Source organism: Thermobia domestica, chromosome 1 (assembly GCF_964235325.1).
Source record: "Thermobia domestica chromosome 1, izTheDome1.hap1.1, whole genome shotgun sequence".
NCBI lineage: Eukaryota > Metazoa > Arthropoda > Insecta > Zygentoma > Lepismatidae > Thermobia > Thermobia domestica.
Window position 1 is genome coordinate 320,548,255 of NC_137454.1, and position 144,179 is coordinate 320,692,433.

At 35.5% G+C, this 144,179-nt stretch overlaps 1 protein-coding gene across 3 annotated transcripts; it reads left to right on the top strand.

The window, feature by feature from the left end:
- The first annotated feature begins 6,586 nt into the window (after positions 1-6,586).
- Positions 6,587-110,198, top strand: adp (WD and tetratricopeptide repeats 1). 3 transcript variants are annotated; one of them, XM_081728690.1, is made up of 16 exons: positions 6,587-6,742; positions 9,907-10,119; positions 14,315-14,445; positions 22,664-22,775; positions 28,976-29,163; positions 36,279-36,480; positions 41,664-41,781; positions 54,582-54,785; positions 59,570-59,790; positions 69,358-69,485; positions 78,622-78,702; positions 82,142-82,296; positions 85,301-85,505; positions 89,244-89,436; positions 108,094-108,303; positions 109,692-110,198. In XM_081728690.1, the coding sequence occupies exons 2-15, from the start codon at positions 10,060-10,062 to the stop codon at positions 108,295-108,297; spliced, it is 2,202 nt and encodes a 733-aa protein (XP_081584816.1). In that variant the 5' UTR covers positions 6,587-6,742; positions 9,907-10,059; the 3' UTR covers positions 108,298-108,303; positions 109,692-110,198. The 3 variants fall into 3 exon arrangements, with proteins under 3 accessions (XP_081584816.1, XP_081584801.1, XP_081584809.1); XM_081728675.1 differs by having other exon boundaries at positions 108,094-110,198; XM_081728683.1 differs by lacking the exon at positions 6,587-6,742 and adding an exon at positions 6,810-6,934 and having other exon boundaries at positions 108,094-110,198.
- Positions 110,199-144,179: the final 33,981 nt, after the last annotated feature.

Sequence of the window (144,179 nt, forward strand, 5' to 3'; positions counted from 1 at the left end):
GTTCTATGCTTTAGCAAACGATCCAATAAATAAGGAGCTTGCTTAGCAAGCGAACCAGTACAATTGCTCCAAGTAATTTATTAAGAAAATACAAATAAAAGAATAAAAGAATAATTAATTTGATCATAGCATAGCTGTTAGAAACAAGCCTATCAAAATCACGTGATACATGTCCTTCAACCTCTTTTCTAGAAACTACTCCATCCCTCCTAACACGCAACCTTTTCCAGGAACCCATCTAACCACCTAACAAACAGGGTAATAAAACCACCTCCCCCTAAAACATCCCTAAGGCCGACACGGCCATATTGACAAGAAAGTGGTTAGGTAATAAAGCAATTAAGAGGGCAATAAAAGCTATTGTCTACCACTTGTAGCGACAGGTCTACTGTGCTCAACTAGTTCAAGTATTACAAAGCCATTTAGTGTTGGATATGTTTCAACTAGACATTTAAATAAGCTAACGACTAATAACAAATGAGCTCTCACGCATGGGAAGAATGTATGGTCCGACACCAATTGTAGAATGGTTCCTCTGGTATTTACACATTCTTATAATTCCTCAATTCCACTTTTACTCATGATGGTTCCTATACTCCCCAAGAAACTCATCAGTAGGTGGAATCCTCCGAGCCTCACAATGACGGCAGATAGTGGACTGTCGACGGCAGATGCTTATACTATTCCACATGCTTTAATAAACAGTGGCTGGTCGAATGTCACAATACAAAATTGATTTCTGCGCTGGGATTCAGATGCTGCATGCGTACAGCAGTACAGAGTACAGCGATGTCGGGTTGGGAGAATCCAAGTGGATGAAAGGCAAGGGTATAACTTTTGATGTTTGATATTCTGTGGATTCTTGTGTGGCTTCAAGCATGTATCCATTCCACAAAGGCATTGTCGTATTTGAAAACAGATAACCAGCCATCCAGAACAAATGTACATGAAATGCATTTCTAATTACATCTTTCTCGGTGCTTTCCACATTAAAGGTCTTTACCTGCAAGTTTTCCAGACCAACATGAAATGTTTTCTTATACTGAATTATTTGTATGCTATTCGCTGATGGAGCTAGTTTGTTGTTGCTTTTTACGCGAAGAAAAGGTGGGAAGGAGCAGATTGTATTACCAGGTGTTACGCACATGATACCCCCAAGTATGTGTACCGTTCCATGGCCATCTAATGTTTTAGTATTTATGTCAGCTTTGTCAAAAACGTACTACGAGAAGCCATTTCTTCGCAACTGGCCAGCATGATAAGCAGCAATATTCACGTACGTGACAGTTTCGTTGTAGGGGACACACAAATACATGGACTGGAAGGAGTCAATCAGGTAACGTGATCCAAATTTAGAATGAAGGTGAACAGAGAGAACTAAGTGCAAAGGTGACAGGAAGGATTTCGGTCGAAAGATGAGATTATAGTATGCCTTAAGGATACATCCACCTTGGATTTATCCGTCTGCTGTTTACTGTTATTTTCTCGTATGACTCTGCAGAAATCGTTGCAAAGTATCTGGTACTACATCATGACCACCAGTTTTCGTATCATCCAACGATGGATGGTATGACAGGTCAAAAGTCTTTGATTGACTTTGATCTTTGATCGAATATCCTGAAACCCTATCTCGGCCGGCATTTCGACGATTCTATACCTCTCGTTCTCAAACTTTTTCTTCCTCACAGAGTATCATTGCTCGTACAATATGTTCTATGAAGTTTCAAGGAATCTAATGATTACCGGCATTTATTCACAAAGACTCATGTTTAAAAGTTTTCAAGACTGATCATAGCTTTAAATTAATTTTCATAATAGATGACCTTTTACCAATATGGCGGCCATAGCACACTTCAGACTTTTGATTGCTTTAAGTATGCCTTGTGTTTTACTACCACTGAATGCGTCTATTTGTGAAGTCTCATTCTTGTAAGTCTTCTTCTAGTTACAAGTTCGTACGAATTTTTCATATTGTGTCGCCATTTTCCAACAGCCAGACACCTATAATTCTTTTCCAACTTTTAATATGGTTTTTACTCTAACAAAATGCATCTATAAAGTGAGTTCCATGCTTAGAAATATTTTTTTAAACTGATCACAACTTTAAAACCATTTCTTATCTTATGGCAGCCATTTCCCAATATGGCGCCCGTAGCACAGTTACGATTCTTGGGGACTTTAAGTATGTTTTTCAATGCAACTTAATACATCTAGGGGGCGCGGTGGTTCAGTGGTAGAGTGTTCACCTCCGGTGCTTCGGATCCCTGGTTCGATCCCAGCTCGCGCGTGTGGACTTTGTGGTGGACAAACACCGTGCTCGTGGGTTTTCTCGGGATTCTCAAGTTTCCTCCCACTTTCTTCATTCTACCATTTCATTAATTTCTCATCATCACCGTCTCCTTTAGCGTAACCGGCATAACCATGGGACGTAAAACTCAAAGATTTCATTTCATTTCAATTTTTATGCATCTATTTACAAAGTTCCGTGCTTATAAGGATTTTTCAACTACCGGTAATTTTCGTATAATGACTGGACTATATCTTAAACACTTCTTTTCCAACAAACTTAGAAGCTCAGTTTTCAAATCCCTTTGATAATCCTGTGGTGAAAAATGAACAGAACGTGTTCATGCGTTATCCATTAAAAGTGTCCTTTCGCGTACAGTGGGAAATCAATCTTCTTTGAAGTTAATCAGTTTTAGGGACTCGATGGAACATTATTTCATTCGTATTGCAGCCTTTGTTATTACAATGAGCTACTGCACAATTGAGATAAGTTTTGTCCATCTTGAAACAATAGTGTAATTGTTTATACAGTATTTTACTTGTTCTGTAGAAAATACCTCGATACTTCCAGGTGACGTCACCGGGCGCAAAGTATCCTGGGGAAAATGAGAGCAGAAAAGCTGAATCGAAAGTTCTCTGCTCGCAGACTTGTGAACTTGGAACTTTTGACGTTCACTAGGTGACATAAGTTGCGGAAATAAGCGTACTTCGAATGCGCATTTGTATGTTTTGGACATAGCCTTACTTACGGTGGCAATCTGGCACAGATTAATGCGTGTTTCTTGTACAAACAATCGTTTTGCGCTTACTTCGTGGGTTCATACCTGTTGCCAACGGACATATTCTTACAATACCGCGCAGAGTTAACAGCTTCCCTCTGCCTTGACATGGAATAGACACAACTTTTGCTTGTAATAGAACCTAGCACAAATTTAATCGTGTTATATATTTTTTTCAATCATATCGTTTTCATGGAAGCACTCCTGTGATAATTCTGGCGTGGGTTAGTAGACATAGATATATGGTTCGAACATAGCAAGACTCAGCCCGCATGAGCTGATTCAGTAAGACTTAGCACCGACGAGTTTGCACTGACGAAAGCTGGAGTCAACCCCGGCTGGAGTCCCAGGGCAAAAACGCCTTATATTACAGAGTCGTTTTTTATATGCACTCGTTCATTTTACCCCTAGTATAGTATGTAATGATTTCACACATGTTACATTGAGGCCCGTATTTAGGTAACTGCAATTCTGTGCTCGAGCATAGGGCGGCACAACTTAGGGGCGGCAAAATTTTGGATTTTTAAAGATTCACCATAAAGTAATATTTAAAACTAGCAACCCGCAGAGTTCCGCGCAAGCGCGAGAAAATATGTTATTGTGTTAAATTCGTTCTAAGTACAGTAGTTACAAATTAGCTAGCTTATTTGATTATTTTTAAAAAGTCATTCTCTCCCACCCCCGCCCCAAGTGGTGAGGATGAATTTGAACATAATGAAAACTGATACCGCTAAACTCACAAGTAAAGGTCACGTTTGGGTGAATTGAGTTGCTGCCCGAGACATGCGTGATAGAGTAGTACTAAGTATGCTCAATATATCAGAGAAGTTTTAGGTGCAACGCTCAAAGGGTTTAGGAGATACAGCCACTAGAACGTCACATGGAGATACATGTTATAGTCGTTATACATAGTCCAAAACATAAGAGAGAAGTCTTATACCTATTATTTTCTCTAAATTAGTTTATGTTCTTGTTTCCAGCATATTCAAGTGATGAAACACAAGAGAAAGTTGTTTTGCAAATCCGAAGTAGTTTTGTTATTGCATAGAAAAGTTACCAATTACTACAATCAATATGCAGTTCAGAAAAGAGTGCATGCACACAGTGAACACACCTGTCAAGCGCAGTCAAGTCACACTTGAAACGTTTGCTGTTCACAAATCCGTCAAAGCAGTAATCGTAAGGAACGATCCAACTTTCAGACTCTTCATTCAAGTATCCAGCCATATAGAAAGCAAATCGAACTATGTTGCGAAAGCAAGGAGCACTAAACTGGTAAATTGTGAGCGACTGAAATTGTATGAACCTGTCATGATGCTAAATATTCACGTCACTTCCTGTTATTTCTGTATCAGCGATGAAACGAGCAAAGGTTTTGGATGGACGGAAGAAGTGAACATCCAGAAGCTGAATCATGCCACCACATCCACCAGGTATCAGCCGTTTGATCAATGCAAAGCCTTTTGGTACATAATGTGACGAAAGACTTTCGTCTTTGTAGACCATGAATCAAGTAACAGAATTTCCTATAACCTGGAATGCTTTTCCACATGACGTCCGAATAGAAAGTCTTAAGATCCTACTTGTTCATGTTCGCTGTTTTACCAGCAAATGACATTAAGATAATATAAACCGGATTGGCTGGTTTTACTGCAGGGAGGGGGCGGCAAATTATTTAGAGCACAGGGGCGCACAATATATGAATACGGGCCTGGTTACATTACACTTGTAAACATGAAACTGGTTTCCTATACTGTGAAAACTTCCTTCGTCGGAGGAATTTATTACCAAAAATAATTCCCTTTAATGCATATTCACTCAATTTAATAGCAAAATTACAGTTTTTGTGACTGGCTATCCCAGTGGCGTATTTAGGGGGTGGCTTCCGGGCTTAAGCTCCCCTGAAATCTTACTTAGTATAGTAAAGTAAATGAAATATCTTGCAGAATTTTCACATTTCCAGGCAAAGCCCCCCTCGAAGGTTAGCAAAGCCCCTCCCCAAACAAAATCGTAAATACACCATTGGGCTATCCCTAATCAGCATCAGAAAAGGAACGATAAATTACATTATTTGAAGTTATTTTAAAGAAAAAAAGTAATGGTCTAAGTTTTAAGATATCTGAAGTAGCGGCATATGTTCTAGTGATGCTTCTAAAGTAGGGGCGAATCCAGGACAGACTTCTGGGAGAGGGCGGTGGGTTGCAGTACAGCTACTTAGAGCTACTTTTAAGAGCTCCAAACTCTGGGAGGGTTTTATTTATATATAAAATAAGAGTTTCCTCTTCTGGGAGTGGTGGCGATTACCCCTGGATCCGCCTCTGTGCTAAAGGAAAACACTACAAGCGTGGAAAACATATAATCATTTAAGGATAAATAGCTAACATTAATAAAATTACATGGTATAACAAGAACCAAGAGAGTTCGACAATACATTCAAACATTATTCCGGAGAGGGGGAGAAAGCATTCCCGATTTCATTTAGTTTCTTTGTAAGGATTAAAATGTGATTGAGGGAGAATCTCTCCTGTAATTAGCACCCTGATTAATAATTATTAGAGCAACCCACATTATGCTTTATTTTTTGTGTAATTATGCTTTATTGTCAATTTCAGTCGTCGTTTTAATATTAATCGTGTATAATGTAAAATATTTACTATACATTAAATATTCTAAATATCTTGATCTATTCAAGGGCGCCCATGTTGTGGTTTCCAAGGAGGGGGGCAAGTATAAGCGACATTTCAAATGTAGTCTCAAACTTTGCGGTAACTATTCTAAAATATCTATTGGGTTTTCGATCTTCTAAAGCACAATTTCCTCTAAAGGGGGGCGAGCGCCCCACCTTGCCCCCCTGATGGGCGCCCTTGGATCTATTATTAATATTTTATGCAACCAATTTCTTTCATACTTAATGAAATTTCTACTTAATGCATTGTAAAGAAATATATGCTTTACTCGAGTCATTTTTGTTTGACTTGTGTGCGTCTTAGAGGTGCATATATACAGAAAGGGAAAGCAAAAGATATCACCAAAAAATACAGGAAGTGCTCAAGTTCAAGAGGTATACATAACAATATAGTGGAGTTATTGTGCACTATTCATTGTTGGCGGAAAGTTTTCATTTCCTTTTTTTCTCCACATCGAAGGATTACACCGAAAAGTTTACAGAAATAAAAAATAGCTTTTCATTGTTGCATTGTTATGTTCTCAATGATTTTGCTTTGTAAATATTGGTTTTAGAAAACCAATATAGTATGTATGTTATACTTGCAGTTAAATAGAATTTTCCAAGAATTGTGCTATATATTTTAGATTATGCTTTATTTTCTAAAATTATGCTTTATTATGCTTTTAAAATTAGTTTCTTCTGGACCCTTAAATAACCACAACCATGTTCAAGGTACCAACCATATGTCTAAATTATTATTATGCTTTTTATGCTTTTGGGTTGCTCTAATAATTATAATACAAACTATTTATTCTTTGGTATATTGTTTGTTCGTGGTCTCACTTTCTTTCTTCTCAGAATACAATGGATTTCGAAACAGACTATTGGAAATGGAAAGTAGATACACATCTGATGTTGTTGTCACCTGTGTTGATTCTCAATTTATAATAATGTCAAAGTGAATAAGAGTTAGATCGTTAATTATTGATGTGATTGACTTATCTAACTGGTAATTCCTCTTTAAATTTAAAAATCAGTATAATTAGATGTAAAGTGAAAAGAATTAGTATGTTACGATGTAATGTGTTCTACATATGAGTATTGCTGAAGGTGGTACTTTGTAATACAAGAAAAGTTAGATGCTTTTCTCGTATTTAAAGTGAGGATAGTTTCTTCAGATGCTGTTGTCAATTCTATTAGTGTAAGTCCAGATTGGTGCTAATCATAACTGAAGAATGCATTCATTTTCTGTTGTCGACATGCAATTGGTAATTGAATATAGCTAGATCAATGCGCTTTCAGTGAACGAAGTAAAAACACTTTACTTAAAACTTCGATAGAATGTAGGAGAGTGTACATAGTGTTTTTTAATATTCGTAACAAAAGACTTTCAGAAAAGACAATGTCAGCAAAGTTTAACCTCTTATCGAGACAGGTGTAAATTTTCCCATCCAACTAAATGGATTTCTGCTAATGCTGTACTACATTTTGTCACTTAAAAATATTTGGAAAAGCTTTCACAATTGACCAGTTCTGTCTACTAATAAAAAGGAAGTGGTCGGGAACGAAATTAGATAAGTAAGTTCCGAAGACGATCATGAGTAAGTGAGGCTTGGCGTTAAGTAAACTGAAGAATGAACCTTGCATAATGTAGGCTATGAGTGCAAGGGTACATATTGTTGAAAAATAATACACTATTGAAGTGATATTAGGTTTTGAACAAACCTTTGGTTGTAATGTGATTGTACGCATCATGTATAATTGTCTTTGAAACATGCCCTTTACAGTAATTACCTCTTTTATTAAGTAGCTAAAAGTACGAAGTACTACTATCGTTCTTCCCTCGAAACGTACTTGAATATCAATTCAAGTACGTTTCGAGGGAAGAACGATAGTACTTCTCGAGGCAATCCATTCATAATAAAAGTAACTACACGAAATGAACTGAAATTAGTTAATTAGACAAAATTTATTACTGTTGCAATTAAAGTATTTTAAAGTTCTAGTTTATATATTATCATTCGCCTCTTCAAATGTTATGTCAAACACGGTGCATTTTCCGTGTCATTTATTTACGACAAATTTCAGAGTAATGTGTGACGCAAGTTACGCATAATGAAAACGTTTACGCTGACCTGTAAATATTACAAACATTATAATAAAAGAGAATATAAGTCTACTATATGTTTTCTTCCAATTATCAAAAGAACTCAGAGAATAAACGGATCAAAGATAAGGAAATGTGTCTGTATGAACATTTTTTGTTTTTTTCTCGTACTGGGTTGACACTGGAAATTGGTTAACTGCTGTATCGCCGGATCAATTTTAGAAAATTTACCAGAATTTATTTTGGTTTGTAAGTTAGAGTGTGTGAGAGTAAGGTGAGGGGAAAGGGGAAGTTAAGGAAATACTTGTTAGTTGTTTTCCATGTTGTAAGCGACACTATATGTGGAGGCGGAAGGAACTATTTGGCGGAGGGGTACACTTGTTATGATTTATGTAAAAGGCAGTGTGGAAATTGCGCGTAAATGACAAGATTATGTCATATCGTATTTAAGTTTTTATCGAGTTATACAAAAATAGGGAGTGTCAGTAGTTGAAATTGTGTAAAAGACGTTCTACTAAACAGGTAAACAATTTATCGTAAGCGTGGAAACTACAGAAAAGAAGAGGAACATCTAACCAAACGCAATCTAAACTAATCTAATTTAGTAAAATTTGGTACTTTTCGGATGGCATTTAGTATCTCCTCCAAGGCTGTGCAACACATAAGCCACGCATTTTGATGACATATAAAGTGTTTTTCCACTATCCTCATTTATGCTTATAACAATCGCCGCTGACGGGCCTGCTCGATGTCACGAATCTGTATAATGGTTTCACTTGTGCAACTGTTTACCTTTTTGTCCTTCTGTAATGACTCTTCACAATTATATTAAGAAGTATGTAAAGGTCAGTACAATTTATTTTTATCAGGAGTCCTTCGTAAGTAAATCGGCAGACTCATCGCATTTGTGGCCAATTAGTCACGGTTTCGAGTCCAAATGGAGAGCATTTTCTCTCGGATGTAAGCCGAGAAGAGGTTTGGATTCCGTTTTAAGCTTATGCGACCCCTTCCAGCATAATCCCGTTGTTGCATAATAACACCCAGGCGAAACAAACTTATTTTTGTCCATATGTAATATAAATAATAGAGCAAACTATTTAAACCAAACAAACTTGGTTTAAGGCCCCCCCCCCCCCAAAGTGTTTGAACCTTTTTTTTTTTTTTTTAAGTTTTTGGCAACCCTGGAAGCTACCGTAATCGCTATTCCAAGAAGGTCAGATATCTATACAATATTGAGATATTTCTTCTCTCTCACATGTCTTTAAAAATAACTAGAACATATTTTTCTTTTAGGCAATAAATTCATTTTCGATTCGTTCAATGTGTCCAATTCCGATTCCAAAGGAACTGATTCCTTGCAACAGTTCCTCATAAATATTACATACTTCTCACTAATACTGGCACCACTACAACATTTTCTTTTCCATACGTAAAATAAGCAAACTGCAAAATCATGCTTTCAGAATCATGTGTATAACTTAAATTAAAGAGACATTCCTCAGAAAATAGCTCACCCATTAAAAACATTTTTTAAATCTCAAACATGGCATTCAACTGCACGCCACATTTCAATCTCATCACACACCGCCCGACCAACGATTACAAGTAATTTCAGTATTCCCACATTAAAACAAAATCGAATATAATTGAATACAACATTCGACATCTTCAAATCTCAAACACAATATTCAGCTGGTGCTACATATCACTCTCTCCTCTCGTTTTTTTTTTTTTTTTTTTTTTTTTTTTTTTTTTTTTTTTTTTTTTTCTGCTCTGCTGCATAGAGTGCATTGCTAATGATGATCGAAAGTGAGATCACACATTCTGTTCAATTCTGAGTTTTCATTGAAACATATTTCGAAGATTTCTTTCCCAGCACGAAACAGTTCGATACATTAGAATTAATAAGGTTTGAAAATACGAATCTAGGTAATAATTGCGAAGGTTATTATGGAAAGGATTTTGTCCAAGATAGAAACACTTCTTTTCGAATTTTGCAAAACCCTCGTGATATTTTCACAATAATTAATTCTATTTTAATAGTTTATTCTTTGTTTCTTTAATAGGATGTGAATAAAAGAAGAAAATTGATTCGTAAGGAATACCATGGGGTATTAATGTTGGTGGGCTTTCAACAAAAGTCTTCACTTTTCGTAATGACTTCTGTCATGAAAATCTTGTGACACACAACAAAGTGTTGGAACTTCGTGTCTTGCAACATGAACAAGAAGGTAGCAGTTAACAATATTGCTTGCTATCTCAAACAGAGAGAAATCAAGGTAAGTGTTTTCGTTATTATGCTTTAATTTTTGGTATTAATGGGCATATTTCCATATTTTAACTCCCATGAATAGGTGCACCTATCAATATTTTTATACATTCTGAGAACTTCGAAACAACTGTTCAAATCATATTTTCAGTAATCCAGAATGATTTTTCTGATCACACGAATTTTACCCGTCATAAAAATTTCATCTTTCGATTTCGATGCTTCTCTACAGTTTCACCACAGAGGAGTTTCACCACTGTAGTGCGAGTATTACTTGTACTGTAACTGTTGTAAGATACGATCACAGGTTGGGATGAAAATCATGTTTTTTCAAGAATGACGATTGAAGATGACAATTAACTTAAACTCAGGAGTGTACCTAAATATTTATTAATGCCAAAGTTTTCGTTGGGAACCCTCCACCTTCGTCAGCGGTTTTTATATATGTACACAGCTGTTTTAATCACATCTTACCTTAGTGGCATAGCCAGAAATTTATCATGTGGTGAGGGACATACTTATTTTCATGATGAATTATATATGGCGTAGTTCGTATCAATTCAAGTAGGGGATTACGTTGATAGTCTCAGATGTTTATTGAATTTAACAGATGTTGAAATTCAGGAAGAAGTAAGAAACCCGTACTTTTTTTTTATTTTGTCTAAAACAAAAGAGAAAAAATCCTGGTCCGAGATACAGGCCGCCAAAGATATCTCAGGTGTGATTTATGGCAAAGTATTAAATTATTCTATCTCTGGAACGGTTCAAGATATTTTGTTGATTTTTGATCTATTTCAAAGATAATTTAATGATTCAAGTGATATTCTCCGTTTGAAAATTTTGTTCAAGTTCTCTTGTAGCCTTTTGATTTTTTTAAAATGTTTTTTACTGCCAATCCCCAAAATTTTGATTTTGTAACTTTCGATCAGTACTATACAGTACTACATTTCTCGAAAAGAAGAACTTCCACTTTTAACAGGTTAAGTGCCAACAAAAACATCTCCTATGACCAAAATGTAATTCCTTCATTTCTGGTTTCTGTGTGTCCTTCTAAGTAGTAATTTAGTCATTTTAGGTAATTCTGTGGTATCAGTACTATGTAATATTGATACTTTCTTGTGATGTATGAGACCAACATGTCACCGCAAATTTTAGCCGATTGTGTCCGGATTTTCCCGGGGAAGTGCGGACGCATAAGTTAGTAACGAGTTTAGTATAGCGGCAACGTCTGCACGCTTTGCTGTACTTTACGTGATTTGTTGTCTCGCCTTAGTTTTCAGTGACTTCAATAACACATTAGACCTTTGGGTAACACTAATGGGGAAAGCATAATCTGTTTTTGCAACTTTGGCTAGACTTGGATTCACAATTCCACAGGCTAAGGCTATTTCTCGTACTACCAGACCGACTACTATACACTGCAATAGGTTTTAGTGCAAAAAGTAAGATCAGTGAGTCACTAAAGGCCATAAGCTAACAAGAGGTTGTGTGAGACCAACGTGGTCTCACGCGGCACTTAAACATGCTGACAGGTTTTATAAGTAGTGTTCATGTTTTAACTTCCGTGGCTAATGTCTTGATTGGAGTTTTTTTTTTTTTCCTCCTCTCAGAAACACCAATTCGAAAAGTTACAGGAAGAGTGTTACATATCCTGAAAAGAAGTAGTCCACTTTGATCCTGGAATTTTTCATAATGGTTTTGAAAAAAATCCACTTTTGAACCAATGTGGTGGAATAAAAAAGATAAATTAAACCAAATTGGAGCTAGTGAAATGGTTTTATTCTTCCGATTTTCTTTACATAGAACCTTCCAAATGATGAAAGATCTACTGGAATAATCTGGAACCATCCAGATTACTCCAGAATGTCACAGAATCTTCTAGAACAATGGTTCTTGATTACTTCAGAGTTGCGGAGTCCCATTTTATTTCCAAGGCAAGATACGGATTCTACATCTTTAAATTTTGATATTTGTGTCGTAGTAGTAGTAATAAGTGAGAAGCAATATTAAAGTGGATTAACTTACAAACCTTTATTTATGTTATAAGCATACAACATACAGTACATACCGTATATACAGGACGTTATTTATACCTTTTATAAATTATGAGGTCTAAATAATAGGACGGACCTCTAGGGGTTCGCTGACCACCAATTGGGAAAGACCATTCTAGAACAATCTGGAACCATCCAGACAATCCTGTGTATTTGGCCTAGCATATAAAAGGGAGAACATATGAATTCATACTTAAGTTGTCAAGTAAAGAGAGTGGTTCACCAAATTTGTGGTCCAATAGTGCACTGTAAGCTTTTGTGAGGTTCTTATGATTGATGCGTTGTAGAGTGTTTTGAGGAAAGGACTGAGTTTGAATATCAACAATGACACTAACTGAACAAGAAGTCGTTTCCCATAGTGTTGATGATAAAAAAATTGTATCTGCAGAAGAATAATTACATTCCCTGAATCAGTCAATTAGTGTCAGTTGGTATTAGTCCTTTTAAGAAATCGTGATCAGCGAAATCAAATCGTAAACTGTATGCATCAAGAAAGCACAGCGAAGTTTCAGCTGTGGGTGAGTACACCAAATCAAAACTGACCAAACTCTTGGAAAAAAAAATCAAGAAAATACAGAAAAATGAACCAAAAGAAGCTTCTGTAACTAGTTGGGAATTTACGTCAAACATCAATTCAGCTGTTAAATCGTGTGAATCCTGCAATGAAAACATGGAAGTTCTAACATTTATCCCAGCGTCACTTTCAAAGGTACAAATTTTGCACCACATTCTATCTGCAATAAAATACATGGTAAACAAGATAAGAAATGAGGTGTGCAAAAAGAGTGTTTGGAAAGCCGGATCCCTATTACGGTCGTCCTGTGAATGAGGCACACTTTCAAATTACACAGTTATTTTATGTGGAAGATAAATGGGGACTGTTCCCGCCAGAGCAAAGACACATGAAAGTGGAGTATTGAAGAAACTTTCATCATATATGAAAAGGAACATTCATTATTCCACATTAAAAGATAAACTTTTATGCATTGCTACCCAAGTGGGTGATTCCATATCCACCTAGAGATGTATGTTTGTGTGTGTATTGTACCAATTTTTAACTTTGCCTGGTGCTAACTTAGAAAAACTTACTTAAAGGTATGACATACGCTACCTTGGTTGGATCGTGTGAAGTCATTAGTTGTAAAATGAGAGCCCTGTTTGTTTTAGGAATGCAATGAGTGCCGTGAAAAGGGAAGACTCGCCTTACAAACATTTGGTCTGAAAAACATAGCACTGAGGTTTTACTTATGCAACATGAGAGGAAAATAAACTCATTAAGAAATCTGTTGCCATTGATACTTTCATCGTGCACAATTCATTAAAGGAGTTAAGGAACGTGTAGAAACTCAACAACTATGTATAATACTTCACTGTGATTGTTTTGAGAACTAGTCTGTTTCTGCCACAATAAGTATAAGGTTATTTCTGTAGTAATGACCAAATTTCTGCTTTTTCAGGAGTCAACATATTTTCATATCAAACTGCATGTATTGCAGTTGTAAATAATGACAGAAAACATGACTCATTGTTGGCAATACTCAGAATTCTTCAACAGCTGCAATTTTAGACAGAAAAGATAATCGTTATTTCTGATGGTGTCCCTAGGCACTTCAAAAATCGTTATCAACTGTGTGAAGTGACGAAGTCGCTTATGCTAATGGATTGAATATAAGTGCTGCTGGTCGTGGGGAAAGGGCTTGCGATGGTGTAGGGGGTCTGCTGAAGCATCACACTACAAACATAATCTTCTAGCTCAAGTATAGCCTCAACTCAGAATGCCGAAGATTTTACACGAATAGCGAAGTTACATATGTCAACACCTCTCGTGATGTTGACCAAAGACGAAGTTGAAGAATTCCGCCAGCAGAAAATAGAATGGTCTAACCAAACTCCCCTTTTAAAGGAATTCAAAAGTTACATTTTTGAACTCTCAGTAATGGAAGACGAACTTATATTCCATGAACTTTAAAGTGCGAGAAAGAATAAATTGCATTTCTGCAACAAAGATCTCAGATCCTTTGGGACTTCCTGGTAACTTTCCAAAGGGATTCTCTAAAAATAATTTTATTCTAAAAATACCAAGCATTGTATCGTATGTTTCACAACCTTCTATTGTTCAGTGTTTTTGATATGTAAACATTTTGTTTATAGGATAAGATAGCATGCCATCTGCAGCATAAATTGCATGTAACTGAAGATTTTGTGAATCGTCTCGGCTTGGAAAAGGAACTTGAGGGCCATAATGGGTGCGTTAATTGCTTGGAGTGGAATGAAACTGGAATGTAAGTAATTTTTATATCTGTTGCTATTAATAAGTATGTATACATTCGTGAGGTAGGTAATTAGATTGCAGTACTGAACATAACTAAATTTTCAATACTCTGAATTATTCATTGTGTTTTTGAGTTAATTAACAACTGCATTTGGATTTAAGGTCGCTCCAATACTATTTGCTTGTTTACAGTTACAATTCAGATACTATTAATAAATTTATTTCAACTTGTGTTTTAACATACGGAACTTCCGTATACTTTTCCCTATTTCAAAATGAAATGTAAATTCATTGATTTTTTTTTTTTTATTCATTTATATAAACTCAGAGATTAGGGAGAGATTGTATACTGTATTGAAAGTAAGACAAGTAATTAAGTTTGTGAAGTGTGTAATATCAGTTTTATAACATTAAACCGTCTACATACAGTCAGTGAAATTCAAAGAGTAAAAAACCGCGATTTGGCTGAAGATCGAACTTGAGTCTTCAGCTTCCATACTAGTGCGCTGTTCCCCATCCTATTCCTTCCCCAAACTAGCCGCACATCTTCACTATCAAAGTTGGTGTTTAGGCATACATCAAGTTGTACGGTGTGCTAAATGACTGGGTACGAATATTAGAACTCAGAAATATTTGTTTGGTTTGGGAAATGAACTGGATAGCATAGTGGTTAACGCATCGACACTATAGCCAGAGGCCCAGGTCCAGTTGTCAGTTCAATCGTGCATTTTTTATTAGACTTCCGAACTATGCTATGTGTAAGTGTCGGAAGTCTTATAGAACGGCTTTGTCCTTACGTATTTCTGTTGACAGGTATCGGAGCAGAAACGGTAAGAGATAATTGTAAACGTTTCATACAATTGATTCAACGTCCCAAGAATAGGCCCTATCTTCTCCATAAACCCTCTATTCAAACCTGAAGTCAAATTAGCCATTTCCAGTTTCAACACTTATCACCATAGAACAAAAATGGTAAGATAACGGCAAGCGGTTTTTTATTACCATTGAACGGTTGTCTCAAAAGAGTATATTGTCACAACTTGCAACACTTTACTAAAACTGGAAGTGGTTGACATTTACCACTACTTCCAGTTTCAATACTATTTTCCATAGAGCCAATACGGCACGAGATGTAGATATACAACGTTTTGCAATTGATTCTCTTATCTCCTCCCTTAACTGTCTGTTCAATCCGGAAGTAGTTCAAATGAACGATTTCCGATCTCAACATTTTTCACTATAGAACAAAAATGGGAATATATAGCAACAAGTGGTTTTCTGAAATCGATTCGGAGTGTCAAGAGAGCATAACATCATAATCCGCAACACTACCAAAACCGGAAGTGGTTGAAATTTACTACTGAAACCTGTGACAAACATCTTGGCATTTCAGCTAAACGAATAAAACGCAAGCTCTGGCGCGACGTTGCCAAGTGGTAAAAAGGTGTAGCTGTGGCTAAGCAGACAAACTATAGCGCGATCAGGTAACGGGATAGACGTGGATATGTACAAAATAAACGTGGCAATACAGCTGGCCTCTCATTTGCTAGCAGCGTTTAAAGGGAACTTGACGCGCCGCCTTCAAATGCCAAGATGTTTGTCACGCCGTTTAATTCTGGTTTCAATACTGATTTCCGTAGAGCACAAATGGTAAGATACATCGAAATGCAATTTTTTGCAATCGATTGAGCTTTCCAAAGGTAGGTTCTGTTTCCTTCCTTAACCATCTATTCAGTCTAGAAGTAGTTGAAATGAATGATTTTCGACTTCAGTCTTTTCGTCATAGAACAAAAAACAGTAAGGCATAGCGAGTAAATGACTTTTTGATATGGATTCAGCGTCCAAGGAACACGTTCTATCTTTGATCTTATTAATATATTGCACTTATTGGTTATAGATGTACTACAACAAGTTTGAGTATTGAATTCTCAAGTCGGAAGTCAGTCGTAGTTTCGCATTGTGAAATGAAACCTATTTGTTTTGAATAATATTAATATTAGGTAGTTTGAAGAATATAGAACTTGCTATAAACTACGGAATTAGTAATACAAGGATAAGTCAAAAATTGTTATTTCCTATGTTATTGCTCAGACCGGGGACCTCCTCCTGTTTAGTGTATACTGAGGTATTGTTGCTGCAATCTTGTGTTCTTCTCAACCTTCAATAATAAGCATAGATCGTTACTTTTGTCACCTTCCTAAAACCGGTTCTAAAACATATGTAACATTGCGTGCTACAATCTCAACATGAAATAAAAAAATAGAGAATATTAATTTCTGACTTACCGTAGAATTAGTGAACAACACATCCGTCTCAGTTTTCAACAGATTTCCTCAAACTTTCCATTACATTGCTTTGGATTGTCTTGAACATGTGAGGGTACAAAACAATATAAACTCCCTGTTAATTTTCACATCTCTTAGGTTTGTTAAAATATTGGTTCACTTCTAATCATATAATTAAAGAGGTTAATATTATATACCAAGAAGTCATCGTTCGTACCAACGGATATATTCGAATCATTTTACATTTGAATCAAAAACTCTTTTTTGAATTTAGATAAATGGAAATTTACTCAAGGATTAGGAGGTAGTTATATATTATGCATATTCAGTTACATATAATGTATTATACATTATTTTATTGGAAAATAAAATCAGTAATTAAGTGTGTGGTGTGTGTGTACACATTTTAACAGTATTCTTCTGCCAATTGTTTTTTATGATTGCTTCATTGTTAATCTATAATCATTGAGACAGAATATCGTGTCTTGTTTCTGGCAACGATTTTCATAGTTCGTTATGATGTAGTTCTCAATGTGGCTAATATGCAAATATACTGTACATTCGTTACGAAAGGTTGTAATATTTAAATTTGTAGAGTTCCATAATTAATGTATATCTTTCATGTGTAATTGAGGACCGTGTTTGCAAAACTTGCTTTCTTCGAAAAGAAATAAGTAAATAAATAAAAACGATTTTTTAAAAAGAATATTAATTTCTTTACATTGGGATATTGTCTACATGATGATATGGATTTTTTTTAAAAAACAAAAGTTGATGCTGAAATTTGAGATTTTCCTTCTGATGTTTCTTAAAAAAGAATTTTCTGTCTCCTGAAAAATTTCGGCTTTCCAGAAAGCAAGTTTTGTAAAACAGTCCTTAATTAGTATTGTGTTTAATGAGTAAATCACAAGAGTAAATTACACAGCCCGACGTTTCTAAACTTTTGAAAAGTTACAGAAACAAAAATCTCTGATTCTGACTAATTTTAGGTCCTTGAATATGAATATGATATCCATTTTACTACATTAGCTCGCATTTTTGTGTAACGCATAGTTGCCAGATTTACCATAATAGGGAAAATGAGCTATCATGAAGTGTACCGGCCAATGAGCTGTTTGCGTGCCGAAAGGGAATCAACTTCATTTCGACAGTTGGTCAAGAACGACATTCAGTTTTAAAAATTCTTAAAATTAATTTATTGAATCAAACCAGTTAAAAAACTATAAATTCTGTTAGTGTAAGCCTATTAACATTTACATACACAGAGTAATTTATAAAGTCTAATGTTTAGGGCTGCAAATAATACCATCTGCTTTACTTTTTTCTTTTATGAAATGTTGGGTCCTCTTTCTTCACCGACCAGCAATAGTACCCCATCATTGCAGGGTCCCAACGTCCTTGATATCGAGTTTCCATCGTTCTTATATCCTGGTGAAACCATTCTCCCATTTCGTCGCTTACATCTGCAAGATTTTCTGGAAAGAAGTTGAGGGGGGGGGGGGTGCAGAAAATGGATTTTCAAAGACATGCGACATCCCAGAGCTTCATATGCGACCAGAAGTTGCTGCACCAGAGTCTCGTAATTTTGAGCTTTAGTTTTGCCCAAAAAAACTTTTACAACTTGAACAAAAGCACGCCAGGCATTTAACTCTGTCGTTTAAACTCTGTTCAAACAATTCGTCATGGATAAGTTTGCGAATATCAGGTCCTGTGAAAACTCCTTCTTTTAATTTACCATCACTTAGTTTTGGAAAACCTGTCTAAGATACTTAAATCCTTCACCTTCTTTGTCCATAGCTTTTACGAAATTCTTCATGAGGCCCAACTTAATATGAAGAGGTGGAAGCAGCACCTTGGCTGGATCGATCAGAGGCTCATACTTGACACTGTTGGTACCGGGCTTAAATGTCTCTCTGGGGGGCCACTCTTTTTGTGAAAAATGTTTTCCTGTGGCTCTTGAGTCCCAAAGACACAAAAAACAACAGTACTTTGTAAATCCACCTTGCAGGCCAAGTAATATTGCAATAACTTTAAAATCTCCGCAAATTTGCCAACCATATTCTTTGTAGTTAATACGATTTAAAATGAGTACGAGATTCTCGTAAGTCTCTTTCATCGAAACAGAGTGTGCTACAGGAATAGACGGCAGCTTATTTCCATTATGAAGTAAAACTGCTTTCAGACTGTACTTAGATGAATCTATGAAAATACGCCAATCGGATAGATCATGTTGAATTTCTAATTCATCCATCAGACCATTGATGCCCGTGCATACGCAAAGGAAACCTTCCATTCTGTAGTATTCTGAAAAGGGCTCGTTCCTTTTCCTGTAGTGAGTGTAAGTAGTTCCAGGAGCCAGTAAATTCCACTCTTTGAGTCTAGCACGCAAAAGTGGAGCTTTCTCTTTCGAAAGTTGTAACTCTCCCACCAAATCATTCAACTCATGTTGTAGGATGAAGTGAGGCCCATCTTTTACGTGGAAGGAACTGTCTCTCGGATCTTCATCTGCAGATATTGAGTTGGAGTCCTCATCGCTTCCTGTAGGCGCTGTAATATCGATAGTTTCCCAATCTTTCGGAGTAGGTACAGGTAAATTTTCTCCATGGGGCACTGGTCTGATCGCGGATTGCAAGTTTGGGTATTCGATGGCACGTTGTTCCTTCTTGTTACTTCCTGCTGTATTCATCATACAGAAATAGCAATCATCATAATGATTCCGGGGTTCTCTCCATATCATCGGAACAGCAAAAGGCATTCTTCGTTTGGTTCCTTTAAGCCAGGCAGAGTCGCATAACACATCAAACAACACACATGAGGGGCCCAGCTTTTATGTTGATCACCGATCTTGCAGAAAAAAAAAATAATAATAATAATAATAATAATAATAATAATAATAATATGCTTTCCTAACGTCATCATTTGTCGATCTAATCTGCGACTTAACCATAAATGCGCCACATGTATAACAAAATCTGTCCGGTGAGTTTTTACATCCTCTGCGGGAAGAACTTGACATTTTGCACAGGAAAGCGAAACTTAAAACAACAGCACAACCATTTATTCCATAAAATCACTAAAAGATACTGAAAACACAGGGAAACAGTTCTAAAAATACGGTAAAATAAAACTGAAGTTACTGACGTAAAAATTCCAAGTCAATTCTCCCGACAAAATACTTAACACTTGAGAGATTAGTTACTGCAATGCATAAGAGCAAAACTGAGCCACGCAATAACGGCGTAGTCGGCGCTTTTTTGCCTGCGTCATCGTGCCGCTCATTGTTGCCATATAGACCCTATTTTTTAAACCGGTTTCAGTGGTCTAAAAACGAACCAAGGAGGGGGAGGAACACAAGTGTCAAGCATTTCAATCATCCCCGTCCTCCCGGTATTCATTGTTTTATATATATATATATATATATATATATATATATATATATATGCCAACAACAAGGGGGTCCTATCTGTCGCCAACTGAGTGAAATCTAATTTATTTCTTACTCAAATAGCATTGTCAGACCGGTTACTTCGATGACAACTGAAGCCGTCCCTACAAAATGGCAAAATTGGCAACAATGCATAACGCCAAAATACGAGCTAAGAGTAGTAAAAATTGGCAACAATGCATAACGCCAAAATACGAACGGCTATGAATTTCGAATTCAGCATCCTGAAATTAGTCAGAATCAGAGGTTTTCCTTTCTGTAACTAAACTGACGTCGGCCAGTGTTATTATTTTAAAGGCTCAATTCAATGAATATGTAGTGCAGACGTGAGTACATATAGTTTAGTTTAAGTAGCAGTGTTTTGTTACGCATAGCTTTGGAGGTAGTTTTGATTTACAGACCAAAAGTAGAATATTGATATGATGGTATAGGACCATAAGGTGCTTTTTATATATATATATTAATGCAGGGATTCATAGGGCGGGCGAGTATTTGATATTATACCGAAGGTAAGTAAATGATTTCTATTGTGGAATGTGGACTAGTAGCTTTCTTGTTGGGCTAGTAAAATTTTGCATCCCTGTATTAATGCAAGTTTCCTTGGGTTGAGGCACCGACTCCTTTCTCCCAGCTTAACATCTGGGAAACATGTCAACACTATACCGCCATTGATTTCAAACTGTTGCTACTTTGTGTAATTTTGGGGAATAGACAACAATGCATTTTTTAAAAAATTAACATTTGTCTGTCTTACTAATGTGTCATTTCAAAAGTGCTGTCTTCCCTGACAACTCTGTTTTCTGTAAAGCTGAAACTGGTGTCATGTGACTCACACATGAGTGTTTCTCATGAAAATATTTGTATGGTCCGCGTACTACAGTTAGATAACAGTGGTATGAGTGGTGGTTCGAAAACGACCAGTGATCTATTGAGCTACGAACATAAACGCTATTGTATTTTCTACAAAGTCCTGTAAGGAAACGACAAAAGACTGCAGCAGACAGTATTAATGAAATGTATCCTACAACTATCAATGTAAGGACAATTAGAGGTAATTAAAATATAAATAAGTAAATGTAAAAAAATCGAAGTTATGGTTCTTCTTTACAAGAGGCTCCAATATCCAGATAATCTTCCTATGTTAATCAAGTACAATTTCAAGCCACAGGGGAAGACAATCCATAACAGAGTTGAATGAATTAGAAGGAACATCGGACCTGAATCGCGGAACAGTTTTCGGGCATTTGTACGCTACGGGGGAGCCAACAGGATTAAAAAATGGGACCCATATGCTTTTACAGAGTACCAGGAAATGCAATGCATTAACATTTGTGTGTTCCTTTTATTTCGACACCAAAAAGACGCTTTTGTAGATAGGACCATTACAAGTATTAAAAATTGGTTTATTACAATCCATGCGCAAACGACAATGGTTAGTAGTTGTGGCACACCAAAAACAACTACATTCCTGATCTGCATTGGAAGAAATTGCTGTTGTGTATTGGGGGGGGGGGGGGAGTACCAGGTGTAATTCATTATGAGATTCTGAATTCTCGAGATATAGGAACCTCTGAAAATCTACTGTGCTCAGTTCGTGCGGTCCAAGAAATCTACTGTTCTCAGTTTTATTATATATATATATATATATATATATATATAAAATTGCAATAAGGCTGTCTGCAGTCTCCAATAGGAAAGTGGTCTTACTGCTGCACGATAACAGATGCTTCATACCCCCACGAAACATACAGCAGAAGATCAGGGAACCCTACCTCACCCACCTTATAGCTCAGATATGATCCAGTTTGATTACCATTTGTTTTGATCTCTGTTACAGTTGTAACTACGAAACACTTTCAAAGATATGAGACCGTTAAGCAAGTATCGAACAATATTTTTCACTCAAGCGCCCCGCATTTTTTCAATAATAATATAATGACTCACCTGGAATGTTCCTTCAATGTGTATTTTTTAGCCTATGTTTCAGTTGCTCTATCGGGCAATTTTTCGTTAGGGTAGAGGGCCTAAATCTTCCCGTGCAGCTCTTCACATAGTTGATGCAACTAATGTACGTACGTTGTATAAATAAATAAATTTAAAAAAAAAGTATCCACAACCAGTTATTTGTCTTACTGGTTGTGGATACCTCATATAAGGACTTATCTTATTTATCTTAAAGATCTTCATAGGAAAATAATTAAAACCCTTTGCTCTGACGAAAAGTGTCCGGTAGAGCAATAGAAATATTGGCTAAAAACACACATTGAAGAAACATTACAGAGAGTTATTATGTTATTATGGTATTGACACCCTGTTTCCCATAATTGACGGTGATTACATTAGTGAATACCAGTACTGTACGTGTGATACAACCTCAAAGTATTAAAGAAGACAGATCTTCTGAAATGAGACAAAATATAGAATCGTAATTCTAAAAATACAGAGTCAAATCTTTTGGTTTCGTAGCTAAATATTTTGTTTTTTTATTTTTATTAAAGGATACTGGCATCTGCATCAGATGACGTACAAGTCATTCTGTGGGATCCTTTCAAACATAAAAAACTTAACTCTATACAAACTGGTCATCATGGAAACATATTTTCTGTAAAGGTAAGTACAGTGAAATTTTATTTATGAATTTATAAATTGTGAGTACCGTTATTGATAAACATATATTTTTGATTGTTGATAGTACTTAGTTCAAATGTTATTTTGACAACTTAAAAATATGCTTTAACTACGTTCTGTTCACCTATTGTTTAATCAGAATTTGAGTTCGAGTATTGAAATACAAACATTTTGGAAAATAATATAATTTAAGTTGTATGTACATTTCACATTTCATGTTTGCTAGTATTTCATTTATGAGAGAAACAAAATTAAAGCTATCGTGACGTATTAAATAGAGAAGCAAATTCTATAACTGAAGTAAAAGCTCCAGTGCAAGTTTGATATATATCTGTTGTTTTTTAACTCCTGGCGGATTTGAAAGTGTTGTGAATTCCGAACGAAGAGTCCATTAACATGAAATAAAGTACGGAACAGAAATAGACGACCTAAAATGCCATTAAAACTAATAAAGATTTTGGCCGTTTATTTTTGTCCCGTACCTTATTTACAAAGTTAATGTGATAATTTTAAGTTTTGGATTAGGAACATTATGATGTGCACGTCTCACTAACAACAAGCAGTGAGTAGTTTAGAGGATAGCAACGATTAAGGAGAAGGCGCAGTGTGTTCTGTGATTTGCTCAACTAAAATTGTGTGTTGGAGTGCACAGAGCACCAAAAAGATTACAGAAAAAAATCTCCGGATGATGTGAACATTAAAAGTGGCTTATCAACTTCAAAGAAAGTGAAAGTGGTATAGATTTATCTTGTAATAGTGTATATCTGCAGTTGGCGTGAGTATGATTGAATCTGGTTCGATTCCCGATGAGGTTGCTTGCAAAAAAAAAAAAAAAAAAAAAAAAAAAAATCAACTAGGTTGTAGCTTATTAATTTTAGTTCCTGTTTGTAATGTACAATTATCGATACATAAAAAAAAAAAAATTTCTTATTGAGAAACTGTTTTGTTGTATAGGCGCGTGAGCTTATTTTGCACTTTACGAGGGTTTGCGGTAAACGCCATAAATCCGTTATGTTTGAAGATATTGATTTCAAGCAAGAACATATGAAAAACAAATGTACATTTTGTGTCCTGTGAACTTTTAAGCCTACTACACTACAAATACCTTAAGAAAGTTGTTGAAAGTTAAAGTTTGTCATATTTGAAATTAAAAATTTAAAAAAAAAAAAAAAAAAAAAAAAAAACACTTCTTTTTTTTTTTTTTTTTAGGTACAGGCGTCGTAGTAGACTGCTCCCTAAATAATCTCGAGACCTGAGAATCTAATCGTTTTGTTGTTATGAGTCTTGGAATATTACGATTTTTCGAAAATCGACTATTTTCAACCTGAAATATCTCAAAAGGAACATACTTAAAAAAATCTCTGATTTTCAGAAAACAGTCATGACTTTGGTAGTAAAAAGTGGTTAAAATTTGATTACTGAAATATGACTAGTTTTTTTTCTTGTTTTTTCGTTCGATATTCAGCTTATTAGCAACCAAAGGACAAGTAAACTGATGGTCATTTTGCAAGTAACTATATACATGTTAGATATTAAAACATGTAGTTCGGTTGGATTGGGCATGTTGTTTTATTGTAATAACATTTCACTGAGTCCAACTACTTGTTAATAGTGTTTTGAAGGAAATGGTTGTTAAGGAATAATGCAATTCATAAAGTAGTCGAGACCACTTTATCAGTAGGAGATCCTATTCAGCTTATTGTTTAAGGGAAAAAATATATAAAACTTCTTTAAAGTCGGCATGGGCAAATGGTCCCCAGTCGGCTGTCTTTGTATTGAAGCTGGGATATCTTCCATTGATCACAATTCTCCATTCGTTTTATTTATGTACCGTCAAAAGAAGTGCAATCAAACAGCATGACATTACATACGAGATATCATTCTTTCAAGTAAATTCGACAGACAAGGGGAATTTATAGATTTGTACCTTTAACTCAAACAAAAATCAGATTTATGTATACTCACATTCACAAGACTTTACTGATTGCAGCACTGTAGCAGTTTCAGAAGAAAATATGTCGTCATTGAAAGTAGGTTGTATTTACGACAAGAAATGTTGAATCGAGAAAGTTGAAAAAATAAGTGGTCTTTTTATTCTTTATTTTATTTATTTATTTATTTATTTATTTATTTATTTATTTATTTATTTTTTATCCATGTGGCTCCATAACTTCCTTCCACATGACTCTAAAGATGACAAGTTTAAGTGCCAGTTAGTAAGGTTCTAAGGAAATTATCACCAATAGGGTCATAACTGCTAAGATCGAAGCTTCAATATCAACGAAAATCCATGTACAGAAATCAGACTTTGTTTTACCAGTGAAAAGATAAAAAGACAAGGAGTAACAATGTTGTGTTTTTTCTTAAAGTGTGAATTCTGTAAATGAAAAATATATATACTATGTAGGATAGTGTTACTAAAGTATTACTTCGATTTACAACAGAGCTTTTATCATATTTGCACAGCGCACCACTTCTTGTGATTTTGCCGTATTAAAAGCCCACAACTCAAAAACTAGTCAGGTCTTAAGGATCAAATTTTAACTACTTGTTACCACGTAAATAACGGTTGTTGTGAAAAATTGAGAGTCGTTAAGTGCGTTCCTTTCGAGGTATTCTATAGTCGATTTCATAGAGTTAAATATAGCCAATTTTTTAAAAAAATTGCAGTGTTTGAAAACTTATTGAAAAAAAAGGACTCTCAGGTATCAGTCTTTTAGGGAAATAGTGTACAATGAAGTTTATAACTTTAAAAAAATAGTGAGTTTTATTTTTTCTTTCGAAGTTTTAATTTCAAAAATGACAATTTGCGTTTCTCACACCAACTTTCAACACATTTTTAAAGGTATTTATAGTGTACTAAGCTTAAATATGTACTGGACGTAAAATCTTGTACATTTAATTCTCTTTCAAATGGTCTTTGTTTAGAATCAACATCTTTAAAAATAACGGAGCTACAGTGTTTGCTCCAAGTCTTTGTAAAGTGCAAAATAGGCTTACAGGCGTATATAGTCTCCGCCGGAAAAAGAAAGACCATTTATAAGGTAAATGAATACTTGTTTTCAACTCTTTAAGTGTAGTATATCTTTGTATGTAAAAATTAAAAAAAAAAAAAAAATAGTAATAATTAAATTTTGTGAACAACCTTTTGGTGAAATTGGGTGATTTCAAATGGCTTATCATCATGTATTATACAAAAGTAACTGTTAATTGTAAAGAAAATGTATCACCTACAGAAATATTTCACACAGCACTAAAACCAGCAGATCTTCAAGTTTTTTTTATTATTTATTTATTTATGTATTTTTATACAAGTGTTCAATTTAGACGCCTTTAATTACATGGCAGATGTCCCAGCCACCATAGATTTCCTACCAAATCTGTTGAATCTTGTCTACATAAGTAGTGACAACTGCTTTTGTTATCCGGTCTTACAGCCATCGACGTTTCTGCAAATCAGGAAGAACAAACACGAGTTCTTTGATGTAATCCAACTAAGAGAAATCTTCGGTCAAGTCAGGCGAACGAGGTGACAGCGGAATCGTTTCACCACGACCTATCTACCTTAGCATTTCGTGTTTGAAATTGGCGGTAACTTCATGAGAGAATTCTAATTGACCCAATTTGCTGGAAAGTGAAATCTCCACCATATCTTGGCATAATTCTCAAGCTTCTCTAAGTAATGATATGCGAGTGATAGTGGGCTTAGGGAAGACGAAATGTCTGTAAATTTTGTTCACTTTTAACGCACAAACCATATTTTCCTTTGTTGAATCCCGTTCGTGTTTAATCACGTGATGTGAATTTTGCTCACCCATGTCCGAACATTATTTCAATGAACCTAAGCGCTGGTGTGGAATGTGGCTTCGTCACTAAACACAATTGTGTTCAGAAAATTATCATTAGTCTCAACTCTCTTTCCAATTTCTTCACAAAATTTACCTCACCATCTTTGTCATTGTCAGTCAAAGCCTGTAACCTTTGCAATTTGTATAGATTGAATTTCTTTCTCGTATGCAATACATTTCATACTTTAGGTTTAGGAATGTTTAAGCTGGCACATCTAGTTGTTTCTCGTGGACTACATAAAAACATACTGAATGTCTGCTGCACTTGTTCGACCGTCATTTCAGAAACTGCAGGTCAACCGTGATTCACCGTCCTTTGTGCTACACAACAGTATCGATAAAACGATTGTATTTATGCAATAACAGTGTTTTTGGGCTGGCTCTCTTTGATAACGTGGCCTCAAATTTCTCTGAACGGTTGTAGCCGATCGGGATATATTAAACCACAAACAACACTATGCATGCTTTGCTCCCGTGTACGACCCTAAGGTGACTGATGTTGCACTCACACAGTACGAGGTATCTTGTGAAGGCGTCTGAAATTCACAAACTACATCAACATAAATTTGACGATTTTGCTGGTTTTACTATTGTATGAAACATTTCTGCAAGTAATGCATTTTATTCCAAATTAACGATTATTTTTGTATATCTAATGCATAGACACACTGTACTTAAAATGAAGCAAAGAATATAACATTCATTCATTGTGAAAGAAGTTCACAGTAATTGGTTTTTGTTTACAGGATTGTGTAATCGGTTTCTAAGAATTCCTAGAATTGCATTTTTCCCTTCGTCTACTTAATTTTGTTAAAAGAGTTTTCCTGTCACAAGTAGAGTTTGTAGTTACTGTAAAATATCTCGCTTAGGAGGACCATAATCAGAAGCTTCATGATTACATGAACATACGACTCTTTCTTAAACCTGACACCACTGCAAATAGTTCTATGGCTGCCAAGCATTCAGCCAGCAACTCAGTCATTAACATCACTTGACTTACTGTTTGTTAATGCAAGTATCTCATTTGACGAAGCCTGTGTTTGTAATAAAGTAGTCATTTTAAAGAGGATATTATTATCTGATTGTCCTTGATCGAGAGGAGTGGTTGGTCGGGAAAAAAGGGACTCTTAATACATTGCTGTTACGGGAGTTCTGTTCTAGTAAAAAATTTCATGACGAAGGGTTTATATATATATATTTGTCACTTTTGTGACCTCTATCTGATCTTTGTTAAAAAATTTTCCAGACTGATAAAAAAATATTCAGCTCACCAACTAACGGTTTTTGAACCCCTTCTTCTACAGCTGACATTGTTTCTGCAGGTGTCCATCACGAGCTGGGATCGCTTCTTTTCTGATACTTCTCAACACATCTGAAACAGCCTTGTGAATAGTTGAATATTTGATATTGCTTTCTGTGGAGCGTACTGTAATTGTAATTTAATCCTGTGGAGCCCACTAAGTAAACTCCCATGAACAAACATGTTATCTCCATGCATTGATTTCCATGTGTTCTGTGGAGGGAACTACTCTTTGGTTTGACAATTTTTTTCCTTCTGATATTCTGTTTCTTCGTAAAATCGTATATAATGATTTGCTCATTCAAAGATAAATATATTTTGATGTTGCTAGTACGTTGATTGTGGAGTTCGATCTGATGCCCTTATTGACGGAAAATTTAGAAGACTATCAAATACGTAATAGAAATTATATATTTAAATAATTGTGAAGACCTACATAAGGTTCCACAGGTCACATCTAGGATTAATTTCGTATATATAGTTTCGGCTTCTATTTTCTGTGAAGCCATTTGACTTGTTTGACTGTGAAGATGACTTTATCAAATGAACCCAATAAAATGAATTACATTATACAAAGTCAAAACTAACTTGAAGACTCTGGCATAGGTTCTAGTCCTATTAAGTTTTCTGATTTTTCTTAATAGAAAATCTTGGCAAAGAGAAAAATAAATGTTTAATCCATACTATCTAAATATGTTGATTAAAGATGTAAAATTTAAGTGCAGTGTTGTTTACAGAAGAACAGAAATTACTGTATTAGTTGGTACCATAGCAGAAGATATGTCGATGAACGGGCGAAAGAAGCCCTGAAAGTTCGTTGTTTTGATATTCATTTCCTGGATGCTGGGTAAAAACAAAACAAAGCAAAAATAAATAAATAAAATAAAATGCAGTAAAAAAGTCCTCTACTAAAGGTGGAAAGATTAGTTCATTTTAAAATTACTGATGATCACTGCCTTCCTCGAAGGTTAGTTATGGCAAACTATATAGTTAGTTTCTATATGTCTACATTATATGTTTTTCTCTTATTGTAGTTCTTGCCCAAATCAAGTGACAACACTGTTATGACTGGTGCTGGTGATTGCAAAATTCGAATCCATGATGTATCTTTAGGGGAAACAACTCACGTTTGCAGCTGTCATACGGGACGAGTGAAACGTCTTGCCACAGCTCCTAATGTGCCATACATGTTCTGGAGTGCAGCGGAAGATGGAACTGTAATGTGAGCATTATGATTGTGTAGATAAAGGGTGATTCATCGTGAGGTACTTTTTCCAATAGGGATTTTTGTTAACAGATCACGTATGATTCATGTCAAGATGTCATTGCAGTGTAACTCGATGTTGAATACCACTTCATCAAGAAAATACTTACACCGGAACGGTGTCTCCAAATTGTGGAGCTGTATTACGATCAGCGCTCTGTGAAGCAAGTTTTTCGTGAACTTAGAGCAGCATACGGTCGGAATAGTCTGCCCCGGAACGTTCTATTGCCTATATCATCAAAAAGTTTCAAACCGAATTTACATTATTGAATGGTCAGCGATCGAATAGACCTCGTACAGCACATGACAAAGAGAACATAGCGGTAGTAGCTGAGAGTGTGCGCCATGACTGTGGACAGTGGATTCGATGCCGTTCTCAACAGGTTGGTTTGTCGTATGCAACAACTTCGCGTATTTGTGTGATGTCTTGGTTTAAAAGCATTCAAAATTCAACTCGTGCAAGGATTGAAGCCTCCAGACTTTCATTTGCGTCGGGGTTTCCGGTGAATTGGTTCTGGAACAGCTCGGTGAAGATCCGCTATTTTATCGCAGAATTGTTCAGTGATGAGGCCCATTTCTGGCTCAATGGATACGTTAATAAGCAAAATTGCCGTATTTGGACTGATGAACAACCCGAAGAATATCTAGAGCTACCATTACAACCAGAGAAATGCATAGTTTGGTGTGGTTTAGGGGATAGCGGAATCATCGGTCCATATTTCTTCAAAAATGAGGATAGCCGGAATTTAATAGTCAATGTACCCGCTATTGCGCCATGATACCAGACCATTTGCTACCTGAAATTCAAGCCCGTGATATCGGTGATATCTGGTTTCAAAGAGATGACGCTACTTGCCATACAACACGTGAAACAATGGACTTACTGAGAAATCGTTTTGGTGAGCAGGTGACTTGACATTTGGACCGGTGAATTGGCCTCCTAGTCGTGTGATATCTCAACTCTGGATTATTTTCTTTAGGTAACGTGAAATCTCAGATCTCCGCGGAGAAGCCAGCTTGGATTAAGGCCTTGGAAGCAAACATTACTCGCGTTTTCCCCAGATTCCGGTCATTATGCTCGAACAGGTAGTTGAAAATTAGACCTTTAGAATGGACCACTTAGCTCTAACTAACATTTAAATGAAATAATCTTCAAAAAATAAATGGTATCGATTATTCTTCCGGTTTATAATAAAGTCTTCACCAAACACATTTAGTTTTGTGTGTTTTATTTCAAAATAGTTTCCTGAATCTCACGATGAGTCACGCTTGCTAAGGGATACATGGAGCCGTACATCTGTGGAAGGCAAAGCCGATTAGTAATTGCTTCACAAACAGTAGTGAGCTTTTTGTTGAAGAAACTTTGTTTTATGTCATCGTCAGATATAAGTGAATTAACAGGGATGGTCAGGTTGGAAATTTTGGTAAGAACAAATAAATTTGTATTTTTGTGTGATAAAGTTCATTGTTAATTTAAAATGTGTAAAGCAATGCTTCCATATTATGGAAATAATCCGATAATTGTTTCTCTCAAATTGCTAATTTAAAACCCTACCCTGAACATACTTATCCTAGCCCCTAGTTTGACTCTAATGAAACAAGTTTGTTCTCATTGCGTGGTATAGTATTGAACGCACTGAACAGGCAGTAGAGATTACAACGAGATGTATGTACGATTTCGATACATCATGTACTTTTCAGTTTAAATGTTCTATCAAAAATATCATAAAATACTTAGTAGCTTGTATTGAATTTGGCGCGCAGAGCACAGTGTGTATATAAAAGGTTTTAGTACTGATCTCTCTGTACCTGAATAAGTAAGAAAGATTAGAAACTTATCGAATATATTCGAAGATAGAATGAATTACTTTGGGAGCAGAGAGATGAGTAATGAAATCTCAGTATTTATAGCGTTTCTTTTTATATATAGTATGCTAATAAGTATCTGTATGCATAAATATTTATCAGGATTTTGTTTTATTAATCGTCGTAAGAAGGGTAAAATAATGTCTCTTCTATGACTTGGGGTAACTAAATTACGTAATAACTTTTGGAATCACTACCACTCTCACTGGTATTTAAAGTCGCTATTCGCCATTAATATTACAAATCATGAACCTTTAATATCATTAGAGTAAAGTGTAATTTGTAAAACAATACATTGTGGATCTTCAAAAACGGACTGTCTTGTACGTACATTAAATAAATTGTATGTTGGAAACGAATTTAAGAACGCCCAGGACGAATTCACAGACCTTTCCCATACTAATACCGTAGTAGCACATGTAAACACCTAGTCGGCCAAATGGTCGGTCATATAGATGCTAAATGTCTTACTGGGAGTATGATATATGCGCTTGCTTTAGGTTGACGTAGCTGGTAAGTTTTGGAACCCCATTTTGGTAGTTGCTGTGATGATAACTTCTCAGAATGATGGTAATTCAAAAGACCCAGATTACAGTAAAGGCCCAAAGCAATAATTCTGTTTCATCTATACGCCTTTATTATGTTTGCACCATTACATATTTCACCCACAATTCATATGATTAAATACTTATTTTTTACCTAATTCCTTCAATATATTCAGTCCATTCCTGATTTTTTTTCAATCAATGCCGCAACACTGTCATCGGTAATCGTAACACTTCTTAGATCAAAACTAACTTCTTCTTCCATACAATATATTGAATAATCCAATCACTTATTGCCCTGATATGTTTCAATATATCTACATAGTAGACTAGAGTAGAAGGCTAATGCCGACTGGAGAACTCTGGAAGTTTGCTTGGCGGTATGGGACTGGAAGGTAAGGGTCTGCAAATTCACAGATATAATAGAAGGGCAGGATTGAGTATGTCACGAATGTATCCTGAATGAAGATCAAAGGCGAACAGAATGTGTTACTTATGGATCCTCTATCAAAGTGCTAGGTATTGGTTCTATATCGCGAATACGAACATAGCGCTGGATTTACCTACTTACCTGCATGTCTCCGTACTTGCAGCCGTCGTTGCTGTCTCCGAGACTGAAATAGCTCTCTATCACTCAATACCACTGTAGTCTCTTCAGGTACTACCGATGTTGTGTAATTTATTTGTATGTACATCCTTCATCAGCAGCGGGTCTATATAATTCGAGACCTACAGTTTAAAATGGAATCTGAATCGTTGTAGTGCGTTCGATAATCTACAACTGGAAATCGGAGCCGGAACCTCGTGTGCCGAAAGCAGGTAGTCTTCAACTACCAGATTAGGGAAGAGGGCACGAAATTGTGAAGTGTTGTTACGCTAACATGGGGGAGGGGATGCCGTAGCGCTTATTGCACTATTGATTGCCTTTCTATATGTTAGGGCATCCCGAATGATCCTTCTGTCCAAGTGCTGGCTGGTGCGTCGCACAAGCCTCTTCCTCCTTCGTGTACATCACTGATGAACTCCTGACATGTCACAACCCCACGAGCGGCAAATCTGGGCATCTCACAGCCCCACTATATGGAGACGCTTGAAACCAGTTACTTGAATAATACACAATCGTCCAGGTATTTCAGATACTGACTGTTATTCACACACAATGGATTAACATGACTACTACACTTACAATGTTGTCCGATGACTTCAAACTAGTAATGTTCTAAAGTAAATAAATAAACAAAACTATAAGGGGAAAATACACTGTAATGTGCATTTTAGATATATACGAGGACTGCTGGAAAAGTTTCTGCAATCAATGTGAAGAAAGACATATGAAATTCTGGAAATGGCTCTATTGCTTTTCGAAGTAAGATCGATGGACTTTTGCATGCGCCGAAACCAATTTTAAAAATATTGTTTTACTCTCTGAGGCTGCACTTCATAAACCACTGTTCGGAATGCATAAAGAGCTGCTTCAGGCGATACAAATCCCTCATCACATACCTTATTTTTCGTACATATGAAAAAAAAGAAGACATTAGATGAAAAATAGGTGAACACGGACAATGACTCATTATTTCGACATTTGTACTGGACAAAAAAATCAAGTTTTTTGTGCTAAATGGGAACTAGAGTTATGATGATGAAGAATGATGCGACGATTTAGGTTTGTTTTACACAATTCATTGATGACTTCTGGGAGACAAATTGTTGTATACCACTCAGTATCTTCAGCCCTTCGAGCATCTAGAGCTATGGTTGCCACATGTTCACTACAACCGAAGAAACAGGCAATATTTTTTTTTCTTGGCAACCCCTTCGAACGAACAACTTTAGTTGGTTTCTGCTCACTTTGGAACACCCAAACAATGGATTGCCCTTTAGTTTCGAGTTCGTATGAAGATGCAAATTTCGACCCTTTTAACGATGTACACTCATGTCCAAAATTATTGTCGCATGTTTATAAATATGTTGTTGTAGAAATATAATTTGATGACGAATTCGTCCGGTATTTCTTATAATATTAGTATGTATATAATGACAAGGACATGTATGTACCAAATTTCATGTCAGAAGAGCAGTAAATTAGAATATAAAACGAAAATAAAACTTTCTTATACATTTATCAACATTTTGTTTCACTCATTCTAGTTTTCGTATTTATAATTCTTTTCCTATGAAATTTACCACAAATATACATTTCTCGATTATACACATAGTATCAGTATTAAAAGTACCCTGCAAAATCATTATCAAATTATATTCTTACAAGAAGACAGTTATAGATATGCGACATTCATTTTGGACATGAGTGTCCATAGTACACGAAATTTGATTTACTTTGATAACATTTTTAGAGCATTTCTTAACACCAATCGATACGAGCCTGGTTTTGAGCTTCAGTCAAGTTGTATGGGCTCCAACAGCTTGAAAGTTTTCGTACGTTTAGATGAGCATACAAAATCGTATGTATTGTTTTCATGTCAGTGTTGAAGAATGCCTGAATCTCACGGTATGTCATATGCCTATTTCTCTCAATCATTTCACATATAGCATACATATCACTAGCAACAACAGACGTGGATGACAATATTCACGAAATTCATCACAGAGAATCGTGTAACTATGCTGAAATTCGGAAATTGGATGTTGCTTCAACCTCAAAAGCCAAATGAAGTTGCTCGATGCATTGTTTAGGTATTAAACTACATCTGAAATCATAAAGAAATTGCCGGAAAGTGTTCACGAGAAAGTTTCATTTCCAAAAAGTACTGCTTGAAAACTGCTGTGAAAAATGAACGAAGGTTTAAACAAACGATCAAAGGTAATTTAAATATGCAAGCATTTACTCTTCCGAATTTTATGATAACGGAACACTAATGCCTGTTAATAGTAGTTTGCAGAAACTATTTAAGCAGCCCATGTATAGAGAAAGAATTCATTATGACTTTGTCCCACCATAGACTTCGTTGTAATATATGTACGGAGCGGATAATCAATTTTCCAATACTAATTTCGAAATTCTGATTTTGCCGAACTATTAGCATTAAATGATCCTTACGTTACATTAACATTGAAGCACCAGTGTAAATCAATTAAAATTTTCACCACGAAAATGAAATAAACAGCTAACACACGAAAAACCTAAAACAAATAAATATTAGTAAAATAACTCAATTACGGTACACTATAAAAGGTGATAATGTGAACTACGAAGTACTATCCGATAATGTTCGATGTATATACAGTTCAAGCGAACGATAGTTAGTACAACAAAACACCGCCGTTAGTTCGTATATCCCTTATGAATCAATATGCCAAGTGATTTTGTCCTAAATGACGCAGTTATTGTTGGTAAACAATATTTGATCGGTGGATGTTCTCTATATTGTGACTGGGGCCGCGGTGGCTCAGTGGTAGAGCGTTCACCTCTGGTGCTAGGGGTCCCGGGTTCGATCCCAGCCCCCGCCAAGTGAACTTTGTGGTGGACAAACACCGTGTGCGTGGGTTTTCTCGGGGTTCTCCCGTTTCCTCCCACTTTCTCCATTCCGCCATTTCATTCATTTCTCATAATCACCGTCTCCTTTAGCCTAACCGGCATAACCGTGGGACGTAAAACTCAAAGATTTATATGTATATTGTGACTTGATGTTTGATACGAGAGAGCCGTATTTGTACGAGGTTTCGTTTTAAACTTGGGTAGACTTTTTCTCTGCAATGATACTCTTAGGAAATCTGGGTCATGTTCATGTTATTAGTATAATTTCCTAAAAATGCATGCTATGCTGTCTCTACTTGTTATTCAGCAACACAATTTGTCGTGTTGAATTCATCAGGAAAATCCTGTCTCATGTTGAATTCTTCGGACTAATTCTCTGACACGTCATATACAATAATTCCCTCAGTGATCGTGAATTATCCGCTTACGATCTTCCTGAACTGTAGTCCATATAGCAGCAAAATTTTCTGAAGCCGTCCTGAACGGGAACCATTAATAGCAGATATACAGCCATGTGTAGAATGTTTTAACCATTTATCCGTCTGTGTATGGGCTAAAATATTGTCACCAAATGCTTACTTTAACCTTTGATGTGTTTCTGCTGCGTCCTTCCCCAGCAACACTTCTTACAGATATCTGTTTTAAAATGGTTTTAGATATATTTATTACATTACAACATGTAACAAATTTAATTAAGTAAACGTTATGTTTATATTTTAGAGTAGGTCCACTCCAAACAGATGTCCACCCCACCAATTTAGATTTTCGTAAAACTTGGTATACAGTGTCTGTCGGGAATACAAAATACTTTTTTTTTAAAAAAAACATATTACGTCTGGTTAAATTTTTTACTGACTCCGAAAGATCACTGTACTTGAAGGTTTTGAGCACTTCGCAGTGAAAGATTGTAACGACATAAATATCATTGAAATTAAACAGTACAAGTCGTGATTGAGAGGGAAAGTATTGAAATCCAGCGTACTGGAAATTTTATAAGGATTTTAAAAATGTTCTTATATATCATTGTAGATTGTATGTACTAAATTTCATAGAAGTCTGAGATGCTAAGGTGGACGTCTTGAGTTTGAGTGGTTGACGTAGTGTGGAATGGCTCTATTTATTTTGTGCTTTGGTAATCGTACGAATATTTTATTTCTCAACAGGCAGTTTGACCTTCGCACTCCACATACATGCTCTTCTGAAGTCAATAATGTCCTCGTGAATCTTCTGAATCACTTGGGACGTTACGCTGAAGCCAAATGCCTTGCAATCAATCCACTTCGTCCAGAATATTTAGCAGTTGGAGCAAACGACCCCTACGTTAGATTGTATGATAGAAGAATGATTAAACCGACGTCTGTACAGGTAATTTATTTATTTTGTTCAACGAAGTATGTCTTTCAAGGCGTTGTATTTGTTTTACATTAATATATACCTACTAGTTGAACGCTTGTTCTCGCAGGGCGAAATAGGTTTATGGAAACTATTTGAAAAGTGTATGTGAACCTTCTTGCTCCCTTCTTCTGTAGGATGCGTATTTCAATAGAAATGGAATAGTGAGAAGCCAGCTCGAGTCAAAAATATTTGGTCTAGGAATTAATTCGTGCGGTTGGTACGCACACATTGAAGCTGTGGTACAAACACAAAATACATAAATACCTTAAGAAAAATATTGTCCATCGCTAGCCACCACTTTCGCCCATCTGTCAAGCAATGTACGGATTCCGTGGCGAAAGAAGTCTTCATCCTTGGAAGCGATCCAGTCAGAGACCCATGTTTCGATATCTTCTGAAGAAGTAAACCGCTGTCCAATCAAATCGTTGTTCATGCAATCGAACAAGTAGTAGTCCGAAGGAGTAACGTCTGGTGAATACGGCGGGTGGGGTAAAACTTCCCATCCGACATTTTCTAAATAGGTTTTGACCGGTTTTACGACATGTGGGCGAGCGTTATCATGTTGAACAATAAGTTTATCATGTCTGTTCTCCCATTCTGGTCGTGTTCTGGCCAGAGCTTGCTTCAAACGCATTAATTGTCGTCGATAACGTTCTCCATTCATAGTTTCACCCGGTTGCAGCAGCTCATAGTACACCACACCTTTCATATCCCACCATATGCACAGCATAACCTTTGCACAGTGAATATCTCGTTTTGGTTGTGATGGACCTGGTTCACCTGGTTTCACCCAGGCCTTTTTTCGTTTAGGTTTCTCGTAATGGATCCACTTCTCATCACCCGTAATAATTCGATGCAGAAACCCCTTTCTGCTCTGTCGTTGAAGCAGCAATTCGCAAATGGTTTTTCGTCTTTCAACGTCTCTGTCTTTCAATTCATGTGGAACCCAATGTGACATCTTTTGAATCATTCCCATGGCTTTCAAGCGTTTGGAGACTGTTGTTTGATCAACGCCTAATGCTGCTGCAAGTTGTTCCTGCGTTTGACACGAATCCTGCTCGAGCAATGCTGTCAATTCTTCGTCTTGAAATTTTTTTGGCTGTCCAGCTCGCTCTTGGTCTGCCAAGCCGAAATCACCACTTCTAAACCGTGCAAACCACTTCTGACACGTTCGCTCAGCTAGAGCATGGTCACCATACACTTCCACCAAAATACGATGACTTTCAGTCGCACTTTTCTGCATGTTAAAGTAATGCAGCAGGACACCCCGCAAAAACACTTTATCAGGCACAAATTGCGCCATGTTCACTTAACTACAAACTGGTGTTGTTGACGCTTTAATCCACTGCCCTATACTACGAACGATACGCGATGACAGGGGTTTGCAACACATGTGTGGATACACGGAACTGTGGGACGCTCCGTTCGTTGCGCCATCTCTTGTCCACCCGCACGAATTAATTCCTAGACCAAATATGTTTACTCGTTTTCTTCGTCTAGCCGTTTCCGTGTGATTACTTCTGTTGTTCTGTTTGTCGATGCAAACAACATGCCTGGTTTTCCTTCATAAATTTGTTCGTTTCCTTGTTGACATTGTTTTCCTTATTTAGAAAATTACGTTAGGTACAAGGTAAAATATTTTATGATGTTTAACAATGAGAAACGGACAATATTTAAATGTAATAATTAACCCCAGGAATCCCAAGTTATTTTAGGTTATATATATATATATATATATAAGGAGGCAAAATTTCCGGTCGCCATTAGCGACTAGAAATTTAGAGCTGGCGACCAGTGTTCAGTAGGAATGGTTTCTGCCTAAATGCACAGGTCTGTCCAGTTCCGTTTCGCAGGAAAATAATTGCCACTGAGTGAGAAATGTGAAGTCTTCGAATTGCCACCGAATATGAAGTCTTCAAAACTTTTGTTTTCTTCTTTGGCGTTGAATCAGACACTGAAAAAGATTTACAGTAAAAACTTCATTATGAGATTCCCAGATTTTCTTCCAATTGTCATATTTTGTGCAGTTTTACCTGTGAGGACTGCTTTAGCAGTCACAACAGTTAAGGCTGCCTACAGGAATTTACTAAAGACTGACATACTGGATGATTTGCTGGCAATTTCCATCAATGGCCCTTTTCTTAAGGACTTTGATCCGAAAACTGCAACTGATAACTGGTTCTTCAGTGCAGAGGGAGCGTTACACAAACGTGAAGTCTTACAACATAAGATATTTTTTAAGATGTGTATAATTGTGTAATTCAAAATTGATTATCGTGAATCTAATTTTCCGGCTTTGAAATTTTATGCGCTTATGTAATCTCTTTCTTTGTCAAACCAAAGGCCGTGGGGGGGGGGGGGGAAAGAGACCTCTCATAATTTGTACGTGAGAGGTACTGGCTACCATCATTTTTGTATTGACGAGTGCGTCTGACTTTGAAATTTTGCGCCCTGATATATATATATAATATGAAAACACACATCTCGGGCCAGTAGTATAAAACTATTGTGTGGTTGGGCAGTATGGCCAGATAAAATACTTCATTTAATTTGGAGATATGGGAGATAAAATTCACTTTGATATCCTGGTCAGACACTAATGTATTACTTAAATTTTTTACGATGTTGAGATGAAATGGTTCCAGGTAGTCCCTACGAAGGGACTCCTCGGATTCTCTATCCTATTTTCTAAGCTATTTATGAACTAATTTTTTGCATCACAATGGCAAATTGACTAAGGGGTGATTCAGGAAGTAATGCCTCCAAGGTGATACCTTGATGTATGTTTGACAGATAGCACTGATATAGGAATCAGTGGAAAGCTTGCAATATCAGCTACCAATGGTGGTGTCATTTTAGAACATAGTTTCCATTGCGAGCAACATATTTGCGCCAACGCGAAACAAGATTTTTCATGCCGTTGACGAAGAATTGTGGTGGCTGCTGGCGACACCATTGCCTAACTGGTGCTTCCACCTCCGCGTCACAACTGTAGCGTTGGCCCTTAAGGTCATCCTTAAGTTTAGGAAAGGACCAAGAGTCGCAGGGCACAAGATCTGGACTATAAGCAGGATGAGACAGTGTTAACAATACTTTACCAGCAGATGGGACAATTTTAATTGTTTTGGCGGAGGAGAGGATGTGTGGCAGTACTCCACCGACTGACACTTCATTTTCGGATCGTAATGGTATATCCATGACTTGTCGCCGGCGATGAATGTTCCTGGGCGCACAACCTTTCGCAGCCAGAAATTCAATGACAGCCCACTGTTTCAACCGAACGTCACCACTGGATACCATGGATTGCTCCATTACTCTGGAACGAGAAGAGGTAGGAAGATGAAACGAGTGGCATTCTATAGCTTAAAAATCAGTGCATTAATGATAAACAGTTCAAAATGTGTGCAGTACTATTGGCCAAATAGTTGGCTTAGAGGCTTTACTTTCTGGATTTCCCTCGTATTTTGTGTCCTAAAGTAGAATCTCACTTGGAACTACCTATAAATGTATCGGCCACATGAATAATTATGTGCTAAAGGGTACAAAATATGTCTGCAATTTTACATGGAATGTTTGGTGGTTTACGTGGTTATATTGTAACATTACAGTTGAAGAGAACTTTTGAAGGTAATTTCGTTCCTGCTGACCATCTGAAGTAAATGTCCTTTTGTAGCTTTGTTCTATTAGTTTTTAATATTCCTCCTCTTCCTATTTTAATTCGTATACAAATGTCAAGCCAACTGTTGTTATTACCAGTCTCATAAAAAAAAGGAAAAATTATGTCTATTGCAAAGAAATAGATTTTAATAAAAACTAAGATTTGTTAAAGTCTCTATTTTTTCCCGTAGTAACTTATAATAAATATCAAAACAGTTGTTATCTGTTAGTGTTTTGGTAAGTTAAAATCCTCTACTATATTTCGTTAACTGGCTTCTGTTAACTTCGTCACGCAGAATCTCTTCTCAGAATTTTTGAACTGCTGTTTCGTCTTTTTAATTATAGCAGCCATCTTATGTTGATGTTCAGTGTTTTTATTATCCAGTTTCTCAACTTTAGCGTCTCTGCAGGTTTACTAATTATTTATTCTTACTACCAGAAGAGGAATTTCTTTTTCCCGCACATCAGAAGCAAAAGAAAGATAAAATAGTTAGCAGTTTAGAAAATTGTGAGGAAAAATTCTGCATGGCCAAGTAAACAGAAGCCAGTTAACGAAATATAGAGAATTTCAACTTTCTAACGCATTTAGAGGTAACAAGGATTTGTTATTTTCACTAGTACTTTTGCATATTTAACTTTTTGTACTATTTGCAATTCAGGGTAATGTTGGTTAATATAGCGAATGTCAGACAGTATGTTTTATCTAACTACAAAATGATATTCATCTAAGTGAAGATGCTTTTTAGGTTTAGTTACAGGAATCGCTTAAGATGTTTAATTACAGTGGATGGTATATATTGAAAAGGTCCTGTAGATGCACAAATTTTAATTGGAAGTCTATGGGTCAGAAAAAGACATTGGATATCTTACAGTGAAACTCGTTTCAATAGCTTCTAAAATTCACGGAAAGCCTTAATAGTTTCAGTTGTAGTATGAGCCATGTTTTAGAGGCAACATACGACAAGGAATAAAACAGTAATCGGAATTATGTGAAATAAAATTAACATAAATAAATCAATAACAACATGACATAAAATTTTGCGAAGTTGGTTAGCTGATTTGTAGTTTCTTTCAGCACGGAGACTATATGAAACGTAGGCCTATCGCTTTACGTGGGATCCGAACTATATGAACTCTCCCACCAGGAATCGAACTCTGGTGTCCCGCGTCGAAGGCGTGTACTCGGACCATATTACCAGGAGGAAGTTCGTGGGATAAAAGTGTACAAAGGTGGACGTTTGATGTGGGTGTACTTTTTTTTGTAAATTTTACTCTACATGGTTTCGACTACCCTCTTATTCCTTGTTCTTTTTTGCTTCCGAAAGGTGGCTTACATCATGAATCGAAAGTAGAACGGTTTTTGTGAATATTGGAAGGTATAAAGGTGAGTCCCACTTCGTTATTCTTTTGCCTTCTCTGGTGTTTAGTGTGAAATATGGACATCTTATACTGTATGTTTCTTACTTTTAACTGGAATATTTTATATATTTTTGCAGTATCCACCGGAAACGCCTCGTTCAAATTGGGAACGTCAAAATTACGTAGCTAGCAGAGCAGGAGAAGGGGAATCGGAAGACAATTTACCTCCTGGATGTGTTCAATATTTTGTTGCAGGTGATGCTTTAGTTTTGTTTGGTGTTCAAATATGTTTATTGTAAACAAACCTCAATTACCTTGGCGTAGACAAATCTTAAATAGGGCACGTGGAAACGTTATTGTAACGGTGTACGTCAAATAAATAAAGAAACTTGTCACCTTACATTGTAAAGTCGTACTACAAAAAATAAAGACTAGGTTCTGTTTTATGTTCCGCGTTCTTGTGCAACATCGGGGTTATGAAGGACGGAATCTACTATTACGAAATTTGTGGGTTTCAAAGTACGACTAGGATTTGAATCCAGTGCATAGACCACCATCCAAGATCAACTCTCAACTTTGTGCCATCCCACACCACATTATCTCACTTTCAAAAAGAGCTGATTATACGATCATGCACCAGTTCTGTTCACAATCGTATACAGAAATTGATTACAAACTTAAATATTCAAATATTGTATCTATAGTTAGGAATAATGGGTCTTTATAAGAGAAGTAGGCGTTCAGGCTTTCGAAACATAAAGGTACTTTAGATGCAGATTCAATTGATTCCACTGTAAATATAATGTTACTGATTTATTTTGGTAACTGAAGGTCTTTGAAAGTAAAGAAAACAAGTTAAGATACGTAAAATAAAAAAGGGAATTGAGAAATATCTGAAATAAAACAGTGGTTTAGACAGGGAAAACCTCTCTCTCTCTCCCTCTCTCTCTCTCCCTCTCTCTCTCTTATACACACACACATACACAGAAATCATTTTCTATTAGCATTATAGTCATATCGAGTTCAATCGTAAGTTTGGGAACTTCTGAGATGTGTCGATGTTATCAACTGAAAGCCTGAGTTCGATTCCCTGTGGGGACACTCGATCAAAAAGGTGTAAAAGTTTTCTCAGGTCAGCCATCCTGAGTGGTTTTCCTGGGTTTTCCTCATTCACACCAGGCAAATACCGGAATGATACCTCACATATAGCCGCTTCCTTCCTTCCTTCCCTTTCCTCGAATAGTGTAGTAGTAATTGCGTGACTTGAGGCAATTTTTCCGCCCCGGCGCCCATTTTTGGGGTTACGTGGCCGGGGGTCAATGACCTAGGGGGCGACCGCCGCCGCCAAAATTTTGCGTCCCGGGCGCCCGGCGCCCATTTTTGGGTTACGTGGCCCGGGGTCAATGACCTAGGGGTACATAGGACCACCCCCTTTTAGATTTTGGTAGGGCTACCATGGCCCACCCCCTAAATATTGGCAGGGGTACCTAGGACCATCCCCTTAAATTTTGGAAATTACCAAATCTAAAAATTTGGTGTGGTAGCCTAGGACCATAGTATGTACCTCTATCAGTATTGGGTGTCAATGTCGTTCCCTTTCATGGGTAAAAAATTGCCAAAAATTCAAATTTCGGGGTTTTTTGACCTAATTTATCCCCTTGGATGAGGTGTTATTATCCTATATAGTTATATGTTCATGTATAGGGGTCCATTACCTTTCATAAGACGTGGGTATATTAATGCACCCCTTGAAAAATTTGGGAGGGGTACCTTGGCCCACCCCTTAAATTTTGGAAATTGACCAATTTAAACATTGGGTATTATAGTACAGGACCCTAATATATATTATGATAAATTTGGGTGGTCCACCTCGTTCCCTTCTAGGGGTACAAAATTGCCAAAATATAAACGTAAGCAATACGTTATACCACGTGTTTGGTTTTTGGTCGATTTTATCCCCTTTGATGAGATGTTATTATCCAATATAGTTATATGGTCATGTATAGGGTCCATTCCCTTTCATAAGATATGGGTATATTTGTGCACCCCTTGAAAAATTTGGGAGGGGTACCTTGGCCCACCCCTTAAATTTTAGAAATTGCCCAATTTAAACATTTGGTATTATAGTACTGCACCCTAACATGTATTATGATAAATTTGGGTGGTCCACCTCGTTCCCTTTTAGGGGTACAAATTTGCCAAAATATAAACGTAAGCAATACGTTGTACCACGTGTTTGTTCTTTTGACCTAATTTTTCCCTTGGATGAGGTCCTATTATCTTATATGATCATGTATAGGGGTCCATTACCTATCATAAGACATAGGTACATTTGTGCACCTTTTAAATTTTTTGGGAGGGGTACCTTGGCCCATCCCCTTTAATTTTGGAAATTACCCATTTTATATATTTGGTATTATAGTATAGGACCCTAATAGAGATTACTATAAATTTGGTTGGTTCACCTCGTTCCCTTTCATGAGTACGAAATTGCCAAATTTTAATACATTCACGTGTTTTGGTTTTTGACCTAATTTATCCCCTTGGATGAGGTATTATTACCCTATATGGTTATATGGGCGTATACAAGGGTCCATTACCTTTCATAAGACATGGGTATATTTGTACACCCCTTGAAAAATTTGGGAGGGGTACCTTGGCCCACCCCCTTCAATTTTGGAAATTGACCAATTTAAACATTGGGTATTATAGTACAGGATCCTAATATGTATTATGATAAATTTGGGTGGTCCACCTCGTTCCCTTCTAGAGGTACAAAATTGCCAAAATATAAACGTAAGCAATACGTTATACCACGTGTTTTGTTTTGGCCCAATTTCTCCCCTTTAATGAGGTTATATTACCCTATATGGTTATATGGTCATGTATATGGGTTCATTTCCTATCCTAAGACATGGGTACATTGATGCACCCCTTTAAAAATTTGGGATGGGTACCTTGGCCCACCCCTTAAATTTTGGAAATTGACCAATTTAAACATTGGGTATTATAGTACAGAATCCTAATATGTATTATAATAAATTTGGGTGGTCAACCTCGTTCCCTTTCATGGGTAAAGAACTACCAAAATTAAATTTCGGAGGTTATTGACCCCTTTGATAAGGATTTAACACGTTATATGGGTATGTACAGAGGTTTATTACCTTCATATGTTTATGTGCCCTTTTAAATTTGGGAATTATCAAATAACAAAATTCGGTAAACGTTTTCTAGGGCCCATTGGTGTTCCTCTTATAGCCAAATACTCAAATTTTGAAGTTTATTGACCGATTTTATTTTTTTGATACGACTATATAATTGAATGAGTACAGGATTTATTACTTTTTCGTAAGACACAGGTGTATTTGTGTACCAATCTTAAATTTTGGGAGGGGTACATTTCTTATTGTCATATCAATAATTGGTAATTGTTCTTAGAATTGGTTGGTATCTCTTTCTTTGGGTAAATCATTGTCAAATATTAGTATGATCACGTGATCAGTTATTGACCTATGATGGGATTAGGAGTTTAGGACATTGGTACATTTAACCTTTGTAGGATGATTTGAGAATGCGTTATTGGTTTTGATTATTCCAGCCTATGGACCAAATATAAACATAAGCAATACGATGTACCACGTGATTGACCTTGATGAGGTAATGTACAGGGATTCATTTCCTTTGTTGTGGTACTTCTTAAGGTTGAGTACACACTTAAACAGTTGATTCTACTCAGGTAAACAAATGAACATTATTGACCTTATTGAACATATAATATGATTAATTCTAAGACTTAGGTATATCGAGAGAAGTATTCTTTAAATTTGGGAATTGTGATAAACAGAACTTTAACATAAGGCGCGAAATTTGAAACAATACTTTGAACTTTACTCACAGCTCATAGTCTAAGATCATTTGTGGTGATTGATTTGACCTTGAGTTTTAGAAATCTGATGGCTAACCTTATTGAATCTTATGACTCATAGTCTTAAGGGAATACATGCTACAACACTGGCAAAGTTATTGTTGATGCAATTTGATTGGTTGATCACTATCTTTCGTGCAATCTGATTGGTTGCTGATTTTCAAATCTTTGCTGCATTCAGTTTTAAGTTTTGTTTAACATTTAAAAATCTTGGTTTCGTTCAACATTTTTGCACTCACTGATAAATATGATCAAAACCGTTTATTTGTTAATTGAATAGTTAAAAACCGGATAAAGTTTGACGGTTAACCGTGAAACGTAAAATTTTTTTTAGTTTGAATATTTTTGTTTGAAAGTTTTTGTTTGAAAGTCTTGTTTCAAATTTGTGTTTGAATTTTTTTGTTTCAGAATTTTGTTTGAAATTTGTTTCAAAATTTTTTGTTTGAAAATTTTTTTGTTTGAAAATTTTTTAAATTTTTTTGTTGCAAAATTTTGTTTGAAAATTTTTTGTTTAAAATTTTTTGTTCGAAATTTTTGTTTTGAAATTTTTCGTTTTCAAATTTTTTTGTTTAAAATTTTTTTTCAAAATTTTGTTTGAAATTTTTTGTTTCAAAATTTTCTTTGAAAATTTTTCGTTTCCAAATTTTTTCGTTTCAAAAATTTTGTTTCAAAGTTTGGTTTGACATTTTTAAAAGTTTGTGCACTCATTAGTGAAGAACCGGAACTGCTTAGAAGAAAATTTGGTTTGAAAATTTTTGTTTCGAAAGTTTTGTTTCAAAGTTTGGTTTGACATTTTTAAAATTTGTGCACTCATTAGTAAAGAACCGGAACTGTTTAGAACTAAAACCTCTGGCAACATTGTTTATCATGGTGCAATAGTACACGTCAGAACATGATAATGCAACGTCATCAGTTTTGCATCATATATAAGTATCGTTCGAGTTAGTATTCATAATAACATCATCATGGCTACTTGTCTGCAGTTTCTAAACACACTTGATGTGATGAAATCATTTACCAAGATTACTGATTTACAACAGAATGTACCTTATAGAATCTTAGCTAGCCAAATGATCCCTACAAAGTTTGGATTAAGAATCGTAGTGAAGCTTGAAAATGATAAGAATATAATTTTACCAGCAAGATATTTACCTATAGAAGCATCAAAACAAGAAGAACTGCTGCGTTTCTTAAATACTGGATCTGTATCTTTATGTTATAAAGGATTCTTGGGTCGAAGTCATCAATTTGAATTTATTACACAGCCAGATTCGTCAGCAATTGTGATGAAATCATGAATTCAAACGTCAGCACATTCCTTTGACGTCAGACATAGTTGTATGAATTGGTTGGTCAGCATGACGTCAGCAACTGTGATGAAATCATGAATTCAAACGTCAGCACATTCCTTTCCAATGACGTCAGTAATAACTATAAATCAACCAATACACTGTCATCCCACAAAATCATTTGAGCAAGTGCTTTTCAGGAGGAAAGATGTGTACTTCTAACGATAAAGAGTTCATCTTCGCAAGCTATTATCCAATAAATACATTTCAAACAAAACATGTGATGATTGGTATCAGTGCTAGAACATTTGAACCAGTGATTCGATTGGGCAAAGCAGAACAATTTGGTGTACAACTGACCTGTGAAGAATGGCAAATATTATGTTCACGAATCGACCAAATGAACGATTATTTTCATGATGAGCTAAATGTGACCATAGTCAAATCATTAGGCTCAAATCATGAAATGGTGCTGCGTACAGTCCTCGAAGAGAAGATGGTGCTGTTACGTAAAAAGAGTACATTTCATGTCCCTCGCAACATGGTGTATCTAACGCAAACGGAATGGAACAAATTCATCAGCGTATTTCAGTGTGTGAAACATGCAGTGGAAGTGTGCAACAAAACAAGTATATTCCTGAAAAAGTACTATTTTGAAAAATGTGTTATGCCTATTGTACAACATGTATATCTAGATATTGTGATGGTTGTCAACATCGTTCGTGGGTGCATACCTGTATTGATAAACAGTTTATTTGTGATCAAATGGACATTGAGTTTCCACCAATTGATATTGCAATAGACCTTAAAAGACTTCAATTGGAATTAAAATTATATGCTAAAGACAAACTAGTGCAAGAAGTTCAAAATACATTGTATCGACAATATCCAGATCATATATCTGGTATGGATGTATGTGGAGTGTAATAAAATTATGCATTTCAATGAATTGTGTTTTTTCATTTCAAGTACAACCCCATGTTCTGACGTGTACTATTGCACCACAATGTTGCCAGAGGTTTTAGTTCTAAACAGTTCCGGTTCTTTACTAATGAGTGCAAAAACTTTTAAAAATGTCAAACCAAACTTTGAAACAAAAATTTCAAACAAAACTTTCGAAACAAAAATTTCAAACCAAATTTTCTTCTAAGCAGTTTCGGTTCTTCACTAATGAGTGCACAAACTTAAAAATTTGAAACCAAAATTTTCCAAACAAATTTCGAAACAAAAATGTTCAAACAAAAAATTTTAAACAGAAAAAATTCGAACATTTTTTAAACTTAAATTTCAAACAAAAAGTTTCTTAGTTTTGAAACGAAAAAATTTTAAACAAAAATTTAAAAAAAATTATTTTGAAACAAAAATTTCAAACAAAAATTTTTTTTAACAAAACTTTCGAAACAAAAATTTTTAAACTAAAATTTCAAACAAAAATTTTCAAACAAATATTTTCAAACGAAAATTTCAAAAACTTCTTAAATGTTAAACAAAACTTAAAACTGAATGCAGCAAAGATTTGAAAATCAGCAACCAATCAGATTGCACGAAAGATAGTGATCAGCCAATCAGATTGCACGAAAGATAGTGATCAACCAATCAAATTGCATCAACAATAACTTTGCCAGTGTTGTAGCATGTATTCCCTTAAGACTATGAGTCATAAGATTCAATAAGGTTAGCCATCAGATTTCTAAAACTCAAGGTCAAATCAATCACCACAAATGATCTTAGACTATGAGCTGTGAGTAAAGTTCAAAGTATTGTTTCAAATTTCGCGCCTTATGTTAAAGTTCTGTTTATCACAATTCCCAAATTTAAAGAATACTTCTCTCGATATACCTAAGTCTTAGAATTAATCATATCATTATATGTTCAATAAGGTCAATAATGTTCATTTGTTTACCTGAGTAGAATCAACTGTTTAAGTGTGTACTCAACCTTAAGAAGTACCACAACAAAGGAAATGAATCCCTGTACATTACCTCATCAAGGTCAATCACGTGGTACATCGTATTGCTTATGTTTATATTTGGTCCATAGGCTGGAATAATCAAAACCAATAACGCATTCTCAAATCATCCTACAAAGGTTAAATGTACCAATGTCCTAAACTCCTAATCCCATCATAGGTCAATAACTGATCACGTGATCATACTAATATTTGACAATGATTTACCCAAAGAAAGAGATACCAACCAATTCTAAGAACAATTACCAATTATTGATATGACAATAAGAAATGTACCCCTCCCAAAATTTAAGATTGGTACACAAATACACCTGTGTCTTACGAAAAAGTAATAAATCCTGTACTCATTCAATTATATAGTCGTATCAAAAAAATAAAATCGGTCAATAAACTTCAAAATTTGAGTATTTGGCTATAAGAGGAACACCAATGGGTCCTAGAAAACGTTTACCGAATTTTGTTATTTGATAATTCCCAAATTTAAAAGGGCACATAAACATATGAAGGTAATAAACCTCTGTACATACCCATATAACGTGTTAAATCCTTATCAAAGGGGTCAATAACCTCCGAAATTTAATTTTGGTAGTTCTTTACCCATGAAAGGGAACGAGGTTGACCACCCAAATTTATTATAATACATATAAGGATTCTGTACTATAATACCCAATGTTTAAATTGGTCAATTTCCAAAATTTAAGGGGTGGGCCAAGGTACCCATCCCAAATTTTTAAAGGGGTGCATCAATGTATCCATGTCTTAGGATAGGAAATGAACCCATATACATGACCATATAACCATATAGGGTAATATAACCTCATTAAAGGGGAGAAATTGGGCCAAAACAAAACACGTGGTATAACGTATTGCTTACGTTTATATTTTGGCAATTTTGTACCCCTAGAAGGGAACGAGGTGGACCACCCAAATTTATCATAATACATATTAGGATCCTGTACTATAATACCCAATGTTTAAATTGGTCAATTTCCAAAATTGAAGGGGTGGGCCAAGGTACCCCTCCCAAATTTTTCAAGGGGTGTACAAATATACCCATGTCTTATGAAAGGTAATGGACCCTTGTATACGCCCATATAACCATATAGGGTAATAATACCTCATCCAAGGGGATAAATTAGGTCAAAAACCAAAACACGTGAATGTATTAAAGTTTGGCAATTTCGTACTCATGAAAGGGAACGCGGTGAACCAACCAAATTTATAGTAATCTCTATTAGGGTCCTATACTATTATACCAAATATGTAAAATGGTCAATTTCTAAAATTTAAGGGGTGGGCCAAGGTACCCCTCCCAAATTTTTATAGGGGTGCACAAATGTACCTATGTCTTATGATAGGGAATAGACCCCTATACATAACCATATAACCATATAAGGTAATAGGACCTCATCCAAGGAAATAAATTGGGCCAAAAGAACAAACACGTGGTACAACGTATTGCTTACGTTTATATTTTGGCAAATTTGTACCCCTAAAAGGGAACGAGGTGGACCACCCAAATTTATCATAATACATGTTAGGGTGCAGTACTATAATACCAAATGTTTAAATTGGGCAATTTCTAAAATTTAAGGGGTGGGCGAAGGTACCCCTCCCAAATTTTTCAAGGGGTGCACAAATATACCCATATCTTATGAAAGGGAATGGACCCTATACATGACCATATAACTATATTGGATAATAACATCTCATCAAAGGGGATAAAATCGACCAAAAACCAAACACGTGGTATAACGTATTGCTTACGTTTATATTTTGGCAATTTTGTACCCCTAGAAGGGAACGAGGTGGACCACCCAAATTTATCATAATATATATTAGGGTCCTGTACTATAATACCCAATGTTTAAATTGGTCAATTTCCAAAATTTAAGGGGTGGGCCAAGGTACCCCTCCCAAATTTTTCAAGGGGTGCATTAATATACCCACGTCTTATGAAAGGTAATGGACCCCTATACATGAACATATAACTATATAGGATAATAACACCTCATCCAAGGGGATAAATTAGGTCAAAAAACCCCGAAATTTGAATTTTTGGCAATTTTTTACCCATGAAAGGGAACGACATTGACACCCAATACTGATAGAGGTACATACTATGGTCCTAGGCTACCACACCAAATTTTTAGATTTGGTAATTTCCAAAATTTAAGGGGATGGTCCTAGGTACCCCTGCCAATATTTAGGGGGTGGGCCATGGTACCCCTACCAAAATCTAAAAGGGGGTGGTCCTATGTACCCCTAGGTCATTGACCCCGGGCCACGTAACCCAAAAATGGGCGCCGGGCGCCCGGGGCATAAAAATTTGGCGGCGGCGGCGGGCGCCACGCTCCAGGGGGTGGAAAAATGGCCTCAAGTCACGCAATTACTACTAGTGTGCTCGCCGAGGGACCACTCATACCTGAGATGCCGAAAACCCAGAAATCTAATACCTAATCCTAATCCTATCTGAAAGCCATTCTAGAACGTTCCCGAGGATTTGCGAAAAAGTACATTTACACTCTCTCTGGAGGGTATCTGCCAATTAGTCTGTCAGAGGTGATTTAGAGTCATCTCTTCGCTAGCTTGCTAGAGGGAATCATAAAATAATAACAGCAATCGGTAGAGAGAATATGACAGAAACCTCCGCAGGCTGCCTTTCATGACATGCTAGTCAACGCATTCCACCCCTGTCCTACATGTTAATTTTCCATTTTTCCCCCAGATTTAATCAATACAATAACTTCATTTATCTTGTGTTACTTATTGCTTATATTCTTTAATACGAACAAACAACTGTCATTTATACCAAATGATGCATATTGAAGCTGGCCAAATGAAAGTGGAATTTTGGTAGAAGATCCATTGCTTTAATAGACATACATCTAAATGTTCGTGCAGTTAGATAATATAGATGGGTATATATATTTGAAGTTTTTACAGAAGAGAAGAGAGAGCGAAACCTGAGTTTCTTCCCCTTGAGTTTCCTGACTGGAAGTTCTTTCATCCTATTCGTATTTCCTCTGCGAGAGACATGTTGCATCGATCTTAGACCATGATTTTAATTATCCACGTGATTCACTGATCTATAGCTATTGTGAAATTCGTTAATTTTTGTCTCAAATACTTTCGTCGTATTCGCTTTCAAAGAGAGAGAACCTCTATTCATCTCTGTGAATTAGGGATCTCTATTTTCATTCAATACGACTTGATAATTAGGTACCCCAAAAGGTTGTTTCAGTCTTCCGCGCGTTAACACAGCACATACTCTCTACATACTAACGCTTCGAGATGCAAAAATAAAAAAGCATAAAGGTAATGAATATCCTGTTGGTTCTTTTCGGTACAGTAAAACAGAGGTGAAAGTAAGAGCAATTCAAACATGGGAACCACAAATAGCGTTTAAGGGCCAGTATGCTGTATGAGTGTAAACTGGGAAAGAATGCTAGTGAAATTGTAAGAGAGAGATACTAGATTTTGGTTGGGATGTAGTGAATGATGAACGAACATACAACGCTGGCTTAACGAATTTAACAGTAGCGATAAGTCTCGCCTGGACGGATCATATACGTATCATCCCAAAGTGTTCAAAGCATACAGATGTCCTAGGAGGAAATAATATTCCTTTTGCAGGTGACTACTGTGTCTTTGTAATGGAAGTTATTGAGGGGAATTGGGTGGCAACACTGTCGCCGAAGATTTTCCTCGATAACTTCCCTTCCAAATACACCACTGTCAAATGGTGCATACCGTTGGAAAGGACATTCCATCACCATTCAAATGTGCTCTCTCACCTCTGTAGAATAACTACAGGATGAGCAATAAATAGTTTCATACAACATAGGGTCAAAAATGGTTATCAACCTGTAACTGCCAAATTGTTGAGAATAAGACACATGAACATAGGGGCTTTTTGTGTGTGTGTGTGTGTGCTTAGAATTACCTCACGTATCACCTCCCAAAGGGTCACGATTTCTTTCCGGGATACCCTGTAGGCAATGAGGCATTCAAGGCGTCTATTGATGCCTATATGGCTAAACACATGACGCATTGGAAGAAAGATTCCATGGTAGTGGAGAAACCATTCGCCAATACCTCCATTAGCTGGGAAAGTGTATAAACTGGGACAATGGACTCCACATGATTTGATTGCGGCTCAGAAAAGGACACGAATTAATGCCTGAGTTTCTTTGTTGGAGGAAGACTTCTTTTCTGGACGGGAATGACATTGGTTAGCACATAAGAACCACTCCCGAAGGAGCAGAACCACTATTACATCAATGGTGAGCTGCTCGTTGTATTGTGGATCGCGTACTGCTGCTACCTGGGCAGACGATCAATACACTGTGCGCCCGTTGCATTTGAAACGTGTGAGTGAGTAATGAAAACTGTGGAGTCAGTGCTTGTCAATCGTAGAGGTATTCAGGACAACTTGAAGCCACATAATGGTGTGGCCATCCATGCTATCATTATCCAACTTTATTGGAAAACGCTAATATATATATTTCCCCAACATTTCATCGTCGTTAGACAACCATCTTGGGGGACGACGGTTTCAAATCCTCTTCTAGGCTCTGGATGACTTTTTGATTGACGTTCACCTTTGGTTGACTTCCTGACTTCTACCACTGTGGAAACGTTACAGTTGGCTTACTTATATTGATAGGGACTATATATGATTTTCCAGGTACGTCTTATTTCATGTTATTGCTCTTTGTAGCCTCAAAATCCAACAGAGCTTGTTTGGGTACCCAATAGATTTTCACTTTCGTTTTTTTGGTATGTTAATATCGCAACAATAAAGAGTTTGAAATGGAATGTAAGACACACTTTCGCGGTTATATATATATACATATATATATATTTGTTTGTTTGTTTGCTCGTACTTTTTTCTCTCTCTCTCGCTTTTTTTTTTTTTTTTTCATTGTTCCAAAAATATTATCATTTATTCACAACCTGACTGTTTTACTGATTACCATATTTGAGACGATCACTTGTTTTGACCTTTGATCACGTACTTTGTAGTTTTTATATTTACTCGACGTTAGGAAGAAACTTTAAACTATCGCTGTAACGAACGTCAGTGTAACGAAATGTATAGAATTGCAAAATTGTTTCTAAGATTCTTCCCTATTTAATGTGTCAAAACATTTCATTTTAACGAATTTCGAACTTTCAGTATAACAAATTATTATTATTATTATTTTTTTTTTTTTGCCTATATTTAACTTTATTTTTCAAAACATAATTGAAATTCATCCTATTTTATAATATATTTTTTTTCTTGTTTTATCATTTTGCTATTCACTATTAATTTACGTATCCTTAAGAATTCGTTAGCACGTTCCTTTATTTGAAACACAGTTGCACGACACATGGATGAATAAATGCTGAGTGACTACTTCATGCTGCTACATGTACATGCTTTCATTGTTTAATTATATATTCCATATTTTTTGTTTGTAAATTCATCTACAGTAGAAGTAATATCTAGATCCTCTAGTGGATAAAATTACAAGAGAGTTCTCAAGAACTGACTTATTTCATTATAACAAAATTTCGTTATAGTGGTTATGTTTTCTTGCACTGATTTGATATCTTCTGCCAAGCTTGCATCTTCAGCGTGCACAAATAGATTCAGAACATTCTGTGTATTGTGTACTGTTAGTACTGGTTTCCTACATTTAATATTTTAAATTGATCATTCTAGAGTGAAATAATAATAACAAAGTGTGTAATTATTACTTTTGTTAGTACCAATTAATACACAACATTTTAAAAATCTCACTGTAGTATTGTTAACAGCTTTATATATACTAATTAGAAACGCTGAATGCATTTCTTAACTACTTTTCTTGTTTTTTATCAGGTCATTTGCCCGTAAAACTGCAAGACTACAAAAAGAGGTATCGAAATTTAGCCTCAACGTATTTAACGTTCAGCGCAAGTGGAAATGAACTTCTTGTCAATCTTGGTGGAGAACAGATTTATTTATTTGATATTAATAACAAACGGAAACCTAAAACATTTGATATTCAAGCTGTAAATTTTGAAAGTCTGAAATCATGTAGAGGTAAGTGTCTTCTATCTTTACACGATATAATTAACAGTTGTGCGGGATGTTCTCTGGCTCACTCAGTATACTTAAGAAAGATAGTGTACGTTATAAGAAAATATGTGTAAATTTCCTCATGAAAAAGATCATTTCTAGTATACGTTATAAGAAAATAAATGTAAATTTCCCGAAAATAGAAATCGTTTCGATCTATAGTGACAATTCTTGCAAGTGATACTAGCCACCTTGCGCGATAAATGTGGTGAACCTTTGTGTTGAAGAATGCCATCGAAGATCGATTACTACTGGGAAGGCTACATAACGGAGTTTTCCGATGCCATACAGCAGTTATAATACCGTGATCAAGGTGTTCATGGAACGTGGATTCACCATGTCGAAGAATGGCATAGCACATGTATTAAAGGGAGCAAGAAAGACGAAGAATGGAGCGATTCATGTAGGATAGAAACAAGTCTATTCCCATCCTGCTGCGAGCCGTACAACTGGTACTATCCGGGAAGTGTCACATTGAAGAACCCAGATACACAGACAGGTACTGCAAGCGATGTTAGAACATCCTATAAGATAATTCATACCATAAGTTATCGTGATCTGGGGTTGCAGAACCGTCGGAAGAGGCATGCCAAAATACAATGCAGAACTTCAACTACATGTCAAAGACTCTGCGAGCATCATATTGCAGGGAAAAATGAAAATATGTTACCATACTTTACAAGGGATGTGTGTACTTCAAAAATGATTGTAACAGGTCGCGTGCAATTTTCTGCAAAGAAATTAGTGTTAGAGAAAGTTGTAAGGAAGGTTTTGGATTTGAATTCATGATCATTGCTGGTTTCTGTTACTGGGAAGTTAAAGATATATGATGTCAAAAACGCCAAAGTAGTTAGTTTGTCGCCATGAAATACCTTGTGAGTAAAGGAAGGAGACTCTGGGTATGAATGCATCAAACAAGGCATCCAGTCATGATGAGGAAACCCACGGACACAATGTTATTCACCACAAACTAACATACAGATAGTGATCAGAAAAATGGAAACAACTGTAGTTGGCAACACGTCAGATGTATGGGTTGGCAGTGGTGTCGTGGCTCCCGCAGCGCCGGACCGCTCGTGGTGGTGTGTTAGGTCAGTCTCCATACTACGTCAGGCGCAGTGGAACAGCAGTGTCCAGTGGCTGCAGCAGACGGAGGTAGTGTAAAATGGGAGACCTCTCAGATTTTCAAAGAAGGCAAATTGTTGGTGGGCGGTTATGTGGAGTGAGTGTGACGGCAGTGGCTACTGTGTTAGGTGTGTCGCGTGGGACAGTGTCGAAGGTGATGACGGCCTACACAACACACAGGACAACCACATCGGGGAAGCGGAACAGTGGGCGGAAGAAAATCATGAGTGACAGGTCACGCCGGGTATTAAAGCTCATTGTCACGCAGAACCGTCGTGCCACTGCGGAGCAAGTGACGGAGAAACTCAATCAGCACCTCCCCCACCCTGTTTCGACAATCACAGTCCGCCGCGAATTACATGACATGAACTTACGGGGTCGTGTTGCACGGGCCAAACCGCTCATCAGGGACCATAACGCTTTCGCACGCCGCAAATGGTGCCGCGACCATGCAACTTGGACCGTTGAGGACTGGAAACGTGTGATATGGTCGGATGAGTCATCCTTCGCCCTATTTCCAACCACGGGCCGTGTTTATGTGTGGAGAACGCCTAAAGAAGCTTATGATCTGTAGTGTCTCCGCCCAACTGTGAAACATGGCGGCGGCTCGGTGATGCTGTGGGCCCGTGCAATCATGGTTTTCATTGGGTCCTGTGGTTACACTTAGCGGACGAATCACTGCCAACGATTATGTCGCAATTTTAGGAGACCACTTGCATCCTATGGTCCGGATGTTGTTCCCGGACAATGACGCCATCTTCCACGATGATAATGCACCCATTCACACAGCTGGCGTTGTTGCAGCGTGGTTTGAGGAACATCGGGATGAAGTTCAACACCTCCCCTGTCCCGCCCAATCCCCAGATCTCAACATAATTGAACATCTGTGGTCCGTCTTGGAAACACGACTCCGGCGACGATTTCCACCTCCATCCTCTCTCACAGAATTGGCTGATACCCTGCACGAGGAATGATGTAAAATTCCACTTGCTACCATTCACGACCTCTATGCCTCCATCCCACGTCGCATCAAGGCTGTTGTGAAGGCAAAAGGTGGCCCGACAACATATTAATCTGGTAAGTTGCAATTTCGTTCAGGTGTTTCCATTTTTCTGAACACCATCTGTAGCTTGAACTGTAGATATGCTTCTCACCAGAAGCATAGTGTATCTACGCAGTAAACAAGAAGAAGAAACTTTGTCCCTTCAGCTGTCTGACTTTCTGTGTTTTTTCAATAAATTACATTCATATGTAATATCTGACAGAGTTTCAGTTGGACATAACCTATTTCATTTTTGAATTGAGTGAAGTCCTTTAAAATAGTTAAGTTGTGAAAAACTAATAATAAATTAGAAATTACGGAACATTCTATATGATCGATAGTTTATTATTATTATTAGTCAACTCTTCGTTTCTCCCCTCGTACTTCTATATTTGACACCAACCCCTTCGTTCCAATCGCTTTGGCTTTTCTCTTCCTAACATTTATTTTCATTCATATTCTTCACAACCCTTCATCAAGTTTTTTAACATCTTATTATTTCTCTCTTCAGATTCTGCAACAAGCGCCATATCATCTGCAAACCGTATACACCTAATCATTCTACCTTGTACCGAAATGCCGTCTTCATTATGTAGGCTCTTTTTCACTATCTCTTCTAGATAGATATTAAATAATATAGGCAAGAGACAGCATCCTTGATGAACTCCCCTTCCAATTGCACTTTCCTCTGTCAGTTCCTCCCCTATCCTAACACTTACTTGTTGGTTCAAATATAAGGTTCTTACGAGTCTTCGATTTTTCCATTACAACCCAACTTTCTGTAGAACTTCCAACAATAATTCCCAATTCACGTTGTCAAAAGCCTTTTCTAGATCAATAAATACCACATACACTTCTTTCTCTTTTTCTATAAACCTTTCAACAATCACCCTTAATAATCCAATTGCATCTCTTGTCCCCTTACCTCTCCTGAACCCAAATTGTTCCTTCTTAACTTTTTAATTTGTTCTTCCATATAACCTGTTCAGAATTCGAAGCAAAATTTTTGCTGCATGAGATATGAGACTAATGGTCCTATAATCCTCACATCATTGAGTTCGATTTCTTGTCCATTGGTATCATGATAGTCGTCAGGAAGTCTTTTGATAACTCTTGTTTTATATATTTCATTGCACAGTCGGAACAATTTTTTCTTGCCCTTGTCTTCCATATTCTTGACAGCAAGTAACCTGCCAATAATGACAATACCTATGATGATGATAACTCCTAATATGGGAGCAGTTGGATATAATAACTCCTCTTTGGTATAAAACTAGTATCACAGAAGATTTTATGAACATATGTTGAGAAACTTAAACAAAACAAGAAAATAAGATTAGGCCAGTGGTTCCCAACTGGCGTGTCGTGGCACATTAGTATGTCCCACGGTTCCTTAGGATGTGTCGTTGCATTGAAGCATTTAATAATTAGTTAAAAACAATTTTCAGCAGCAATACAACGTCTTCAACGGTAGGAACAGTGCGTAGTAAGTACTACATACAGTTACGAACTTACATAAATTTCTAGGCTTACACTATCATAATGTATATTATTATTCATAAAACTCAAATACGTGTCGCGCTGCCTTGAGCACACAATAAAGTGTGTTTGTCAGTCTAAATAGGCTGGGAACCACTGGATTAGGCTACATTCCAAATCTGGTGCTGAGGTCTCTTGGTGTTTTAAAATAGATGTCTGTCAATAGAAGAACAGATTCTGATAAGAAAATTAATCGGATGTTATGAACCCTCTTTTCTTGAAAGGATGGCCTGATAGATTTTTTTTCCGCTTAAATGACAAGGTTTTCCTGGTCATGTTAATTGTAGGAAAAGTTCATCATTGCTCGGCTCAACAAAGTGTGACGTATTGAGAATCATTTCGTAGATGAAGGAATGTCTTGTACTCAAAGACTTTAAACTTAAGTTCATAAGCTTCGTCGTTATCCAAGATGTTATGTGATTGACCTGTCGCACCAAATAAATGATCACTTTTTATTTTGAAACCTAAAATACGAGTATTTCCAAAATATCACAAGTATACTAAATAAATAATTACTCTCTCCCTTTACAAATCTTCTGTCATTGTCTTCATTTTGCTTTAAGTAGATATGTTTGAGCTTCCTCATGTCTATTTGGTTAGCGTACGTGCCTTCGCTGCCGGAGGCCCAGGTTCGATTCCGAGTGGAAGCTCATGTAGTTTGAATCCCATGTTAAGTTGTAAGGTCCACGTCTCATTTAGCCTTGTACTAAAAGAGACGATAACTCCAACCTAACAACAATTAGGCATGATTGTGAAGCGGACTCCGTTGAGGACCTACGTTTGTATTGAAGGTCGAAGATTTGTACAGAACTTTCGAGGCAAGTGTTAGGTAAAAATGTATTCTGTACGTGTCAAAACTAATTTTTTAACATTATTTTTGGACTACTGGACTACTAGAAAACATTGTGTAAAGTTACTCTGTTTTCTTACGTGAATATATATATATATATATATATATATATATATATATATATATATATATATATATATATATATATATATATATATATATATATATAATGGCTTCTTTTATTTGTTGTAGAACTATGCAGTGCTTCCAACGGATACAGTAACGGCTACCGCAATGGAAGCAATGGGTTTTCTGCGAGTTCTAACGGCGTAACTCGTGGTACAAATGGGGTAATGTCCTTCTCGTCTCTCTCAGTGCCTGGATTTAGTTCTTCCTCTAGTTCATTTCCTAGTGAACATACGAGTGTTAAGAAAACACCTCTTCCTATGCGAGCAGAAGCCTTAAAATTAAAGGTAAGTAATTACATTCATTTTCAGATGTACTGTAATTGTCGATTATTTTCAGTAGTTTTATGATAGATTTCAGAACATGAAAATATAATTTTAAAAGTTGAGAAACTAACAAATAGCACCATTGAATTTTGTAAGTCAGTATAAAGAGAACGGTAGTTAGGAAATGAGACGTTTTTTAAATACTAAGTTAGTTTTGCCACGGAAGTTTTCCATAGTGGTGAATCTTGCGTATGAACTTGAAGACACTAGATATTTCCAGCTGGGTTCGGTAGACAGTATAGCATGTGACGTGGTTAAGTATAGACTAGTGTTGTGATACCTCATCACCGTTTCAACATTGGAACTAAGGCTGAATATCAGGTTCTATGCGCGCTTACTAAAAACTCCAATGGAAACGTTTGAGATGTAAAAAGAAGTTGGGTATAATTATCTTCCTCGTTGTTGTGTTTTTGAATGACATAAGGAGTTGAGTGTTGGCATGGAGTCTATGGAAGTTATTGAGAGTTCAATTCAAAAGAGGTTTGTCAGAAAACTGAAATGATTGACAGAGATCGGGATATCATTTGAATGACCGAAGGGTAATGTCAAATTTCGTTGAGTTGAACAAGAAAACTGTTCGCTAAATAATAGCGGAAGATTTAAAGGAAGGAAGTTGTGTATAATTTCGTGTCCCGTTCCTTACAGAGGAGCAGAATCCAGGGTGTCTATCGGTCACGAGTCACGAAAAAGCCACGAAATCAGAAAACGGTCATAAAAGTCACGGAAAAGTCACGAAATTTAGCATTCGGGTCACGATTTTTTTAACTGTACAAATGTAGGTACAGATTGGAAAATTTCATTCTATAAAACGTCAAAAATCACCACCAAAAATGTCTATGGTCGGCTTTAGATGCTACCAAATCGCAAGCAAAGTACGTTTCTATCGCATGGATGAAAATTCGGCCTAATTTGCACCCAAACTCACTCTTGAAAATGTTAGGAAATTTTCTGATTTTGTGAAGAAAAGGTCACGAAAAAGTCACGAAAATTCATTTTGGATTTTTAGTAGACACCCTGGAATCTGGAAAGAACGCATCATTGCTCCAGTACACAACACAGTTGATTGTTCATGAATTTTGTAGCCTATAAAAGTGATTCTGTTATCACACCATTCATACTCGCTAGACCTATCCCCGTGTGATCGCTTTCTTGTCTCCAAATGAAAAGCACACTGAGGGGTAATTATTCTAACGACGTCTTCACCATCTCGAGACCAGTGACGAGGATTTTGAACATTATTATACTCCAGAACTTCGAGTAGTCATTCCATGATTTACTGGCTTGTGCAAAGCTGTGAGTGAACAAAGAAGGTTCCTGCTTTGAACAGACCGAAGTAAGTGATTCCACTTGTTATTCGTTTGTTTTTTTAAGACATCTGTGTGAGATTAAATTTGATCAAGGATCATCATCGTGAGTAGTTCAGTCCTTACACTGGTTCACCCCTGTGGAGTGAGTCCTCCACGTCTTCCGGTCACAAGCTTTTTATTTCGTAGTATCTTGTATAGCCTGCATCCCGGTCCATGCATGTAGGGGTCGACCTGATATATATATATATATATATATATATATATATATATATATATATATATATATATATATATATATTCAATATAACCTTCAATAGTATTACGTAGGAATCCACTAGGGCGGAGCGTATGGCCAATCGATTTTCACTTGCTGTTTTTGATGTTTGGATAATACACGTGTACTTACCTACTGTCTGTAATGTTTGTTCATTGTGTACTCTTTCTAAGCAACTTTCTTCCTCATTCGTGTCCAGTACCAGAACTCCAGAATTTCTAATCATTTTTGGTCCTGCTGGTTTATAGTCCAGGATTCGGATCCATGTAGGTGAGCTGTGCAGACATACGCTTTAATCAGTCATTTTCTATGTGTAAATTCTCCCTTAACTTTCAGGGTTCCCATCAACTTGGCAAACCTTTAAAAGTCAGGGAATTTAACATACTGGTGAAAAGTCCTGAGAAAGTCAGGAAGTTCCATGAAAAAAAAAAAAAAAAAAAAAGAAAGAAAAAAAAACTGAAAAAGTTAGGGAATTTTAAGCACGGAGTTTGTCAGAATCCAGTTCTCCTTTTGCTTAACCTGGCCATTTGGTAGCCGCAAAATTTCTGTAACTACAAATATTGTATATATATACATGCATAGTAGATGAGGAACCCTCTGTTCAGGAAAAATCAAGTTGCTTTTTACATTATATATAGGCCTGGAAATTCGTAAATTGTGTCCTGGAAATTCTGGAAAAATCAGGTAGTTTAGGCTTGCCAAAGAAATGGAAACAATGTTTTAAGAAAAAGGTCAAAACGATAAAGCTCTTTCAGTTTTACGAATACAGTCGAAACCGGTTATAACAACATCGCTTTTAACGACGTATTGGGTATAACGGCGAATCTACTGTAACGGTCCCGATCTAAACCCTATATTAAAACTGTATTTAAAAAATCGCTTAGTATGACATTGCTTATTACGACATATCGTATAAAACGACTTATTTTTATCATATTACCGGAGAAATGTATCGGCTATAACGTTCAATGTTGATTTTTGCGTGTTACATATTTGGAGAGTGCTGCCAACACTGTAAGGTTTATTTTCAAATTCTTGCTTTGCTTATACTATACAACATATACAGTAAGTTTAAAACATGCTCAACATTTTATCTCCTTTATTAGCTAAGACCGTGTACGTCATTATAGAACAGTTTACACTGTTGTTACTTTTTCCTCACTTGTTATAAGTTTTTGTATTTTATTGCCGTACAGTATTATTGTTGTACGTACTGTATAAACATTAGAAGAAAAAATCCTCTTCAGTTCCACTCCACAAATATTGTATTGTATATACTGTATTTCAGTTAAAAAAAAAGTTTTAGCTTTATTCTGCTCATTAACCATGTAAGTGTACTAGGAATGTAATGGAGGGTATACGCGGGTATATGGCGTATATTCACCTCTAAATTTTGGGAACTATCGTATAGCTCCTAAAATTTAGGAAGTACGCGGGTATACTCTACATTCGATCCATAGTATACTTACTTCATTGAAACAAACAATAACTGTTTTTCATGTACTGTATTTCAAAACAAAAAATCTCACTAAACAGCTGATCATCAGGCTGTTGCCGTGAATGATGTCTAAATTCTTTTAAAATGTTTGCGTTTTCGGGGTGTGGAAATCTAGTTTTCCGAGAATCCCTTCTATAATGGCGAACAGCATTCTGTGCCTGCAGTCGTTTTTCCTCAAGATGTCAGATGCGCTGTTCCGACCTTCTGAAAGCTGACCTCTGGTATTACTATATAGAACCAAGCTGTTTCCAAATGTTTTTCTTAGAAACTCTTTTGTTTCTAAAGATCAGTGGGAGATAGAGTTGAGGGTGAGAAGTAGGGCCTATATTCATGTGGTAACATTGAAATTTTTCTGTTTCGACATAGGAATGACCACAGTTTTCACGCCCTTTTTTTGATCCAAATTCAAAATCTGTCAATAAAATATAATTTGAGCGAGGCAACATGGTATGGAACCAGCTCCTTTCTAATCGCCAAGGGAAATTCTGAAAAAATGTGGACTTTATTTTAGTTTAAGGATTAAGAGAAAATTAAATGAAAATATTTGCGCCAAGAAATCGTTGACCTCCATAAAAATAATAAAACATCTGACCTACAGCGAACCTTGGATTAGTACTGTTCATTTGTAGCCTCAATTGATATCAAAGAAAGCAGCAATTTATTTACATAAATACTAGGCAGCTAGTACTGTAGTAGTAGTTTTCCCGCAACCTACTGAGAAAGAAAGGAGGGGGTAAAAATAAACATTTTTTTCGTTTCGGTTTCATTCAGAAAAAAAAAATTTGAAGAAAAGTTGTTAACAGGAGGAGTAGAAAACAAAAGCCAGGAAAGACTTGTAGCACATGAGCATATCCAGCAATCTTTTATCATCTCAGTGCAGCCGTCACTTCGAAAATAGCGTAGTAGTGTTTAAATTTTCTTTGTGGGTTGGCGAATTAAGAGTTGCATCGCAATTTGCAAGATGTCCAAGAAGGGGCTAGAAAATTGGTTAAAAAGGAAAAGAGACAGTACCTTTGTAAATTCCGTTGATGAAAATATAAAACCAAAGACATCGAGAAATAGTGAAGAAAAACCCAAAGAACATACTGCCAGTTACAACTTCAGAGAAAGACTTAAGCATTTTTATTTATTTATTTATTTATCTATTTATTTATTTATTTCATATAATGTACATACGAAGCCGACACATACGATCTTTATCTCAACGCAACCACCTTCCATCACAAGTCACAACATCTTATAGTGCTAAACACCTTGATATATAGAGCAGTCTACGTAAATGCCCAGGAAAGTTTACACGAGGAATTCAACCAACTTCGTTTCACACAACAAGAGAATGGCTACAGTCTTAATAGGTATCAACATGGCCATAAAAAGGGCCGTTACTTCCCAACACAAAGTGGTCAAGAGAGTTAAGAGTGAAGATTATTCCCCTACTACCGTATTGTCTTTCATTAGCCTCATCTCTGGCAAACTCAGCAGAATACTTGCCTTGTCTGACATAGTAGTATGAGAGTTATTCATAAATCTCCAGCCATCAGATCATTACTTAAATCAGTGAAAGACGACCTTCATTTGCGCACTCCTGATGTATATCGTATACCACGTGAATGTTGCAGATCATAGTTAGGACAAACTGGACGTACTATAGAACAACGATGCAAAGAACACAGAATTGATTTCACAAATACCACCATAACAGTCGAGTGCAGCAATTCTTGAGACAGAATAATAAAGAAAGTCATAGCTGTCTCACGTCAAAGGAACAGTCTCAATAGAGACAGTGGGTTTCAACTCAGCCCTATCTCGTCGGCCCTTTTCAAGAACAAAAGAGACATTCAACAATAGCCAATGAGGAGCTAGCATCCCACAGCCAACCAGAAGGCAGCATTTCCTTCAGCCAATCACAAGCACCCATTCATAGCTCCGCCCTAAATAGTCACCGTATATACATGCGCACATCTCCGATCTCATCATAATGCAAGTGCGCCAAGGACCGAGTCCACGTGACCGCGGAAGAATTATCGTCTGCAGCGTACAGAGCAGTGCAAGTCAATGGAAGCAAACAGCAGCAGGATAAGTGACCGCACTATACCCGTGTAAGACTCGTAAATCGCAAAGAAAATTGACTGTTACGATTGACTAAGGCAAAGCTAAAGGATCGTGCCTCGCTTATGAGGGTAGAACCACCGGCTTTTATTAGAGCCACCTTAAAAGTGATATTTCCCTCCCCGACAGTTTTGACGTTAAACAAACCAAACGGAGAGGTTTAACTATTTGCTCCCCTGTCCCTCTTGAGTGACCGAGCTTAGAGTAGCACTCTTGCATGTACAGGCCTTGCCGACAGTCGGAGAGCAAGTAGGCTAAGCTTATCCCAATGGGACGGCACTCAACGCCCAAAAACAACTACATGCACACACACACAAACACACTTACAACATCGTAACTCTGGAAACGTTGTGGTGTACCAAGGGGCTGCTTATACTAAGAAAACAAACAAACACCTACCCACCTTGTAATTTACTGGAAGAAGAATGACAGTGTTAAGGCCCGCTTTAGGCCCACGCAGGAATTTAAAAAGAAAATATGAAAACGCCAAGGAACACAGGGAGTAGAAACCTTCTAAGCAAAAACAGGCAAGAAATGTTACACGTAAAAGACCAGTCAACAAATATAAGAAAACAAAGGAGGCCTTTCCAGCTATCGCTAGAGAAGTCGAGGCAAAACACTCTTGAAAAGGAGCCGTCTTCTGAAGAAGACTTGCCCCCAGAAGCTACCTTCTCTCCAGCTACGGGATCACCTAACTCGGTCTATAGCTATTCTGATGCCGGAAATCACCTACACTGCGGGATCGAAACAACTGCTCACTTAATAGTAGACAAAGAAATACTCAAAAAATGGCTGAGAATAACTGCTGCTGCCCATAAAGCCACACTCACGAAAGATCGCATAACCAAAACAAGATCCAAGAAAAGGAGAGATGTAAAGGTGAACAGGAAGAAAAGCATGCTATAGAGAAACGGAATGCTATCTAGGGAAAAAGCTACACATCGCAATCAGAAAAAAAACAACAATCAACAGGCAGTCACAAAGAAAAATAAAGGTTTTTTTTTTTTTTTTTTTTTTTTCCAGTGGCCACTTTTAACTCAGATCCACAGAAGACGACCACTGGCTCTGAAAAGAGCGATTACACAACGACTTCCCAACACGAAAGTGACTGTATAACCTAAACCACAATAATGGGGTGAAAATAATCTTTGAAAGCAAGACGGACAAGAGAAGATTTTTAAACGGCTTTTGTAAAACACGCACAGTGAATCACAAACGACTATGTGAAAATAAACAACTCCGACAAACGGCCGGAACAAGCAACCTTCACGTGCGTTGTTAGGGGCGTCGTGGTATATGAAGAGGTTGCTGGATTCACAAGAAACCTCACTGAGCACGTGCAAAGCTAATAATCACAGAACCGGAAGTAGCCAATGCTCAGACATACCATTGCAGAACGCTGACAATCAGATCAGAAAGGTCATCACACCACTTAACACCAAAGTGTCAACGCCGAAAGATGAATATAGGAACCCAAAGATGAACATAGGAACCACAGTAGTGAGAAGTGGAGTTGAGTTGATTTTAGTTTATCGTCCCTTTCAGCAGCGAGGCTATATGAGACGTGGACCTACTGATTAACGTGGAATCCGAACCACATGAGCTCCCTCCGGGGATCGAACCCGGGTCTCCCAAGCCAAAGTTGCGTACGCTAACCGCTTAGCCACAAAGGAGCTCCACAGTAGTGAGAAGCCTAAAGATGATTACTCAAACCCAGTTTACTGAATGACCTAGTCGAACAGATTAGAACTGAATTACAAATATTACGTATTCAATAAAAGAATCAATATTATGTTATTGATATATCAATATCAACAAAAAATGTTTCAGCGAACATATATAGCAGGATATACAAACAGTAATAGAAGAAAACTTAACATATGGCTCCCCGCTATTTAAACTTCACGATATACAACAACTACAACGCACAGAAGATTCCGGGTCACAATGACCAGAGGAGATACAGAAATGGAGGAAGTATATCGTATGTGCAACATTACAAAACTAGAAGACTTCATAAGACACCTTAAAAAAATTCGCAAACAGATAAGTAGAATCAAATTTCTACAAGGAGAATTTCGATAAAGCAAGGATCACAGAAAACTCAGGAACAATAATCGAAACTACAACCAACTTCACAAAACATTAAAATAATAAAAAGTTTTTCAGTTGAATTCCATGTTATGGGCATTGTCTGTCCTTGGCGTGTATGGGCGTTCAATCTAGATGATCTTGAAGAATATATTTCAGAAGTGACTAAGATAATTAAGCCTGCCTCTAGTATAAAGTCCTGTCTACACAAAATACAATATACCTTAACTCCCAAAACATTCTGTCCGCAATAAACACATCAACAGAAAATATACATATTGGAAAAAGTAGCCGTTTAAAGGCTAGACGTCCCTCCCTCCTTTGGGGGAAAAGCAGACTTGACTTGACTCCTGTCTCTTCACCACAATCCTTGAAGATGAATAGAATGACTGCATTTGAAACGTCGGAAGTCAATATTTTCACCTGGCTGATAGCCCGAGAAGACATACTGAAATTATAAAGGTTGTTATGGCATCTCCGGCTTGATGACGAACGGAAAAACGTCCTTCGTTAAGGGCATTGAAAAGAAGACTACTTGGGGCCTACAAGTTACGTACCATTCCGACATTTGCCTGGTGCGAACGAAGATAAACCTCTGTTAGAATAGCTGATCTGCAAATGCTTTTTCACACCTTCTTGACCGATTTGTTATTATTATTATTGGAATTTACATCTATGTGAACGGCCCCAGTAGATACAGAATTTCACAAATTAAGTCAAGGTTTCATACAGAATTGTGGATTGAATGGGACAAGGTTTAATGAAATCTTGCATAATTTCCTCGAACATTTTGAATGTGAAAATTTTCGAAACCACGAGTAAGGTTTCCTCTGAAATTCACCATACTGTTTCTTCTAACTCTATTAGTCTTTGCGCTATTAATGCTCAAAGTTCAGTTTTCAGCACTTTCCCGCGCTCATAATTCGGAAAGGACGTCGCTTTCGACTTCGGTGTAATAAACTTGTTTTTGCATGTTTTCCTGTCTGCTTTCCATCCCCAAGCGCTGTTATAGCAATTATGAAACACCCTATATATATACACAGAGGGTTGATTAGAGAGAGCCCATTTGAATACACTGAAACCAACGCAATGTCCTTACCTCATCATGTCAAATGGGTTCTCAAGATGACCTATGACCTTGATCTGACCGTGACCTCTGACCTTGACACTTAATTGACGCATATTTGGTCGGCTTGCGACATAGAATCATACCATAGAGCTTTTTCTTTGTTATCACTTCGATTTACGTTTTTTCAGGCTCTTTCAGAATTTACCATTGTAGTTCCATAAGGAAAAAATCGCAATTTGACCTTTGACCCTATATCTCTTCAATTTTTAGTACAAGTGGCATGCTTCTATGGCGAAACAAAACTTATGTCCTTCATCTAAAGTTACACCAAATTGCACGACTTTACCTCATACCACTTTTGCACAGTGAACAAATGAAATTGACACACGAATTAATCAACCCTCTGTGTGTATATATATATATATATATATATCAAGGACTGGAGCGTATACCCACCTAAAAAATTAGCATTAAATCACTAACCTAAAACTTAGATACGAAATTTTGAGCAAGAAAAGGAAAACCTGATTTGTGCGACTATCGGCTACAACGACCGTAAATTTGCGGTCCCTTCGGTGTCATTATAACTGGTTTTGACTGTAGTTGCTTTCTCCATTTCAAAATGAATATACCGTACTCTATAAACAATTCTTACAATGTTCATTCCTTAAACAAGACAGGATGTAAATATCTTGAGCTTTAATTTTAAGCAAATTCTCTGTTCCAATATTTAGAATCGGAATGGTTAGATTTATATGTTGTGGTATACAGGTTGGTGTAGTTATTACTTTTAGACAAAGAATTGATGTTATTCCAGTTTGTTTATAAGAAGTGTGAATGCGACTAAAGCATTATATCCTTACAAAGCTTCCTGTTCACATCATGGTGCATCAGAGAATTAGTACAAGGAAACTGTTGGAAACTACAAATGTTAAGGTCTTTGCACGTCTTTTGTGAGAATCCCTCAACATCTTAAGTGTTATTTACAAATTGTTTTGAATCTTTACGTAACGCAACATGCCATAGTGTAATTAATTAATTAACTTATTCAGAAGTTACTAAAGAAGAACGTAGATTCAATTTCTATCAGTACCTTTAATTTCTTAAATTTACGTTAAGAAATTTACATTTAGTTGCAGAAATCTGTAGTAGTGTGAGTCAAACGTTTTATATTTTGCAGGCAAATGATGCATTTGAGAAGCAACAGTATACTCTAGCAATTAGTTTGTATAATAAAGCAATAAGTATATGCCCGAACTCAGCCATTCTTCATGGTAATAGGGCTGCTGCGTTTATGAAACGTGGTTGGTGAGTATTGTGTTTCCATATATACTCGTATGTAATTTCTTTAAATGATATGTTTCCTGGTGTTCGTTATTGGTGTACAGGGTGTCTATCGGTCACGAAAGTCACGAAAAAGTCACGTAATCAGAAAACGGTCATTAAAATCACGAAAAAGTCACGAAATTTAGCTTTTGGGTCACGATATTTTTAAACTACAAATGTAAGTACAGATTGGAAAATTTTGTTCTATAAAACGTCAAAATTCACCACCAAAAATATCTATGGTCGGCTTTAGACGCTACCAAATCGCAAGCAAAGTACATTTGTATCGCATGGATGAAAACTCGGCCTAATTCGCACGCAAATTCGCTCTTGAAAATGTTAGGAAATTTTATGATTTGGTAAAGAAAAGGTCACGAAAAAGTCACGAAATTTCATTTTGGAATTTTAGTAGACACCCTGGTGTATTTTAAAATACCGCAGCCTTTATTTTATTAACTCTTTGTGTGGTAACAATATATGTATTCATCAGTAGCAAACTGAATTTGATGTGATATGAACGTGATATGTATATATATGTGTGTTTTATGTATTAAACTTTGTGTGGTGAAATAGTATATATACATCAGGCTCCAGGTTTTTACAGAATGATAGGCCCATCTATTGGCAGTATTCACATTTTTTCCATCTGTATGCCTTCAGTATAAACGTCGTAGCATTTTATTATGTTAGTAAATTTTATAAAATCCAAGATAGCGGCCCGCAGAAATAAATTCGTAGTTTTCCCTGATGAATTCGAGCAAGTACCTCTATCCATCACGACTCTGGAACCTACTTCAAGAATAACTAAAACTTTTCTGACCAGAGTATATATACTTACTTATTATAAGTAAAATACAATGTTACGGTTTCGACAACTTAACGTTATCTTCATCAGACACTAACTGCTGGAGTTAGTGTCCGATGAAGGTAACATTAAGTTGTCGAAACCGTAACATTGTATTTTACTTATAATAAATAAGTGTATATACTCTAGTCAGAAAAGTTATTCTTGAAATTCGAGCAAATTCTAATACTACTGAATCAGGAAATGACGTTTCTGATGTAGACAATGATGTAAAAACTGTCACCAACATTCAAACTTTTCCATTGGAAGGGACAAAATAATGGGTAATTATTTAGCATGCTAGCGAAAGTTCAGATGACAACCGAGCACTGTGATGGTTGTTCTGATCACAAAACTCATTACTAAGGATGAACAACCGGGAAATAACGTAACCTTCAAAGGATTAAAGTGGTGGACAATATCCATATTTTGTCAAAAATAACCAATTTTCTGAGTAGAATTCTTTAAATGTCAGACATCGTATTGAGCACCATTGAGCTACATATAGATATCGCTCATTTAGGGAAATCCGGATTCATACCAATGGGAGCACATGTTTTTGAATATCTTATGTTGATCTGTAAGTTATATGACTTAAGTTTCCCTTATTCTGAACTAAGTTAAACTTGAGTCAAAAACAATTTTAAGTGTCACTTGTATTCTCGTGAACGAAACACTTTCGTGGCGGTTGTATTCTCGTGGACGAAACACTTTGGTGGAGGATATATGTCTGGTCTATTTATTCAGTAGTCCTTGCAGAATTCTTTGATAATAGACAAGTTAAAGGTGCCTTAGGTTAGTATTGTAGTCACTTGGTTTCTAACGCACACTTTTTTTCTGGGGGTCTTTCAAATATTGTAAGAATTTGAATTGATGGCGCATTAGGTTTGAGGAAAACGTAAGAAGTAGGTTTGAGGAAAACGTAAGAATTACGTTTTCTTATTACAGTTCAAGATAAATTCACCGCTTATAACATGAAATGCATGCTACAACTCAACAAAGAGAGAAGGTCACTGTGCAGAAGGCAGCCGCAATGGTTCACCCTCATTATTTTAACCGCCATCTTTAGTGATACTTCACTTTTGGTGCTGGTAGTGCGGTAGCTAAGTCGTAGGGAGCTTACTTCTTGTGCGTGGGGTCCCCGGCCAAGTAATTTTGTGGTGGACAACATCGTGTCCATGGGTTCTCTCGGAGTACTCTCATTTCCTCCCACTTTCTCATTCCACCAATTCTTCCATCATTCACGTGTTTTAATCATCGTCTCCCTTAGCCTAACGGGTATAATCGTGGGACGTTAAAATGAAATATTTCATTACTATTTTTTTTACCTTGGGTGTGAAGAGTCCCTGTTTCGATCCCAGGTCATATGCTTCTTTCCACATTCCCATTCCATTAATTGTTTCATAATCATTCACTTTTGGTAATCAATCATCCAGCTCATTTAGCCTACAGGGCAACCAGAAATTTCATTTCAGTGCATGTTAATGGTAGTTGATATTCTTTTGTATTTAGTGTTCTAATACCATGTAATGTGTATCCCTGTTACCACGGCATAGCACGTCCTCAGGTTGCGGATCGAGGGGAAGGCCTTTAGATATGGAGGTTAGCTGCGAATATAATGAATAAGCAGTCGTGGATAGACGACAAGGGCTTGTCCTCCAGCTCTTGGGGCTTTGACAATCTCATCCTGTAAAAGGGGCACTTGTTCAGAAACATTCACAGAAGCCTCGAATCAGGACTGATAACTTCACACGGCTACAGAAAAGTAAAATGAGCATGAGACTTGGAACGTGGAATATAAGAAATCTTTAATAGGGCAGCCAGCCATATTAAAATCCGTAACGAGTGAATTAGAGAAATATATGATGGACTTGGTAGAAGTTCAGGAACTTACATGGGAAGGAAAGTGTGTGCTGTAGACGGAAATTTTACGTACTTTTATGAAGAATGAAATTAAAAAAAAATAATAATAACAACTAGAAACAGAGTTTTTCGTTCACAAAAGAATGATATCAGCAATTAAATGGGTTGAGTTTGTTAATAGAATTTCTTTTATTTCTCCGAAGAGCAATGGTGTGATATTATTGTTCTAAATAACCATGCCCCAACAGAAGATGAGAATAACTATGTAAAGGACAATTTTTACGAAGGAAACTTCAGCACTTTCAAACCGATAATAGGGAACGAAAGTCCACAGAAGGAAAGTAATAATAACGACGGAAAACTTACGACCTTTTGCAACATCCAAATACCCTATCGTAAAGATGACAGAATTCCCAAATCACGACATTCATAAATTTACTTGGACCTCACTAGATGGGAAGCATATAATCAAATTGATCAAATTTTAGTAGCTAGAAGAAGAGAGTCAAGCATAATTGATTTTCAATTGTTATAGAGGACCAGACTGTGATACTAACCACTACCTGGTAGTAGCGATTATAAGAGAGAGGTTATTGTTGAAAAAAGATAATAATCAGCACCTGATAACGGAGAAATTTAATTTAAAGAAATGAGAGGAGGGTCAGACAAGAGGGGAATACCAAATTGAAGTGTCGAATAGATTCTCGATTTGAGAAGGTACGGAATGCACTAGTGTTGAAGATACTTGGGTTAACATTAGAAATAATATTAAAATTCCAAAAAAAAAAAGAAAAACTGAGGTACGCGGAAATACATAGGAACAAACCATGGTACGACCAGGAATGCACTGAACTAGCAAAGAAGAGAAAACAGGTAAAATTGCGTTAGCTATAAAGTCCGAAAGAAATTTCACTGACATCAGACAGAAAACTTCCAAAACTTTTATAAAAAGGAAACGTGATGTTTTAAAAGCTTAATTTATTGAAGTTGAAGATAACAGTGAAAACAAAAATATTTGGACATGCACAAATGCATCAACGAGTATAAGAAAGGCTATCGACTTCGTGCTTGTGTAAAGAAAGTGGAAGGTACAGTTCTTACGGACACAGATAATATTTTGAGTAGGTAAAAAGAATTCGATGACAATTTGCTAAATGCACAGCTAAAGAACAATGCTCGTGTCGAACAAGTCATACAACAGAACCTTATATTTCAGAGCCTAACCGAGCAGAAATAGAAACTGTTATAAGAAATTAAAGAAACACAAATCCCTGGGTATAGGCGAAATTCCTGCTGAGTAAATTTTAGCTGGAGGGAAAAAATCGTGGAACGAAATGCGCAAACTCAGTTTCTTCATATGGAACAAGGAGGAATTGCCACAAGAGTGGAAAGGATCAATCACCGCTCCAATTCACAAGAAAGGCAACAAAGCTGATTGTAATAATTATCAAGAAACTTCCTTTTGTTGACATTCATATAAAACCTATGAAATAATCTTTTACTACGATTGATCCTATACGGAGATGAAATTTGAAATTACCAGTGCTGATTTAGGTGAAATCGATCGGCAATCGACCAGATATTTACCATTTGTCAAATAATCGAAACAAAATGTTACAAGACCCCTGTATATCAATCATTTATTGATTTCAGACAAGCTTACGACTCGGTTAATAGGGAAACATTGTACAATATTCTTACCAAATTTGGTATTGAAAAAAAAAAAGAAAAAGAAAAAGATTAATGGATGTGTAGATGAATGGTAGATTAATGGATGTGTTTAAATGAAACCGAAAGTAAAATTCGAGTAGAAAATTAATATGCTTTCACAGAGACCTGTTGTTGCCGTTATTATTCAGTTTTGTTCTGGAGTATGCTGTAAGTAAAGTTGCTAGCAGAAGGGCTTAGAGCTAAATGGCACTCACTGGGTTATGGCTTATGCTGATTATGATGTCAGCCTGATGATATAAAGACAATACAAAGAAATGCACAAGTTTTATTAAACGCCTGCAGAAACAAGTATTTAGAAGTAAATGCGAAGAAATCCAAATATTGGAAATTTGCCTTGACCGTAATACTGAAAACTATGGATATGCTAAAATATCAAGTAATACTTACGACAAAGTAGACTCTGTTAGATACCTAGGATCAACATTAATAGACCAAAACCATGTCCACGAAGAAATTAGATATCGACACAAAGCAGCTAATTCGTGTTGATATTCAGTTCAAATCGCGAATTATGTCGAAGAATTTGAAGCTTAAAATTTATAAAAGAATAATTATGCTTCTTATACTGTCTGGTTGCGAAAGATGGCTGCGTACTTTGAGAGAGGGAAGAACGTAGACTAAAGTATTTGAAAATAAAATCTAGAGGCGAATATTCAGACCAAGAGGGATGCAAATGGGGAATAACTAAAATTTCATAGCGAGGAATTGCATAATTTATAGGTTTACCTAACATGGTTAGCCACAATATTGAGGAAAGTAGGAACGCTTTCAAAATTTTAACTGGAAACCCAATCGGGAAAGGACCATTAGGAAGACCTAAGTACAAATGGGAGGATAATATATAAAATGGATCTTGCAGAAATAAGAATGCATAGTAGAAATTGGATTCAGTTGGCTACGGACAGAGATCAGTGAAGAACTTTTCTGAATGCGGCATTGAACCTCCGGGTTCATAGGCCACTGAGTTAGTTCTCTAACAGATCCTTGTTGTAGAAAATGAATTTCTGCATGTGTGCGTTACGTTCGGTAGCAAAGACTTTACGGCGTCAAGATTTTAAAAAGTAAGAGTATTAGGTTTGAGTAAATGCAGTTATTTTTATTATTTTTTTCTTTCTTTACAAAATTCTTGGGAACCTAGTTTAGACTGAAAACAATCAATAACAAAACATGAAAAGGAATTTCAGAAGGAAGTTAGACTGGATCTATCTATATGTAAAGGTAGTATTCGCCTAGTAGAACTGAGGGAAAACAATGCCGAAACCTCAATTTGAGTGAGGGCGACATGATTCAAACTCGAGACCCCCAGATTGCGAAGCGAAAACGCAAACCATTCATATATTCTTATCCGGTTAGAATTTGGGAATGAAGAATTAATTGTTTAAATGAAGGTACTTTGTAATGTGAATACGTTTTCATTGCTGTTGTTAAATGGTCAGTCAGTTGCGAAACTCCTACCCCCGGTAAGAGGTATCTCAAGATCGACTTTTGTGGTGGACAATATGGTGTACGTGGGATTCTGGACGTTCTTCACCTATGTTCGAATCTCTTTATTGGAAGGGGGCGCGGTGGCTCAGTGGTAGAGCGTTCACCTCCGGTGCTTGGGGTCCCTGGTTCGATCCCAGCTCGCGCCGTGTGGACTTTGTGGTGGACAAACACCGTACTCGTGGGTTTTCTCGGGGTTCTCCCGTTTCCTCACACTTTCTTCATTCTACCATTTCATTCATTTCTCATAATCATCGTCTCCTTTAGCCTAACCGGCATAATCGTGGGACGTAAAACTTAAAGATATCATTTCATTTTCTTGATTTGAACATTTGTTTATTCTTAACTTGAAGTTACCATTTGTGTTCTTTAACTGATAGTTTTTGTTTTTGTTTTGAATTATTCGTATGAGAATATAAGTAATCCTCACAGTTGGAAAACTCTATTTTAACAATTTCAAACATTTATTATTTTAATGCTACGACAAATCAACATTATGTCCGTGGGTTTTTTCAGAGCACTACTTCCCTTATCCCACTTTCATTCTACATATCATTTTGTCAGTTTGATAAATGGAGAAAATAACAGATTTTATTTCATACCGATTTCGTAGCGAATTCGATAATATAGAAAGAATGGAAGAATGGACCACTGAACCGAGATTCATGGATAGTGGTTAATGCATCGGCACGGTAAACTGGAAACTGAGGTTCGAAACAGTCTAGTCATGATTTTTTTTTCTCACATTTTGTATATTGTATTTCATCAGCTTCCACTTCTGTTTGTAACATGTCTTTCTTAGCACAGAAAACGTAGCCATGGGATGTTGCACTAAAGGTTTCATTTCACAGTAATGTATTATGTTTACTCTAATACTAAGAAGAATTGTCTTCAGCAAGCATACATTCTGAAAGAGGGAGAAGACGCAAACAAATTTTATATTTTAGCATTCTTTAATAAGCATAAAGAAGCTTTGAAAGTATGGCTTGCGTTGTAAATTGAACTCAGATGGTTCCGATTAAGAGATGAGCAATACCAATGCTTTGTTTATTGTTGTTAATTTGAAACCTTTTGGTTGTTTTCAACCTCATAAAAGTCGTGCATTGATACGCTGGTTGAAAATTTTACTGGCAGTAACGGGCAATTAATTCTGCCGGAAGCTGCTGTCATATTTCGGCAGTACGTGGAAACATTTTGTTTATCCTGTCAATAGAGGTCTTGATAGATAATATGTACAGAAGGGAGATTTTCAAGGAATTAGAGAAATGTAAAACCTGGGATGAATTCATATGTTTAATCATTTACTATTAATTGTAGGTAAAATATAAGGGTCATTGTTTTACGCAAGAAATGTATTAAAAAAATATTTATTTATTTACTTTTTTGTAAATTGGCTGGCAAGGAAAGAAACAAGAGAACTGTCAAGAGTATGAAAGAAAAAGAACAGAAGAAAAGGAATAATTTTAAGTGCCAAATATCAGTCTGAAATATGCAGACTCTGTTTATGACGTCGTATGCGTCGGGCACTAGAAGTTTCTGCGTAAAATAGATTGAGAAGAAGAGGATGGATTGACCTCGTCTTTAGCAAATGTGTATCACAATAAATTTTGTAATATTGACGCGTCACATAATCCAAATTTTGCCTATAGGCAACATACATTAATGATAAGATATATTGCTGTCTAATGCTTACTGCTATTTTCCTGCATTTAACTTTTTCTCTTTAAAGAAATCAGTACTATTGGAAATGTTTTTTCTTGAAACGATTAATTTTATTACTTTTACAAGTCAAGGTTATCCCCTTCAAAATGTTCCCTTTGGGCAGTTACATAGCGATAGAAGCGTTGTTGCCATTCTTCGTAGCAACTTTGGAAGGCTTTTGCTGGATCTTTCAGTTCGTCGGTTGCGCTCTTCTAAATATTATTCAAAGTACCAAAATAATGCCCGTTCAAGTGGGTTTGGAACAAGGAGAATAGAAAGAACTCACAAGGGCTGAGAGCCGGCGAACAGGGGGCTGAGGACCACAGGAATCCTTTTTTTCTCCGAAAAGTTCATTCCTGAGGACTACCGTGTGACGTGGTTTTTGCAAACAGGTTGGCGCACATTTTTCTCATGTCCAGTCCATATCCCGTGTTAAAATTTGATGATCGGTAAACACTCTGAAATTTAATTTACTACTGATAATTCTCACCGTCAATCGTCGATCTGACCTCGCAAGTTCCGAAACCCGGTGAATCGGTTTGGGTTCGGTTTAAGTTTCAAACCGAATGTGTCGGTTTATTTCAGAAACTGAACCGGAATTTGGTTCGGTTCGGTTTGAAAACAGACACTAGATTGGCACTTTTCAGAATATTCTTACATATTTTGGACAAGTTCCGAAAGATATGTAATGATTTTGTTTTAGGTTAAGTAATTGTGGATCTGCTGTTCCACTTTTGAAAGAAATTACAATTTTCCATGTTTTTCTCTTAATATTTTTGGCAGAACATATTAATGATCAATAGAAAATAGAAGTAGAACAGTTTTTCGGTTCGGTTAATCGTTTGAAACCGGTTCATATTACAAACTGAAACAGGTTTACGACTCCTCGAACCGTCCATCTCTACTCACGAGAGACTTTAGTCTTTCCACATTGTCATCCGTTCTTGAGATTGAAGATCTTCCCTTGAGATTGAAGATGAAGAAGAAGAGATTGAAGAAGTTCGTCTTCCACTTGTTCTTGGCCTTCTAAAAAGGACTTGTGCCATCTGAACACTTGTGCTCTGGATAGGGAATTCTCTCCATGAGCTTTTCTGACTTTCCACAAGTCACAGTACAAGATTCCCCAATTTTTCACACGAAATTTGATTGCAGAATGTTGCTGAAACTGCATTGCCGGTTATTTTTGTAACGCATCTCACAAACACAGTTTCACACGCTCTCAGCAGTCGTGTAGAAACTGGAGCAAGCTCAAACTTGTACTGGTTCAACGGCAAGGGTTAACTTAACTGCGGTGAAAAGGTGGAGGGCGCAGAATTGTCGATTCGTGCACAGGGTTGCTATTTTCATTATTTCTCTAACATACCTCGTATTATTATTATTTTGCATGTGCTTTTGTCTACAATTGCGTGTAATTACCTAAAATGTTATATTGTTAATGACTTGTATAAAATTGTTCTAAATTGATTTTACAATAATATGTTTCGTCGTGACCTTTAGGGATGGAGATGTTTATGCCGCTATGAGAGATTGTCACACTGCCCTCCAGTTGGATCCTAATCATCTGAAAGCGCATTTCAGGTATTTTTATCATCATTAATAATAATATAAAAAATGTGATTGACCGTTTTTTTTTTTTTCATACTGTCTCTTCGTTTCCAGATGTTCAAGCTGCAAAAGAAGCTGTTTCTAAAAGATAAACAAAACAAAAAGCTAGTTTTGTTAGTATATTTTCGATATATTATATAATGTAACTGAAGTGCATACCTCTCTTCTTATTATTATTTTAATTAATCTTGTTTGTAATTGCTAAAGACAGAGAACACACATGCTCCCCAAGTTTCATTGCAATATATTGGCGTTAAATGGTTCAAACTCTGTTCTGTTGTGTGCTATAGGAGATCAGTTGCTGTACTGCTTTATTTTATAATCGGTATTTGTTTAGGTACAGCTGGTAAGAGTTGCAAGAATGTATTTTCCGTTATATTCCAATGTTATAATAATAATAATCATATACTACTACTACTACTACTACACTCCTCCTCCTCCTCCTCCTCCTCCTCATCATCATCATCATCCTTTTAATTAAACAGATTTTAACCGATAGCATTCAGCAAGTCGAAGGCTTGGGGGGAGCAACAAGTAATAATAATCTATTTATAATTTAAGAAGTACTCAGTCTGAGTAACGATAATTGCTAATAGTTAATCGTCACTCCGCTGCGTATCTTTTTTCTGTCTTCATTTGAAAATGGATACTTATAATATGAACATACTTTGCTGCTTGTTATTAAAGAGGGATCTAGTATCATTTCTACGGTAAAATTTTCTCAGTAGATGGCAGATCACATTGCGATGTTGCCACATCAGTTTCGCAGAGAAGAGTTGTTAGACGCAAATAGATGTTATCCATGATTTAGTATGAAGAGAAATGAGAATTTTTATTTCCCTTTTATTTAACACAGCCCGCTTTCAAGCTATTAATTAATTATATTCTGCAGTTAAAATTGATGATTTCAGCTCACTAAACATACATTTTTCTACAACTAGATACTTCTACGAGCCGATAAAGAATAGGTGTACCAATATAAAATAATAACATATCCTGCCATTTGGATAAAATAGATTCTTTATACCTGAAGAAATGATATTTTACAAGCGACATTATATTCCTCTGTTTACTTTATGGAAGTCTTAATCATTATGGCTATAAATACGAGGGGGTGCTGATAAAGATTGAGCCTTACCAGATAAAATTGAGCTAGGAAGTTGAAACTCCCACACTATTCCACATATTCCCCTAGTAGGTCAATGCATTTGCGACATCTGTCCTGCAACTCTTTAAGTCCTTGTAAATAGAAGTCTTTTGTCTGCTGCTGTAACCACTCATCTGTAGCATCAGTTGCCGCTTGAACATTGAAAACGGTGACCTTTGAGATTTTCTTTTTTTTTTTTTTTTTTTTTTTTTTTTTTGAGATTCGGGAACAGTTGATAATTGGATGGAGCTAGGTCAGGCGAATAAGGGGATGATGTAACACTTGAAAGCCTAGGGTGGCCAATGTATCCTGTGTTTCAGATGCGCTGTGTGAGGAGACATTGTCGTGCAAAAGCAGAACAGCTTTGGAGAGCTTACAGTGACTTTTGTCCTTGATGCTTTCGAAAGCGCTTCCTCAAGAGACCACAGTAATATGCTGTATTAATGGTTGCACCCACTGGAAGATAGTTCACGTCCTTATCCCAAAAGATTGTTGCCATTTGTTTCTGTGCAGACCTCTGCACACGGCACTTCTTTGGATGGGGAGAAGAACTGTGCCTCCATTCCTTAGATCTGCGTCGCACCTTTCCCTTGGAGGAAGAGAGACTTCATGACGATCCTATGCACCTCTGGACTGAAGCTTGCTGGAGGTGCCGCCATGTTTACTTCTGAAATGGAAAAGAAAAGGATGTTAATATCATAGAACATTGCATTTTGCAACATAGTCTATACAGATCCTGCCCTATATACCTTGCTGATTTCATCTTCCCAGCTCACTTTTTTCTTGGAAAGATTCAATCTTTATCAGCACCCTCTCGAACAGCGTTTTCTGGGCAGTGTTCGAATCAAACTGCCTTTAGGTCAAACTAAAATTATTTTTACTGTAAATTCTTTTCAGATAATGGCGACGAAATATTGTATATATATATATATATATATATATATATAATGTGTGTGTGTGTGTGGATATATAAATTGATGGATGGATGAAAATGTATGTGTATGTCATGTGTGTACGTATGTATGCCCCAGTATAATTTTGGAACACATAGTGCAATTTCAACCAAACTTGGTGCACATATCGTTTACAATCTGGAAAAATATTCTGTGTGGGATAAGACACTTTTATTACCCCTAAGGAAGTGGGAAGAGGATGACATAAAAATATCGAAAACGACCAATATTGGTATCGAATTCATAGTTTGTGGAGTTGCTAAGCCGATTGGTGACAGTCTTGACGACATTTAAGGCCAAATTTAGTTAAGGGAATAAGATACTCGTAGCATCTCTAGAGGTAGGGGTGGAGAGGGGGCAACATGTAAAAATAGTCGAAAACGGTCTATATTAATGTCGAATCAAATCAATAATACTGGTAATAATAATAATAATAGAAGTAGCACATACATGCAGAAAATTCTTAGCGATTTTCAGGTAGCTGTAGGACACTCTGAAAGACTTAAATATTGCTCTAGCTCGTTACTTCATGCAGATCAACATTCTTTACTGACGTGTTCACTGTTTTGAAGAATACAGTGCAGAAATGGATATGCAAAACCTTATAGCCTCACGTGGATCCGTTTCAAATGCATTATCAGAGACAATATGAATAGGTCACATGATGCCAAATGTCATATTGATCATGCAACCCAGCTAAAATGAATAACATAAAATCATTATTGAACTTTGAAAGATGATTTGGTTACTTGGTTTAAATATTTTAACTATCTTGGTTATGTCATATAAATATTCTCATTTTTGTAAGTATCAGTCGCAGAACAATTTGTATCTTCACTTTTCTCTACTTATTTCTTTATTTTAGTTTTCTCCGACTACTTGACGCCATTTCATTAATTGTAACTATGTTCGAAGAAGACACATTGAAGGATTATTCTTTTTATTTTGTATTTTTTTCAATCTTAATTAAAGTAGTTCGATCCATACATCATGTTTGCTTTCGGAAATAGTACATCATATGCGATATGCACGACTGAAAGCTAGTCTTTATATGGAAAAATAAGAGATAATTCAAATCTTTGCAACGCTGTATCTCAGGATCCAATTTTCGTTGTATATGGCTTTTTTTTTGGGGGGGGGGGGGGTTGATATTGGCTCCAATTTAGTTCTATAATCAGAGCAGTTGATTGTACAAATTAGAAATTACTATGGCCTACAGTAGTGTAATCATATATTTGTTATTGATTTTATATAAAATATTTTAACTGAAATAGTATAAGAAAAATAAACTTAATTGTATTTTCTTTGACAGATTGGCCAGGTGTTTGTATGAGCTTCAGTGGACACAGGAAGCTTCTGATTGCTTACAAGTGTTCAAAGCAAAGTTTCCAGAGCATGCTCAAAGCCATGCATGCAAAGCTTTGGATAAGGATATTCAAACAGCCAGTGCATCCAAATCCGATTCAGGTTTGTTACGTTACTCTCATTTTGATTAATTATCTCTTTTCACAACTGAAATACATATTTTCTCTCTCATTTCGTATCATATTGTAATTTTAAGTATGAAACATGTTTCACTGCTACACACACGAAATTCACATAGTTTGTTTAGAACTTCAAGCATCATTAGGTAGAAACTTTTGTAAGAAGTAATTTTAAATGTAAAATATATTTACAGAATTAAATCAAAACTAAACGTTGCTCCAATCTAATGGTAGTTACTATAAATTGTCCAGTATACTAGTTAAGAAGTATTAGTTAAGAAGATTTTTTAGATGTCACTTAAAAGCCACGCGTCACGTCTTGAACGTCCTGTTCATTTCCATGTTTATTTTATCGAAATTCTGCAAAGTTTTTGTTCAGTTTGAGAATGTGTCATGTTTATACGATTCTTTCGGCTCGGTCAGCATTTACTTCCTCAAATTTAATTAGTTAACGAAAATCTAATTGAACAGAGAGAACTGTGTAACTTATATCAGCCTAAAATTTTCATTACTCTATTCTCATAATAATACCAGTGTGTAAAATACCAGCAAACTTGAGTCTGGAAAATCACTATTCATTTGTATTTCATAATTTTTGTTTTCTTTCTGTCTTCGCAAAAAGATCCATTGTCCATGCGTTTAAAACTAAGATACGATTGATGTTACGGAAATTTGTTTTTAGTTGATATCCAGTAATAGCCCCAATCATACGTTGAGCAGACAGTTATCTAAATAGTGCAGTCAACTAAGTTCTTTACAATCTTATGGAGGAGTCACGTATTAAACTAAAGGCAGAGTGCGCAACTTAAAAAAGTAATAACAGCGAAAGGTCTATGCTACGCCATCAGTGCACTCTTCCCTTTTTCTGTGTGATAATCCGAAATGATTTGCTCTTCTGTCCGTTTGAAGTATAGGCAAACGAAAGGATTACGCTTTAGTGTTGTTGATCAGAAATATCAAAAATAGTTCAGTGGCGAAACCTCAGAAATACAGTAACCAACACATGCTCCCCTAATGTGTTCCAATCCTTCCACTCCAATCCTTATCCTGTAATTTGAAGAGTAGATTCGAACAAAAAATAGTTTTTATATTATCACAGTAGTTTAGTTATCTATTAATTAGCAGTTACAAGACTGAAATGAAATCCTTAAGTTTAGCATCCCAGGTTTATGTTCTTTAGGCTAAAAGAGACGGTTGATTACTGGAAGGGAATTATTGTGGAATTAAATTTTTGAGCTGTCCCACTGGGAATCCAACTCGGAACCACATACACAAAAGATACACACGCTAGCCACTAGATCAGCGGGAAGGGCAATAATTATAAAGAAGTTCTGGTGTATTATATATAGTTTCATTTAAGTTACTAAAAGCTCCACAGAAACTTCATTCAGAATTAGTGACAGTTTCATCAAATCGGCAAATCATATACAACTTTCCAGAGAATTATAAATGGTACTGTGTTGGTTGCAATAACTGAAAAGGTTGTGCTGACATTTTATGAATTTCAAAGTTGAATCGTGGTTGGATTGGAGTTTATAGTGTCCCTTTCAGCACCGAGGCTATATGAGAAGTGGACCTACAGCTGAAATCCGAATCACGTGAGCTCCCTCCAGTGAATCCGAGTCTCCCGCGCCGCAGACAAGTACGCTAACCGTATACTCATGAGAGAACTCAATTGAATCGTTGTTTTCAGTTCGGGAATTTGAACAGTTTTACGTTGAATGTTCTCAACACAAATAAATTAATAATAATAAAACTGGGTCAAGCGTTATCAGGGCGATTTACTTGTTGTGAAGAAAAGTAACTTCATGACGAAGAAAATATGTTGGGTTTACTAACTTTCATAGTTGAAACCGAAGGCATAAAAAACTTACTTTATCGTAACAAGTTAAGATATCTTTATCGAAAGAAATCCGGTATTTGTACATTAGTTCAGTGATTCTCAATTTTTTTTTTTTTTTTTTTTTTTGACTGATTACACAGAATTCCCACGACGTCACGACACATTTATTATTTTTTAATTAATGATAGTATAAAAAGTATCAAAATATTAATGGTAATATATGTTTTATTAATTATAATAGACTATAAATTTCTACATAGTATACTCAGTATTCACAAGTAGGATTGAGTATTCTTACTGCCATTGTCTCAAAACCGATTTAAACTCATTATTTAAGGCCTCATGGTAAAAATAAAGAAATGTCGTATAAAGTCTAGGGGATGACAATATTAATTTTTAAATTTCGAGACATACCCCATGGGACTGTGCGATACACTCCTTGGGAATGAGTGCATTAGCTGATAAAAGAATTACGTTTAATACCTATTTTCCCACCTCTTTGACGTTTTCATTGAAACAACTCCCAAAACAAAAAGAACAAAATGCATTATTTTGCCGAAACGCTGCACTACTTACGGATTGTGTAGCATGCAGTTCGAGTATAAAGTACCTCTATATTATATTTTTCATTGTTAACTAAACTCCTTGGTAGAAGAAGTAAGTTTTATTCATTATTATTATGAAGATGGTAAAACTCAATCTGAACTACTGCAAATAGTTCACAAGTACAAGGGTTCAGTATATTTGACTGAGTATCATTTTATTCGCTCTTCCTTATATAATTTTATTATTACTTTCTCACTATGGACTAGATCATCCGATCAAACATAGTCATACCATTGTATATACTTGTAATAATAGTAGTCAACAATATTAGAAACATTTGATATTTCTATTTTGCCATTCTCTGTTTGCATAACGAGCATTTCTGAAGATACCTAGAAAGGCTTGCAGAATTGTTTAGGTAAGATTACTGACGCTGGCAGTAGTATATCTTGCTCAGGATGTTTACTTTAACGGTTGCTTTTTAATGCCTTGAATTTCTCGCGGAAGTGTTCGCAAGTAGAGACCTTTAAAATGAAATGTGTCTTCTTTTTTACGTGTCCACGACTTTGCAAAAAAATAAAGAGTTGTTTTAAAACAGATGGCGAGAATGAAGACCAAGATGGCAGCCCGAATAGAAGCTCAAGCAAGCAGAGCAGTTCATCAAGTTCCTCGAGTCAAGTGCATCGTTTGCCCATTTCGGATCAGGAAAGACATTGGAGGAGTTTAGCGTATGACTATGAATCTCGGTTTTGTGGCCACTGTAACACTACTACTGACATCAAAGAAGCCAACTTTTTCGGAAGGTAAAGACCTAACAGATGAAAGCAACTAGTTTTGTAGAAACCTAAGTTGTACGGAATTTCGCAGGTTGAATTGTAGGTAAATTGATGTATTAGATGGAGTTTAAAGTCCTTTTCCGGCGCCGAAGCTACATGAGACGGTTGTAGGCAATTGGAAAGACATCTTGGAACATTACATATTTTTAGGTACCAGTTTCCTTGATACATATTTTCTTTTTTGTGTGTAAAATCCCTCTTTTCTAGTGGATTTGCAGTATTATAACATTTGCTCTCAACTACTTGTAAACAAATTTGTCGGTGTTAGTTTTAGGTGAAGGGAAAGTTATGTCCTGCACACGAATAGGCCAATGTGTCTCATGAGTGATATGTAGGTAGGGCCCCACACTTTTATGATTTCGGCACTTACAAGAGGTGATGTAGTAAGCAGACGCTCCGACCGCCTGTATCTTCTCCCAAGATTTTTCAGATTCCTATTTTATAAAGGCTGTATGAACCCGTGAGCCACATTTGGACGAATATAGAACGGGAAAATAAATCCTGCTTCCCGGGAAACGAATACGGGTCGTCCAGTTGATAGGTAGATGCTTTATCAATTACACCACTGGGGTTCTGATGACTTTGCTTTCGCAACTTAAATATCACTGTTAAACATTCTTTGGAAGTCCTTCAGCGCAGAAACTATATGAGATGGCACCATGCGTACCGTCACCATGAATAGAATTTACATAGAACTTACGTGCTTTCAACATGACTACTGGGCAAATGCTATTGCCTAGCTGACTAAGGAATGTCTGGCAACATATCAAATGAATAATGGCCAATAATAATGATGCAAAATACAGCGCCGGCACTTTAATAGATTATAGCTGTTTTGTGTTGTTGTTGTGTTATGCATGCAGTTTTCGTAACGTTGTTACGTTGTAGTATTGTCACATATTTCCTTAAGAATCTTTATACAAATGTTAAATTAGAAACATTCATCACTTACATATCAAATGACAACATAACTAATCTCCCGATACACATTATTTTGCGTAAATTTGGAAGAAATTTTGTAAAATTTACTCAAGAATTGACTCAAAGAACTTCCGGTATTAGAAGAAAAGAATGTTCTTCAGTAGAATTATTTAATTATATCATCTGATTTTAAAAAAAAATCGAGTTCTTTTCCATCTTAAACAAATAAAGTGCAGACGCCGCGTGTTTGGAGGTTATGTGTATGTCGTTGGACATTCATGTCTGTGTGTGAATATTTGGTCACCTGCAGAAAGCGTCAGTCGTGAGATTCAGCTTTAGAGAGAAGACGTGTAGTGAGTGCTGGTCGAATTTGAAATTTATGTAAGTCAAATGGTAGAACGACTTGAGGAGCGCGAAATCTATTCGCAAGATTGAACAAGTGTGTTCAGAAACGATGCCATGAGCATCTCACTGATCACTTAGTCCGCATCTGATTTAGACTTCCTTAGCATTTCTATGATTTGTCAAGCTCCCTATTCTTCCTACATAGCGTCGTGTGACATTTGGCTCTTCTCAAAGTTGAAAATGTCGGTGAAAGTTTCTCGACTTCATTCAAGAGAAAATATTATTCCGAATACGACGGCCTAGCTCAACATCCTTCCAATAGATGCGTTCAAGAAGTGTTTTCAGCAATGTAGAAATGCTAGGATTAAGTGTATGCATTCCCAAAGGAACTACTTTGAAAGATACTCGAGTCCCTGTGTGTTCTTTGAATAAATATAATTTATCCGATCAAAGGTTCGATATTTCTTGAATATATCTTGTATGTGTGGCTCTTTATAAGAAAACGTTACTTATTTTCTTGTTATCAATAAAAAGGTTAAAATGCATATTAAAAATTGACTTTTTTCTAGTGCATTTTTCCCCAAAGTATTGTTGATTCTTAATAATTCAATCCATGATCAACAAGTATGTGATAAGATAATACTACTGTTTTTTTTTTTTTTTAGTATATTATTGTGGGAGAGACTGTAGTATTTCTTAATTACTCGCAAGGAAAGGACATGAACCTGTCAACGGAACTTCCTAATCAATCCTAGTTCATTCGATAAACATAACAAAGATACGTTCATGCACAAAAAATTAGGTGCCATGATAACAGAGTAAGTCCTTGGGGCCCGTTGATCCTGTTAGTATAAAGAAAATCGTAGACTGGCAATGAAATAACTGTTGCATCAGCACTCTTCATTGGAAAGTCATGTTTTATAGTTCATTCTCTTCAGCACGGAACAAGTTTGCCAAAGGTGCTATGTATTGGGGCTGATAACATACATGAACAGGGAAAATTGGGAGAATGTCGGGAAAATTTCCTCCAGAAATCCCTCCCATCAACTTTGGACCTCTCTTGAGTAATCTCGGGTAAAAGTACACAATCCAAATGTATCTCGAAAGATACTAGAATATTAGGGTTAAGAAATGTGTATACCAAGTTTTGTAGCTAGACAGAATAGGTATGAGGGAAATCATGTATTGGTATGTAAGCTTTTCCCTCATGTTTATTCCGTCTATCAATACAAAACTTGGCATACACATTTCCTATCCCCTATACTATTTTGTGAGATACATTTGGATTGTGTGCTTTCTCCCGGGACCACTTCAGAGGGGTCCAACGTTGATGGGAGGTATTGCTGGAGGGAATTTTCTCTAGATTCTCCCAGTTTTCCCTGTTCAAGTACGTTAGCGGCTCCAATACATAGCACCTCTGGGAAGTGTGTTTCATGCTGAAGAGAACGAACTATAAAACATGACTTTCCAATGGACAGTGTTGATGCAATAGCTATTTCAATGCGAGTCTACGATTTTCTTTATACTAACAGGGTCAATGGGTCCCAGGGACTTACTCCATTGTCCATAGCACCTAATTTTTTGTGCATGAACATATCTTTTCTATGTTTATCGAATGGACTAGGTGTGATTAGGAAGTCCCGTTGACAGGTTCATGTCCTTTCCTTGTCAGCATTTATATGTTTTCCTATGTACTGTAGCTATATAAGTAAAAAATAACATGTACTTATGTAATTGTCTAGAACTAAACAATAATAATGGCACCAAGTAAACAAACTTAACTTTCAAGCGTCGAACAGCTTGCTGATAGAGTGTAGAGACAGAGAAAAAAAGGAGAATACTAGAGAGAAGTCTGGTCTAGGTTTTGTATATATTTTCTGTTGAATACTTAGTTGTTTCACGTTTCATATGGCAGATAGACCTTCAGTTGAGAATGGTATTCCGAACTGCTAAGTTTCTGCATGCTAGTCGCTAGTGAATTACTTTGGATTGGACCCAGGGAAACAAACCTAAGTATTAAATATATCAAATAAATTAAAACAAATTTATATGTAGACTTTTTTTTTTTTTTTTTTTAAATGTAATAAACAAAAATTAAAAGAAAAAGACTAATACTCGATCTTAATGTGTTTATCGTATTGGGTAGTTTGTGTCTGACTAACGTAACTGTTAAAAATAAGTTGCCATGTACACTAACGTTGACCAAAACCTAGTGTAAAATCAGGATTGATTCTGGCACAATTCTTAATTATTTTTATTTCATCACATGTTTTCTTTTACCGAATTGTTAGTTTTGTAGAAAATAATTTCATTATTACAATTCAAGATATGCAACTGAAATTGTGTTCATTTTTATTTCAGAAATCTCCAAGTATCACATTTTGTTTAAAATAATGGTATAATTTTGAGAGGCTTACAATAATTTATTTTCTTTTGCAGAGAAGGGCAGTATATCGTTGCGGGTTCAGATGACGGGTCGTTTTTCATTTGGGACAGGCAAACGACAAACATCATGCGTGTTCTCAAAGGAGATGATTCAATTGTAAATTGCCTACAACCTCATCCATCATATTGTCTGCTGGCAACGAGTGGAATTGATCCCGTTGTTAGGTTATGGAGCCCAAGACCTGAGGTTTGTAGTAAAATTTTAATATACTTGTACTGTATTACAGGTTGTTTTAGTAGAGCATAAAAAAATGAAAAGATTGAATGCAAGAAAGAGGTTTTAAGCAGGCTGGGAAATGTTGGCAGTTCGTTTACTATTAGTATTATCTTCTTTTATTTTAAATTCTTTTGACGTGTGGCAATTGAGTCTTTCATCATAGTTTAGATTATAACCGTTTTATAACGCCAAAAGATTTAGAGCCAGGAAGTTTTTTGGATCCAGAAATTTAAGAAAGTTCTTAGTGGTTCATTTCATTGTGTCCGGGCTTACTTACAGATATATTTGTGAATATTGAACGAAAACAGTTTATTATTTTTTCTACATTTTTTGGATGTAACAGGCGGATTTCGTCGTCCTAAACCATTACAATTGTACTTTCAACTTTGAGAAAGGATATACAAAAAATAACAACTAGAGTGTTTGTGTAAACAATTGATGGCTTGAAAGATAAAATTATACCAGAAACTTATCATCTTCATCTTATGCCCATTGTTACAAATTGCTCTTTGTTAATGTAGAAAAATCTTCCTTGTATTAGAGTCAGCTTTGTGTAGATGAAAAAAAATCTTAATGGAGGTTTTGAGAGTTACATGCAGGCGATTGCTGAGTAGCTCATTTAAATATGAGGCCCTTCCTACGTCGCTAAAATTTCTTCCTTACTTTCACAGCCATTGTTTGGTTTGAAATGGCTTTAGCAACTGTATCTGGAACATGCTTAACAAATAAATAGATAGGTTTTAGTTAATATTTTACAAATAGATGAAATTGGTATTCCGGATTTTCAGATCTAGTTCAAAATGTTTAAACGATATCAATATATAATAGTAACTATTATACCGTATGATCTATTTTTAAAATACGTATTTGTCTTTGCAAACTTAATACTATGGTGATATTTCGTTTTTAAAAGTAATCACGTGAAATTATAATTTATTTATTCTAAAATCTTGTATATTTGAAACAGAGTTTAAAATTACAATATTATTTAAAATTTTTATGACTACTTGTGCTCTGCTGAAACAAACTTGAGTGTGCTAATATTTACGAATGAAACTTAAACTATATATACTTATAAATTTAATGGAAACACTTTAAGTTCAAACTACCAGAAAAATATGGTGTTGGACCACCTGTGGCCCTCAGAACAACTCTGATGCTACATGGAATAGAGTCAGGGAGGTCGTGGATGTAGCATGTGGAATATTATACTATACCAAGTGCAATGCATCATTCAATTGCGTGAGAGAGGAAATGGAAATATGCGCCGGATTCGTGTCTTCAAAATGACCATAGATATTCAGTTATATTCAGGCCTGGGAATTGGGCGGGTCAGGGGAAGTGTTAAATTCATCCCGATATTCTTCAAACCACGTCACAATAGCTCTAGCCGTGTGAATGGACGCGTTATCATCCTAGAATATTTTTAGTTAATATTTGCTCCACATCCCCCTGCCTTTGCCATATTTTGGGACTTATTGGCAGACTCTACTGCCCCTTACTCTAGTCAAATATCTCTCCGGTTTTGTTTTTTTTTTTTTATTTATCTCTCTCATTTTCGTTTTATTACCCAAGCTTGAGGATGGAGCTTATTTTTTTAAGCTTGATACCTAATAATTAAATCAAGCTCTATATCGCTGAACATTTATTATCTTCTATCTGAAAAAAAAAGTACACAAAACACATACATAAGAACAATATGGTGTCATTGATCGAAAACAACATCGCCCCTTAAAATGGCGACATAATCACAAGCTGTGACATGATTGGTAAGCGTCAGCGCAGGAACTACCTAGGTACTGTAAACATGGATATTCGGGACCACAGCATTACAGATCCGTCGCTATGTTTTACAGTTGGGCGGATACGCTTCTGTGGACATCCACCCTTCATAAACACGGTCCGTGATTTGAAATAAGGTGAACAATGGCTCATCCGACCATATAACACGTTCCCAGTCATGAGCGGTCATGTTGCTTATTCGCGACAGCATCGGCGTCGTGTTAAAGCGTAATAATCCCTTATCAGCGGTTTCGTCCATTTAATAAGAGCTTGTGTGTCCATATCATGAACTTGCGGTGGACTGTGATTGTTGACACAGGTTGTGGGAGGTCGTTTATGCATTCTGTCACGTGCCCCGCAGTCGCATGACGGTTCTGAGTAACAATCTGCTTTAATGCTGGGTGTGACTTGTCATTGAGGGTTTTCTTCCGACTATTGCTCCTCTTAGCCGCTGTGGTTTTGCTGTGAGTTTTGTAGGCCTTGGACGCTCCCTCGCGATACCCTCACCATGATAGAGATAAGCTAGGGATCTGCAATTTGGTCCACGGTCGCGTTCTTCTCTGTGTATTCACTTCATATTGCTGTGAATACACAATACCTCTTAACTCTATGAATAATCAGTTTGTTACCATCTGCATAAAAGTCTGCGGAGTTGGAAGTAAACCAAGTTTTTACCGCATTAATGACCTCCTCATCATTCACAAATGTTCTTTCATATTTGAAGACAGGAAGTAATCGGCTGGAGCCAGATCGGGTGAATATGCTGGGTGGGGGGGGCAAAGTTTCGTAGCCATATTGGCACACAAAAGTGAATGTTTCTGGTGCTCGTTGTGCCAGTGCATTGTCCACTACCAACACATCCTTTTGAGAGTAAACTCCACCTCTTCGCTTTGATAGCATCCGGTAACTTTTTCAGCACTTTCATGTAGTATGTTCCTGTAATTGTAGCATTTTGTAGAAGATCATTAAAGGTCACACCTTTATGGTCCCAAAAGACAGGCAGCATGACCTTGCTGGATGAATGCTGCATTTTAGCCTTTTTGGGAGTGGGTAGGATATGTTTCAATGTTTTACTCATTTTTCAGGGTGAAGAAGATAAACTCAGCATTCATCCATAGTGACTAATCTGTTTACAAAAACATTTTTGTCTTTGTGGTATAGGTTCAGAATGCTTTGTAAACGTTGTAGACGTTGCTGTCTGTGGAAAGGTATAAACAATCGCGGAACCTGTCTTGCTGTCACTTCGCTCATATATAAAATGTCATGTAATATGGTGTGAATGCTACCTACTTATGTTTACCTCCCTAGTCAAAAAGTGAATAGTCATGTCTATCTCCAAACATTAGCTGTTCAAATTTTGCCACTTCGCTTGAGTCTTTAGCCATTGAAACAAAATGTTCTTTTGGGTCATTCTGTAGACTTGTGCGACCACATTTAAATTCTCTCTTCCAGCTTTAACTGTCACAAGATGAATATTCCTCACCATGCACGGGTGGCGTCTCTTCATCATGTATCGTTTGTGCTGAATATCCTTGAATATGCAGGAACCTAATTACAACTCGGTTTTCGATTTTGTACACTCCGCATAAAAAATTGCGACAGCTAACGCCGTGCAGTTAGGCCACCCAATATACATTTTCTTATCCCATAATCGTGTCTGGTAAAGAGATCCCTCTCCTCCTGTCTTCTCTACCATACTAAAATTAGCTAACAACATGAGAGCAAGATAAAATGAAATAACAAAACCGAGACGAAACAAGATTCGTAAGTTGATGTAGGGAGAAACTGAAACACACACAATGAAAAATTGAAACCAATGGATGCCTATTACACAGAGATTCAGAAATGAGGCAGAGAGAGAGAGAGAGAAGAACAGATAAAAATGTGGAATTTAAACGTAGTAAGAAAGGAACCTTACATTATAAAGTTCCGCTTTCAGAAATCCAACAGTAATATAGAAATAATGTTTGTTTTTACGTATTTTTTCAGAACTATTCAAATATATAGAGGATGCTTTAAACATTCATTAAGTCATTTTCATAAAGGATAGTATACTTAATTTCCAGTAGAACTTTAGATCTCCGAGACACATATAGGATAATGTCAAAAGTTTAACACATGCTTTGTTTCTGCGTGGTTCGATTGTAAATTAGGTAGTGTTCATTGTAAGTACTGATCCAAAATACATTCCAATAAACCCAGTAGGTAGCGAAGGTCATATCCTTCATTTCGACTGAGACTGGGTAACCTAGAGGATAAAAAAGATATTTCACTTATTCCCTTGCGTTTAAACAGTACTTCTGTCAGAGATAACAAGGACTGGAGATGTTATCCCCAGAGCACGAAAAACACGACGCCAAATTTCCCAGTTAATTAGATTTTCCAGACCAGGTATATCGGGCTCTTGCTCCGTTTTAACTTCGTAACACGCACACGCACATGAAGTGCGTGTGTGAGAGAGGGGGGACAAGTGAAAGATGCAACGACAGGATAGGGAAACGTCAAGAAAGAGATAGAGAGAGGGGGAAGAATATAAATATGGAAAATACTTAGCATTACAGTGTATGATGGAGAACGCACACACTATTAACTTGAATTATCGCCAGTGATACTTTGTAAGTTCTCCAACAGAAGATGAAACTGTTTGCAGCCATTATTTTATGCGAAAAAATCATACTACCTGATGGGGAATCGAACCAAGATTTTCCATTTGGAAGTCTAGTACTTTACCACTACACCACCAATTGCTTTATCCAAACTTTGTTAATCAAATGGTGTAGTGTTTCTTTCTGAGAACGATAATACGAAAAGTGGATACTGCTGATCAATGATGTGTTTGGAATGTCCTGGTAATTCCCTTGCCCTTTCCCTTTCCCAACCAACGTTCGCAAATCGTCTCTATCATGATACAGGTGTTTGCTTCCACATTCTTACGTATTGCTTGTCCAGTATAAGAAGTTGATTCTTCACAGTCACTTTGTAAAAAAATCAACTTGGGCGTAAACAGGATTTGAACCTATGTTAGATAGCTGTATTATTCATAAGGCCATTAGCTTACCCCCTACACTATCATGCCACCTGAAATTATAAGCCAAATATTATTTACTTTAGCCCTGATCTTTGGAACGAACTGGCTTCTTCCTGTAAAGTTATTTGCACCAAAGTGCACAACAAAATTCATTTATTCGACGGCCTAGAGAGAAATTAGTGCTCACTAATAAAGGAAAAACATAGAATCAAAAAAAAAAAAAAAATACAGAAATAAAACATATGTTGCAGTAATTTCACCGTGCAAGTTCAAAAGTACGTGAATAATAATAATAATAATAATAAATGTTGACATTCACAGTATAGTTGTGTATTATTATTATTAGCATCAATTACCCGCTTCGCTAGGTTAAATTGAGAAAAATTAGTAATATGTTCCATTACTCAGTCACTTTTTACTATTATTAAAGCCCTCTTTGATATCGGTCATTTTCGATGAGTTTTATATATTCCATCCCCTTTCTATGTTGTGTAGCACGACATCTGCAGTGTCATTATTCATCTCAGCGAACCGCAAAATTAAGAATTCGACACTGATATTGGTTATTTCGTTCATTTTTATGTGTCTCCTCCTCCTCCAAGTTGCGGGGGTGAATTTGGATTTAAATAGCATCAGATGTTAATCTCAGCGACTCCAATTATAGGTTCGCCACTAATACCAGTCATTTTTCGTTCTTTTTTAAGTGTCGCTCTCCCTCCCTTAACTTACACCGTCAAAGTGATACGACAGAAACCATCTCAGGTTCGAATTTCATCTAGGTTGAAAATTTGATCGAGATTGGTTTGGTGGTTCAAGAGTCATTAAGTTTTATTTATTTTTATATATCTCCCTGTGCATTTCCCATCCCCAAGTTCTCCCGTGAAAGTGAAATGATAAAAATCATCTCAGGCCCGAATCTCATCTATGTTAAAATTTTATCAAGATTAATTTTTTGGTTCAAAAGTTATCAAGTTTTATTTATTCCTTTTAACTCCTCCTTCGCCTCAATACTAAGTTATATCGTCAAAGTAAATAGATGAATACCATCTTAGGCCCGAACCTCTATGTTGAGAATTTGATCAAGAGCGGTCGGGTGGTTCAAGAGATTAGGAACCACAAGCATAGTTACTTTCAATTTTATAATATAGATTATTATTATTATTATTATTATTATTATTATTATTATTATTATTATTATTATTATTATTATTATTATTATTATTTGCGTACTTTTGAACTTGCACGGGGAAATTACTGCAAAATATGTTTTATTTCTAATTTTTCCTGGATTGTATGTTTTTCCTTTATTAGTGGGCATTAATTTCTCTCTAGGCCGTCGAAAAAATGAATCTTGTTTTGCACTTTGGTGCAAATAACCTTACAGGAAGAAACCGGTTCATTCTAAAAATCAGGGCTAAAGTAAGTAATATTTGGCTTGTAATTGCAGGTGGCATGATAATGTAGGGGAAGGTAATGGCCTTATGAATAATACAACTATCTAACGTAGGTTCAAATTCTGCACACGCCCAAGTTGATATTTTTACAAAGTGATTTTGAGAATCGACTTCTTATACTGGACGAGCAATACGTAAGAATGTGGGAGAAAACACCTGTATCATGATAGAGACGATTTACGAACGTTGGTTGGGAAAGGGCAAGGGAATTACCAGGACATTCCAAACACATCATTGATCAGCAGTATCCGCTTTTCGTATTATCGTTCTCAGAAAGAAACACTACACCATTTGTTAAAAAAGTTTGGGTAGAGCAATTGGTGGTGTAGTGGTAAAGTACTAGACTTCCAAATGGAAAATCTTGGTTCGATTCCCCATCAGGTAGTATGATTTTTTCGCATAAAATAATGGCTGCAAACAGAGTTTCATCTTCTGATGGAGAACTTCCAAGGATCTCTGGCGATAATTCAAGTTAATAGTGTGTGCGTTCTCCATCATACACTGTAATGATAAGTACGTTTCATATTTATATTCGTCCCCCGTCTCTCTTTCTTGACGTTTCCCTATCCTCTCTTTGTATCTTTCACTTCTCTCCCTTCTCTCTCTCTCTCTCTCTCACACACACACACTCACTTCATGTACGTGTGCGTGTTCCAAAGTTAAAACGGAGCAAGAAAATCTAATTAACTGGGAACTTCGGCGTCGTGTTTTTCATGCTCTGGGAATAACACCTCCAGTCCTGGTCATCTCTGACAGAAATACTGTTTAAACGCAAGGGAATAAGTGAAATATCTTTTTTATACTCTGGGTTACTGAGTCTCAGTCCAATTACCGGGTCACTACGGGTTTGAATCGTCGACCCAATGGTGGTCTATAACCTAACCAACATCAACCGACTGACACGATGAACCGTTTGAGCTCTAGCCTGTTCATTCTATCTGTGCAAATTACGTTATATCCGCAAGAGATGAAATCGATGCTGGATGTAAGGAACAGATAAATCTTCGGAAAAGACTAAAAAATAGTAACCTCTTTGGTTATTTGCAAACAAAATTTTATTTATACTAGCCCGACAAAATTTGTTTCCATCCTATAATTCAATGTATTTTATTCACGTTGAAATTTGAAACATGCTACATTTATTAGGAACATAAACTTTCCCTTTCAAACATTTGTAACTTTCATTACGATACAGTTTGGACTTTTAATATAGTGTATTTCTGATAGAATTTTAGCAGTAAAATAACACTCATTCAATTTTCTCTTTCTTTCTTTTTTGTTCAGTTTGCATTAGTAGTCCGAAATGGAGGGTATGACTAACACTATCTACTTTGTTTATTGAATGTATTTTGGATCAGTACTTACAATGAACACTACCTAATTTGCAATCGAACCACACGGAAACAAAGCATGTGTTAAACTTTTGACATTATCCTATATATGTCTCGGAGATCAACAGTTCTACTGGAAATTGAGAATACTATCCTTTATGAAAATGACTTAATGAATGTTTAAAGCATCCTCTATATATTCGAATAGTTCTGAAAAACTAAGTAAAAACAAACTTTATTTCTATATTACTGTTGGATTTCTGGAAACGGAACTTTATACTGTTGGGTTCTTTTCTTACTACGTTTAACCCCTTCGGGATCCTATGGTACAATTTGTACCATATGCACTTTTCATGGTACATTGCGTTATTTCTCTTCTATTTGAGCTTTTTCGTCCGTTTTTTTTTTTTCCCAAGTCCAGAGGCCTTGCAGAAGACATTACGTATGGTTTCAAACCGTCCTGCGTCGAGACATAGGAGGTTATGACGTCATAAGTCAAAAATTACTTTTCTCATTTTCTAAGCGTATGTTCAATATTTTTTGACGGGCTTATTTTTCTACGTAGAAAATTGAAATTTTGCACAAACATTCAGTCCACGGAGTAGTATGTACCAGATTTTTTGTTCCGATGTCAGTGCTAAAACAGGGGGCGAACCAGAGGGGCAAAGGGGTAAAAATAGGGATTTTTTAACCCCAAAAATCCCGTTTTTCGTCATTTTTCCGCCTTACATACATGATAGGACCACGTGAGTCATACCGTCTGAAAGGCAGTTCCACTCTGAAGAGAACGACGGTCGAATTATTATCCTAGGGTAATTAGGGATGTCTCAGGGAATTTTTAAAAAATATATTTCTATATAGGGTAATATGGGGCATTGTCGGTGGATATATTTTTTGGCGGGCTTATTTTTGAACGTAGAAGATTGAAATTTTGCACAAACATTCAGTCCACGGAGTAGTATTTACCAGATTTTTTGTTCCGATGTCAGTGCTAAAACAGGGGGGAACCAGAGGGGCAAAGGGTTAAAAATAGGGATTTTTACCCCAAAAATCCCGTTTTTCATTTTCCCGCCTTACATACATGATAGGACCACGTGAGTCATACCGTCTGAAAGGCAGTTCCATTCTGAAGAGAACGACGGTCGAATTATTATTCTAGGGTAATTAGGGCCGTCTCAGTGAATTTTTATCCAAATATACTTCTGTATAGGGTAAAAGTGGGGCATGGTAGGGAAATTTTTTCTGGCGGGCCTATTTTTTTGTAGAAGATTGAAATTTTGCACAAACATTCAGTCCACCGAGTAGTATTTACCAGAAGTTTTTTTCCGATTTCTGCTTAAAAACAGGGGGGTCCAGAGGGGCAAAAGTTGAAAGAAGGGAAAATTTGCCCCAAAAATCCCTTTTATCAGGAATTTCCCGCCTTAGATACATGATGGAGACATGTGAATGGTACCACCTGAAAGACAGCTCTATTCTGAAGAGAATGATTGGCGGATTATAGTCGTAGGGTAATTAGAGATGTCTCAGGAATTTTTTCCCTGAGATCATAGTGTTTTATGGTACTTTTGGGCATTGTGGAAATTTTTGATAAAAATTCTCCCGCCCTTACTATTCAAGATAGAAACTTGATATTTGGCACACACATTCAGTATACCAAGTACTATTTATCAGATTTTTTTTTTTTTTTTTTTTGGTGGCTACGATCACACAGTGGGGGTCCAGGGGACCAAAGTTCGAGAAAAAAAATTTCCCTCCGAAATTTTCACTTTGACATTTTTTCCCGCTTCTGGTATATTGTATGAGCATGCAAGTGGTACCATTCGAAAGCCAGCTCTATTCCGAAGAGAATGAGGTATAAACCATGATCCTAGGATAAATAGTGACGATACAGTAGCTGCTTGACTGAAAGTCTAAAAAATAGCCCAAAAAGCCAGGATCCGGAAAGGGTTAAATTCCACATTTTTATCTGTTCTCCCTTTTCGTTTCCTTCTTTCTCTCTCTCTCTCTTTCTGCCTCATTTCTGAATCTCTGTGTAATAGACATCTATTGGTTTCAATTTTTCATTGTGTGTGTTTCAATTTCTCCCTACATCAACTTATGAATCTTGTTTCATCTTGGTTTGGTTATTTCATTTTACCGAAACTAATACATGTGTAGTTTGAAATTAGAATTCCGCTCATGTTGTTAGCTAATTTTAGTATTTGAAAGAAGATAGGAAGAGAGAGAGGGGGTCTCTTTACCTGACACAATTGTGGGATAAGAAAATGTATATTGGGTGGCCTACCTGCACGGCGTTAGCTGTCGCAATTTTTTTGATCCGGAGTGTACAATATGCCGCCGCCACCTGGTTTTCTGCCTGTAACATCAGTTTACGAGGGAGGATCAAATGAAAACCTTAAAAGTGCAATAAATGTTAGGATATAACAATGAAAAGGAAATCTTAAATCGTATTTTTGAACGTAGTTCCTTGACGTTCAATGCAAGTATTCTACCCTTTCGGAAGTTCATTGATACCTCAGTGGAAGAATTATTTTGATCGAGATTGTAGCCACTCGTGCACCGCATTTTTCACATCTTCATCACTATTGAAATGTTTGCCGCCTATCGCTTCTTTGAGTGGTCCAAACAAATAAAAGTCACTGGGAGCAAGGTCTGGTGAATAGGGTGGATGAATGAGACACTAAAATTTGATGTCATTGATAGTCTCAACGGCCAAACGGGCAGTATGCGGTCGGGCGTTGTCATGCTGTAGGAGTATTCCTGAGGACAAAAGTCCTGACCGTTTACGCCTGATTGCAGGGCGAAGTTGATTTTTCAGCATGTTTGAATATGAGCACTGGTTACTGACACTCCTTTTTCCATGTACTGTTCCAAAATTATTCCATTAGAATCCCAGAAGAGAGTGAGCATGACCTTTCCTGCTGTGAGTGCGGAATTTTTTTGGTTTCGCCGAAGAGCTATGCCGCCATTCCTTGCTCGCTTGCTTGGTTTCTGGTTGATTATAGTGAATCCAGATCTCATCGCCTGTAACAATCCTGTCCAGAAATGCATCACCCTCGGCGATGAAACGACGCAAAAGTTCTTCACAGGCGTCGACTCGACGATCTTTCAATTCAGCAGTCAACTGACGTGGGATCCATCTTGCTGATACCTTATTGAAATGCAGAACATTACGTACAATGTGTTGAGCTGAACCAAAGCTAATCTTCATTATTGTTGCGATTTCTTTCAGGGAAATACGCCTGTTGTCCTTTGCAAGCTGTTCCACTAGCGCAATGTTGTCGTCGGTCACTACGCGGTGAGCCTATCTCGGTCGAGGAGCACCCTCCACAGATGTTACGCCACTTTTAAACTTCCTACACCACTCGTATACTTGCTGCAGGAACAAACACGAATCACCATACTTTGCTGCCATCCTGCGATGAATTTCAATTGGTTTCACACCTTCACTACTCAAAAACCGGATCACTGAACGCTGTTCTAATGCGGTGCATGTGGACAGTGGGGCGGTCATCTTGAAACTGCTCCTGTGCTGGCGCTTGTTTGACTAGACTCTTCTGCTACCTACTGAAGAAAGAGAATACTGTTAGAAACAATATTGCCAACTTTCAAAGCAATAGCTATAACGACTCTATAGAAAAGCGTCGTCAACCTGGTCCGTCTTGTAATATATAAGTTACGAAGCGATAATTACTTTTCTTTATGCAAGAATCAACTCAGATATTCAAAGATCATTATTCTCACCTTTATTGCTTGATATGTCTTAAACATTCCTTTTTAAAACCGTGAAATACATAAATTCACTTGACTAGGTCAACACATAACATGTACATAGCCACAACTATCCCATAATAATCTCTTACATATATTAAAAACATTCTTCTTTTCTGTTAATTTAAAATGAACATTCTACTAAGTATATTACATATTTATGAGCACTTTTTGCCCACGGTACAGGTAAATATTATACAAACTAAAGTATTTCGTTATAGAAAATGTCGCCCGACAAAGGGACTGAATATAAAAGTCATGAGTAGGCTTGGCTTTTATATTCAAGAACCACTGGTCTGATTAGATTAATGTTCGTACATTACATATGTTCTTTATATTTTGATCACACCTCGTATATATCTTCATTACTTTTTGGTTAACCCTCATATATATATAAAATATTAGTTATTATCATTCACATAAATACATTTACAATAAATCTTTGATTTCATTAATATTTCTCTTTTATTACATTATTATTTATTCTTTATCATTAAAAACATCGTCGCTTAAAAATATAATTAACGAGGGTGAAACACAAATTATCAAGATTACTAGTTTCGATCATTATTACAAACGATGATGTGACAAATAATATTTGTTCTTTTCGGGCGCATTGTATAACAAATAAGTTAGATGTTGCAATTGTAATGTATACATAGTAGCACTAAGATGTCCAAAATAAAGAAGAATTTCACTCAAGGTAGTCATTGAATAATTGATTTTATAGAATGGATCTTATTCTTAACATAATCTTTGATAATTAAACACAAATCAATCTGATATAAAATAATTTTTGCCTTTAACTAATTATAAATTGAATTATGATTCTTCACATTAATAAGAAAGAATAAAAATTAAACATAACCTACGTCTGAATAATCAAATGGAAGTAAATAAATTTATTTTACAGAAACAAAAGACACCTTTTTGTTATTAAATAAACACATTTTTCATTATTATTGTTATTTTTCATTCTTATTTATTTGATCAAGAATGTTGGGTGCTACTAACTCTTTAACTAGATGCATCCATTTTTCCTTTGTATACGGAGTAGGCTTCCAAACCTTTAACTCATCTATGTTGCGAAGTCCAATTGACATCCCCGTTTTAGCGTTTAACAATTCGAAGACTTTAGGATTTATCTCCTTAAAACATAAATAAGGGCCTGAAAAAATGTCACAAAATTTATAGATTTTCTTTAACAACATATTACTCTGCGGATGTTGTTTAACGAAAACTAAATCGTTGACCTTGATCCGATATTTTCCTTCTTGTAAAGACTCTACTTGCGAATTACGTTTCAAAAACTTGTTGTGTCTTCGGATCTTAACCATGTTCACTAAATTGGATGAGTCTATAATTGTCGAATCTTCTAATTTGACATCAAAATGTTGTTCCACGGGGAAAATTACATCAGAGCCATTATGCACCTTGGCCGGAGACACACCTAAAGTGTCTGATATAGAATGGTTCAAAAGGTACGTAATTTGGTTGACATGCTTAATCCATTCAGCATGTTTATCCTTACAAAAGTGCCGAAACAACATACCGAAATTGCGATGTACATTTTCTACTACGGAGCTACTTGGGTGGTACGGAGTCACAAAATGAATTTTAATGTTGGCCTTATTCATGGCTTTGAGAAACACATCACTTTTGAATTGTGAGCCGTTATCGCATAATATATGCTCGATAGGGCCACAATGTGGAATATATACATTTAGAATTTTATTCACTATAGCAGCGGAGGTTGCTTTGCGCAAGGGGTAGGCTACCACATATCGTGAAAAGATATCCATTGTTGTTAACAAATAAACTTCTCCAGTGGCTGCTCTGGGTAACGGTCCATATAAATCAATCGATAGGAATGAATGTGGTCTCTCCGGTGTTATTGAAAGCATTGGTTTTTGTATAGCCTGATAATTATGCTTAATTTGCATACACTCGATACAGTCATTGATATAATTTTTGACCTGAGCTCGCATTCCTTTCCAATAAAAAGATTTATTAATCAAGGCACATACCTTTACATACCCAAAATGTCCAAAATCGTCATGGTAGGCCTTTAAGATGCGTGCTGTTAACGTAGGTGGAATACAAATTTTGTTCCTAGATTTGAACTTAAAATCCTTAATGAGTAAAATTCCGTTATTTAATTTAAATCTGGAATTCCAGTGCTTGGGACAACTACATCCATCGCCACATGAAGATAAATGTTCCATGATTTGTTGGTATTCATGATACTTCATTTGATGTTCTCTTAAATCTTCTATTGAAATGGTAGCTATTTCATCTTGTAAGATTTTAAATTCATTAATAGACAAAATATGTTGCTCTTCTCCAGGAAACAGGCGTGATAAAGTATCTACGGGTCCATTATCTACTCCTTTAATGTGTTGCACTTCGAAATCATAAGCTTGCAGATCTAACGACCAGCGAAGTAATCTGTTATTATACCCCTGTACGCTATTAAGATATCGCAATGAATTATGGTCGGTAAGTACTATGAAATGACATCCGCTCAGATAGGGAGCGAATTTTTGTATAGCAAAACGTACAGCCAAAAGTTCAATTTCTGTTGTAGTGTATCCCTTTTCAGCTTTCTTTAAAGTACGGCTAGCGCAATGTATAACAGCTGGTTCCTGCATAGTTGGGTTAGGCTGCCAGAGTACTGCAGAGATTCCAAGTTGGGAACCATCACATTGTACGTAAAAAGGAACGTCGTATCTGGGGTGATTCAAATGGATATTTCGTTTTACGCACTCCTTCAATTTATTAAAACTGTGTTCCTGGATCGGACCCCATTGCCATGGTATACCCTTCTTTATGATCATAAATAAAGGCTGGGCTATCTCAGCAAATCGCGGGATGGCTTTGCGAAACCAATTGAAGAGTCCTAATATTTGTCGTGTCTGTTTCACATTTACTGGAGCAGGCAGATCTTCTATGGCTTGAACTTTAGATTGACTGAATTGCAAACCAGAGGCATCAATTTGGTACCCAAGAAATTCTATAGAATTCTGCAAAAACTTGGATTTCTGTAAATTGATAGTAAGGCCTGAACTTTCCAATCTGTCTAAAACTATATCTAAATACTTCAAATATTCATGTGGATTTTTCCCCATGATTAAGATATCATCAGCATACGTTATCACGTTGCTACGCAAGTCTTGACCTAGAACTTTGTTCAAGCAGGATGCTAATGCTGCACTACCATTGATAAGCCCAAAGACTACACGATTGTATTCGTACAAGTGACCTTCAAAACTAAATGCTGTAAATGGTTTTGAATCTTCGTGTAACTCGACCTGATTATACGCCATTACTAGGTCTAAATTTCCGAATACGGTGTTCCCTTGTAAAGAAGCTAGTATTTCTTCTACTGGAGGATACCTCACTTGTTCCAGATCAATGTGACCGTTAGTTCGCCTCAAATCTAATACCACACGTAGAGAACCATTTTTCTTTGGAACAACATGTAATGGATTAAGGTGGACGCTCCTCGAAGGCCTAATGATCCCATCTCTTAACATATCTGCTATTTGTTGACGTACATTCTCTCTGTATCTATATGGAATTATATAGGGCTTGGTTACTATAGGTTTATCAGTTTTAACTTTAAAAGAATAAACAAAATCCTTGCAGCATCCAGGACGTTCTGAAAAGACCTTTCTATGTTTATATAAAATGTTCTTAAAGTCTGCTATTACGGTATTATCAGCAAAATCAAGGCTGCTTTCGAGAGATTTAACATGTTCAGAAAATACTACATCATCCTTTACATTCATCAAATTTTGTGTCTTTTCCAATCGTTGATCATTTAATTTATCACCTTTTTCACTAATAGAAACATTATTCACTATAGGAGACAGATCATTATATTGGCAAGCGCTATTATCTAATTTTGGAAGCAGTTTCTGAACAATTTTCTGAGGTATACCCGGTATCGTCAAAGTTTGGTTTTTAAAATCAAGCATGACTCGTAATTGGGATAGTAAATCTAAGCCCATAATTAAGTTCTCGTTAAGATCTTTTATAACCAAAATAGGGATTGATATTTCGAAATCTTGGATAGATATTGACACACGGGTAATTCCTGCTACTCTCTTTTTATGTTTACCGGTAAAATCAACTATAATAAGGTTCTCAGCCTTTTGTAGCTTAGGATTCGAATAATTACTAGTGATTACTTTCCACCATGAATACGATAATAGAGAGGCGTTTGCTCCCGTATCGAGTAAAGCTTCAGTACTTAATCCATTGACTTTAATAGGTATTTTAGCAGTACTATATGATTTTAAAAATACAAAATTTTCTTCGATATTAAAACCATCATTGACAGTATCATCTTCAAACCAACAACGATTTACAACAGGTATAAATTGATATTGACACCGGTTAATTGCTATTTCCGAATAGTTATTCACAGAAACGTCATAGGAAAGATCATTTTCATAATTAGCATGAACCGGTAAATTGGAAGATAAATGTTCATAGAAATTATCGCTTAAATTTTTAGATAAATGCTCATGAGAACCTACAGCTGACATGGGTTTAACCCCTACCATATCAGCCGCAATTAGTTTAAATTCATACTCGAGTAGGGTTCCAATAGGGTACACTGTACAGCACAATCATGATTATGTCCTGTATTATTGTTTTGTACAGAAATTACTTCAATACCTGGATCTTGATGTGAAGTGCCATCTCTTATCCTTCCATTACTTCTATCCACGTAGTTCGCTACGTTTGTGGAATTTCTCCATACATTTCGTCTATTTTTAAACCTATTTTGACTATATGGTCTAACATAGGAATTATTACGATTAATTAGGTTAGGCGGATTCCCTACATAACCTTGTCTATTTTGTTCATTTTGATTGCTAGAGTATACTCGTCTTAGGTTCGGTTCATTATTATTCACACTTCGGATATTCAAATTCCGAACAGGGACCAAATGATCTGAATTATGCTTATTTTTACCCATTCCTGATTGTGTTAGATTCATAGCATGGTATTGAGTTTCGTAGCATTGTACAAGCATTAATAAATGACTGAAACTCATACACTGTGTGGAAAATAAGATCTGCTGTAATTTAAATGGAAGCAAATTGCGAATCGATGCAATTATTCTTGATTCCGATTGCAAGGGATTGACAACCTTTAATTCATTATAGACATTTACAACAAACTCTACAATAGATTTGTGCAATCGAGGATTGAAATGTTGATTTCTAAGAGTGGCATCTCTGTTTGCCAGCAAAAAGTCATTTTCGTAATTCGCGATCAATGCCGCTTTAAATTCCTCATATGTACTAATGTGATCACGTATTGCCTTAAACCATAAGGAACAAGGTGGGAGTAATACATGGGGTATTAATTTCATGTATTGTGATCGGTCGATAGACATTATACTACATTCGTCTTGGAATTTCTCTAAGAAAGAACTAGCATTTTCATTGCACTTACCACTAAATTTACTCATGGCTTTGATTTCGCTCATCTTGACACTTAACTTTACCTTTCTTTTCTCACTCCTTGTTCTTGTGGTGTGATTGTTCCGGTCCGTAGCGTGCTGTGTCATGATACCATTTATATTTCGTTCATCAGTGATCTTAGGACAATTTTCCTCTAATATAATATCCTCCTCAGATTCCGGCGAAGGCGTATTTATATCCGGTGATTGGGGAAACTCGAAGCGATCACTGCCCAGATTATTGCGATAAATGTTATCTCTAGCCTGTAACGTTTTAATTTCTTCCTGCATAGTAGCCAACTGGATCTTTTGATGTTTAACGGAAGATTCTATTAACGTTAAATCCTTTTTTACAGCACAGATTTCATGATTTTGATGATCGTGCTTTTCTTGACACTCATCGGCTAACTTTTTTAACTTCTCTTCAAACTGCGAGGATATGTCGTTCATCACCTGGACGATTGTTTGTTTCGTATCGTCTGATTTCAGTTCTATCCGTTCTATTCGTTTACTTAATTCTTCATACTGCTTGCTAGCTTCGTTGAATTTCAATTCTATCTTCTGTTCCATGGTGTGGTTAGCTTCATAGAACTTATGTTCCATGGTCTGGTTAGCTTCATAGAACTTATGTTCCATGGTCTTGTTAGCTTCGTTGAATTTCAATTCTATCTTCTGTTCCATGGTCTGGTTAGCTTCATAGAACTTCTGTTCCATGTTTGTGTTAGATTCATTGAGCTTCTGTTCCATGGTTTGTTTTATCTCAGTCGTCATTTGCATAATTTGTCGCTGCACAGCTAACAAAAGTCGATCCTCAGATGACAAACTTGGTGTTGCACTAATTTCACCTGGATTACTGGTATTAGATTCCTGTTGCCCTATTTCACTATCCATTTTTCTTTTGATGACCTTACCGCTTCGTAATACGGTTAAGTTCGTATTCATAAATGGTAATATCCAAGTAAATTCAGCCCTACTTTCCTTCTTCGGGAACTGAATTTTCAAAAATCCCGGGTTTGGTAAACCAAATTTTTATAACGACTCTATAGAAAAGCGTCGTCAACCTGGTCCGTCTTGTAATATATAAGTTACGAAGCGATAATTACTTTTCTTTATGCAAGAATCAACTCAGATATTCAAAGATCATTATTCTCACCTTTATTGCTTGATATGTCTTAAACATTCCTTTTTAAAACCGTGAAATACATAAATTCACTTGACTAGGTCAACACATAACATGTACATAGCCACAACTATCCCATAATAATCTCTTACATATATTAAAAACATTCTTCTTTTCTGTTAATTTAAAATGAACATTCTACTAAGTATATTACATATTTATGAGCACTTTTTGCCCACGGTACAGGTAAATATTATACAAACTAAAGTATTTCGTTATATAGCACAACATTTGAAATTTATAATGAACTTTTAAGGTTTTCGTTTGATCCTCCCTCGTAACATGACCTGTTAAGACAAATAATATCATATATATTAAAGAAATACCAACCTATCACTGTGCAAATTGTTAGAGTACTAGCACATCTGTATCATGGAGATGGTAAAAACTTTCTGCCCTTCCTTTATACAAAAGGTAATGAGCTACAAACGTTTGTTAACGAATAAAGAGTATGTAGACATCTTGCATTACAAGTCCGGAACAGCTATTATAGACATTTGCGTATTCCAAAACCCCCTAGCATAAAGAATGCCGGTTCATAGCCTTAGGCAAGATTCGGATATTACTTGAAAAAATATTTAACTTTTTTTTCTCCCTTTCAGGATGGTACAAAGAATGATAGAGAAGTGATAGACTTGGATGATGCTGCATCAGCGAATCAGAAGAGAATGAATGCAGATCCTTTTGAAGTGATGTTGATGAATATGGGTTACCGTCTTACCCCTATACAGGGAGATGAAGATGGGGAAGAGGAAGGGGCAAATGCAGCAATGCAGGGAGCGGCGATTAATTGTCGGCCTAGCTAATTACTGGTAATTTACTTGTGTAATTGGCTTCGGTTTCGAAATGCACGGTGTTAAAAATGTTCATTGTATATATTTAATTGATTAAAAAAGAAACCTTGTAATTTATATATAGCAAGCATCCCAGTGCAATTAATTTGTTACCAAATAAGAAAATACTTCAAACAGTAAGCAAATTGTAGTATACCGTATAAATATATATATATTGTTTATTGAGAAAAGTTACTTTAGTGATGAACTAGAAAGAAACGGAAGAGCATTGTGAAATTTTTATTTTATATTTTATAAAGACAGATTAGATGGATGATGACGAGCAATGAGATTTTTTGTTGGAAGTAAATATTAATCAAAGGTGATTATTTTTATTACAATCGGTGCATTAAGAAAACAAAGAAACTTCGTTATTTTTAATTGCAGATAAAAGTGTAATTACTGTACTACACACGCTGGAAAAATGTTGAGATTGCGAAATTTTGTTTAATGCTTTACGAATTGCAGTTTTTTTTAATTACATGCATAATATTCATTAGCTTAGTTCCTTTGCACCTACTACATAGCTGTCACGTCCTTTCTTTTTAGAAAAATAAAAAGATAATCTTCAAACATTTAGAACAAAATTAATCGATGTTCATGAGAAATGTCCACATTAGTACACGTAATATGGACAGAAATTTAAATAACTGTATAAAAGAAGCACGTTTTTAAACCGTTCTCTTCATTTACTGTTTCGCAATGAGACAGCAGAGAGCGAAAGATTGGAAGTCTGCTGTGTATAATTATTGCGGCCTTAGTTGATCTTTTTCTTCTGTAACGCATTTTTTCCTTCTATGCAACCTTTCAGTCACTTTTAGACAGAAAATATCTGAAAGTATGGTTGTTATTTTGCATATGTTATCCGATTGCTTTTTATTAATTTAGTGTTGATATTGGTATTTTATAGCACTTACGTGTCATCGATCGCATATTCAGAGTTTGGCAATATTGTTTAAAAATTCCACCTAGTTCAGACCTTTTTTCGCATCGTTCGGTAGTGATTTCATTGGAGTTCGGCCAAAATTGTTCAGTGTTATTACGTGGAAAATTTATGTTTGCGATTGATGCCGAGTGCGATACAGCTGAGGCCGCAGAACAACTAGCACTAAGCTTTGTGATTAAAATTTGTTAAAGAAATCCGTTATTGGACAGCAATAACAATAGTACCTTAAGAATATTATGTAAGGAAAAGCTCTTGTTTTTTTGATACATTACTTTGCTTTCCTTTCTGCTTCTACATTTAATGTTTTTAATACTGACATAATTACTGAAATATTTAGGTAGTCACCTATTATGGAGAGTTTTGAAACAAACATCAATAATAATAAAGTTTTAAACTAAAAGCTGATTTCATTCAACTGCAGGAACTGATTGAGACGTCTTTTTGCCCAAGAATAAATTCGAGAATTGTATTTATGAAGATGCTTTCGTGATGCGTATAAACTATATCCAGCTGATGAATAGTGGGTCCACAGGATGCTGTAGCTGAAACAACAGCTAGCTGCCTCTTATGGAATAAATGTATTGAATAATATGCAACTTTTTGTCCTTCTGAAATATGATATTTTGTGTTCCGTTGAACAAATAATTCTGTATGTTATAAATTAGAGAGAAAAGAACACCATAATTTAACATATCAGTTCTCATTGCTCTAAAGAATATTTTTGCAAAATATAAATAAATTGTTACATGAAAGAAGACAGGGGTTGAATAGGAAAGTTACAGAAGAAATTATTACGTTAAACCTAGACCTTCATTGTACTATGAAAATGTCTATTCACATTTAGCTGGTACTTTGAAAGTCTTGTGTACACTGTGCTATACTCCTGATGTAGTATTGTGTGAATAAATTTAAGTTTTGTTTACTCAGATCTGTTGTCTTTATTATAATTTTGAAATTATAAAGCTGTGAAAAAGAACAAGAAAGAGTATGCGTTGCTATTTGAGCTTTTAAAGGGTTTACCAGTAAGAACGTTGGAATTTTAAAATGAGATAGAATAAAAACAAATGATAATGCAATTTTATTTTTGTGTGTTTCTCTCGGGTGTATGAGAATAAGCCACGAATAATAATTCGTGAATTGAAAAGGAACATTAAACGCATCATTGTGAATTTGTCGCGTAATATATGAGCATAATTGATGCAAACTTGTTTCTCAGAATCCGTCCCACCCACCGGACCAGAATGGTGACAGGTCAAACGACGGGTCATTTTCTCAGAAGCGGTTCGGAATTGGAGATTTCTGCTAACACAAAATGCATGTTCTGTAGGGGCCTACTATTTGAAATACTCGCGAGGAGTGACTTCCGGGCGGCAGGGATCAGCTGAAAAATTTCAATGTCGGCGTAAAGAACCACACATTATATTCTAACCAGCAAAGTATAATCACGAAGTAGTGAATGAATTGCTATATCTACTGTGTGCGCAAGGAAAGGTGGCCTGTGACAGTTGGGTAGACCACTTAGTTTTAGAGACACTGTTGCCAGAGGCTCCGCAACAGACAGCAGCTCTGGTGACAAACTCACGACGAACAAATCGTCTCAACTACCGGCAACAGCTGGGTCAATGACCTTCGTTGCCTAGCAACAGCGTGAAAGAATAGTGCTGTGATTGGCGAACAATCCTCCCTCTCGTTTTGTGTACAACATGTGCAGCTATCTGTCAGAGGCCACCTTTCAGTAACTCGATAATAACTACGAAAATTACCCTTACAGAAATTCCCGTTTACTTTCGTAGAAACTGATACAGTATTAAACCCACAATTCGATATCTCGTCTTTCACGATTGATTTGATGTTTCGATGTGTTCAAATGCTCCCAATATTTTTTTCTTTTTTTTTTTTTTTTTTGTGCTAGTAGCCTATACTGTCAAAATTCGAAATCGAGAGAACAGTTTAGCCTACCCCGAAATTAAGCTACCGCTAAATTTACAACTAGATTTGGATTTTTGCTTCTCTAAAATTTAACGTACAAATAAATTCAAGTTGACATTAGTATGAGTATACCGGCGTCGAATGTGTGTGTTATAGGTGTCCAAACTCGCGACCTCGGGATTCACGCTCAACAGGGCTCGTGCTCAATAATTGAGCACGAGCCCAAGTGAGTCCGAGCCCCAATGAAATAAGTAATCGCGAGCGCAAATGAGTGCGAGCACAACTGAGGGAATTGAACCTGAGTGCGAGTGAGCGCGAGCCCAGTTGAGAGAAGTACGTGAGCGCGAGCCCAGTCAAGAGAAGTGAGTGCGAGCTCAGTTGAGAGAAGGAATCGAGAGGGTGAGTGTGCGCAAGCCCAGTTGAAAAACGTGAATGGGAGCCCAGTGCAAAATGACCATAAACAAATACTCTTAAAGTGATGCAGATACTCCTAACAGTGACACAAATACTGCTAACAGTGACGCACATTACTAACAATGAGACACGTATTTCTAAGAGTGACGCACATACTCCTAACAATGATATACACTCCTAATAGGGATGCACACACTTCTAACAGTGATACACATACTCCAAACAGTGACGCACATACTACTAACAGTAATGGACATATTTCTAACAGTGACACACATAGTCTTAACATTGATACACTTATTGCTAACAGTGACACAAATAATTCTAACATTGATATAGTCTAGTCAATATATACATTAACCAGGAAAAATATAACAAGCTGAAATTTTGCACATACCTTTGGGAAGGTGTATATAAGAACATACTAAAAGTCCCGAAAAATCTGGTGCCGATTTTGTCCACCATATTGGAGATATCCAGTGTAAAATGGCCACTGTGCTGTATCTGGTGATTGTTAAATAAAAAAAATAAATAAATAAAAATAAAATAAAAAATAGACGCCATACCGTGTTTTTTAAAGGTAATAACTGGCTCTCACTTTAATAGCTATAACTCACGTTCTATCTGTACTATTGATATTATTTTTACTTCATTCGAGTAACTACCCTTACAGACCATGTACTACACTTGCCAGTTTACTTCACATGTGAGAAGTAACGGAGGGATTTCCTTTTAAAAATCCCCAAAATTTCCCTTCTTCCAATTAGTTACAAATATATATTAGACCAGAAAAAATCATAACAAGCTGAAATTTTGCACATACCTTTGGGAAGGTGCATACTAAAAGTCCTAAAAATCCGAGGACGGGGTTGGTTGCCATATTGGAAAATAACCGACAAAGTGTGGAGTTTCAAGGTAATAACTGCTTTTCACTTTAATAGCTGTAACTCATGTTCTATCTGCATTATTAATATTATTTTTACTCCATTCTAATAACAAAGGACTACGCTTACAGACCATGCATCAAACTTACCAGTTTACTGCACATGTGGGATGTAACGGAGGGATTTCTTTTTAAAAATTCCCAAAATTTCTCTTATTCCGATTACTTTTTTAATATATTAATCTAGAAAAAAATCATAGTAACAAGCTAAAATTTTGTACGTACCTTGCAAAAGGTATATAGCAACATATTAAAAGTCCTGAAAAACCCGTTGACGCGTTTGGCCGCCATATTAGAAAATGACCGCCAAACCGTGGTTTTAAAGGTAATAACTGGTTCTCACTTTAATAGCTATAACTTACGTTCTATCTACACTACTGATATTTTTTACTTCATTTGAATAACAAAGGATTAGGCTTACAGACCATGCATCGTCTTACCAGTTTACTTCCCCAAAATTTCCCTTCTTCCGATTACTTTTCTTATATATTAACTCAGAAAAAAGTCATAACAAGCTAAAATTTTGTACATTACTTGGGAAAGGTGTATATTATAACAATATATTAGAAGTCCTGAAATATTTGGTAAAGGGCTTGGCTTCCATATTGCCAAATAGTGCTTTTTCAAAGTAATAACTGGTTCTCACTTTAATAACTATAACTCACGTAGTATTTGCATTATTAATGTTATTTTTACTTCATTCGAATAACAAAGGACTATGCTTATAGACACTTACCAGTCTACTACACATGGGGGAAGAAACAGGGATTTTTTTTAAAAAAAAAACCAAACTTTCCCTTCTTCCGATTACTTTTTCTTAATCAGTTGATAATCTCGTCCTCTAAGAGGAGCAATTAAACTTACATTAAATACAACATAATACGCAAAATATAGCTTCCAAGTTTCATTGGGATCATAATGATAGAAAAGAAATAAGAAAAAAATTACAACTGGTGTAGCAGGGTTTTATCGGAGGCCAGTTTACCCCTAATCTTAGGCTAATCCTCTACGAGTCACCAAATTCTCCCCCATTTATCAACAGTAACACTCACAAGAAACAAAAAAAAAAAAAAATCTGATAACTTGTACAGTCTATGATAGTTCCAATTAAAGATGCTTTTATAATGTTGTCATGTATGCGAAATGAAAGAAAACAATAGTTGTAGAATTTGTTTAGAACAGAGTGTCTTTTTCAGAACACAGTGTTTCTAAATGCAGTCTGGATTTTCAATAACGATTACTATGTTTTGAATAATGTCCATGTTCGTATTTTCATCGGGATTGATTTCCTCGTAATAGGAATTGGTGCAACTACTGCGATTACAATGTACACACAACGAGGTACATATCAGTCCTGTTTTTCTGTACTTAAATACGTATTCAAATCCTATCTTGCAGCTACAATATATAAGTTAAAGAGTCCGGAGTTGGAGTTTTCACTATCGTGATTGGTTCCAAACACGTTTCAATCCTCTTCGATCCCTAGGAAGTAGGGTTAGTTTGTTACCCTTCCAGAGTTGTACCTGATGGTAAACCCGAAATAAGTGCTGATGGGCTGCTGCACTGGTAGTTGGGAAAGCTTCCAACTGAATGTCACTTGTTACGGGATATTTCGCAATAGCTTTCATGAATACTCGATAACGCAGCTAATCTAAGGTAAGCAGTGGCGAAGCGTAATCCCACAAGTAGGGTAGGCCCGATAAATTAATAACACAAATAACATTTAATGTGTCATAAAATGTTTAAAATTATACTGAGAATTCTATTTTCCTTATAGAGTTAAACAAAAGAAACTATCAAATCTGTTTGTTGTTGTTATATTTTAAAGAACTTTCTTGGCTGTATTTCTAACACTGTTTAAATTTATGTGCATGTATACGTAGTAGTTTTTGTTGTTGTTGATGTTGTTTAACAAGAAAGAATGAATATTTATACACGCAAAAGTAGACGGAGAGTAGTCTATTATTATTATTATTATTATTATTATTATTATTATTATTATTATTATTATTATTATTATTATTATTCAACAGATATATATTTATACATGAGGAAAACATGTAATATGTATTAATAGAATATTCCCATTTAGCTCCACTACAAATATTTTGAAGTACAATTCATATTTTCTTCTGTCTGGGATTTGCAGGGGAAATGAGGGGAAGTTTCTCCTAACTTGCTGTTTTCATTTCCTGCATATTTGAAAATGAAGGGAGAAAAAAGTACGTACATTATTACAGTTAACTGTCAAATTTCTTGGATAAGAATTTGTTACTTGCATCTCTCACTTTAAAGTAAGTACAATACTGCATTTAATTAATGCATCACGTAATAATGACTTCACTTGAAATGTTAATGCTCAGAAGAACTTCATTTGAATCAACGCAAGATATTTAATACTGTATTCTTTGCAGTGACATATTTAAGGGGATGGCTTCCGGGCTCACTGAAATTTTATCGCAATTGTTTATTGTTTTATGTATATGGCAGAATTTTCACATTTCCACCAATAAAGTTCGCAAAGCTTCTCCCGAAACAAGCAAAGTCCCCCAAAAGAAAATCGTAAATACTCCACTGATTCTATGAAATGGAAAGCTCAACTAAAATTACACAGAAATAATATTATTTTATCCTGTATAGTAGCGTTTGGTAAATTTATATATGTTTAATGTATCAGACTTATATTCTAAAAGCTATTATTGTCCAGGCTCCATGTAGGGAAAAGTAAACAGCTACTCTGAATAACTCCTGAGAGTGTATATAGCTAAATTAAACAAGTTATCACTGATAGAAACACATAATTGTCACGGAAACTTTTTACTCTGTGTTAAGGAAATCATTTTATATTAGCCTTGAAAGATGCCTTTTACGCTAAAACTAAACTCTCCGAGGCGAGCCTTTGCACCTTCCCATCAATCCGTGCAATCCCCATCGACAATAGCTTCGCTCCCTAAGCAGCATAGCCCGGAAATCTGTCTAGCGAGCTAGTGAGGCTCAGGCGGAAGGGTCTCCAAGTGTTTCCAACCTAGTATTTTGTTACCGAAAAAACGGAAATGTTGAAGTATTGACTATTTTATTTAAAAAAAAAAATAATAAATAAAGAAAACATACGGTATAAAACAGGTTAGGCCCTGTCTCAGAGTTTCATATTACGCTTCGCTACTGAAGGTAAGTACTAACCTTTCGGTACCGTACAAAGTAAGAAGAAACAATTCACTAGAAGCAGTGACGGATTCAGGGATCCCATTTCCATCGTTGAAAATGTCGGCTTGTTCTTGTAGGTCTTCAGCATATGGTATGCCTTTTACTTTTCTTGGCGGTAAGGAGCTGATGTTGTATCGCACCTGTGACAGCAGATAAAAATAGTACACGTAAATATGTCTTCATGTAATTTTCTAGTAATTTTCTTGTAATTTTCTTGAACTGAAGACTTTAGAAGGGACCCAGGTTTAATGAATGTAACATCTATAAAGCTAACCAAGAAAGTTCTGTCGCTTTTTTACCCACCACCTTCAAACATCGATATGTCAACTAAGACGTACCTGGAAGATCGAAAATAGACCCTCTCAGCATCGACGGCCTTCTGCCAACGTTCTGGAAGGACATGGATTCCATCGCGGTAGAACTTGGTGGGCCGTGAAGCGAAGAAAGTATCATGTGCATTTTGCACCCTACTAGGGATTTGAACTCGTGTCCTCTAAGATAATTATCCAAGGAATGGAACAGATGATAATCGGACGGTGCAATATCCGGGGAGTATAGCGGATGCAATGGTGTTTCCCATCCAAGGCGTAGAATGGTGTCCCGGGTCATCCTAGCCACATGGGGCTTAGCGTTGTCCTGTAGCAGGAGGACCCCTTTGCAATTCAGAAGTGCTGGCTCCAGAGATTTGAGTTTTTCTTGAACACGGTTCAACTGCTAACAGTACACAGTTGCATTGATGTTCTGAGCAGCTGATAGCAGTTCCCGATGCATGATGCCACGAGCAGTCCACCAAACACACAGGAGAACCTTCTGGTGCAGTGCTGGTTTCGGCTGTTTTGGAACCGATTCATGGGATGCTAACCAATGATGCCGGCGCCGTGGAACTTTGTACAGGTCCCACTTCTCATCACATGTCAACACCCTGTTCAGAAATGGCTCCTTCCACAGACGAGACAGCAAAGAAACCCAGGTGTCTGCTCGCGTTGCCTTCTGGCCCGGAGTCAAATCATGTGAGACCCATCGACTCAACTTGTAGTGCATCCCAAGTTGATGGCAGTGCTGCCGAATGGTTTCTCTACTAACACTGAATTGTAGTCCCAGTTCCTTATATGTCTGGCCACTGTTCACCTCAATTGGTGCCTAAAGGATATTTTGTACATGTGTTGGTCTTCCGGCAAGTAGTGCGTCTTCAAGTGTTTCGTCACCGTCCTTAAACTTGTTAAACCACCGCTGCACTGTTCGTGTAGTCACGAAACCCTCACCAAAGGCCTGGCATACCTTCCGCCCCGCTGCAGCAGCGTTTGACCCCAGTTTGAACTCGTACATCATACGCGCCCTTATGATGCTCAGTGGAGGTCCCATGTTTACTCTATCCTTACGCAAGTTTTAGATGTAACTGAACTGCCATAACCAGGTAATATGTTGGATATACCCACCCCCATGCCGTAAACGTCACCAACACCTAGTGGCCCACTTGCTGGTAAATTTCGATCGTCGCTATAACGACGCGTCGAAGGACTGCCGCTAGTGTGCCACTGGCGGCAGGACTTCATTTTGGTCCGCGCTTCTTCGATTCGTCGCGGAGAATTGCGAAAGGACCAACACGAACTATCGCCAATCATGTTCATGCGGTTATTATTATATATTATTTTTCTCCTGACGAATTGTTCCTAAAGTGAGCTACGGGGGTCAAGAGTTCTACATCATGAAGTGAAAAATCTTGAGGTGAGTGCGTATAATTGTATGAATTTAGATGACAACTGTAGCCGATCATTTGAAAGTGAATATGGGAGAAGCATGAAATAAAGTTAATAGACGCGCGTAATTTTGTTATAAAATTACATGGCAAACGGACTTTATCTGATCTCAAACGGTTATCGTCGAATATACATGGTTACAGGAACACTCCGATGAGCCAAATTAAAAATACCTCACGATTTATGCCTCTACAAGCCATCTTTTCTTTATTGCCTCCGTGGCCAAGTCGGAAGAGCACGGGCCTAGTAATGCAAAGGTTGGTGGTTCGAGCCTACCCCGGGCCTCCTTTTTTTTTACTTTTTTTTTTTTTGACTCTCCTTAATGTAATCAAATTACACATATAGGCGATTTAACACATTTTGGGTGAGTAATTTTGTTGTTCATTGGCGTATCGCCGCGTTTCTGCCGCTGGTGGTATAATTTTCAAAACGGAAACGGGACCACCGCGGATCGTCGCTGCGGGGCCGCCAATTTTTGGCGAGATATCTCTAGTTGCCCATCGGTGGTCCACCGAAGATTACGGCATGGGGACACTATAACTGACTTTCGCCTTACCTCCATTCGCATTCTACTCACGGTGTGAAGGCCAATTGAACACAGATCTCCAGAAAAAGTGACAGAACTTTCTTGGTTACTTTATTTCCCCACTTGCTAATAATGAGGCCAAAATTACAAAACAGATCATTATCTTCCCCAATAATTGATACTGGATGTGGCTCTTTGAGAGAGAGTTCTATTGCTATATGTGCAGTCTGGGTATCTGCATCTAGAAGGTTTGAAGAACACTGGTGCCAGCAGAAGTGAGATGCTTATAAGGTATTTCAATAAATCTAGATTTGTCCTTCAGATTCGCAAGGAACTTCTCTTGAGATGTGACAACTGGCGTTGAAGAAGTGAACATAAGAGTTGACGAATGTAGAACTCCTTAATCGCTATGCGTAGTCAAGGAGTAGTAGGGTTGAAGGGGAGAAATGGGCGGAAAACTTTTTAAAAATGTATATTTTGCATTTCAGTATATTTTTATGGAATTTAATTACACCAAATGTTGGGTGGGTAGGTGTTGATCAGGAAAAAACTTTGTTTAATTTTGAGAGGGTGTAATAATGACCAAAAAAAGAAAAGAAACTGATTTGATTGAGAAATGACATATTTGAAACGAGTTTCAGGTTCGTGTGTGTTTTGGTTTGAGTCACAATAAATCGCGCGTCTGTTAATGTTTTGATCCTGATTTTTTGCTGCTGCTTAAAAACATCGTATGGATGGTGGAATAAAGAGCAGCAATCTTGAATCCTCACTGTGAGGCAGTTAAAATCTTGTTAAAATTTGTACCTCCCAATAGCCCCAGGGGTTAATGATGTGGAGGTAAATGGATGGAATGCCTTAAGTGAACATTTTTTGGTTAGAATTCATTTAAATGCTGTGCTATCTTTGTCTTTTGTGGTGTACACTTTTGTTTCATAATATGTTGTGATTACTAAGCTATTTTATTTAACTTAGGCCTCCAGTAGCCGTTACGTATGAAAATAGTGCTGATGCTGTAAATAGGACCTATTTATCAATCTAGAGTTCCAGCACATGTTCTGTTGTAATAGTTTATAGTTATTTAGTGTCAGTCTTATTACCTTCTCTTATGTTTGAATAACAGGGCCTGTTCTTTTGTTTTTCTTTTAAATTTTTTATTTACTTATTTTTACGTTTTTTGCCAAAGTTTTGACGGCTTATAGTTTTTTTTTTTTCGTATGTGATACATTTTGAATTGCGTTCACAGGATGTTACTATATTATAAACAATAACTGGAAGGCTTGAAAAGGCATTCAAATATTTTTGAGATTTAGAAATAAGTTACTCCAAACATAGGCCTCTAGTGGCCGTTTCGTATGCCAATAGTGCTGATGCTGTAAATAGGACCTGCTCATCAATCCAGACTTCCAATACATGTTCTATTGTAATAGTTTTTGTTATTTAACGTTAGTCTTATTACTTTCTCCTATGTTTGTTTGAATATCAGGGCCTGTTCTTTTTTTTTCTACATTTTCGGCCAAAGTTTTGACCGCTTATATTTTTTTCGGATGTGGATTAAGTTCACAGGACAATATATTATGCTATAAACAATAACTGGAAGGCCTGAGAAGGCATTCAAATATTTTTGAGATTTAGAAATAAGTTACTCTTTATTTTGCGTAAACAAATGTGTATATATATATTTTTTCTAGGCCACATACAACTATTAGTTTTTAAGTGGAATACAAGTTATATACACCAAATGAAAACTTGAATTTTCTTCATTTATACCCAATCACCCTCACGGGTTTATGTGCACCGGCAATGGTTTTAATCATTTTGCACCCATTTACCCCCAAGGGGTAATTGGTTGAAAATCAGACCAACAACAATAAAAAATGTTGTAGCATCAAAAGTAAAGATGCAGAAAGCTTACCACTACCACAATAGATGCAGAAGGACCTGCAACATACAATCAGCTTTTTAAAAACTAGAAAAACACCTATATGGGAGAGGGGAGTACATTGATACGATTTTTACTTACCCGAGATTTTAGAACATATCTTCAGCTTGAGAAACATGATTTTTTTCCTACTTAATAGTCAAGGACTTTCACGAGTTTTATTTCTCCGTCCAGAGATGGAGTTAGCATCGCAGTCGGTCTTGCCTCCGCTCGCATTTTTGCCGATCCCAAACGTTTCAGCATTCTTGCCAATTTGATGTCGAGAACATAATCCAAACAACCCCTGCGGGGCTTTTAACCCGTTCCTACTACTACTACTACAACTACTACTACATTAGCTGTGGATCTATATAGTACAAGGGCAAACGTACTACTACTACTACATTTGCTGTGGATCTATATAGTACAAGGGCAAACTTATGTTAATGAAAGAAGTTTAATGAAAATTTTAAAACAATGATCGTTAAATCACTTTTTGAATATTATTTTTAATCTTATTTTAACGAAAGAAGTGTTATAAACATTTTTAAAAGTAGTAAAAAAAACTGTCCGTAGGCAGGATTCGAACCCTCGCCAAAAACATTTTTGTTACTAGCATGTTACGCTAGACCACTCGGCTATCAGAGCCGACAACAATTTTTGTTTATTTTGTGCTATATGTAGATCATATCTTGTGATATCGCATCTGTATCGACCAATCAGATCAGAGGATATGCTGAAACGTTTGGGATCCGCAAATATGCCCTCCGCTCGCAAAAACGTGTGTGAAAATGTTTGTTGTTTAATTCGATGTTGCCATCTCAATAATGAAAAAGTGTTAAATACAGTCAAATCAGTTGACAAATAATGAACATAATTGTTTTATATATACACAATTATTTTGTATATTTATACGTGTATGTTTGTGTGTATTGGTAAAATAAGTCATAGTTTTCGTCTAATAATAAGAAAACCGTCTATAACATGTCATGAAATCTCAAACACCCTCCAATCGCCCCTTTTTGTTCCAAGCCTCGTTTAGAAAGGAAAACGCCTGTGGGGGCGTTAAGCCATTGTTAAGAATCAGTGACCGAAATAATGAAAATATTTTCAAGATTCTCATCATTATTCGGACCCCCTTGAAGTCTCAGAAAAAGGAAAAAAAAAGTATTGAAAGTTTGTGATAAATGGGAATTTCTTGTTTTATCTTCATTCTTGTACATTTTCAGAATACGAAATACCAGTAAATTAAATACATTTAATAAATACCTGCAGAGAAAAGGAAGAAATGAAATGATTACTTGTTCTGTATTGCTTGGTACATAATGTGTTTCTATGGAGTATCTGATACGTTTTATTATTATTATTATTATTATTATTATTATTATTATTATTATTATTATTATTATTATTATTATTATTATTATTATTATTATTATTTCTCTGTGCACGAAAACGCGTACCAATGAGCGCTAATACACTTACGTTATTTTTATTTTTGTAAGTAACCCTTTAACTTCTTCCTTCTGTTCCCAATATTTATATATTTTCAACCCATCAAGTCTTTTCTTCTGTTACGAAATAAAATACTAAAGTATTTAAAAACAGATTTTGCTCGATTTAGAGATGGAAATTGTACAGTAATTTGGCTGTCCGCAGATATGTACATCCAAACCCGATTACCGTACGGAAAAGTACGATAATTTTAAATCTTGAGCTCTTATTTCTCAATATAGTTTTAAAAACTATTACTGTTTGTAATAAAACAGTAATACTACTTTTTAAAGAAGGAAAACGTTCCGTTGAGCTGATTTTGAGAAAACAAGAAAACACTACTCAGCCGAGTAACGAAGTTTAAAATGTCGGGGTAAACCTATTTTATTACGCTTCCCTAACAGATAGATAAAGGGAGTAAGGCATATGTTTACATCTCCCGTGACTGCAATATTACATAGCATTATTTATTCTTTTATTCATGTTTATTTATACATTATGTTTGGAGGGTTCATTTCACATATACGTTACAAAGAAAATTTATATAGTAACTACTTTATGTACAAAAAGATTCTACCGAAGGCGGACCGTAGTCAGTCAGCGCCGACAAAAGAAATAACTAATATACTTATTTTCTTTGTTTGTAATATTGCCTCCTTTTTGTTTTATTGAGGGCTGCAAAATGAATCTTATGTACCTTTGATGCCCCTCAAACTCTATCAGAATTGAGGGAGGGGCACCCCTCTTGGTCTTTCATCTTGTTACGCCACTTATCCTGCTGGACAAAATATTTTCTATTTATGTCACTGAATACTTGTCAGAATCATTTTATTGAATAGTTTATTTCCCAAAAGTATATGCCACACATAGGCGTAAATTGCGCCCCCACAAGCCTTGCGGCCCAGGGGGCACATAACCAAAGGCTATGGGGACTCTGAGGCTTCAAGTTACGCTACTGTTGCCACATATGTTATAACGTTGAAAATATTGTGGAATGTTTTTAGCTGAATCTAATATAATATCTTATGAATCAGAAAACAGTCTTAACAAATCATGAAACTGTTATTCAAAAGAGTACAGTAATGTTAAATATGCCTATATAAAATTTTGTTTATATTATTTATTACGAAAAACCGAATTCAGATATAGTCTTCACCAGAGACGTACGCCGGAATTTATTTCGGGAGGAGTCGAAAGCTTTTGGGCGGGTTCAAATACAATTTGAGGCTAAATTATATTAAACTTTGTAAATTTGCCCCTAAAATTAGACTAAATTTACAAAAATGTCGGGATATTGGGGGTCCGGACCCACTCCCTGCGTACGTCCCTTGTCTTCACAATCCTGATGTGATGTGATGTGATGTGAAATTGGTCATCTCAAAATTTTATCTTGTAGAACATGTTATGCTCTCCTGGTCTGTAGTTTGAATACATGTATCCATGTATCAGGTTCGGATACATGAGAACTTATTTGATTTGATGGGAATTTAATCACTATATATTGAGCACTTATCCAGGTTTTCTTTTCGCGGGGGGTGACAAGGGGAAGTCTCGTAAGCACGTAATTCTAATGTTTTAAAATATCAATTTGTTTTCAAAATAATAATAATAATATAATGTAACAGTTCTATTCTTGCTTAAACTTTTCCTTACTTTTCATTATAAGAACCAGTTTAGTTTGAATGAACTGTATTGTGGCACAAAGAAAGTCAAACAAATATTTCCGAGAGATATGTGACTAAGGAAACTGTCTGCGATAGCATATAACAAGAATAACAAGAAAACACTGAGTGTATAGTTCTATTACATTTAAAGTTGTAAACAGAACAGAAACGAAATTTTAATCCTATTTAAAAGTGTTCTTTTTTTTATTCCACGAAGGGGCAATGGCATCACGGTGTTCTTGGACTTAAAAGAAGACGACAACACATTGCCCAAAATTTTGACAGACTCGAAGTAATTTGAAACAAAAGAATCTCAAAAACGTAAAAGTATGTTTATTAAAAACGTGCTTCAGTTTCGGAGGGGACATGAGTCCCCAGGTCCCCCCTGGATACGTGCCTTCTATATATGCTTGCTGTGATGGAAGCTTCACGTTGATCTGTCTCAATAGTTTGAATGGTTGTTGCCATAATTCATCGATGGATACAGAGAAAAATGCATAGCCTTTCATATCACCCCTAAAGATAAAGTATCTGTATTTGCTAATATCTGTATTTGCCTCAGAGACGTATACAGGGATTTATTTTGGGAGGGGTCCAAACCATTTCGGGAGGTCCGAATACAATTTAAGGTTAAATTATATTAAAATATGTAAAATTGCTCCTAAAGTTAGACTAAATTTAGAAAAAAGTCGGAATTTCGGGGGGGGGGGTCCGGACCCCCAGGACCCACCCTCTGCGTACGTCCCTGGGTAAATGTATGAAGAAATGTTAGAAACTTTAATTGAAAATTCCAGGGGTACCCTGTAGAGATAGTCAATTCTGAAATAGCCCTCGATCAAGCCATGAAAAGTATTTTTTGGAGAATGTGTACTTGTTAGAGAATGTTTTTTTCTGCCTTATTTTATCACACATGTAATTTCGTTTACGTTATGTTGTTCCTCCATGCATCAATATCCAAACTCCCCCAGCAAAAATACAGAACCCGAGACAAAATTCTGGGAAAACCCTTGGTTGGGGCCGGTGCAGGGCCATACACCATCGTCTGGTTACTCTGGTTTTATATATATCATTTGTTATTATTTATCAAATTTAATGAAATTTTAAAATGACAATATAAAAAAAAAAGCCATAGAAACCTCTTCTGTCGCCTTGAAATACAAAAGCATCAAATACGAATTGAAAGGATGGGATTTCAAGGAAAAAGAATGGCCCAAAAACTTGTCTTGAGAACCAAGTAATTAGAAGAACATGTTTGGTAGCAGCAGTCTATATCTATAGCATTAACCGTGGCGGGGGAGTTCTTTCAATGGTGGTCTACCCGGGCGGCGGTAATTTCGTCACCGGAAAGTTCGTCATGGTAATTTCGTCACCGGTAATTTCGTCACCAAAATATTGCCATATAGGTAATTTCGTCACCGAAACTTTTGTTACGATAATACAAGTAAAAAGAATGAACTCGAAAAAGTTTTTGAAGTTGTTTTCTTTAATCTTCAACTGAAGCAAAACTATGCAGCATAATCAAAATAGATTATTATTATTAAATAAAGAGTTACATATTTTAGATATCGTATTTGAGACAAGAGATAAAAGTTTCCAGTAATTCTATATATCACAGAAATATTATCATATAGGAAATTTTGTAACGGTTATTTTTTCACCTTTCTTGTACTAAATAGAGGCAAACAAATGATCAAAACAGTTTACGTTATCTTAATCAAACTTGGAAAACAATTCAGTTCGTGTTGAACTCTACAAAATTGAAGTTTCGGGTACTCGACGCAGGAGCAAGCACCAGTAGAAGAAAATAATGCCAGCTTCAGCAAATGTTGAAAGCACAGGCAACATGGGAACTAATGGGTTTATATATCACTATTTACAAATATTAAGTTTCACCAATATCAAAATTTTAGAACAAAATAGCAAACAAATATAGAAAGATATGTCAATCCGTTCATTTTCCCGCAAACTGGACGAAAATTTGCATCGTACTTGTACCATTCTCTGAGACCAAACTCTTGGACCTTCCTCCACGTGAACTATCATGTGAAACGAGTGATCGTTTTTAGGAGCTATTGAAAGAAGAATACTATATTTCAGTAGCTATATGTCCTAACGTCACGAAAACAAGATGGCGGACGTTTAATTAAATTGATAACAAGATGGCGGACGTTTAATTAAACTGATATCACGCTGTATTACGGGGTTTTAGCGACGCGGTGTTGCCAAATTAGGCTCTAAAAGGGTTGAAATTCCCTATATTTTGCATATTTATAGTGTAAATCAGGCAACATTGTAAGATATAATTTAATTAAATTTTGATATCAATTTAATTAACCCTTTAATCAAACTCCTATCAAAATGATTAACCCTTTAATCAAACTCCTATCAAAATGATTACCCCTTTAATCAAATTGCTATTAATTTATTCAATTAAAGATGATTTCGTAGAATTAATGTAATCGCGTATGATGATATACGTACCGTTATTACCTTATAGTACTATTTAATTATATCAAATTAACCCTTTAATTATTTTTATTGACTGAAATAAATAATATAATATTTACTTACCGCTGACGTCACTACATCCATTGGAGATTTGCGATTACAGCGCCATGAAATTAGTAGCGGGAAAATTGGGCAGCATTTCCTGCATGCTGTTTTGAAAATGAAGGAATGAATGACGGGCATTCCTGGATCCTTGAAGCTTCTATTACTACGCTATTGCCAAATATAAAAACTCTGAGAAATTGATTTTAGTGTTTGTTTTTGTGTAAAGTATATATGCTTTATATATACCCTTTGACGCTTGTGATTGTATTATTATTATATGCTTATGGATAATAGAAAATTATATAGAATTGATAAAGAACTTGAATTACTCTGTGCAGAATATAAGTGATTGGTGCTGCCATCTGTTGTACATTTTTACATTTTGAGGAGGATAAGAGAAATTTGTGTATGAAGCGGGTGAGATTTGATATGATTGGAATGAAATGCGCTAAGAAAGAAAATGAAGAGACATATTTACAGTTATGTTAAATCTTATTGATTCAAAATTGTGCAGGAGATATAATATCCATTTTTATCTTTGATTGTTGAATTATATAGAAAGGCATGTGTGACTGTGCTATTGCACATTTTGGCATTTTAAATTTTGATATTATTTAATACTGGTCCAAGGAGATTGATATTTGCGATTTAATGAGTAGAAGTATTTACATATTATTTAGATATAGACATACCGGTAACTTTTTTACTTTTTGTTTTAACTTGTTGGATTGTAAGAGGAATACACAGCGCGGATTATCTTACTTACGAGACTTAATGTTGACGGTATTGGCATTATTGTGAAGACAAGAAATGATTGAGGAAATGTATATTTGGGAGTAAGCTAGTTGTTATTTTGTTTTATTGTGAAATATCATGGAAAACCTACCTTATGTGCACACAAATTTTTACAAAGTTGGATTTAGCTTTTTCGGTGATACATACTGTTAACGCATACCGGAAATGGAATACGGATTAAGATTGATTTTAAGATAGAGTGTGCTGATGACAGAATTGTTTGCAGAATGAACATTTTATGCTTGGAACAGAATGTGCTGTACGTTATATATTTGATTAAACTTAGTATTTTAGGAATAATATTACCTTTAGGAATACCTTACTAACCATATTTAAGAAAAGTGCCATGATACATTATTGATCTTATGAATTAGCTTTCACTTTGTATGATGCATTGAGTTACTGAACGCTAGGCATTTGATTTAGTTTTTGTTGATGCTGTTGGCATTGAATAATACTATAGGAATATCATTTTTTGACTCGCTTTGCTATGTTATTTTAATATGCATGTATAATTGTTTATTTTTATAACTACATCTTAGAAATTTTGTTGTACTTATGTAAGAAAATTGCGTTGTATTTTTATGTACGAGGTTTACATTTAGTTACACGAATAAAATAGATGATACGATTAATAATTTAAAATGATTTGTTTGAAATACTATTTGGGTTTGGACATTTATGCCCATGTTATTTTGTGACGTATGAGGGATGACCCCCCTTCCCTTTTGCTGAACAGATTATTTGATGAAAGAAGGGGAAAGGATAGGAGATGGAAGGAACTGGCTTGGAATTTGTATATTAGGTATTATTTTGGCATTTACGTGGTATGAATGAGGAAACTCCAGGAAAAATTACACAGGCAGGTTGTTAGATTTTTTTTTGAGAGGCAATGAACATGGGACCATTTGTATTGAAGTCGAGAGCGCTTGTGACATTGCTATGTGTGGACACAATTTTTTATTTGTGAATGTATTTTTTATAACTTATATGCATTTGTTTGGATAGCTTGTATTGTATGAGATGACGCTCCTGGTGAGCAGAATATTTGATGAAAGGGAAGGGAAAAGAAAAGGATAGGAGAACGAAGGAAGTGGCTTGAAATTTGTATATTAGGTATTATTTTGGCATTTACTCAGTGTGAATGAGGAAACTCCAGGGAAAAATTACTTAGGCAGGTTGTTAGACTTTTGAGCGGCAACGAACATGGGACCATTTGTACTGAAGGTGAGAGCGCTTGCGAGAATGATTTTGGGGACACATTTTTCTTTGTGAAGCTATGTGTTTATGATTTTATGTATTTGTTTGAATAGTTTGTAGTGTATGAAGGATGACGACCCTTGCCGAGCAGATTATTTGATGAAAGGAAGGAAAAGGATAGGAGAAGGAAGGAAGTAACGCGGAACTTGTATACTATATATTATTTAGGCATTTATCCGGTATGAATGAGGAAACCGCAGGAAAAAATTACTTAGGATGGCTGTTTGACTTTTGAGCGGCAACGAACACGGGACTACCTGCACTGAAGGCGAGAGCGTTTGCGACAATGCTACACGAGGAACAAAATTGATTTGTGAACGTACGTGATTATAATTTTATGTATTTGTTTAGAATGTGAGGAGAGGAACTTTTATTTTCTACTATTAATATATAAGATTTGTAGAAATTATGGATGAAGGATGTAGTGTGTATTGTGAAATATTTGAAACTATTGAAGGGAATGTTAGGGGGATATGAAAAGTCGATATAGTGACTTTAATATTTTGACTATAATTATTTAGGAATATATGTAGGAAGATGAAATATTTTAGTTTTATATTTGGAGGTGAGCAGAACAGAGACCAGAGCATAGCGTTTGGTGCCGTGATTTTTTACTGAATTAACTATTTGTCAGTTTAGTGCCATTGATTTTGTTTGTTATGCTTTGTCTTGGCTTTGTAATGAATTTGTGGTAGGAGTAGATATAACTGGTTGCAGAGCGACGATACAGAAAACATATAGAAATGAAATTATGTGCGTATATTTGTAGGATTTGATTTTGGCATATAGCAGGCATAAAACTTAGCCGTTTAAAATTTACAGTTGTAAGAATCTTTTTATTCACTTTATGAGCTACAGCATAAACAGTATTATTGCTTGAAATAAAGACAGTTACACTGACATTTGATGGTAGAAAAACATAATACATGATATAAAAATGTAGAAATACTTATTTGATATTATTATTATTTTCATGTAAAATAAGGCTATGCGTTTTGGAGAACAAGGAACAAATTTGATTATGAAATTATATTTTAATTAATGAACGTGCACACGAACTATAGGCATTGGAAAACATAATTTAACCTATTTAAATAAAGCGAGATCTGTTGTGGAAAGAACACTTTGTAACCAAATTTGTATAATATTTATAATTTTGTTTACTGTATATGGTTTGTCATGGAAATATATTTATGTAGACTTTGTATGATAAGTTTAATTATTGTGGATGCGGGAGGAAACGGAAGAATTCCTTGAAATTTATATGTCTATTGTTATATATCGTAAGTTTAAAGCTTCCCTGAACTAAGTCAGTTTGCTTTAGAATTGAGGCATAGAGAATGATTTGATTGATAAATATTGGTAGATACGTAACGACTAACTTTTAGTGTCACGCTTGGACGTGATTTTTTTTAGTTTAGCTTTTATTATTTATATCTTTAAGTATTGAACAGCAGTATTTTATATTATTTATTATATTTAAAGAAGGAAACATGAGCAGAAGAATGAAAAAGTTATGAATATATGGATTAACGATGTTATTAAATGACGAAAGTTGATTGTATACTTGGTGAAACGCACATTGGATACTATTCAATGAAGATTAAGTTAGGACTGTAATATCCATGATTTACTAGTTTTTATTTTAGGTATTATTTTATGCAGTTCTGAAAGAAATTTACTATAAATCTGACTTGCTTTATGTTTGAGAATGGAATTTTGATCAGAGAAATAATATAGATATCTATATAAACCCTAGGGATTTGATTTTCCGGTGGGAACTCATGTGGTTTGAATTTCACGTTAATTAGTAGGTCCACGTTTCGTATAGCCTTGCTGCTGAACGGGACGCTACCCCAAAATCAACTCAACTTAACCTTTGGATTTGACCAGTTAAAATTTGGAATATTACAACCTATATATATTTTAATATAGTGTTTCTCAACATGTGGCATGAATATTTTTGGTGTTAGGGATGATTTTTTTTTGTGATAATACGCTTGACTTATGTTGATACTAGTAATTATTATGTTGATGTTATGTTGTGGAAGGATTGAGAAGTTACGACTTGCCATATATGGAAACGACTTGCTCTATTAAAATTTTGAATTACAGAAGTATTGAACGTGAGCTATTTTCAATTTGTTCTTTGCAGTTTTAGGGATATACTTGAAAGGATTTATTTACGTCATATGGTTGTTGGAGAATATTTGTACAATACTCTGATTTGTGCTTAGCATACTGTTGAACCTTTATTGATGAGTGAAACAATCTTTACTAATAGAACTATCGTACAGATTGTTTATTATAACTTTGGAAATTTTTACTAATTAACTAGCGTGAGGTCATTTGGATTCCAAGGGTTCACAAATATTTTCTAATGACTTTGGTTTGCAGCTAGCAGTTGTATTTGATTATTTTACTTTGTATTTTTTATTTGTAGGAGAATTATTTTAACATTGTTCAATGAATTACTTATAGGTCTTTCTAGTGGTTGATTTCCGATTTGATTTTTCAGTTAGGGCTTTGAAAATCGTTTTACTTATTGCCATTTTTGGATACATGAGTTGATTACCTTACCTCCGTACATACGATGGCTTTATTAATGTTTTGGTTAACGTAATACATTATTTATGTGATTGCTGTCATTTTTATTACCGTTTTAGGGTTTGAATGTATGGCTTTGATTTTCGTTAAAATATCTTTACTGTATTTTTGAAAGTAACCGAGTACGTTTTTTTTTCATTCATACATTACAGAAACCATAAGTATTGTTTATATTTAAGCTCTTGCGTTCTTTGATAAAATTTGTGCCGCCAAAATATTTTATTGCGTTTCAATAACCATTTATTTGGTATGATTTGATATTATTGATTCTAGATATTTGGAAGTATTTACTTTAACGAAATTATTACTGCATATTTTCGTGTATTGATATTTTGCAGTACTACGAATGCAACATACTTTTATGTATTTAGTTTTCTTGGCATATACGTCAAAACTCATATTACTGTAAGCGTACAGTAAGACTTTTGTATTTCTTTCTATTATTTTTCTATTAGATTTATGTCATTAGCATATGCCATAACATGTTGAATATCATATAGCTCTAGATTTTGTCTTTGATTTCCTTATAGATTACTGCAGATCAAACTTGAATAATATTTTGAAAATGCATTTTTATGTTTTAGGTCATTTTGGGCACGAAAGTTTGTGAACAAGACTTTTTTAAAAAATTGAACTTTATCACGGAACTCACTTTAAAATATTTTAAACAATTTAGCTAGTTTTGGTATTCAAACTTGTAAGAATATTATATAATATGTTTTTTCTGTTTGAAAAACTTTAAAGCTTCTATGTTTAACGTCCTACAGCTAGACATCGAGGGTAGGAAAGACGACTATTGTTACGAAATAGTTGATAATTATGGATTAAAGAAAGTGGGAGGAAATGGAAGAATTCTGAGAAAACCTGGTAACTGAGATGTTTCTAAATTAAGATATATTTGACGCATTAGAATTTTGCATTTTTATTTTTTTGGATATTTGTGGTATAGTAAAATTTTACACGATTTTACATAAACTTTATTGATATTCCCGTTAAAATTTGGAGTGCAGGATTGTTTTTAATATCCCAATGGGTGAGAGGACTTATAAAATACTGACAGAAGAGAAATACAGACTTAACTATTGCTACTGCTTTCTTGTTTATCAACAGAAAGAACGAGGTTTTGATTTTGTACTACCACTTTTTTGTTAGAAATAATGAAACTGATTTTATGTATTTTGTTTACATTTTATTCCAAATAGCATTAAGTCAGTTATAAAATACATTTATGTTTGAAAGCAAATGTTTCTTTAACTTCTTTATACTGGCCTTTTTAAAATAAATAATTAGCCTATGACTGATATCATTTTAAATTTATTGGCGATTTTATACACATGATAAAGGATTTTCCTTAGTATTATCCGCAACTTTATTAACTTTTGATATCAAAATTGTATTTTTGCTCTAAATATTGAAAGTTAAATGTTTGATAACAAGGAATTTTATGTAGATATTCCATGTTTATGTATAACTTAAGACTTTTTCGTTTGTATGTGCCAAGAGTTGTTGGTATGAATGTTTGCATATTTATTTTGCTTGTTACTGTCTAAATTTTAACTTTATTATTTATATTATTAACTAACGAAAGTTATAGTGCGCTATATAATGTTACTCACAGACTGTGATGTTTAGTATAGGAAATTTTGATTTGGCTTAGCTGCGGTATTTAAGTAAATAGTCTTATTGATTATAAGCGACAACTAGAGACCAATTTCTGGACAATTTTACTAAGTACAAGAATTGTAAGAAATACAATACCTGATATACCAAATGAATTAGAATATGACATATCATTTTCGTAAGCAGGATATATAATAGAGTCAACTTAATTATTTACTGAATACTTGAAACTGCTAAATTTATAACCGTATAGAGGGTAATAATCAGATTTAAACGCTGTTGAATTATCAGAATTGTAACACATATGACCTTATGTTATATACTTTAGGAGGGGGTTGCAGCTATTTTTTAGTTTTGATTGACTTGTCACTTTTGTTTGATATTATCCTTTTAGTATTATGAAATTTAACGATAGACTAATGATACAACACATGCTTTTGCGTAACTGGGGGACAGAAAACTTACTGTATGGTCAAATAAGTTCAAAATGGTTTTGTAATGTCTTTCCTGTATTAAAAAAAAATCACAAGAAAACTGAATAACACACTATGCGTAACCTTCAATCTTCATCGATATGTGTATTTATTAGCGATCTATCAAGACCATCAACACACAAATTGTTTAAAAATATGTAGATCAAGCAATCCTGACAAAGTAATGAACACGAAAAGGTAATAAATGTTTTTCAACGCCGTATAAACAGTATCAAACTGTTCAATTTATCATATACATATTCATAATAATACGCCTTTAGATTAAAATTCCATAATGCTTTGAAACAAATAAATATAACACCTACATTCCATTCTACAAATATGATAAAATCATACCTCAAATTTACCGATGTAAATATTTTCCATAAAATGAAGATTAATACCGATACCTTCATTCATCGTTGCATGAATTGTGTTGATTTTAAGTTTAATGTTCCATTCATCATCAGGTTTATGAGTAGTGAATCTAGTAATTTTCCATAAAATCAAAACCTAATGTGCTCTCCAATGAAAATCAAATCTAAATATCCTACATCAACAATACCTATCTTATCTAAATAATAATTAATGGTCTCCGCTACGTGCATAAATATATCTAGCCACTCACTTGCTTCATGATTAAAAGGCAAAAGATGCTTTTTACAAATTTTGCCTCCTCAAACTAATGATATTAATTCATATAAAACAAATATCTTCCAACAGTATTACATGAATGACTTAAAATATGGCGAAGTATGTAAACATACAATAAAAGTTAAATCTTAAAAAGAAAATCTTTCGTAATGACTTAAGTTCTGCAAAGTATAAAATTATCAACGCTATTAGTGTTTAAATCATGTCTAGAGTTCCACAAAATAATTCTATATTATAAAATGTCACCCACATAGCATAGCTACTAACGTTCTCGCCTTCAATGTAGGCACGCCCAGGCTCAATTCCTAATGAACATTTGCTTAACAGTATAATTCTTTCAGGTCTATAATTCTAAATACGTATTTCATGAGTTTTCCTCATACTAACTAAACAAATGGATTAATAAAAATAAAAAATGTAACAAAAAACTTAAATTTTACGTTTTACGAATATAGAGGTTAAGCTAAAGGAAACGGTAATAAAAATGCATAAAATGGCAAAATAAAAAAAATGTGGGAAAACCCCCAAAACCCATGATCATGGTGATCGCACGGCAACAGGTAGAATCAAACTAGCGGCCCCACGGGCCATAAGTAAGTACACTACCAATGATTCATTGTGTTTTAAATGATGCGATATCTAAACTTATAGATTCCATGTTGTTTGGTTCCTTCCGTTTCTTGGATAATATACTTCAAAAAGAGGGGCTCCCTCATACGATATAATATAAATGGTCTTCAATCTGTGGGCAATCATGTACATATGATAGAACTTAATTTACACATACATTTGCAAGGCGTCATAAATATATTACATTAAATTAAATTCATCAGTAAGTTATAAATAAATAATATACCTACAACACTAAAAACATTCTCTCTATCCAGTACACAGGTCCAAATACAATATCACACTGTTATAGTTAATATTTCCAAAAATAGTAACTGAAATTAAAGAGATCATAATATATATGTGCTAAGTTAGATTGTAAGCTAATTAAATGATAATGCGTTGTGTCTGTCTTATAAAATTACTCCAAAACATCTTTTATAAAAGCTGTATGAGCTACCTACAATTCCATTCCTAAACAACCCCCCGTAAAAATGTTCCTAAATTGCAGCCTTGTCTCCTCAGTTCAGACACACACCAAAAGAAATAATTCTAACAGCTCTATTTTCTAATAATAACATATGTTAAGTAGAAAAGATATTTCATATATATAATATACATTATTAATAATTAACATTTATAATCATAATAGTAATGTCAATATACCCTCTCTGCCTTCCACAACTCACATAATTGTAGAGCTTCTAACTATAAAACTTTACCTGGGTATTTCTAAACTATCTTCAAATATAGTAGTCCAGGAAAACCAATCAATGTGCACACGATTCCGCTCAACTCGAATGCTCACGAAATTTTGATTATATTTTAATAATCAAGCTTTTAAAATAATAAAAGTAATACAAAGGAATATGTAAAGTAAAACGTTCTTACTCATTCACAAAATTATCTAATCAAACTTATGTATCATCGGAATAGATTTAACCATTGAACCTATATTAAGCTTTTATCTATGCTGGCTTGTTGCAAAGTCTTTTGAAATCATTTGCATTTAACAATTTCCGATTATATTATGTTCATTGTATTACTCTTAAGGAACATCATAGGTAAAATAAATCCGTAAGATGATAAAAAAAATGTAAGAACCAACAACGTCGTTCTTCACAAACTTATTTGACCATACAGTAAGTTTTCTGTCCCCCAGTTACGCAAAAGCATGTGTTGTATCATTAGTCTATCGTTAAATTTCATAATACTAAAAGGATAATATCAAACAAAAGTGACAAGTCAATCAAAACTAAAAAATAGCTGCAGCCCCCTCCTAAAGTATATAACATAAGGTCATATGTGTTACAATTCTGATAATTCAACAGCGTTTAAATCTGATTATTACCCTCTATACGGTTATAAATTTAGCAGTTTCAAGTATTCAGTAAATAATTAAGTTGACTCTATTATATATCCTGCTTACGAAAATGATATGTCATATTCTAATTCATTTGGTATATCAGGTATTGTATTTCTTACAATTCTTGTACTTAGTAAAATTGTCCAGAAATTGGTCTCTAGTTGTCGCTTATAATCAATAAGACTATTTACTTAAATACCGCAGCTAAGCCAAATCAAAATTTCCTATACTAAACATCACAGTCTGTGAGTAACATTATATAGCGCACTATAACTTTCGTTAGTTAATAATATAAATAATAAAGTTAAAATTTAGACAGTAACAAGCAAAATAAATATGCAAACATTCATACCAACAACTCTTGGCACATACAAACGAAAAAGTCTTAAGTTATACATAAACATGGAATATCTACATAAAATTCCTTGTTATCAAACATTTAACTTTCAATATTTAGAGCAAAAATACAATTTTGATATCAAAAGTTAATAAAGTTGCGGATAATACTAAGGAAAATCCTTTATCATGTGTATAAAATCGCCAATAAATTTAAAATGATATCAGTCATAGGCTAATTATTTATTTTAAAAAGGCCAGTATAAAGAAGTTAAAGAAACATTTGCTTTCAAACATAAATGTATTTTATAACTGACTTAATGCTATTTGGAATAAAATGTAAACAAAATACATAAAATCAGTTTCATTATTTCTAACAAAAAAGTGGTAGTACAAAATCAAAACCTCGTTCTTTCTGTTGATAAACAAGAAAGCAGTAGCAATAGTTAAGTCTGTATTTCTCTTCTGTCAGTATTTTATAAGTCCTCTCACCCATTGGGATATTAAAAACAATCCTGCACTCCAAATTTTAACGGGAATATCAATAAAGTTTATGTAAAATCGTGTAAAATTTTACTATACCACAAATATCCAAAAAAATAAAAATGCAAAATTCTAATGCGTCAAATATATCTTAATTTAGAAACATCTCAGTTACCAGGTTTTCTCAGAATTCTTCCATTTCCTCCCACTTTCTTTAATCCATAATTATCAACTATTTCGTAACAATAGTCGTCTTTCCTACCCTCGATGTCTAGCTGTAGGACGTTAAACATAGAAGCTTTAAAGTTTTTCAAACAGAAAAAACATATTATATAATATTCTTACAAGTTTGAATACCAAAACTAGCTAAATTGTTTAAAATATTTTAAAGTGAGTTCCGTGATAAAGTTCAATTTTTTAAAAAAGTCTTGTTCACAAACTTTCGTGCCCAAAATGACCTAAAACATAAAAATGCATTTTCAAAATATTATTCAAGTTTGATCTGCAGTAATCTATAAGGAAATCAAAGACAAAATCTAGAGCTATATGATATTCAACATGTTATGGCATATGCTAATGACATAAATCTAATAGAAAAATAATAGAAAGAAATACAAAAGTCTTACTGTACGCTTACAGTAATATGAGTTTTGACGTATATGCCAAGAAAACTAAATACATAAAAGTATGTTGCATTCGTAGTACTGCAAAATATCAATACACGAAAATATGCAGTAATAATTTCGTTAAAGTAAATACTTCCAAATATCTAGAATCAATAATATCAAATCATACCAAATAAATGGTTATTGAAACGCAATAAAATATTTTGGCGGCACAAATTTTATCAAAGAACGCAAGAGCTTAAATATAAACAATACTTATGGTTTCTGTAATGTATGAATGAAAAAAAAACGTACTCGGTTACTTTCAAAAATACAGTAAAGATATTTTAACGAAAATCAAAGCCATACATTCAAACCCTAAAACGGTAATAAAAATGACAGCAATCACATAAATAATGTATTACGTTAACCAAAACATTAATAAAGCCATCGTATGTACGGAGGTAAGGTAATCAACTCATGTATCCAAAAATGGCAATAAGTAAAACGATTTTCAAAGCCCTAACTGAAAAATCAAATCGGAAATCAACCACTAGAAAGACCTATAAGTAATTCATTGAACAATGTTAAAATAATTCTCCTACAAATAAAAAATACAAAGTAAAATAATCAAATACAACTGCTAGCTGCAAACCAAAGTCATTAGAAAATATTTGTGAACCCTTGGAATCCAAATGACCTCACGCTAGTTAATTAGTAAAAATTTCCAAAGTTATAATAAACAATCTGTACGATAGTTCTATTAGTAAAGATTGTTTCACTCATCAATAAAGGTTCAACAGTATGCTAAGCACAAATCAGAGTATTGTACAAATATTCTCCAACAACCATATGACGTAAATAAATCCTTTCAAGTATATCCCTAAAACTGCAAAGAACAAATTGAAAATAGCTCACGTTCAATACTTCTGTAATTCAAAATTTTAATAGAGCAAGTCGTTTCCATATATGGCAAGTCGTAACTTCTCAATCCTTCCACAACATAACATCAACATAATAATTACTAGTATCAACATAAGTCAAGCGTATTATCACAAAAAAAATCACCCCTAACACCAAAAATATTCATGCCACATGTTGAGAAACACTATATTAAAATATATATAGGTTGTAATATTCCAAATTTTAACTGGTCAAATCCAAAGGTTAAGTTGAGTTGATTTTGGGGTAGCGTCCCGTTCAGCAGCAAGGCTATACGAAACGTGGACCTACTAATTAACGTGAAATTCAAACCACATGAGTTCCCACCGGAAAATCAAATCCCTAGAGTTTATATAGATATCTATATTATTTCTCTGATCAAAATTCCATTCTCAAACATAAAGCAAGTCAGATTTATAGTAAATTTCTTTCAGAACTGCATAAAATAATACCTAAAATAAAAACTAGTAAATCATGGATATTACAGTCCTAACTTAATCTTCATTGAATAGTATCCAATGTGCGTTTCACCAAGTATACAATCAACTTTCGTCATTTAATAACATCGTTAATCCATATATTCATAACTTTTTCATTCTTCTGCTCATGTTTCCTTCTTTAAATATAATAAATAATATAAAATACTGCTGTTCAATACTTAAAGATATAAATAATAAAAGCTAAACTAAAAAAAAAAATCACGTCCAAGCGTGACACTAAAAGTTAGTCGTTACGTATCTACCAATATTTATCAATCAAATCATTCTCTATGCCTCAATTCTAAAGCAAACTGACTTAGTTCAGGGAAGCTTTAAACTTACGATATATAACAATAGACATATAAATTTCAAGGAATTCTTCCGTTTCCTCCCGCATCCACAATAATTAAACTTATCATACAAAGTCTACATAAATATATTTCCATGACAAACCATATACAGTAAACAAAATTATAAATATTATACAAATTTGGTTACAAAGTGTTCTTTCCACAACAGATCTCGCTTTATTTAAATAGGTTAAATTATGTTTTCCAATGCCTATAGTTCGTGTGCACGTTCATTAATTAAAATATAATTTCATAATCAAATTTGTTCCTTGTTCTCCAAAACGCATAGCCTTATTTTACATGAAAATAATAATAATATCAAATAAGTATTTCTACATTTTTATATCATGTATTATGTTTTTCTACCATCAAATGTCAGTGTAACTGTCTTTATTTCAAGCAATAATACTGTTTATGCTGTAGCTCATAAAGTGAATAAAAAGATTCTTACAACTGTAAATTTTAAACGGCTAAGTTTTATGCCTGCTATATGCCAAAATCAAATCCTACAAATATACGCACATAATTTCATTTCTATATGTTTTCTGTATCGTCGCTCTGCAACCAGTTATATCTACTCCTACCACAAATTCATTACAAAGCCAAGACAAAGCATAACAAACAAAATCAATGGCACTAAACTGACAAATAGTTAATTCAGTAAAAAATCACGGCACCAAACGCTATGCTCTGGTCTCTGTTCTGCTCACCTCCAAATATAAAACTAAAATATTTCATCTTCCTACATATATTCCTAAATAATTATAGTCAAAATATTAAAGTCACTATATCGACTTTTCATATCCCCCTAACATTCCCTTCAATAGTTTCAAATATTTCACAATACACACTACATCCTTCATCCATAATTTCTACAAATCTTATATATTAATAGTAGAAAATAAAAGTTCCTCTCCTCACATTCTAAACAAATACATAAAATTATAATCACGTACGTTCACAAATCAATTTTGTTCCTCGTGTAGCATTGTCGCAAACGCTCTCGCCTTCAGTGCAGGTAGTCCCGTGTTCGTTGCCGCTCAAAAGTCAAACAGCCATCCTAAGTAATTTTTTCCTGCGGTTTCCTCATTCATACCGGATAAATGCCTAAATAATATATAGTATACAAGTTCCGCGTTACTTCCTTCCTTCTCCTATCCTTTTCCTTCCTTTCATCAAATAATCTGCTCGGCAAGGGTCGTCATCCTTCATACACTACAAACTATTCAAACAAATACATAAAATCATAAACACATAGCTTCACAAAGAAAAATGTGTCCCCAAAATCATTCTCGCAAGCGCTCTCACCTTCAGTACAAATGGTCCCATGTTCGTTGCCGCTCAAAAGTCTAACAACCTGCCTAAGTAATTTTTCCCTGGAGTTTCCTCATTCACACTGAGTAAATGCCAAAATAATACCTAATATACAAATTTCAAGCCACTTCCTTCGTTCTCCTATCCTTTTCTTTTCCCTTCCCTTTCATCAAATATTCTGCTCACCAGGAGCGTCATCTCATACAATACAAGCTATCCAAACAAATGCATATAAGTTATAAAAAATACATTCACAAATAAAAAATTGTGTCCACACATAGCAATGTCACAAGCGCTCTCGACTTCAATACAAATGGTCCCATGTTCATTGCCTCTCAAAAAAAATCTAACAACCTGCCTGTGTAATTTTTCCTGGAGTTTCCTCATTCATACCACGTAAATGCCAAAATAATACCTAATATACAAATTCCAAGCCAGTTCCTTCCATCTCCTATCCTTTCCCCTTCTTTCATCAAATAATCTGTTCAGCAAAAGGGAAGGGGGGTCATCCCTCATACGTCACAAAATAACATGGGCATAAATGTCCAAACCCAAATAGTATTTCAAACAAATCATTTTAAATTATTAATCGTATCATCTATTTTATTCGTGTAACTAAATGTAAACCTCGTACATAAAAATACAACGCAATTTTCTTACATAAGTACAACAAAATTTCTAAGATGTAGTTATAAAAATAAACAATTATACATGCATATTAAAATAACATAGCAAAGCGAGTCAAAAAATGATATTCCTATAGTATTATTCAATGCCAACAGCATCAACAAAAACTAAATCAAATGCCTAGCGTTCAGTAACTCAATGCATCATACAAAGTGAAAGCTAATTCATAAGATCAATAATGTATCATGGCACTTTTCTTAAATATGGTTAGTAAGGTATTCCTAAAGGTAATATTATTCCTAAAATACTAAGTTTAATCAAATATATAACGTACAGCACATTCTGTTCCAAGCATAAAATGTTCATTCTGCAAACAATTCTGTCATCAGCACACTCTATCTTAAAATCAATCTTAATCCGTATTCCATTTCCGGTATGCGTTAACAGTATGTATCACCGAAAAAGCTAAATCCAACTTTGTAAAAATTTGTGTGCACATAAGGTAGGTTTTCCATGATATTTCACAATAAAACAAAATAACAACTAGCTTACTCCCAAATATACATTTCCTCAATCATTTCTTGTCTTCACAATAATGCCAATACCGTCAACATTAAGTCTCGTAAGTAAGATAATCCGCGCTGTGTATTCCTCTTACAATCCAACAAGTTAAAACAAAAAGTAAAAAAGTTACCGGTATGTCTATATCTAAATAATATGTAAATACTTCTACTCATTAAATCGCAAATATCAATCTCCTTGGACCAGTATTAAATAATATCAAAATTTAAAATGCCAAAATGTGCAATAGCACAGTCACACATGCCTTTCTATATAATTCAACAATCAAAGATAAAAATGGATATTATATCTCCTGCACAATTTTGAATCAATAAGATTTAACATAACTGTAAATATGTCTCTTCATTTTCTTTCTTAGCGCATTTCATTCCAATCATATCAAATCTCACCCGCTTCATACACAAATTTCTCTTATCCTCCTCAAAATGTAAAAATGTACAACAGATGGCAGCACCAATCACTTATATTCTGCACAGAGTAATTCAAGTTCTTTATCAATTCTATATAATTTTCTATTATCCATAAGCATATAATAATAATACAATCACAAGCGTCAAAGGGTATATATAAAGCATATATACTTTACACAAAAACAAACACTAAAATCAATTTCTCAGAGTTTTTATATTTGGCAATAGCGTAGTAATAGAAGCTTCAAGGATCCAGGAATGCCCGTCATTCATTCCTTCATTTTCAAAACAGCATGCAGGAAATGCTGCCCAATTTTCCCGCTACTAATTTCATGGCGCTGTAATCGCAAATCTCCAATGGATGTAGTGACGTCAGCGGTAAGTAAATATTATATTATTTATTTCAGTCAATAAAAATAATTAAAGGGTTAATTTGATATAATTAAATAGTACTATAAGGTAATAACGGTACGTATATCATCATACGCGATTACATTAATTCTACGAAATCATCTTTAATTGAATAAATTAATAGCAATTTGATTAAAGGGGTAATCATTTTGATAGGAGTTTGATTAAAGGGTTAATCATTTTGATAGGAGTTTGATTAAAGGGTTAATTAAATTGATATCAAAATTTAATTAAATTATATCTTACAATGTTGCCTGATTTACACTATAAATATGCAAAATATAGGGAATTTCAACCCTTTTAGAGCCTAATTTGGCAACACCGCGTCGCTAAAACCCCGTAATACAGCGTGATATCAGTTTAATTAAACGTCCGCCATCTTGTTTTCGTGACGTTAGGACATATAGCTACTTATTTCAACTCTGAGTAAACATTGGCAAATTGTTATTGCATATATGTGGAGAAAACAAATTTATTTAAAGGAAGAAAAACGTAAGAATATGTCTGGAAGTTTCCTTTAAATACCTTATGGAGCTATTGAGAAGTGAAACATGGATGGTGGACTGAAACTTTCCAATGGCTCCTAAAAAAAAAAGCCCTATATGTTACGGTATTTGAGCAGTACGGTACGCCCTAATGCAGAGTTAGACACAAAATTCATATGAAGAACTGTTTCGTGCGGTGATATATCAATGCAGTGAATTTAGTGAATATGCGGACCCTGTAACTGTGGTTATGGATTTCGAGATAGCGGAAATGCAGGCTGTAAAAGCAACTTTTGAAAACAACTCGTGTCCACCATCCATGTTTCATTTCTCAATAGTTGAAATATTTCACTCAGAGTTGAAATATAATATTCTTCTTTCAATAGTTCCTTGAGTAAACATTGGCAAATTGTTATTGGATATATATGTAAAGAAAACACATTTATATAAAGGAAGAAAAACGTATATATTTCTGGAAGTTTCCTTTAACTTATGGAGCTATTGAGAAGTGAAACATAGATGATGGAAGGGAACTTTTCAATGGCTCCTAAAAAAAAAAAATAAAAAAAAAAAACGTGTATATTATTTGAGGTGAGACTTCCTTTACTAGGTGTACGTCCTAATACAGAGCAAGACATAAAATTCATATAAAGAACTGTTTCGTGAGGTGGTACATCAGTGAAGTGAATTTAGTGAATATCCGGACCCTGTAACTGTGATTATTGGATTTCGAGATAGCGGAAATGCAGGCTGTAAAAGCAACTTTTGGAAATTCAACTCGTGTACACCGTTGCTTTTTTTCACCTGACTCAGTCAACATGAAGGAAGGTCGAAAAGCTTGGGTTCACAGAACGGTAGAAGAGCAATGAAAATTTTCGTCTATTTTGCGAGAAAATGAACTGATTGGCATCTCTTCCCATAGCACATGTGCATCGATTAATACAAGAGTCTTTGGAGGAAGAGCGGGAACTTCTGGACTGTTCTTATAGTACTTACGTGTCCGGCACATATCGCCGTGTTAAAGCTCGATCTGGAAATATTCGTTTACACAATGTGCCCCTCTATATCCTCCAGACACCTGGAATGTTCACTAAGCCACCCTGAACAACAATCCTAGGACAAATAATATTTGTGAATCGTGGAACCAGAAGTTTCATTAACTGGTAGGAATATCCCACCCAACTATTTGGAGGTTTATTCGTGGAATTCAACAAGATGAAGCAACGGTTTCAACTACGCTTCATCAAGATGCTGTGGGCCAACCACCAAAAAAAAAAAAGTTTCAGACTTTGCAGAAACGGCTCCAGTCTTTGTGTTTAGCGTACAATGCTGGAACTAAAAGTTTGACAGATTTCTTGCTTGGTGTTTCATTTAATGTGATGCACAGTAGAAAATGAGCATGTAAAACGCTTATGGTATTATAACGACTTACATTTTCTTTACTATTTTCTGTTTGGAAATTTTGATATTGGCAAAACATAAAATGTGTAAATAGTAATATACAAACTCATTAGGGGCCATTTTGCCTGTGCTTTTAACATTTACTGAAGCTGGCATTATGATCTTCTACTGGTGTTTGTTCTTGCGTCGAGTATCCGAAACTTCGATTTTGCAGAGTACAATACCAACTGAATTGCTTTCCAAGTTTGATTAAGATCAGGTAAGCTTTTTGGTCACTTAGTTTGTCTCTACTTAGTTTAAGAAATATGAAAAGATAACCGTGACAAACTTTCCATGCTAATTAATATTTCTGTGATAGAATTATTGAAAATTTTCTCTCTTATCTCAGACATAATATTTAAAATAATATATAACTATTGTAACTATTTATTTAATAATCTATGCAATTTCAAAAACTTTTTCGAATTTATTCATTGTGTCATGTTCTATAAGACACTGGGCATTTTCGATTACAAAATTACCGGTGGCGAACTTACTACGTCAAAATTTTCGGTGACGAAATTACCTACATGCTAATATTTTGGTGACGAAATTACCGGTGACGAAATTACCGTGACGAAAATTCCGGTGGCGAAATTTCCGGTGACGAAATTACCTAAGTTCGGTCTACCCATCCTTCTGTTCAACGCGTGGTCAGT

Bases quoted from the DNA above. Each gene is read 5' to 3' on its own strand.
- adp (XM_081728675.1), top strand. From the start codon at position 10,060: ATGAACAAGAAGGTAGCAGTTAACAATATTGCTTGCTATCTCAAACAG. The intron at 22,776-28,975 runs GTAAGTACAGTG...CTCTTATTGTAG, and splicing joins GAAACATATTTTCTGTAAAG to TTCTTGCCCAAATCAAGTGA. The intron at 36,481-41,663 runs GTAATTTATTTA...ATATTTTTGCAG, and splicing joins TTAAACCGACGTCTGTACAG to TATCCACCGGAAACGCCTCG.